Source organism: Mercenaria mercenaria, chromosome 2 (assembly GCF_021730395.1).
Source record: "Mercenaria mercenaria strain notata chromosome 2, MADL_Memer_1, whole genome shotgun sequence".
Classification (NCBI taxonomy): Eukaryota; Metazoa; Mollusca; class Bivalvia; order Venerida; family Veneridae; genus Mercenaria; species Mercenaria mercenaria.
The window spans coordinates 7222866-7347509 of NC_069362.1; the positions used below are offsets into that span (position 1 = coordinate 7222866).

A 124644-nucleotide genomic window follows, 5' to 3' on the forward strand; every position below is an offset into this window, starting at 1 on the left:
TGATTTTTATACGCAAAGTCGGAAAATTCTAAGTGTTACTATAAAGCCTCCTTAATTCGTCTTCTTTATTGGGTAGTAATAACTTTTTAATGTTAAAAAAATCTTTTCATTTTTTTTTCGGTATAATAAAAAAAAATTTTTCCGAGAGAGGGCCCTCAAAAAACTCTATCCTGACAAAAATTTTTTTTCAATGCGACAATTGTAAGTTATTTTAGAGAAAAAATTTTAGTATTTAAAATTAAAATGTATTAAAAATTTTACAAAAAGGGGCTTAAAATCCTAAAAGGCCAAAACAGGAAAAAATTCTTCCCGGCTAATTCTGACTTTTAAGTTGGCGGGATTTGAATGCACAATCAAAAATTTTCCCTAGCACCACACCTAAGAATGAACCTGACATATTTTTAAAAATTTATTTCATTAAAAAATTTCAGGAACATTTTTTAAAAAAAAAAGAACATATTGCGAAAGATCATAAAAAGTTTTAAAAAAAGATTATAGTTTTTCACACCGCTTTTGGTGTAAAAGTATTTAGGGGTACAGCCAACAATAAGTTCGAAAGAAACGAAAATGGCTAACAAAAAAAATAAAAAAATTAAAATGAAATTTATGTGTTTTGTAAACTTTTTTGTGGTGATTTTAAATTATTTTTCCCTTAGATCAAGCATTTTTATGTAAAAAATTGAGTGTGCAATAGCTGCGCGTGAAAAAGGGGAGGAGAAAATTTAAAACAATACCGCGAAAACGAAGAAGGAATCCCTGTTTTTTTTTCGCTTATACAATTCAAATTTTTTTTTTTTCATAAAATTTTATTTGTGAAAAAAAAACACACTTTTTCATTCCATTTAAAACATAAGGTTTTAATGGGCCTTTTACCAAAAAGAAACATAATTTCTTTTGGTATAAAAGGGAAAAACCCCCAAAAAAAAATTAATTCCGAAAAAGACACGTAAATAATATATTTGGTTAGCTAAAATGTTTTTTTTCTGCGCATTTGCTAAGAGTACGAATTTTTCCTTTTCAATACAATGAAAACGGGGGAAGATTAAATTTTACTATTATTTAAACAATTTTGAAGGGTGCCAAATTTTTTTGGAAAAACCCTCATTACACTTTTTTTGCCGTAAATTGAAAAAAAAAAATTTTAAGGTTAAAAATTTTTTGACATGCTTTTTGGGGTTTTGGGGCCCCCCAAGGGCAGTTTAACAAACCAAATTTTAGCTGAAGAAATTTCATCAATCTTTCAAAAAAAAGCAAAAAATCGACAATTACTCGGTATATACAAAAAAAGAGCATAATTACAAAAAGGTTGGTTTTTCCCAAAGAAAAACTCACAAAACTAAGCTCAGAATGCGACAGCATTAAAACTGCTCAATAAGATCCAAGTACAGTTTATTCCGTGTGGACGTTACCAAATAAAGAAGCGTGTTAGAGTAAATGTTTTCATACATTGCGAATTGATAAATTTACAAAAAAAAAATTTAATGAAGAAATTTGGAATTTGAAGAAAAACATCCGTTCAAAAAATTTTTTTTTGCTTTTTTCGGACTTATTTGTAAATTTTTGATTAGGGGCTCAAACGATTTTTCAGTTTTTATGTTCAAAAATGCCGAGCACTAGCAAACTGACTGAAAAGGGATTCTGTATAAAATAAAAATCAAATAACCTAAATAAAATTTCAAAGTTTTTTAAGATATTAAAAACCCTGAATTTAATTTTAAGTTTAAATTTATAATCTGAAAAGGTAGACATTGGGAAAAACCAAACGAACCTTAACAAGTTTTTACTGGGCTTTTTTCACGAAACAGTTGAATCGTTGAACAGTTAAATGGAATTTTTTCCCATTTAAAATATTTCTTTTTTCGCCGAGTTTTGGTTCAAACCAAATAAGTGAAATCCCGGGACTGTTCCTGGAAAGTAACCATACTTTGCACCAAAAAAGACGTTGGGGTCACGGGCAAAATCCGCTGGCAGGATTCGAACCCGCACCCCCGGTTTTTTCGAGCTCTTACAAAAATGAAAAAAAGGTAAAATTTTATCTCGATCTACTCTATATAGTTTTTAACTTTTAATTTTGAAATAACTTAAGTAAGCATTTTTATTCAAGGGTTCTTTCAAACTAAAAAAAAAAAAATTTTTAAAAACATTAAGCAAACCCGCCGAAAATGAAAACGATTATCGAAAATGCAAAGGCTATTGCCAAAACTGAATGTAAACAATTTTTCAAGTGTGATTCATCGTACGCAATTTATCGATAATTCAAGAGATACCACAAAATGCGGAACAAACCGTCTCAGTATTGTTTTTATATATTTATACAGGGAAATTTTTAAAAAAATGGGGTCCGTTGGGAAAAACTTTTTAATATTCAACGCTGCTTTTCGTGGTAATCGGTTATCCCCACCTATCCATTTTTTTTTACATGACCCCAAATGTTTTTTAGTCTTTTAATTTTTTTTTAAAAAATTTTTTAAAAAAAAGTTTTAAAAAACTGCTCCTTTTTTCTTTAAAAATTTTCAGTGATATTTGAAATTTTCGTATTATTTTTTTTTTACATAAAAATAATCCCCCTAAAGTCCATTGAACAAAAAAAAAATAAAAAATCCTGCCCTTTTTTCTACCTATTTTTTTAGGCATGTTACCGGGCACAAAGAAAATTTTTTAGTTTGGAATACCAGGTGAAACAAAAACTCTTTGAGGTCCGAGAGGAATTCCTTTCTTCGAAATATAACAACTTTTTAGACAAAACGTGATTATAAAAAAAAGATATAATGTAAATACAAAAATCGGAACAATTAGAAGGGTCATCAAAACAAAACATGTAAACACTTCCGGTACAAATTTACAAATTATTTAAAACGTTTTTGCAACCCAAAAAAACACGCAGTTTTAACCCCTTATAAAGAAGTTCCTCGCGGGGATCATAAAGTTTTAGTGTATTTTTTTACAAAAATTTTAAAAGTAAGTTGATTCGACAATCATCGAAAATTTTAAATTAGCCCTTTCCCTCCGAAGTTTTTCCCTGGGTTTTTGTACAATTCGGAATCGGGGTTTTCCGTGGGTTTTGGTCCCGGGGCCGGGCTGGGCCGGGTTTTATTAATAACCATAAAGAACAGCGGGATTTAGTGGTTTTCAGCCTAAATATATCGCACTATCTCGGACAACGATGCAATTAGAAGTTAGCCGTGTGTTGACAGTTCGGCAAAAAATTATTATGCAAAAGATGGTTTAATTATTTTTCCGTATTTAATATTTTAAGGGCTTTTATACTCGATTAACTGGTTGGATTTAAGCGACAAAAATGCCGGAAAAGGCAGACGCTTTAACTTTCAAACAGACGCTAAAAATGCGTCGGAATTACGTGGGGTGAGTTTGTTACACAACACTTAGTCTTGACCAGCTGACCCTGACCAGTTGTTGACCAGCCCTTGCCAAGGTAGTTTCGGCAGAATATTGCAGTATATGTAATTTAGTTAGCTTAATCTGCCCGAGTGCTTTAGAACTTTTCATGCAAAATCACAAAAACTGAAGAATTTCAGGTTTTTTTCTGCTGTTTTTATAGGAAAGATCGTGTTTGTATACAAATCCGGTGTATTTTCTATTTTTAGAACTGATAAGACAGTGATCGGGTGGGCAGAAGCCGATCGTCCATGTTTTTTTTGTAAACAGTGATGTTTTTCTAACGGTCTAAACTTTCTTAAAACACAAATAACATAAATAATTTTTTGATCAATGGAAAGGTTATTAAACAAGCAATTTATTGATTACTTTTAATTGTTATTTCGAAATAAAATGAATTAATTATGAACGCTTAACTTACACTGTTTTTCTAAAGGTTGTGAAAATCACTATGCTGCTTTTAAAATTATATGTCATTTAAAACGGTTATTCATTGATAAAAAATATTTGGATACAAAAATATGAAGATTGTTAGTATTTCAAATCTTTTTGAATTTTGAAAATCATTAAATGAGCAAAAAAGTTATTAAAAATTAAAAATTCTGATTCAATACGCAAACGGTGTTAAAAACATTTGTTTTGCCAACCACCAGATAAACAGATGTTAACGCGTGACGTCATGGCGATCTCTCCTATAGCCGTTATTCAGCTATATTCCCAATGCCAAAAAGTATGTATTTTTCCCAAAATGAGTGTAAAAATTCCCAATCTACATTCTGAAAAAAAAAATTCATCAAAATTGCACAAACATTGACCAAATTATGGACAATTTTGTAATGGCAGTATGTTAAAGAGGTTGTACAATGTGAAACAAGTGTAGGAGAAAGTGCTTAAACATATCCTTGCTATATCCTATGGGACTAAATATTTCCCAATTTGGAACATTTACGTGTCAAAATTCCCAATTTTGGGGGTACAGGCTATGTTCCCAAAACAGCAAGAAAAAACCCTGAATTTTATGCAGTTTTTTTACCATGAATCAAAGAGCTATAAAAATAAATAGATCGGCAACTTGAAAGGCATATAGAGCAAATCTCGCCAACATCCCGTGATAACGGAATGAGATCTCGTTTACCGGAAGTGACGCTTTCACCTCGCGCCATTTTGTATGCGAAAGCAATTATTCATCGGTAAAATAATTATCACCGTATGACCACGCTTCTTTTGATGGCAAGAAACGTGTACTTTGTGTCTTAAGACTATTTCACATTAAACTAAAGTATTTTAAACGTAGTTTTAAAGGTACAAGTTGTAACTCCATGGTCGCTGATGTTTGTTTTTACTAAGATAACGCCGATTCACGCTCTGACACGAGATCACGCGAGATTACAGCCAGTTGCCAGTCTGGGTATTTTATACTTCTTTGCATGAATGTCCAAATATTGACAATTTCTAACATTTTTAATAATAAACAGTCAGAGACTTCCCCTGGATTGAGAGATTTACAGTCAACTTGTCCCCCAGTCATTTCGTCCCTCTCGGCGATTTCAAATTGGTCATTTCGTCCCCCTTTTTTAAATGTATTTTTTGAAAAAAAAAATCAAAATATGATAATTAAGTTGTTTTTTCTTTCAAATAAGTATATTCAATGCTAAAATTGGCACTGTGTAAAATATGGAGTGGAGTGGTGGAGTGGAGTGGAGTCTGGAGTCGATTTTGGAGTCAATATTGGAGTCAAATTTGGAGTGGAGTCTTTTTGGAGTCAAATTTGGAGTCGATTTTGGAATCAGTTTCGGAGTCGATTTTGGAGTCAAATTTGGAGTGGAGTCTTCTTTTGGAGTCAAATTTGGAGTAGAGTCTTTTTTGGAGCCATTTTTGGATTGGAGGCATGGGGGTGATTTCTCTCAGGCCTGTAGTCACTAAATATATGTAATTGTCTGTTACTGAAACAGTCTTGATTGATAAAAAGGGTCTTAAGACAAATGGTCTCTTAATTTTATGCGGCCTCTCAAGCAGGATTTGTTTTTAAATGTTAAGGGATTTTGTGAGCGGAGTCTCATTGATGCTTAATGTTACTGAAGTGTTTGGTCTATATTAATTATTATTATCATTTCTGTGGTGAATTTAGGAATGGAATTCCTTGATTTTATGGTCGAAGGAAAAAACAACAACACTGGTTATAACTGTTTTCATCACGGTTTTCCTGGTTATAAAATTTCTGTTAGAGCCTGTGTTTTAAGACAATGGCCATGTCATTATTGGTAATATTATGGTTTACCAATGGTATTAAAGTCCCAGAAACACTTTGGATATTATAATTTCAAGTAGCATTTATTTCACGAAGGAAGAATTCAAAGATATCAGCCTCTCTACAAATCTTGTGCGGTCTTTAGCATTGTTTTCATAAGAACGTCTGTAGAAATCTGATCAAACCATTAAATAATGCATAGTAATTTCCAAACAACGACGGTTATTGCAGGCTTAACGTGAAAGGGAACGTAATAGCAATATTATAATTCTAAATAAACACTTAGAACATTTTTTCGATATCGCCCCTCAATATGTCTTTGTTGATTTATTTTAAAGTTACAACAAAAGCCTGCATTTTTTAAACCAATGTTTTTAGAGGTTGGACCATTTACTTTGTTCAAATGATCGGTCAGTTTGTATAGAAAAGGGATAGGTGACTTGCTCTGTTTTAGGGTGCATATCGATCCTATTGTATGTACTGAAAAATATCTGTAATAAAAATGTCTCTTTAATTCACATGCGTGTAGGTCTACTAAAATAATACATTTTGTATGAAATTTATTAAAAACAAAACCAAAAAAAAGAACAAGGTTTACGTTCACTGTATTTACTTCAGATATACCCAAAATGCACCATTTGCTGTTTGTTCTCATTTTAAAAAATTCTTGGGGGAGGATACCCCCCTACCCCCAACACCACCCTGCCTGGCTACTCGCCTGCAATCTTTATAGCTGACTCAAGAGTAACATGGATATTTCTAAATTCTGACCTTGTTATTTTCTCAATACGCTATTCGTTATTTAATATAGGTATCGTTTATAAATTTTGAATTTTGACCTGCGAAGACCATGGCTGATCATGGTCTGCATGGTTTGCAGAAGGCAGACCTATTTACCTGTTTACTATTTAACAGTCTGAACTAAAAATTTACAAAATGCAAATCTTAAAAAAATGCAGATGTTTTGTCTTTATTCATAGTCGAGCCATACCATGAGAAAACCTACATAGTTTACTGCATGGGTCACACATTAAACTGGAATCCACCTAAAAACCGGAATACACCGGAATACACTTTCTATAACCGGAATACACCTGTATTTTTTTTAATTAAAGGTATTTTTGAAGTTTTTTTGATATAATTCAATCATATATATCATAAATAATCAACATACCAAAGGAAAATAAAATACGTTCACGCAAAACGATTTTATAAGAGATTGAAATTCTGCGACCGCGCGGGAATTTACCATAACCGAAATACACCCGTATTTCTTCAACAAATGCTATTTTTGAAGTGGTTTATGACTGAATTCAAAATTATATATCATAAATAATTAATTTTCAAAATGAAATTAAAATACTTTTGCGCATTACGTTTTGTACATGATTGAAAATCGGCGAAGGCACTGGAAAATTGCGTATTCGTAAATGAAATTCCATGCCCTAAAATTCTCTAATGTACACCCGTATTTCTTAAATAAATCGTATTTTTAGGGTTTATGATAGTATTCAATCATATCTAAAATAAATAATTAATTTACAAAAGGAAATTAAAATGCGCATAACGTTTTATACGAGGTTGCAAATTTGTTGAGCGCACGGGAAATTTGCGCACTCGTGGATGAACCACAATCGCCATAATTTTGTTAGATTTTAACTTAGGTAGGTAAATTTCTTTCAAGTTTCGATTTTTTTGGTTCAAATTATTTCAAAATAGTCTTTTTATGCTATAATATAATATTCCTTTATGAAATATAGTGTAACCATATCAGCTGCTTTAATTTGTTATTAAAAGCGAATGTGCATAAACTGACAGGTAAATGTGTCAAACGATAATAGCGGATATCCTACCTCTATGACCTATTTGCCCTCAAGAAATTTACATTATTGTTTAAGAAGAATATCTTAAAAGTAAAGTGTCGTGTCAAAAGTATACATGTACAAAGATGCATTTAAATCCGCAACGACATCGTATTGCTTTATTTAAAACCACATTTCTATTTACGTTCACGATGTCACGTAACCTATTATGCCACACTAACAGAAATCTGTTTGCCAAAAATCGTTTTACTCCATTTATTTAAATTGCTGCCGCTTTTTCATTATTTAAGATTTTTTTATTCTGTTCTTTGTACTTTCTGGTCAAAAGTCTGAATTTTATGGCCATAGTATGTATCATTTATTTACTTTTAGAAAGAAATAAGTAATTAAGATCGCGCTGTTTGAAGTTTTACAAAATAATTATGTGAAAATTCGACCGTTTTTATAAAAAGTTCCCTACATTACTGTCGATGTGTTGATTAACAAAAGTAACGTTGAGCGATGTAAATTAGATATTACCATAGGTCGCACGTGCTCGTGGAATGGAAAATTACCGGCATGATGTTTTGTCTCTTTACGATTCCCGGGTAAATTCCAGTCAATCCAAAAAATGCTTGTTGACGTTTTTGACGATGAAGTTCTGAATTTGGGTAAGGTTACGACGTAAAAACACTTTTCCTAAATTTCCTGTGTGGACTGGAATTAATAAAACTGATTTTTAACAAAATAAGGAATTCTGTAAACGAAACACTGAAAAAGTATTTAAAGGAAGACTATGTTGATAAAGGAAAACGACTACGATACCCGAGACATTATGATCGAGACTTAGTGCATCCTAGAGAGAAGGAAGTAGGAATGAAAATGTTTAAATCTACAATACTTCGCTGTTTTAGCAAAACACTGAATTAGTATTGATACGTTGAAGTACATGAAAAATAAAAAAAAAATATACTGAATGTACCTGTTTTTCTTCAAGTTTTCAATTTGCAATTATAACGACAAGTATGAAATTAAATAAAAGTTTATCATATTTAACTGCACTTACCTTGTCAGACATTATTTGTCACATGTCGCATATGTGTGCTTACAAATATACTGATTAATTGATATAATCAATACCGGTAGGTGTGATAATCCAATCAAACTCTTATCAGGACAAATGAGAGGCACGTGTTTGTTGCGCCGCATATATTCAAAGGATATTAATTGTGCTTTGGAAATAAGCGCAGTAAACGTTTTTATATTTATATATTAAACATTATATAATTCTTTTGAAACCTGATTTTTCGTAATTTATTTTCTTCTTAAATTATCAAATTAAACATGAAGAAATAATTCAGTTAGTTCCAATAATAAACATACGGCCAGTTCTTTCCGATCAGCGCGGTTTATGCACTGACATGTGTGTATAATTCATTTAAAAATTGAATATTGATATTTTTTCTTAATTAATTTTCTTTTTTATTTGTTAAACGAAATGCGAAATATGAAGAAATAATTAAATAATTTCCAATTATAAACATGTGACATGCCCTTTCCAATCATGTTATGTCCTTTCCGATCAGCGCGGTTTATGCCACTCGTATTTTGTCTATAATTCATTTAAAAATCAAAAATTGCTATTTTATCATTCATAGTTTATTATGCCCCCGAAGGGAGGCATATAGTTTTTGAACCGTCTGTCTGTCGGTCTGTCAGTCTGTCGGTCTGTCGGTCTGTCCGCATTTTTCGTGTCCGGTCCATATCTTTGTCATCGATGGATGGATTTTCAAATAACTTGGCATGAATGTGTACCACAGTAAGACGACGTGTCGCGTGCAAGACCCAGGTCCGTAGCTCAAAGGTCAAGGTCACACTTAGACATTAAAGGTTATTGCATTGATGGGCGTGTCCGGTCCATATCTTTGTCATCAATGGATGGATTTTCAAATAACTTGGCATGAATGTGTACCACAGTAAGAAGATGTGTCGCGCGCAAGACCCAGGTTCGTAGCTCAAAGGTCAAGGTCACACTTAGACATTAAGGGATAGTGCATTGATGGGCGTGTCCGGTCCATATCTTTGTCATCGATGGATGGATTTTCAAATAACTTGGCATGAATGTGTAACACATTAAGATGACGTGTCGCGCGCAAGACCTAGGTCTGTATCTCAAAGGTCAAGGTCACACTTAGACATTAAGGGATAGTGCATTGATGGGCGTGTCCGGTCCATATCTTTGTCATCGATGGATGGATTTTCAAATAACTTGGCATGAATGTGTACCACAGTAAGACGACGTGTCATGCACAAGACCCAGGTCCGTAGCTCAAAGGTCAAGGTCACACTTAGATGTTAAAGGTCTTTTTTCATGATAGTGCATTGATGGGCGTCTCCAGTCCATATCTTTGTCATTCATGCATGGATTTTAAAATAACTACCCATAAATGTGTGACACAGTAAGACGACGTGTCGCGCGCAAGACCCAGCTCCGTAGGTCAAAGGTCCTAAACTCGAACATCGGCCATAACTATTAATTTAAAGTGCCATCGGGGGCATGTGTCATCCTATGGAGACAGCTCTTGTTTTCTTTTTTATTTGTTAAATGAAATATGAAGAAACAATTAAATCAGTTTCAATTATAAACATGTGACATGCCCTTTCCGATCATGTTAAGCCCTTTCCGATCCGTGCGGTTTATGTCGGGACCCGTATTTTGTTTATGATTCATTTAAAATCGAATAATGATATTTTTGTCTTAAATTATTTTCTTATTAATTGAGGAAACAATTAAATAAATTTTAATAATCAACATTCCGGTATCTAGTCATAGCGACGTAAGCGTAAAACATTTCCGTAAGATCGTAAAGTTATAATCTCGTATACAGAATTAACTTTTAATAAACTTCTCTCAAATATTCATTCATATTTAATCTGATTGAACATGGTTCTACAACTTACAAAAAATAATAAAAAGTGTTTATTTAAGGGAATACTATTTATTTTTTAAAAAAGGACGAGTGCATTTATGTTACGGAAACTTCCTGTGCGCTCGCCAAATCCAAATCTCGTATAAAATCGTTTTGCGTTAAAGTATTCTATTTTCCTTTTGTAAACTTATTATTTATATTATACACGAATTATTTCTGCAATAAACCCTACAAAAATACCATTTATTAATAAAATACGGGTGTATTTCGGTTATGGAAACTTCCCGCGCGTTCACCGAACTTCATTCTCGTATAAAATCATTTTGCGTAAACGTATTTTATTTTCCTTTCATATGTTAATTATTTATGATATATATGATTGAATTTTATCAAAAACCTTTCAAAAATACCTTTAACTTAAAAAATACAGGTGTATTCCGGTTATAGAAAGTGTATTCCGGTGTATTCCGGTTTTTAGGTGGATTCCGGTCTAATGTGTGACCCTACTGCATTAGCATTGAACTAGGTCAGCCTGCACTATTCTCATTCATCTGACGTTCAACGTGGTACCCGAGAACCGTGGTAGAGCTCTTGTATGCGAGAATGGCCTGCACAGGCATGAAGTTGGTCAGAATTCATATAGTTCTTTAACAATTGTCTTACTCGAATATGGTTTTAAAGCACATTTTTTTATGGAATGAGCAGACGAATCAAAAACCAGACTAGTGCAAATGTATTTTTCATGTGAATTGTACTATTGTCTATTATAAACATATGCATAACACACAGTATTCTATCATTCATTCTAACACGACCAGCAAATAACCTACATACATGTAGAGAAAAATCTATCTCGGGTTATTCTGCAATAAACCACTCGCGTGCTATGACGTCATCCGATCCAGGTGCGTAGCACGGTCGTAAAAAGTAGTTACCATTTTTTCTAGCATTGTTTATATTAGTATGTCGTGTTAGAATCGAAATAATAAGTTCCCAAGTGTGATTTATCTTAGAATAACCCAAGTTTTTCGTTCTTATGCGAAACAATATATCACTCAGGCCTACGGCCTTCGTGATATATTCCTACGCATAAGAACTCAAAACTCGGGTTATTCTACGATAAACCACGTTTTGGAACTTATTATTTCTTAATTAATTTCATCAAGTACTATCATTTCTTATTATGTGTCTTATTATATTATGCCGTTTGTAGTAGATAGTAAATATTTAATTACCTAAGTTTTTTTTTCTTGTTTTCATTTTCCGGATTCATTTTAAAAACTTAAAACAATACTTTCTCATTATTTCACATTTCAAGTTAGAAATGTTTATCAATTCTCTCTGAGTAATCTTCAGGCAACATCTGGTCAAACATCATAAATAACAAACCATGAAGGAACTAGGGGTCAAGTCCTGATAAGAATGAGATATCATGCTGAGGTGCTGTACCAGTACCTTCTCCAGCAGAATTTTGTAGAAATCTGTCATAAAGTAGAGAGTGATTTGTTGTAATTAACTATCCAATGTAATGGCAAGTTATTCTTACCAATCTGATAAGGGTCATTTGAGAAAACATCAGTATAACTGTTATTGTTATTTCTAGAGGAGTATGATATTGAGCCCATTCATGATTCAACAGTTTACTAGTACATACATGTAAGTGTGAAATATTTATGTGGATCATTATTTGGAGGTGACATATAAATGTAGGATTTTTAATGAATTTTTAGGTTTTATTAAACTGACTCCAAATTAGACTCCAAAACTGACTCCAAAATTGACTCTTAATTTGACTCCAAAAAGACTCCATTCCAAATATGACTCCAAAGTTGACTCCAAAAGCGACTCCAAATTTGACTCCAAAATTGACTCCAAAATAGACTCCAGACTCCACTCCACCACTCCACTCCATGACTCCACTCCATATTTTACACGGTGCCGCTAAAATTATACAAAAGTTTTCGTTTGTATTAAGAACTTTTTTCTTTAAAAATGATCAATTTAACAAGGAAGATTTGATGTTTTTTTTCCGTTTTTTTTTTCTTTGGTTTTGTAAACTTGTCTGCTATGTTGGACAACATGATTGCTGTTTAAATGTCTGTATTTGATGCTGCTTCAACCTCAACACCTCAACAGTGATACTTGGCAACATCCCATCAAAGACAAGGGTGACTGTATACAGTTGTGCAGTGTGAAGTGCTCCGGAAAATAAAACTATAAACATTTAATGTTGGTGTTGTATGACGGTTAAAGTAACTTTTCACACTACACTTTAAAAGACGATCTGAAGATCAACTTGTTTTTACACTGTACAGTTTTCTGTTTCCTTACACTGAGAATGGTACAAGCTGTACGGAGGATTTAAATGCCTCCAGGCTTGAAGAAATAACGCAGGAGTCCGGTAGGAGGTTCCAACTAATCACTGTCCTTTGGGGAAAATGAGTACTGATGAAAGTGATAAGTATTTATCCTAGTCTGATAAGGAATTAATTTTAAACTATGGCATTGGCGTGTTGATTTGACATTTGCACTAACTGGATGGTAAGAGTTTGGAACAGCCACGAGGAAGTTCACAACTTTGTACATTGGTGTAACATCTGCCCAGAAACGTCTTTGTTGTAAACTTGGCCATTGCAGTATTTTTACTAATTCTGTCACACTGGTTGGATTGTGTGGATTAAACGGTTTATTCATTACCCATCAAGCTGCATTTCATTGGATTTGCTCAATCTGTTTAATTTGCGGATCATCGATTTTGTACAATACACTGTCACCAAGGTGATCTAGCAAGGTGTCGGTGATATGACAAGATTCTGTGTACATATCAGTCGCCGATGCACTTCATGATAAATGGAAGACCGCTGTATTTATTTTCAGTTATATTTTCTAGCCTTTTCAAAAATTCGGCATTTCGCCGCTCCTCGAAATATTGGGGCGGCAGGTGCCGCCCCTGTCGCCCCAGCTCCTACGCCCTTGTATATTTGAAATTGAAATAAATTTGAGCATTCTAAAATGAGAGTTGTAATTATTCTTTCATTAATTTTCATTGCTTAAGCTAATTTGGGTCTTTCGATCGAAAGATTTGTCTTTTTCGAACGAGAGACAGTGTTTGGATCGAGAGAATGTCTCTCATTAGTCTCAATCAAGGGGAAGTCTCCGACCTGATAAAAAGGTATGGTTTGGCATATATGGCCCAAAAAGTGCATCTCTGTGCAAATACTTTTGTAACCACCTACCCGGTATATCCCTTTGGTTACTTTGGTAAAGGGAAAGGTAAATTCTATTTTTATTTATCCCTATTTTAAGAACAGTTAAAACCATTTATACCTTACCCCCAGCAATTTGCTTGTACCCATTTACAGCTGGGTCGGCTGAGGCAATCATGATAAAGTGCCTTGCCCAAGGACACACCGCAATGGGAGTAGCAAGGATTGTGGTTGTTTGGTTACTCACTAACTGTATCCATACTCCTTGACATTGAGTTGGCAACCTTGTTAGGAATTTGTGGATGCATTGGCCGAGAGGGCTAAGACACTTTCCTACAGAGGTGAAGGCCCCTGGTTTGAATCCATTGTGGTGTGTCTTTGGGCAAGGCACTTTATCGAGATTGACTCAGTCGACTGAGCTGTAAAAAATCTTCATCAGAAAAATACATTTCAAGTGCAAGAAAGCTGTTGGGTATGAAAAACTGTTTTTAAGCTCATCTGATATTTTTAAAAAATCTACGAGGTATTGTCATCACTTGATCGTTGGTGTCGGCGTTGGTTAAATTTTTTGTTTAGGTCAACTTTTTCTCAATCACTGTAAAAGCTACAGCTTTGAAACTTATTTAGTATTATTTACCATCATTAGGGGACTAAGAGACCAAGACCCATAACTCTGATTAGCATTTTGTCAGAATTATGGCCCTTTTTGTCCTTAGAAGTTTTGAACAGTAACTCATTTCTTACATATTGTCCAGCACTTGCAGACACTTGTGATGGCACACGTAGGCAATGCTCTTTTTTTCAATAATGTAGGTCAAGAACCATAGCTCTCACCTGCATTTCGTCAGAATTGTGGCCATTTTTGTACTCTGAACTACTATAACACTTTTCTTACATATTGTCCAGCACTTGCAGATGAGTGATGGCACCCATAGGCGGGGCTCTTGTTGTTTTAGACATCCCAACTGTAATGTATCGGGTGTTGGGTTTTTACTCCGAGATATAGGAAGACAACATAGTTGGTTTATATTGGTTTATTTATATTGTTTCTAATGTTGCTTTTGATGACTATTATAGAACACCCTAACTCTAACCCTGCATATGTATAGCAATTATAAGGAACAGTAACTCTGCAAAGGAGAAAAAATTGAAAAAAGTGCCTCATGAAAGCATCAATGAAAGATTCTTGTTTTCATTGCAGGAGATCATGTAAGCTGCATTATGAGGTGTCTCCGCTGAAGATTGTGAGAGCATCGAGACAGTACATGTATGATGACTCTGGTAGTGAATACCTGGACTGTATCAATAATACCTCACATGGTAAGTTGTATGGTGTGCTATGATTAGCAAAAAATTGATAATATCATATAGAAGAAAATGATTTAGATTTAATTTGAAGACGAACAAAATGTAGGAACTAGTAACATTTTCTGGCTAGCTTTAATTTAAAAATTTCAAAACTATGCCCCTTTTTAACTAAATGTTTTGTATGTAAGCAGGTGTCTCAGAGAAATTCTTGGCATTTTGAGTTGATCTAACAGTGAAAGTCACATAACTCTGGCTTTTATTTTGTCAGAATTATGTCCACATCCAAATTAGAAATTTTTGTTCAATCTATTTTCAACAAAGAAAATGTTGGTGAAGCTTTTGAGTTTTGTATGTTAATTAGTATTTTATGGAAAGGTTTCTGATAGTCAAGCACACTGTCATTAGACATAGCTCTTTTTCAGTGTCAGTTCTGTCTTCTCTATAAAAATTTTATAAATTATTTTAGTGTTGATTTGATAAAATGTTGTTTATTTTTCTGCAAACATGTAAATTTCTATAATATTTGATGGATTTTCTCCAAATCTTTTGCTCTTTTAGTCGGCCACTGTCATCCACATGTCATTGGGGCTGGTCAGGAACAGATGTCCAAGTTAATAACAGCATATGGCTTCCTCACAGATTGCCAAGTAGAATATGCAAAACGCATTGTCGAGCTCCTACCCGAGAGCCTGTGTGTTTGCTACTTCCTGAATTCTGGGTAAGATCTAGTTGATTTTCTGAAGGCAGGTCTCAGTGGGGCTGTCATTTTTATTGCAATTCAGGTGTATTATGGGTATATGTACAAGTTAATGACCGCAATTTAGTGTTCCAGGCTGTTGACTCAATAAAAGATGAAAACTGTGCACATCCAGGGGATAAGATTTACAGGTTTTGGTCAAAAGAGCTGTTTTCTTGGTAAATGAATTTTTGAATTTTAATTCTTGAGTATGAAATGAATAGGAATTTTACTTGTTAAACCTTATTATGCTGGACACAATTGATTCTGCCTTTGTGACCAGTGCGGATCATAATCAGCCTGCATATCCATCCAGTACAGATCTGCATTGTTAGCCATTCAGTCGGTATCTTATTGGTATGCACCCCTTTTAACAGTTAATGGTACTGTCAAAATTGAAAGATGGACAAGTTAATTATAGAAATTTAGCAGGGTAAGGGTTAGTTTGGATTTAATTTCTTAGTTTGACTCAACAAAATCTATGCAAATTAGTGGCCCACTAATATCAATGATTTTGCAGTAATGAAGAAATAGTGCAAACATATCAGTAATGCAAATTTTACATTATTTAGAATGTTCTATTAATGTAGGTGTCTATGCAAAACATTCTGACTTTTGAAAGAGTTACAGTGTTGTTGATATATTGATGTTTTGTGATAATTGTCAGCTGATATCACAATAATCATTTGTTGATGGAATAAGAAATTCTAGTACCTATCGTTACTGAAAGCAGGGTCAGATTTCTACTTTTTTAGAAACAGAAAGTTTTTAATGATTTTAAATTGACTAGGACTGGGACGATTACTGGGTAATCGGATCCGATTCTTGCAAAACCGCTAATCGCTCTCAAAAAATAAACACCACGAATTGTACTCTATCTTTATATATTTCTTTGACTAGCACATAGACCCGCAGTGTATTTCCGCTAAAACGCATAGAACATTGTCATTCGTCTCGGATTTGCCTGTAGTGATATGTGTAAAATAAAATACACCAAAATATGACTTATTCATTATAACTTTGTTTGCAAAGGATAATTTGTTTGTTTGTTTGTTTGTTTTGGGTTTAACGCCGTTTTTCAATAGTATTTCAGTCATGTAACGGCGGGCAGTTAACCTAACCAGTGTTCCTGGATTCTGTACCAGTACAAACCTGTTCTCCGCAAGTAACTACCAACGTCCCCACATGAATTATCAGTGGTGGAGGACGAATGATTTCAGACACGATGTCTTTTATCAAATCGTCACAGAGAACATAACATTATGCCCCACCCGAGGATCGAACTCGCGACCCCGCGATCCTTAGACCAACGCTCTCCCTACTGAGCTAAGCAGGCGGGTTTTTAAAGGATAAAGTTTGTAAGTTCCTATAATAGTAATCAGCTGCTGGAAACCCCATGATACCATCGTCAGGAAAGAAAACAGCATTTTCATTATGGCGGCCGATTAACCGGTTCGGTTCAATTTCATACAAAAGATTAACCGGTTTCAAAATTTTGAAACCGTCCCAGCCCTAAAATTTACAAGAGATACTTCCATAAGGTTTAAAAAAAATTGTTTGTTTCCGGTATCCCGACCTACCCTAAATTTTTGGCCCGACCCTAAGTGTTTTTATGGCCTTGGAGAATATTTTTTTCAACTTTTTAACAAAAAGTTGCAAAACTGCACTTTTTATGCTTTAAACATGGTCATTGATGTTAGAAATCAACTTACTGGTGCTCTAAGGCATAACCCCCTTACTTGTATTCATTTTTTGACACAAAAATAATTTCCGAAAAGTCACATTTGATAAAAAAAAAAATTCCAAAAAAAAATTTTTCGACCTACCTACCCTAATTTTTTTGAGCATGTTACCAGAAACAAAGATTTTTTTTTTTAGGCCTAAAGTGGTATTTTTGATGGAAGCTAGAAAGCAGGGATCATAAATTCTATGATTTTACATAAAAATATTAGCCAATGACTTGTCTGTGCAATAAACATATTAGTTTGTGTATTTCTAAAAACATTATTTGTACAAATATACTAAAATTGACTAAAATACATTCTGTCAGCTTACAGTTACACATGTAACAGGCTTGACATAAGAAATTGGATATTTTTGAGGATAGTTGTTGATTAGCAGGCTCGCTGTTATTATAGTATCACTGTTATAGCTTCAGTGTTAATTAACATTTACATTGTGTGAGACATATTGATTGCTTGTCACTAAATAAGAGATGAAAAAAATGTTGCTAGAAAAACTATGACCGTTTCTAAAGAAATGATTCATATAAACCTTTCCTTTGAACTTTTAAGAGAAATTTTTCAGTTTACACACAGAAGTAAAATTCTAGCCATTTCATTGTAATGAAATGAACTATAAAATTTTTCAACTGCCAGAATACACCGTGTATATCCAGTAACACCAACATGCGCAAATAACAGATCATTCGCGCAAACTATAACACTAGTTCACACTTAAAAAGGTACCTCAAGCATATGGCTAATACCCCAGTCACACATACGGCGCGGATAGCTATGTTTAGCCATGGATAGAAACATAGTTATCCGTATCGATCCGTACCTGTGCCGTACCTCAAAGTAGTAATCCGTATCAATCCGTATTGACACTTGGTCAAAATGTATTCAAGACGTACTCCCAACTTGCAAGTTTCTCCAACTTTTGAACATGCACAAAAGTTTGAGCGATCCGTAGCCATTTGAGCGTGACTTAGTCCAACTTGGCCGAAACATTCATCCGTAGTTAAACGTACTAAACGTAGTTGTCCGTACTGAAACGTACCTTGCCGTAGTTTGACTTGATGTCAAAGATAATCGTAATGAAAACGCTGGCTACACGTGGCCCAATTTATATGAAACTTACTGACCAGCTACTAAACCTTAATGCGAATGTAGTAATGCTTATTGATCCGTAGCTTAATGTAGTTATCCGAGGCAGTCCGTACTAAAGCGTAGTTCAATGCAGATCCGTCCACGCGCTGGGCAAGTTGTCAGGCACAGTAAAACGTAGTTCAACGTAGTACGCCGTACCTTTCCGTTCTTATTCGGGTCCTGTATCTTTTTGTTCCCCGTTTCTCACCAATTTTCACGTACTAAGACTTACTGCTCCATACTTATCCGTGTCCAATCCCCCACAGATCATTCCCATCCGCACCGTACCTCAACGCAAGGACATAGCTGTATGTGTGATTGTAGCTTTACCCAAATTAAAGCCACTACCTTTGACGATTTTTGTTGCCAGTAACCTGTAAAGACTCAAAATTTCTAGTCTCAGTAGTCCCATTTTTGGTGTAACACTGATTCTTCATTTCCATATCTCAGTGTTACCTCATAAAAAGTGCATGAAACACATTTTATCTATTCCCTTTCATAATCAGATGTCACAAATCGTTCAATTCGTTTAATTAGCCACCAGACTGCCTATAAAATGAAGTGAAATATTCGTTACTGTGTCAATGAAGGCCGACGAAACACAAAATTTGCCTTCAAAACGGTTCCCAGATCGTCATTCTCACAGATGATCTTGAAAAGCAATGATTTTCTGGAGCATCTACTTATTGCCTATTGAAACAGAATGTTTTCTCAGCCGTATGCACGTATTCAGTTATTTCCATACTGATAAGTACAAAAGATTTAATTTAGCCAGTTAACTCACCTAGTATTCTTTCTGTGGTGAATTTGGCCATTAATTTGCAGTGTTATTATTTGCGCAAATGATCTGTTATTTGCGCATGTTGGTGTTACTGGATATACACGGTGGAATAGAGAGTGTGAATTTTTTGAGTTTACAAGTCCAAGAAGAATTCAAATGACTTTGTGTAATGCTGTTAAGTCACATGGACATATTCTTTACCAAACCAAACTCTTATTATTAGTTTCTAAAGGGGCCTCCGTGGCCGAGTGGTTAGGTCACTGACTTCAAATCACTTGCCCCTCATCGATGTGGGTTCGAGCCTCACTCGGGGCGTTGAATTCTTCATGCGAGGAAGCCATCCAGCTTGCTTACAGAAGGTCGGTGGTTCTACCCAGGTGCCCGCTCATGATAAAATAATGCAAACCAAAAAAAAAAAAAAAAGAAATAGTTTCTAAAGAAAACTATTATTTTTCATTGTTTAATTTTCAAAAGATACTTTGCTGAAGCCAGTATTTGTTGATCTCATTTAATAACAGTAAAATGCATTTTCCTTACCTGTCTTAACTATATTACCAAACATTTCATACTGGAACTAGAGCTTCAATTGGAATGGTTGGCTGTTACTTTAGTTTGTGTAAATGGTTCAAAGAAAATAAGTTCACAAGTAAGCAGTCTGGCCACTACATGTATTTTTGACATATTAAGACTGAATTTCCCACTTTTCTAGGTCTGAAGCAAATGATTTGGCCTTGAGGTTAGCAAAATCCTACACAAAACAGAGTGACTTTATCGTTCTAGAAAAGTAAGTACACAATTAATATATTAGATTAGTCAGAAATATGCATAAAAGGGCCTAAAACTTTGTGTTGCACATATCTCAAAAAGTGTTTGACCTTGAGTCTTGAAACCATGTAGGAATATTATTCTGCATGTGAAGTTGTGCACCTTTTGCTTGGGATTTCACAGAGCAAGACCAGAGTTACAATGTCCATTGACAGTCAAAATGACATGTATGCATAAAAGGATGAAAAGTCTGTGTCACACTTATCTCAAGCAGTAGTTACCCTACAGTCGTGAGCCTTTATAAGAATGAAATGTTGTTCAGGATAGTTGTGCACTAGAAGTTATGATCCTTGACTTAGTAAAATATTTGCACAAAGGGTCTAGAATTTGTGTCGCTCGCATATATTTTACTATTTGTCCTACAGCCATAACAGACTGGTAACCCCACTACAAGGTAATATGAAAGTTTACTAATTGTCAACAATTAACATATAACCATGCTGCGGTAGTAAGTGGGGACACCATCTAGATGTATCTGTCTTACTCTCATTTCATGTTTATTTTGTCTCCTGCCATTTCACGTTGCTATTTAACAAGTATTTTGGGGTGGATTACAGATTTAAATGTAACTTAGTGTCAGTTTTAAAATATCAAAAAACCAGTACTGGTGCCATATGAGATGGTGTGATTGTAACTTTATTGGGGCTCAAAATGTCAACCTCTTGGATGAGCGGCAGACACCCTAACCACCAGGACTGTCTTTTAACCATGGAATGGTCATAACATTATACTTCCAGTGTACAGTGAAGAAAATAATTTCATGGTGGAGACAACATCATTTATTTCAATCGATAATCCTGTTCTAAGTTATTTTCCCATATATGATTGATTAATCATTTAATTAAAATTTAATAAATGTATCCAATGTACCGCTATGTGAATATTTCAGTGCATATCATGGAAACACAGAAAATCTGATTAAAATCAGTCCATCAAGATTGAAACAACACAATTTACCAAAGGAGGACTGGGTTCATATTGTAAGTAAGTTTTTATAGTTTGTACTTAGAAATACATGTGAAGTTTCTTTGCTTGGTTGAGTTTGAAGAAACATCTAAGTTTTGATGATAGAGGAAGACCCTGTGTTCAGTTTCTGACCATCTCTGCAAGCTGTGGCATAGAACAACCAAACGTCTGCAAGCTTAACTTGATAGCTTCCATCTAATTAATGAAATATTTCTTCATATACATCCAAAGCAGGTTTCAACCCACAGCAAAGACAAGCTGTGGATGCAAGACATTTGAAGTCTGAGATAGAGGCCCAGGTAGTCCCAAATATGATGCTCCACATTTGGATATGTTTGTGAAAAAATCATAATGTCTCCCTATTTTCATCGGAGACATATTGGTTTTGCTGTCTATCCATTTGTCCATCCGTCAACATTTAGCTTGTCTGCACTGGTCCTCAAGTCCTCTGGCAGAATATCAGTGAAACTGTCAGGTGTGATAGATTATAAAGCCTTGTTGTATGTGTCTTCACTGATTCCTACTTGATAAATATTGAGGTCAGCAAAAATGAAAGTACACTTTGGCAGATGGCGGTAAAATGAAGTAATGTTAAGACTAGTTTGCAGTCTAAAATCTTGTGTGTACACATAAACATTTGCTTCCAGGTACGATTAAAACCGGTAATTGTTTGCCAACTGTGACAATAGGTCCTAAAATAATTAATGCCTCAGGCGTGTATTACTCGATAAACAAGGGGATTATTTTAAACAGTCAAAGTTATGCATGAAGACTAGATTATTGATTTCCGGACTACTCGATATATGGTTTTAAGGTAGCCCGGCGGGCACGCTCTGAAAATATTTAGTAGCCCGACAGAATTTTCTGGTAGCCCCCGGGCTCCGGGCATGGGATTTCTGAAACCCTGCAGGAGCATAACTTATTAACCATTCAAGGTGTTGACTTCAAACTTGGCATAAAAAAAAAACGATTTCCTGCTGCTTACATATGTGAACAGTTTGGACTAAAAAAAAAATGGCGATCAGAGAATAAATAACGTTAACTTAGATACAAGAGATACAAATTTTATTTAAAGTCGATGTTACATATAATACAGACAACATTAGCTATGTATAGCTATTGACCAACATAACTTAGATCTATAACTTGGAATTGTGATTGAAAATTAATGACATAATGGCGAGAATATTAGATAGAGCCATAGACAGTAAAAGCTGCCAAGAAACCCTATCAAAATGGTTCAGAAATGCCTAAATTGCATTTCTTATGGGGGCTTTGCCCCCTGGGCCCCACAGGGGCTTTGCCTCTTCAAACCCCGCTTTTCTCATCAATGGTCTATCCCACCCTTGATAAACTTATTGACTTCTAATTTGGGATGTAGGTAGGTGGTGATGAGACAATGTGTAGAGAACATGAACCAGTGGGGGAGGTCAAAGGTCAAGGTCACAGCAAGGTCAAAGCTGCCTGTCATATTTTGTGTCAAGAGCATAACTTAAAAAATATTAAAGGTATTGACTTGAATCTTGGTATATAGGCAGGTGGTGATGAGACGATGTGCAGACTGTAACTGTCTACATTACAACAACCCTCCCCCCATTAACACCCCCACATTAACTCCACACCCCAAGAAATCTTAGTTTCTTGCCTTTTAGTATTCTGTCACCACCTCCAGTCCTCCACACACACACCCTGCTTTCCCGCTCACTATTTCCACCAAAATTTCCTTTTTCTTTAAATTTTGCTTCCGTTCTCCTCTGATATAACCCTTTGGGCATATATTGCCCAGCTTGGCGGAGCTTTTGTTTATAAACGCTCATGGGTCTGACATTCAAACCCTTTGCCAGTGCTAAATATGGATATTTTTTCCCAATTAAAGAAGTCCCAATTCACTCTGAACTGCCTGTCATTCGGCATGTAACAGGTATTATACTGGGAGCGCTGATTTAAGCATTGTAAGTTACTCATTTGGAACATTTGCTTACTACCATCATTAGTGTTTTATTTAGGGGAGTTAATCACTACACTACCAGCAGAGGGAAATCAATTGGCACATTCTGAAATATTACAGAAGTACTTATCATTTAGGAAAACATTTAGGAAAACATGGAAGTTGAGCAGATAGATATAAACATGTTTATTATTTATAATTAAACCCTTACCTTGCGAAATTTCTATAATGAACTTGTCCATCTTTCAATTTGGACAGTACAATTAACTGTTAAAAGGGGTGCTTACCAAAAAGATACTAACTGAATTGCAACAGTGCAGATCTTGATCACACTGCACAGATGTGCAGGCTGATCATGATCTGCACTGGTTGCAAAGGCAGAATCAATCATGCCTAGCATGATACGAGTAACACTGATGCACACAGTGGTCGTTTGTCTAATGATCTGTCAGTAAATGAAAAAGTTATTTTATTTTTAGCTCACCTGAGCAATGCTCAGGTGAGTTTTTCTGATCGCTCGATGTCCGGCGTCTGTCGTCCGTCGTCTGTCGTCTGTCGTCCGTCGTCTGTCAACATTTAGCTTGTGTATGCAATAGAGGCTGTATTTTTCAATTAATCTTCATGAATATTGGTCAGAATGATAACCTTGATGAAATCTAGGCCGAGTTCGAAAATGGGTCATCTCGGGTCAAAAACTAGGTCACTAGGTCAAATCAAAGAAAAACCTTGTGTATGCGATAGAGGCTGTATTTTTCATTTAATCTTCATGAATATTGGTCAGAATGATAACTTTGATGAAATCTAGGCCGAGTTCGAAAATGGGTCATCTCGGGTCAAAAACTAGGTCACTAGGTCAAATCAAAGAAAAACCTTGTGTATGCGATAGAGGCGGTATTTTTCAATTAATCTTCATGAATATTGGTCAGAATGATAACCTTGATGAAATCTAAGCCGAGTTCGAAAATGGGTCATCTCGGATCAAAAACTAGGTCACTAGGTCAAATCAAAGAAAAACCTTGTGTATGCGATAGAGGCTGTATTTTTCAATTCTTCTTCATGAATATTGGTCAGAATGATAACCTTGATGAAATCTAGGCCGAGTTCTAAAATGGGACATCTGGGGTCAAAAAACTAGGTCACTAGGTCAAATCAAAGAAAAACCTTGTGTATGCGATAGAGGCTGTATTTTTCAATTCATCTTCATGAATTTTGGTCAGAATGATTGCCTTGATGAAATCTAGGCCGAGTTCGTAAATGGGTCATCTCGGGTCAAAAACTAGGTCACTAGGTCAAATCAAAGAAAAACCTTGTGTATGCGATAGAGGCGGTATTTTTCAATTGATCTTCATGAATTTTGGTCAGAATGATTGCCTTGATGAAATCTAGGCCAAGTTCGAAAATGGGTCATCTCGGGTCAAAAACTAGGTCACTAGGTTAAATCAAAGAAAAACCTTGTGTATGCGATAGAGGCGGTATTTTTCAATTGATCTTCATGAATTTTGGTCAGAATGATAACCTTGAAGAAATCTAGGCCGAGTTCGAAAATGGGTCATCTGGGGTCAAAAACTAGGTCACTAGGTCATATCACGTAAAAACCTTGTGTATGCAATAGAGGCGGTACTTTTCAATTGATCTTCATGAATTTTGGTCAGAATGATTACCTTGATGAAAGTTAGACCAAGTTCGAAAATGGGTCATCTCGGGTCAAAAACTAGGTCACTAGGTCAAATCAAAGAAAAACCTTTTGTATGCAATAGAGGCGGTATTTTTCAACTGATCTTCATGAAATTTAGCCAGAATGATTACCTTGATAAAATCTAGGCTGAGTTCGAAAATGGGTCATCTCGGATCAAAAACTAGGTCACTAGGTCAAATCGAAGAAAAACATTGTGTATGCAATAGAGGATGTATTTTTCAATTGATCTTCATGAAATTTGGTCAGAGTGATTGCCTTGATGAAATCTAGGTCGATTTTGAATATGGGTTATCTCAGGTCAAAAATTAGGTCACTAGGTCAAATTAAAGAAAAATCTTGTGTATGCGATAGAGACTGTTTTTTTCAATTGATTTTTATGAAATTTGGTCAGGTTGATTGCCTTAATAAAATCTAGGTCGAATTTGAATATGGGTCATCTGAGGTCAAAAACTAGGTCACTTGGTCAAATCAAAGAAAAAACATCTGTATGTGATAGAGGCTGTATTTTTCAGTTGATCTTCATGAATTTTGGTCAGAATGATTGCCTTGATAAAATCTAGGTCGAGTTTGAACATGGGTCATCTAGGATCAAAAACTAGGTCATATCTAAGAAAATGCTTGTTTTATCGCAAGAGACCAATTTTTTGGTCCAATCTTAATGAAAATTGGTCAGAATATTTGTTTCCATGAAATCACTAGGTCAAACATGTTTTACACTGTTATGGAGTGTTTCTTAGGTGAGCGACCTAGGGCCATCTTGGCCCTCTTGTTATATTAAGTGATTGGTTTTCTTACATTAAATAATAGATCCTATGTGATTTAAATAGAAAGGTTTCATTTTGTTTGTTATTTACTGATCATTTAGTACAATATATCAGTTGAACATTTCATTGCCTTTTTTGCAGTATTTTGCACAGGACTTTAAAATGACAATTCTAACATTTTCAATGAATGGATCAAGTCCAGTATGTGAAAAAAGTTCATTTCCAAAATTGGCACTTAAATATTTCTCTTCATTAAATCATGAAAATAGTTAGACATATAGTTCAATTTGAGAATGATAGTTGTAGTTGAATGTCTTCACAAGTTGATATTTTGTACAAGTCAGTGAACTTTATAATTTGATTTTGAGGTTTGAGAGTTCAATTTATATACTCGTCTGCCGATAAGGAAAGTCAGTGTGATTTACTTTGCCTTATTTAGGAAAGAACCACAATCGTACTGAATAACACTACCTAAATAACGGACTGTTTCATTATTAAAAGTACAAAAACATCACTGACCTTAAAACCAAACTGTACAACAAACTGTTAGAATGTTTATTTACCAATCATTGACCTGTATTATGTTAGAAATGTGTACAGGTCAGCAGTACATCATGATCAACTCCCTGTTATATATTAGAGCCACTGGCCTTTTCAATGTGATAGTGTTGCAAGTCAGAAGTCAGTGCCTGTGCAGGTGAAGGGGTTGCTTATGTCAGTGGTCTACACTTGTTGCTTCTACCAGTTTAACTACCTCTCAAAGTCATTGATCTACTACTCAGTACAAAGTCATTTAACAATCAGGTGTCAGCAGACTTGGTTAATAAATGACCACTACAAGTTAGTTGCAGGTATAAGTGAACAACCTGCATAGCTCTTGTAGTACAAGTGTATACAGGGGTCAGTAGCTTCTGTGACCTTAAGTGAACTTTATTGACCTTTCAAAGTGACATACATCCCTTAGTCTGAAAAAGGTAATGACCTATGTCTTTCTGAATATTGTGATATCAGATACTTTGAAAGCATATATTTTCACTGGGTCAGAATTTCGCAAAGGACGGGATATGATAAGGACCAAAAATGGCCCCCACTAAATATGCATGTAAAACAACACCATTCCATTGGTAATTAACTATATTTTTGAAAATCCACCTAGATATAATGACCAGACATCGGTAATGAACCAAAAATAATTGATTATTACATCTATCTAAGACTTCCGCTGAAAAGATATTTGATCATTTAGAGTGGGGGTATAGAAAACTATTTTGCAATATATTTTAGTTTATATTGCTGAACCCTATAAATTGTATCTCGTCACAATACACAGTGATCCAACTTCTTGAAACAAATTTTTATTTTGTATTCTAAGACAGAATAATCGTGCAAAAACAAGGGAGATAACTCATTCATGTAAGACGACCGAAATCTCTTTTAAGAAATAAGATTTTTTTTTATTTTATACATCCACATTGGCTTATTCTCTAACTATTAGATCTATGTATCAAGAAAATTTCTTAAACTAAAATTCAAAACTTTCATTCATATGCGTTACCATAGCAACATAGAAACAGTTTTGCATTTTTTGGATTTATAGTAATTTAGCGATTTATTTCACATACTTGATGAAATATTAACTTTTTAAAATAAAAAATTTTGCTTCTATATCTCCTTATGTATTTAGTGATTTTTTTTTTTGTACACGGAATGTTCTTGTTGTGTGACATTCGTATAACACAAAACCTTTGTCGAATAAACCAGGAGGCAGGACTTTGTCTTACAAGTTTCCATTTTTTCATATTTTCGGTAATTTTTAGCTCACATGTCACAAAGTGACAGTGTGAGCTTTTGTGATCGCGCAGCGTCCGTCGTCCGTGCGTAAACTTTTGCTTGTGACCTCTCTAGAGGTCACATTTTTCATGGGATCTTTATGAAAGTTGGTCAGAATGTTCATCTTGATGATATCTAGGTCAAGTTCGAAACTGGGTCACGTGCGGTCAAAAACTAGGTCAGTAGATCTAAAAATAGAAAAACCTTGTGACCGCTCTAGAGGCCATATTTTTCAAAAGATCTTCATGAAAATTGGTCAGAATGTTCATCTTGATGATATCTAGGTCAAGTTCGAAACTGGGTCACGTGCGGTCAAAAACTAGGTCAGTAGGTCTAAAAATAGAAAAACCTTGTGACCGCTCTAGAGGCCATATTTTTCAAAAGATCTTCATGAAAATTGGTCAGAATGTTCATCTTGATGATATCTAGGTCAAGTTCGAAACTGGGTCACGTGCCTTCAAAAACTAGGTCAGTAGGTGAAATAATAGAAAAACCTTGTAACCTCTCTAGAGGCCATATTTTTCTTGGGATCTGTATGAAAGTTGGTCTGAATGTTCATCTTGATGATATCTAGGCCAAGTTCGAAACTGGGTCAGCTGCGGTCAAAAACTAGGTCATTAGGTCTAAAAATAGAAAAACCTTGTGACCTCTCTAGAGGTCATACTTTTGAATGGATCTTATGAAAATTGGTCAGAATGTTCACCTTGATGATATCTAGGTCAAGTTTGAAACTGGGTCACGTGCCGTCAATAACTAGGTCAGTAGGTCAAATAATAAAAAAACCTTGTGACCTCTCTAGAAGCCATATTTTTCATGGGAACTATATGAAGGTTGGTCTGAATGTTCATCTTGATGATATCTAGGCCAAGTTCGAAACTGGGTCAACTGTGGTTAAAAACTAGGTCAGAAGGTCTAAAAATAGAAAAACCTTGTGACCTCTCTAGAGGCCGTATTTTTCAAAGATCTTCATGAAAACTGGTCAGAATGTTCACGTTGATGATATCTAGTTCAAGTTTGAAACTGGGTCATGTGCCTTCAAAAACTAGGTCAGTAGGTCAAATAATAGAAAAACCTTGTGACCTCTCTAGAGGCCATATTTTTCATGGGATCTGTATGAAAGTTGGTCTGAATGTTCATCTTGATGATATCTAGAATAATTTCGAAACTGGGTCAGCTGCGATCAAAAACTAGGCCATTAGGTCTAAAAATAGAAAAACCTTGTGACCTCTCTAGAGGCCATACTTTTGAATGGATGTTCATGAAAATTGGTCAGAATGTTCATCTTGATGATATCTAGGTCAAATTTGAAACTGGGTCACGTGCCGTCAATAACTAGGTCAGTAGGTCAAATAATGTAAAAGCCTTGTGACCTCTCTAGAGGCCATATTTTTCATGGGATCTGTATGGAAGTTGGTCTGAATGTTCATCTTGATGATATCTAGGTCAGGTTCAAAACTGGGTCACATGAGCTCAAAAACTAGGTCACTATGTCAAATAATAGAAAAAAAATGATGTCATACTCAGTTCAAAACTGGGTCATGTTGGGACAGGTGAGCGATTCAGGACCATCATGGTCCTCTTGTTTATTATGCCTCCGAAGGGAGGCATATTTTTTTCAACTGTCCGTCCGTTCGTTTGTTAGTTAGTTCGTTAGTCACAATGTTAACTTTTTGCATGAAGGCACTTTACTCGCCAACCACTGCACCCAGGACCTTCAAACTTCACATGCTGATAGTACTTATTGAGTATACCACCCCGACTGACTTTGGGGTCACCAGTTCAAAGGTCAAGGTCACAGGGGCCAACGTTATCTTTTTGGATGAAGGCCTTTTACTTGCAAACCACAGCACCTAGGACCTTCAAACTTTACATGCTGATAGTACTTATTGAGTACACCACCCCTACTGACTTTGGGGTCACCAGGTCAAAGGTCAAGGTCACAGGGGCCAACATTAACTTTTTGCATGAAGGCACTTTACTCGCGAACCACTGCACCCAGGACCTTCAAACTTCACGTGCTGATAGTACTTATTGAGTACACCACCCCTACTGACTTTGGGATCACAAGGTCAAAGGTCAAGGTCACAGGGGCCAACATTAACTTTTTGGATGAAGGCCTTTTACTCGCGAACCACTATACCCAGGACCTTCAAACTTCACATGCTGATAGTACTTATTGAGTACACCAACCCTATTGACTTTGGGGCCACCAGGTCAAAGGTCAAGGTCACAGGGCAGGGTTTTTTTTCGGCCGTTTTTATAGCCGTTTTTCGGCTATATTCCCAATGCCAAAAAGTATGTCTTTTTCCCAAAATGAGTGCAAAAATTCACAATCTACATTCTGAAAAAAATTTCATCAAAATTGCACAAAAATTGACCAAATTATGGACAATTTTGTAATGGAAGTCTGTTAAAGAGGTTGTACAATGTGAAATAAGTGTATGAAAAAGTGCTTAAACACATCCTTACTATATCCTATGGGACTAAATATTTCCCAATTTGGAACATTTACGCGTCAAAATTCCCAATACTGGGGGTATAGGCTATGTTCCCAAATTAGCTAGAAAAAACCCTGCAGGGGCCAACGTTAACTTTTTGCATGAAGGCACTTTACTTGCGAACCACTTCACCCAGGACCTTCAAACTTTACATGCTGATAGTACTTTATGAGTACACCACCCCTACTGACTTTGGGGTCAAAGGTCAAGGTGCTGCAGGGGCATTTGTCACCATTAGTGACAGCTCTTGTTTAAATATGTAATGAAGTATCTTCATCAAGTAAGTTGAAAAAACGACAGTGTTCATTTTACTTGAATAAATAATATACGAGTTGAATATTACTAAATCCTTACCACATAATTAAAACAAGTACCCGCAGAAATCTTGCCGGAACCGAGTTAGATCGGTATTACAACTATGGAAGCATATCTATGTAGTTTATTCAACTTAATTTAATCAAAAACGTTTCCTTTGACACGAAACTATATAAGCGTATGTAAGATCATTACGGAAGGAGTGACATGAAAGGCACGTGCAGTTTCCCGCCAAAATGCCCTTATATATGTAATGTAAAGTGCTTCCGATTTCCTGCAAAAGATTTTTGGTTATAGATGAAAGATTTTTTGTTGTTGATTTTACTGCATTATGTTATATTCCAATTACAATTGCATTTATATGATATATTGCATTTATATTAAAATCAGTTTACAAGACGACCTGGGATATACCCAAGTAGTAACATTTGTATGCGCGCATGAAGACATTTGATTTTATTTTAATGGTATTAAACACTGAATTCAGTAGAGCGGTAGGTATAAATTGTTTACAAAATAACAATAGGTCATGGTTGCACAATGAGAAGCAGATGCCTCGACTTTCCTCTGGATTACCGCTTTTCCTTTCCTCAGATAGAAAGACAGACAGATTCGAGACGAAACGGCTGCAGCGATAAAGAACCGGCATAGTTGCTCAGTACGCACGTGTCAGTCTAAGAAACAGCTATGCACGTGCCCATGTAATAGCTAATAATAGATCTCCATAGTAAGTTTTCAATCATGCCGAGTGATATGTGCGCAGAGGTATTTTTATACTAATACGTGTGCAGATGTTTAATACTATTACATGCGCACGTAACGAAATTCTTATTACGTGCGCAAGTAATAGATATTACGTGCGCACAAAGTAAGTAATACGTGCGCACGTTTCAGTATGACAAAAGCATCCATGTCCCCCTCTGTGATACCTTAGCTACATGTATATACATTCCTCCGTTTTTAGCTCACCTGAGCACAAAGTGCTCAAAGGTGAGCTTTAGTGATCACCCTGTGTCCGGCGTCCGTCGTCGTCCGTCGTCCGTCCGTCCGTCCGTCGTCAACAATTTGACTGTTAACACTCTAGAGGTCACATTTTTGGCCCAATCTTAATGAAACTTGGTCAGAATGTTACCCTCCATAAAATCTTGGACGAGTTCGATATTGGGTCATCTGGGTTCAAAAACTAGGTCACCAGGTCAAATCAAAGGAAAAGCTTGTTAACACTCTAGAGGTCACAATTTTGGCCCAATCTTAATGAAACTTGGCCAGAATGTTACCCTCCATAAAGTCTTGGACGAGTTCGATATTCGGTCATCTGGGGTCAAAAACTAGGTCACCAGGTCAAATCAAAGGAAAAGCTTGTTAACACTCTAGAGGTCACATTTTTGGCCCATTCTTAATGAAACTTGGTCAGAATGTTACCCTCCATAAAATCTTGGATGAGTTCGATATTGGGTCATCTGGGGTCAAAAACTAGGTCACCAGGTCAAATCAAAGAAAAAGCTTGTTAACACTCTAGAGGTCACATTTTTGGCCCAATCTTAATGAAACTTGGTCAGAATGTTACCCTTAATAAAATCTTGGACGAGTTCGATATTTGGTTATCTGGGATCATAAACTAGGTCACCAGGTCAAATCAAAGGAAAAGCTTGTTAACACTGTTGAAGCCGCATTTATGACTGTATCTTCATGAAACTTGGTCAGATTGTTAATATTGATGATCTTAAGGTCCAGTTTGAATCTGGGTCATGTAGGATAAAAAACTAGGTCACCAAGCCAAATCAAAGGAAAAGCTAGTTTACACTAGAGGCCACATTTATGACCATACCTTAATGAAACTTGGTCAAATCTTGATGATCTATAGCTCAAGTTCAAATCTGGGTTAGGTGGGGTCAAAAACTAGGTCACTAGGTCATATCAAAGGAAAAGCTTGTTAACACTGTAGAGGCCACATTTATGACTATATCTTCATGAAACTTAGTCAGAATGTTAAACTTGATGATCTTTAGGGCAATTTTGAATCTGGGTCATGTCGGGTCAAAAACTAGGTCACCGGGTCAAATCAAAGGAAAAGCTAATTAACACTGTAGAGGCCACGTTTATGACCATATCTTAATGAAACTTGGTCAGAATGTTAATCTTGATAATCTTTAGGTCAAGTTTAAATCTGGGTCAGATGGAGTCAAAAACTAGGTCACTAGGTCATATCAAAGGAAAAGCTTGTTAACACTCTAGAGGCCACATTTTTGACTATATCTTCATGAAACTTAGTCAGAATGTTAAACTTGATGGTCTTTAGGTCAAGTTCGAATCTGGGTCATGTCGGGTCAAAAACTAGGTCACGGGGGTCAAATAAAAGGAATAGTTAGTTAACACTTTAGAGGCCACATTTATGACCATATCTTAATGAAACTTGGTCAGAATGTTAATCTTGATGATCTATAGGTCAAGTTTAAATCTGGGTCAGGTGTGTTAAAAAACTAGGTCACTAGGTCAAATCAAAGGAAAAGCTTGTTAAGACTCTAGAGGCCAGATTTATGACTGTATCTTCATGAAACTTAATCAGAATGTTAATCTTGATGATCTTTAGGTCAAGTTCGAATCTGGGTCATGTGGGGGCAAAAACTAGGTCACCGGGTCAAATCAAAGGAAAAGCTAGTTAACACTTTAGAGGCTACATTTATGACCATATCTTAATGAAACTTGGTCAGAATGTTGATCTTGATGATCTTTAGGTCAATAGGTCAGGTGAGCGATACAGGGCCTTCATGGCCCTCTTGTTTTAAAAATCATTAGAGTTATTCTAGAAAAGAGAGAGAGAGAAAACATAACACCTGCATATGTGCCTTCATTTCAAAAGCGTATTTATGAACAGTGCAGAGAGCCTAGCTAGTCCAAGCCTGCTTTGACTCCGGTGGGGCGGGGGGTGGTATTGGGTTTGATCTCCGGCCCCGTCATACCAAAGATGTGAGAAATATTACCAGTAGCTCACTTGCTTGGATGCTTGTCATTAACAGGGAAACTGGTTTCTCTGCTCTTATCCTGATGATGGATTCATCAGGAATGAAATGTCGAAATTGATTTGTGTAAGTTGTAGAACTTGCTTCACAAGCTCAGTAAGGCCACCGCAGATTTGCGGATCGCAGGATCGCGAGTGTGATCCCCGGGCGAGGTGTTTTTTCTCTGTGACGATTTGATAAGGGGTATTGTGACTATAATCATTCATCCTCCTCTCATAATCATGTGGGGAAGTTGACAGTTACTTAAGGAGAACAGGTTTTTACTGGTACAGAATCCAGGAACTCTGATTAAGTTAATTGTCCGTTACTGTTGAAAAACGGCTTTAAAACGCAAATCAAAACAAATCACAATCAACCTACAATAAATTATTAAAAACAATAATAAAATGACGCATCTTTCGATATTTTAGATATTCTTTAAACACAAATATAGCTTAGCTATTTTGTTTTTAAAATGGTTATAGAATCTATAGGGATTTTATCTTTTATTCATAAAATAAAATTTTTCACACCGGAAATGACATGTCAGTGACATTAATTGACTCAACATACATTTATTTATGAAACTTCGTATGGCGATGAAACGGAGTGTTTTAAAATTGATGAAACAATTCTGAGTTGTTGACTTACTATTTTTCATACGTCATAAAAAAGAAGTATAAAAAGACATGTTTATAACTTTATCACAGATATACAGTAAAAGAGTAATTGACTAATTACAGAAATAACACGGTTAAATGGTTTAAAATATTTTAACTCGCGGCTAAAAGTACAAAATCTAAATATGGTTTGCAATTATCAAATGGTACTTTCTGTCATTTTTGCCAGAAAAAAAGTTTTACAGAGTTTATTGGGAATCGATCTCGCATACCACTGACACCAGGCATAAAATTAAATTTCAGCTGTCGTGCATACCGATTGTGTCACAGAGACTTATGTACAAACTACGTCATATCTTTTACATAAAAGAACTATCTACATGTGTCTACAAGTTGCAGTGTGCATGAGTTATCTTTCTTGTCTCTATAACATTTATATAAACAATAACAATTTTCTTTTTAAACAACTTTAATTACACTGTATTCTTTCTTTAAAAATGCCGCATAAACAAAATCAACTTGAATATAATCCCGAAATACAGTTCACGTAGATCTAAAACACGTAACTGATCATTAAAATGTCTACTTTCAGTTTCACTTTTGTATTAAACTTGGCTCTAAACTTTTAATTTTCTTATAAAAACAACTTTTAGTTATCAGTTTCATGATTAGAACAAAACTCCCACGTTACTGTTTGATGCTCGGTTGCATAGAGATGAGCACCTTATCCCGTTTCCTTCAAAGAAAGTGAGGCTAAAAATTGCGAAAAAAATGGAAATTCAATATGAGCCAGAGCGGGTGTCAAGCTGACTTTTTCTTAAAAAATGTATATTTTAGTAACCTTATTTTCTCAGCAAAACTTCAGCTTGACACCAGGTCCGGCTCACAATGAAAATTGAGCATGTAGTGTGTAAATCGCTTGTAAAAAGGTAAAAGTCACAGACCTCGACTATTTTAAAGGTCTGAGTCGAACAAATAACTTGGTTTTGAAGGTATTAAAAGTCATAGTTTTAACGATTATGATCTTCTTTTTTGTTTTAGACAGTTTAAATTTCAGTTATGGAGTTTTCATATTCTAATTATTTAGGGGGCCATTTCGCGTATCTTATCATATCCCGTCCTTTGACATTTTGAGTATGTTCACGAGGTTTAATATTCGCGAAATTGTAAAAATAGTATTCTACTTGAATTACACTAATGGTGAATTTTTATGCGAGGATTAATTTTTGAGAGATATAGGGTCTCACGAATATAGCGAAAATTAAACCATCACGAAAATTTCTGCTTTTACAGTAGTTTTCACGGGCATAAAAATTTCAGGTTGACATGAATTCTTGGAGTTCAAATATAAAATACTGGGACAGTGTATTTGTTTATTTGGAAATACGCTGTTACTGTACTATAATATCAAAATTATTTGCCAGAAAGTACCGTCTCAGTAGCCTAGTGGTAAAGCGCTAAGAACTCATGGGTTCACCCCTGGCCCCGTCATACCAATGACTTGAAAAATTGTACTAGTAGCTTCCTTGCTTGGCGCTCATCATAATGAGGATAGTACTAGGACTTGGTAAGGCCTATGTCAGTATTATGTGACTGGATGGTGTTTATGGCATGATATTCCCTAGCTAAAAAAATTCAGCTCAGAGATGTTTATATGCTGTTACAGATCTCTGAGCTGAAACGAATCCTGTACTGAAACCTAACCAGGAATCGTGCCAGAAGTCTGTCACGCTATACTTTCATCAAATGAAATGGAATGGACTCACCTTTTACTTTAAAAAATTTCTAATCCATTTTTCTTTTGATTTGGCATAAAATAATCCATGCAACATAATTTGAACACAAGTTATAAACACAAGTTTCAAATTGGTACCCCTGTCTGCAATATTTTGTCCGCCATTGCAGTTGTCACCTGATCAGGGTACTCTTCATTTTGAAAACCAATAGGGGATATAAAATCATTATTTACTGACCTTTTCTGAGAACTTAAATCTTCTAAGGTAGATTTTTTATGAATTTTATCGAAAATGGTTATGTTTATGATTAAATTAAATTCATAAATAGGTAAATTTTTTATCTTGATTTTTAAAAATAACCACATGCTCTGAACTGTTGAATGACATCATCGGTTTCTCACGAGAGACTGTGCGAGATATTGCAGTTTGATATTGGTTAGTTAACCAAATGAGGTCTCGCCATAGCTTCATGGACGCGACCATCAGAAAACCAAAAACAGCATGAGTTAAGTTATGGTAGCGAGAACTAGATATTCCTGTGAGGCAGGACTGTTAAGTTGGGCATAGTGCTCATTGCTACAAGTAGACACTGTCAATTCTATGACAGAAAAATTGTTGAAAAAGACATTAATCCTGAACATTTCAACACAATGTCATACTAAATATTATTTGCCAGGGATAGTTTTTCTTTTATAAGCATTTAAGATTATTCCATTTGAAAATTTGGATTTTAAATTACTTGCAAGACAGAGGAACAAATAATTTATTATGATGTCAAGGTAATTTCTCAGGTTGATGCACCCAGTTGACATTCAGACAGGAAAACGAGATCTCTAATGAAAATTATTGATCCCACAGAAGTAGTGATGCCTTAAAGAGCAGTGCAATTATTTTGTTTTTGCAGGTTCCAGTACCAGATACATATCGGGGTAAATACAGAGAAGACTCCCTAAGTCCAGGTCACCTGTATGCCCAGGAGGTGAAAACTGCCATCAGAAAGGCTGTGGAAAATGGTAGAAGCGTAAGTTTTGTCAAAATCTAATTAATTTAGGGATTTATGCAAGTTTGAATATGGGTAATCTGGGGTAAAAAACTAGGTAGCAAGGTCAGAACAAAGGAAAACCATGTGTATGCAGTAGGGACTGCATTTTACACTGGATCTTCATGAAATTTGATCACAGTGTTTGTCTTAATGACATCTAGGTCAAGTATGAATCTGGGTCATGTTGGGTCAAAAACAAGGTAATCCAGTCAAAACAAAGGAAAAGCTTGATAACACTTTAGAGGCCACAATTATGACCATATCTTAATGAAATTTGGTCGCAAATGTTTATCTTGATGATCTTTGGCCTAATTTCGAATCTGGGTCATCGGGGGTCAAAACCTAGGTCCCCTGTTAAAATAAAAGAAAAACCTTGTGTATGCAATAGAGGCTGCATTTTTCGTTTTCAGTGCATGAAACTTTGTCAGAATGTTTGTCTACGTGAAATCTCAGATTAATTTTTATCTGGGTCATGTGGGGTTAAAAACTAGGTCACCAGGCAAATCAAAGAATAAGCTTGTTTACACTTGAGGGGCCACATTTTTTTATTCTATCTTTATAAAACTTTGTCAGAATGTTTTTATCATAAAGTCTTGAATGATTTCCAATCTGGGTCACGTGGGGCAAAAAACAAGTCACTTGGTCAAATCAAAGGAAAAGCTTGTATACACTCCCAAAACTTGGGAGAATGTTTGTTTTTATGGAATCTTGGACAAGCACGAATCTGGGTCATGTGGGGTCAAAAACTAGGTCATTAGGTCAAATCAAAGAAAATACTGTTTACACTCAAAAGGCTACATTTTTGGTCCAGTCTTAATGAACATTGGTCAGAATATATGTTTCCATGAAATCACTATATCAAACATGTTTACACTGTTATGGTGTGTTTCTCAGGTGAGCGACCTAGGGCCATCTTGGCTCTCTTGTTCCATCGGTCTGTCACTCTTCTTGTCTGGTCTGTAAATCTGTCAGCCTTCAAGGAGTTAAGACATTTTTTGTTGCAAATTTTCCCCAGAATGTTCTCAGTGATTTAATGAGGGAGCATTGGTAACTGAGTGACTGTTACAAATCTTATTTATTTTGCAACTGTTTCTTTATAGTATTACATGAAAGCTGATCTGCTTTATTAAGTTCAATACCTGTGAGGCAGAGATAAGGCACACACGGAAGGGTAATTTAAGAATTACAGTGATTCTGTGCTTGACATGGAAATGTCCACAAATTATACAGTATCAAATGAGAAATCTTTTGAACTGACAACAATGTTTCAGATAGCATATAGACATTGCCTAGCAACCATAAAATCTGACTTTCCTTACCGTTAAGTAACTACTGCCAGTCTTAGAAATGTTATAGTTACAAAGTAATGCTGATTATATATTATGTGCCTAAATAAGTGGGTGGAAAATATAGGTGGCTGTAACATTGTCATTAATCAATAAGAATATAATGCTGTTTGAATTGTTTTTCTAGACAGTTGTGTCTCTCTTCTAAGTTTTTTAACCAGTTGGAAGACTGCACTTGATTCCCAATCTGATTAAAATCATCTCCAGTTAACACTACCCATTGGATCTGACGACAGGCTATTGAGACTCACCTTCTCCAACCAGATCCTTGCTTTCAACATTTTGAAAGGTCATGAAAGATGGTAGTGAGGTTCATCGTGATCAGCAGATGACCCTTATTGATTTTAAGGTCAAAGGTCAAGGTTACAGTGACCCTGAACATTTAAACCGTTTCCAGACAATAACTTGAGAATGCTTGGGCCTAGGATCATGAAACTTGATAGGGAGGTTGGTCATGACCTGAAGATGACCCCTATAGATTTTGAGATCTGTAGGCTAAAGGTCAAGGTCACATTGACCTGGAACAGTTAAACACTTTCCAGACGATACCTTGAGAACGCTTGGGCCTAGGATCACTAAACTTCATAGGGAGGTTGATCATGACCAGGAGATGACCCCTGTTGATTTTGAGGTACATAGGTCAAAGGTCAATGTCACTTTGAACCAGAACAGTAGAACTTTTGTTTACAGTGAGCAAATAACTTATGCTCTTTGTGCAATTACTGAATGCATCAAGGGGGGCATTTCATGTTCAACGAGCTCTTGTTTAAAGATAGTTTAGAGACAAAACCTCATGTTCTTATTAGCTCATCTGATTTTTTGAAAAAAAATGATGAGTTATTGTCATCACTTGAGCGGTTGTCGGCGTCTGCGTCGGCGTTGCCTGGTTAAGTTTTATGTTTAGGTCAGCTTTTCTCCTAAACTATCAAAGCTATTGCTTTGAAACTTGGAATACTTGTTCACCATCATAAGCTGACCCTGTATAGCAAGAAACATAACTCCATCTTGCTTTTTGCAAGATTTATGGCCCCTTTTGTACTTAGAAAAATATCAGATTTCTTGGTTAAGTTTTATGTTTAGGTCAACTTTTCTCCTAAACTATCAAAGCTATTGCTTTGAAACTTGGAATACTTGTTCACCATCATAAGCAGACCCTGTACATCAAGAAACATAACTCCATCTTGCTTTTTGCAAGATTTATTGCCCTTTTGGACTTAGAAAATCAGTTTTCTTGGTTAAGTTTTATGTTTAGGTCAGCTTTTATCCTAAACTATCAAAGCTATTGCTTTAAAACTTGCAACACTTGTTCACCATCATAAGTTGACCCTGTATAGCAAGAAACATAACTCCATCCTGCTTTTTGCAAGATTTATGGCCCCTTTTGGACTTAGAAAATATCAGATTTCTTGGTTAAGTTTTATGTTTAGGTCAACTTTTTCTCTTAAACTATCAAAGCTATTGCTTTGAAACTTGCAACACTTGTTCACCATCATAAGCTGACCCTGTACAGCAAGCAACATAACTCCATCCTGCTTTTTGCAATAATTATTGCCCCTTTTGGACTTAGAAAATCATTTTCTTGGTTGAGTATTATGTTTAAGTCAACTTTTCTCATAAACTATCAAAGCTATTGCTTTAAAACTTGCAACAGTTTTTCACCATCATAAGTGGACACTGTACATCAAGAAACATAACTCTATCCTGCTTTTTGCAAATATGATGGCCCTTTTTAGACTTTTTAGAAAATCATGGGTAGGACAATATTTCTATTACACAAATAAAATCAGATGAGCGTCAGCACCCGCAAGGCGGTGCTCTTGTGTTCATAATATAATGAAGCGTCAATTCTGAAGAAAATTATTCAGCTAAAATCCAGTTCCTTTTAGTCTTGTTGAAACAAGTCGTCTTATTGGTTCAAATAAAAATAGATTGGTGGGAATAAAAATAGCAATATTGGGAATCAGATTTTACATAAGCTGAATTTGAATGGGCTGTCATCAGATCTACTTTTTAAGAAGATCGAGAACTTAGTCAGATTGACCTTATTCCATAATGTTAATTTTTAGATATTTTCACAACATAATTTTTTTTATACGCCCAAAGGGACGTATTATGTTATAACGCTGGTGTCCGTCCGTCCGTCCGTTAGCAATTTCGTATCCGCTCTGTAACTCTTGAACCCCTTGAAGGATTTCAAGGAAATTTGACACAAATGTTCACCACACCGAGACGATGTGCAGAGCGCATGTTTTGGATATCTCGCTTCAAGGTCAAGGTCACACTTAGGAGTCAAAGGTCATATCAGTTTGTTTCGTGTCCGCTCTATAACTCTTCAACCCCTTGAAGGATTTCAAAGAAACTTGACACAAATGTTCACCACACCAAGATGACGTGCAGAGCGCATGTTCTGGACGACCGGCTTCAATGTCAATGTCACATTTAGGGGTCAATAGTCATATCAGTTTGTTTTGTGTCCGCTCTGTAACTCTTGAACTGCTGGAAGGATTTCAAAGAAACTTGGCAGAAATGTTCACCACACAGAGACGATGTGCAGAGTGCATGTTCCGGATGACTCGCTTCAAGGTCAAGGTCACACTTAAGGGTCAAAGATCATATATGACTTTGCTTTGTGTATATTGCTCTGCATTGCAGTGCTCTTGTTTTTATTTGGCAGATCTCTTTTTTGTACTTACAATATTTTATTTTTTTTTGACTTACTTCCCTTTTATATTACTATAAATAGCTTGTTTTGAAACTTTTTTATTATTGGCCCTAGGGAAAAACCGAGACCACTTTTCTGTGGTACAACATGGATGGTACTTCCAATTTTTAGGTTTATTTTTACATACCTGTACCTGATAAGGATTTTTTTGTAGACTTTGAATATTTTTTTTGTGGACTTCGATTTGTTTTTTGAAGTTTTCCTTTTGTTGTTCCAGTCCTTTGGGCTACAACAGTCAAGTTCTTAAAATTTTGCTTCCATCCTATGATGTAAGCCTTTGGGCGTATATTGCCTCGCTTGGCGGCGCTCTTGTTAAGATATATAACACTTCGGCTTTCAGTGTAACAATTTCATTTAGGAATAGGTGACAGTTTAGAAGTTTCATGTTATACAAAAGCTAAATTATTATTTTTATTATTGCAGATGTTATTAATTATTTTTTTGCAAATAAGTTTAGTTTGTTTCAGGTTTTCAAATAATTAGGTATATTTGGCTTTCCATGGTAGAACGTCTTTAATCCCAGGTCATAGGGCACCATAACTGTTCCAGTTAGAAAAAGAAATTGTGATCATAACAGCCAGGTGATCTCAATACACACATGGTCACTAGATCAGGTTTTACTGTAATTGTATACATATTACATGTTATTTCTATACAGGTAGCTGGTTTTATTAGCGAGCCGATATTGACCAGTGCTGGCACGGTTGTTCCGCCTCCAAACTATTTAAAATATGTTTACAGGTAAAGACATTGGTGCTGCGGCATAATGTTTTAATCACCATCCTTTTTGCTAGTATATATAACATAATACTTGTAATGTTTTAGACAGTAACTTTGTTCTGATAAAACATTTGAGATATATAATGTAGGTACATATTGCAGTTGTTTAACAATTCCCTATTTGGGTATAGTTTATACATGGTCAGTTATTTGCCAAAGTCTCCATCCGTATTGACCCGAAATTGAACCAAAGTCAGAAATATAATATACTATTCTGCAACAGTATTACAAAGATGGCACTTTGTTATTATTACACTAAACCATTACAAGTATATTAGCCTGTTACTGCATGCACACTAATTTGGTTATTATATATTAAACTGCATGTATATCTGCTGTGTCTAATTTCTAAACTTGTTAAAACTTGAAAAAATTTGGGGTGAATTCATTGAAATTATATTGCTTTTTCAAAACTTGTCTTAAAAAACTTGAAAACTTGAAAATTTTCTTAAACGCCTATTTCAACACACAAAGCATCTTCAATGGCGTTGTACACTCATGCATCAAAAACAGCAAAAACAATTCATCAGTATAGCAAAAACAATTTGTCAGTATGTCTTACATTTTCACTGAAGTGAAGCAGTATGGTTGTGTGTGGGAGGGAGCGGGGTGTGGAGTTGGAGGGGAGGGAGGGCAGGGCATATGCTTTTTAAAAAAGCAGTCTCTTGTTCTTTATTAAAATGGTAAAACATTTTAAGTCACCAATTGATGAGTTATGCCTTTTTAACATTTTCCTAGAAGCTAGAACTTAGGTCATGCCAAAAGTTAGAGAGATAGAGCCTTTATAATTCATCAAAGATTAAATTCTCTGTGAATAGAACATTTCTGATTTCAGTCTCCTGTGAAAGAATATTTGGCACATTTTGGCAATATTGTAAGGTTTCTTTATAGTGCAGGTTATTTGTATTTATGGAACATCTTTGCCAACTAAGTGATATTAACAAAGGAGAGTATATCAGGTTGCCCTAGAATTGTATCTGTCATGATAGACCACATTGAAGTAGCTGAGACCCATTAATAAAAGGAAAGAAAAATCAGAAGCTATAAAAGAAGGTAGCAGTATTGGAAAATAGAATAAAAGATGGTTGCAGTATTGGGAAATAAAATGAAAGAAGGTAGTGGTTTTGGGAAATAGAATAAAAGAAGGTAGCGGTATTAGGAAATAGAATAAAAGAAGGTAGTGGTTTTGGGAAATAGAAGCAACGAAGGTAGGAGTATTGGGAAATAGAATAAAAGACAGTAGCGGCATTTGAAAATAGAATAAAAGAAGGTTGTGGAATTGGAAAATTGAATAAAGGAAGCTTAACTGTTTATACACCTGCTATGCATGATAGAATAATGAGGGCAAGGTCACATTAGTGACATTTTTTATTCATCATGGGGCTTCTATGATTGATTGGTTAAGGCCACTAACTTCAAATTACTTGTCCCAATCTATAGTGGGTTCCAAAACCCGCTTGCGATATAAAATTTCTTTCATTTTATGGAAGGAGCCTTTCCAGGTGGTTTGCTGTCGATTGATGACTCTATGTATACACCCCACACCAAAAATAGTCAAGGTGAACTTTCCTATAGTCAACCATCACCATTTAAGTGGAACTTTAAGTCACCATAATCCTGACCTTGTGCTGGTATAACTTTCAACCAATCCAAAAAAATGATAATTTAACATATTCTCCAAATGAACTTCAAAATACTGTGAAGGTGGTATGACTGTTTCATTAGAAACAAAAGAAATATGGAGAAAATACTATAAAATCTGTAAACACTATGCAGATGTGGCTTGTTGTGGTGGTTGTGACATTATAAATCATTGTAAGTTCATTGGTTTTGCAAGTAGAATAGTGTTATGAATAAACATTAATGTCCAAGATCAAGAAAATGCTGACCAGTTTAATCTTACTAAGGCAGATATACAAAACAACTTTTCCACAGTCAAACCTTTTGGCAGCAAGCTTATAATACATTACTGTGAGTGGCTGTTGATTCTTAATATAAACACAGAATATTAATGTTCACTGTAGTCAGTGTTATTAAAATCTAATTTTATTTAAAAAAAAAAAAATCTTTCAGAGTATTGCATTGTATAATGTGCACTGTACTATGTATACCATTTGGATAAGAGAAAAACTTCATGAGAGTTATATTATAATTATATACTGCTATTAAATTATAAATAATAAATCCAATTTCAAATCCGTTTTATTTAAGTACGTCCAGGAATTTTAATTTTAGCCTTGGTTTGATTCAAAGACTAATTTAAGAAATGCAAGTTATATCTTCACTGAAAGGTTTGACAGCAGTATACATGTATGTTGTGTCTTAGATAGATTCCTTTCTTAAGTAAGTGTACAAATTGTAGCAGTTTTACCGTGTACATTGAATGTATAAAGTAAAGTAAAATACATTGTAAATAATTATGTAAAATCTGCTATTGTTAGTCATGTATGTTAGTTAGTCATATTTACAGTTGTCTAGTTTATAATCATCCTCATCCATCACAGGTTGGTCAAAATCCCAAGTCTTTCTTTCTTTTATCTTTTGAGAATGCCCACTCGTAAAGACTACCAGGAATGGACTCGGCTAATCAGTTTTTGCAATCATTTGGCACACCAAATTGAAAATTTAATCAATATCTTAGCAAATTACTTGCTCATAATGAATTAAGACCATACTGCATGCACCTTAATGGGAGGAGGTTAATACAGAACCTCTAATAGGAATCTTTCTATTTGTAATGAGCAGTTTTGTTTCCTTAAATAGATCTCAAATAGGATTTTCAGAAATTAAATTTTGCCTTATGTGATTGATATGAAATGGTATATATTTCACATAAGACCTTTATCAAGGAGGTAAAAAAATACTTCTCTGTTTGTATTGATTTTTCCTAGCATGCTGCCTATTAGAGGTTATTTGATGCAGATTTTCTCCATAATGGTAGTCTGTCTAAAAACTTAATGTTCGCAATGAAACCTTGTGCAAGTTTATAACATTTCTTTGACTTTTATTTAAATAGACCTTTTGAATGCTTTTTAGCTCACTTGTCACATAGTGACAAGGTGAGCTTTTGTGATCAACCGTTGTCCATCTGTCATTCGTCCATCTAGCCATAATTTCTTGTGAACATGATAGATCGAGACCACATTCTGCAATCAATTTTAGTCAAACTGTAATGGCATAATATCTCGGTTCCTTTCGAAAACTGGCCAGATCCCATCATGGGTTCCAGAGTTATGGCCCCTTAAATGGCCAAAATTTCCTATTTTGGCTTTTGCAACCATATAGAGACTTCATTTATGGTTTGATTTGATACAAACTTGCAAAATATCTTTAACAACAGTAGATCTTGGATTCCATGATGAATCAATCCGATCAGATCATAGGTTACGATGTTATGGCCGCTGATTGACCCCTGAAAGAGCCGGAATTTGTGAATTAGCTCATCTGATTTTTGGAAAAAAAATGATGAGTTATTGTCATCACTTGAATGGCATCGGTGTCGGCGTTTCCTTGGTAAGTTTTATGTTTAGGCCAGCTCTTCTCCTGAACTATCAAAGCTATTGCTTTGAAACTTGCAACATTTGTTCACCATCATAGGCTGACCCTGTACAGCAAGAAACATAACTCCATCCTGCTTATTACAAGATTTATGGCCCCTTTTATACTCAGAAAATATCAGATTTCTTGGTTAAGTTTTGTTTAGGTCAACTTTTCTCCTAAACTATCAAAGATATTGCTTTGAAACTTGCAACTCTTGTTCACCATCATAAGCTGACCCTGTACATCAAGAAACATAACTCCATCCTGCTTTTTGCAAGAATTATTGCCCCTTTTGGACTTAGAAAATCAGTTTTCTTGGTTAAGTTTTATGTTTAGGTCAGCTGTTCTCCTAAACTATCAAAGCTATTGCTTTAAAACTTGTAACACTTGTTCAACATCATAAGCTGACCCTGTACAACAAGAAACATAACTCCATCCTGCTTTTTGCAAGATTTATGGCCCCTTTTGGACTTAGAAAATATCAGATTTCTTGGTTAAGTTTTATGTTTAGGTCAACTTTTTCTCTTAAACTATCAAAGCTATTGCTTTGAAACTTGCAACACTTGTTCACCATCATAAGCTGACACTGTACATCAAGAAACATAACTCCATCCTGCTTTTTTCACGAATTATTACCCCTTTTGGACTTAGAAAATCAATTTTCTTGGTTGAGTAATATGTTTAAGTCAGCTTTTCTCCTAAACTATCAAAGCTATTGCTTTAAAACTTGCAACACTTGTTCACCATCATAAGCTGACCATGTACAGCAAGAAACATAACTCTGTCCTGCTTTTTGCGAGACTTATGGCCCCTTTTGGACTTAGAAAATATCAGATTTCTTGGTTAAGTTTTATGTTTAGGTCAGCTTTTCTCCTAAACTATTCGAGCTATTGCTTTGAAACTTGCAACAGTTGTTTACCATCATAAGCTGACTATGTACATCAAGAAACTTAACTCCATCCTGCTTTTTGCAAGAATTATGGCCCTTTTTGGACTTAGAAAATCATGGGTAGGACAATTTTTCTATTATACAAAAAAAAAATCAGATGAGCGTCAGCACCTGCAAGGCAGTTCTCTTGTTTTTACTTTGTGAACACGATAGTAGTGACTTTTTACATTTGATTTTAACCACACTTACACACAACTTCAGTCACAATAAGATCTTGGTTCCTCTCAAAAACCGGCTAGATTCCTTCATGTGTTGTAGAGTTACTGTCCTTGATGATTCCAAGGCCAAATTTAACAGGTGAGGGATTATGGTCATCATGACCCTCTTCCTTATTATGACTTCTCATAAAGAGCTGGAAAGTGAGCATAATATCATTGAATAAACTATGCCAGGTATTTATTTTTTTAGAGGCTAAAAGAAGAAAAAGACATTGAAAATGGATCACAACTACTCAAACTTACCATAACTGTGAACCTTCATTTGGACATGGATTAAAATATAAGAGAACTAATTGCTTTTTAGAGAATTTTTCAGCATCTTATCTGAATTGTTTAAAAATAACAGTTTGGCTCTGACACCACACATTCTTAAGTATTATCATTGAAAACTAGATCAGCTAACAATCCTTAGACTTGGTCTAGAGGTTGCTAGTGATAACTGTTGTCTTTTGATTGTAGAACTGTAAGTGAAAATTGAACAAATGAAGATGATTAATGTCATACATGACTGTGATGATGGAAAGACTTACTTTTGACGGATACTGCTACATTTGTACGTATAGATAGTTTTGCTTCTAATCTTCAGCTTCTTATTTAACTTATATCTACATCACCTGACTGTCTTCACTGTGCATCAGCAACTGACTGCCTTCAGTGTGCATCAGCTGTCCACGGTTTGCAGCACCTGTCCTTATGTGCATCAACTGACCTCATTGTGTATTAGCTGACCTCAGTGTTACACCACATTTAAGAAAACTAAAAATCTATGACTTGATTGAACAGATAGCTGGATTTATAAGTGAGCCAGTTTTGACAAAAGCAGGGATGGTGTTTCCTCCAAAGTATTTCCACCACCATGTGTACAGGTATAACATGTGATACCAAGTTGACGTTTTTATGTGTACTTTATATATTGTATATACACACATTAAGTAGTGATGGTCAAAGGTTATGGGTAGGCCATTCTAAAACATGTTCATTCCATTCTATTTAACCATTCATATGTGATTTCCTATCAAGGGCAGCATTTATATTGAAACTACTGGTCAGAGTTTAACCAAACTTGGTCAGTTGCTTTGGAAACTGAAAAAGAAAAGATCTTATTTTTATCATCTCTCATGATTGATCATCAGATATAAATTCATAATCATTCAGCTGTTGCAAAATTAGAGGGTTTTCACCTTTCTCACTTTTTGTATAAGTACCACAGTGACTAGTAAAAAAGGCAAAATGTTTACTGATCAGTAGCTGAAAGATTTAAAAAGTTAAAAGTTCAGGCCTGTCTGGCTGAGTCTGTCTAAAATGGTCTCTCCATTCCTTAACATTATTCGCCTCTGGACATTATTACTGTAGATACCCATGTGTAATGCGTACCCATGTATAATATGCACCCCTTCAATTTTCGCCAAAAATCCAGGGGGAAAAACATTTTTGGTCAATTTTGAGGTAGATTGAATACGGAAGTTAGAGTTACATTGACACGGTAATAAATTACCTCCGCCGCGGAGAGCACTCACTGAATCGGTCTTGCTGTACTATCAATTTTTGTTTTCTTGAAAATGAAACCAGTAAGACATTGTTATATTTCTTGTTTCTTTTTTAAAAATTAAATTCTTTAATGAATAAATAGAAAGGAATTGTTTTCAATATCTCAGAGTGACATCTTTCAAAATGAAATGAACTTCTCAATTCAAACCGATAAGTGTGACAGTCCTTTGTTACAGTCTGTTAAACTTTACAGATCAAATAGCATGAAGCCTCGTGTCAGTTTTGTCACAGTTTGATCTCGATAAAAGATAATATTTTATTTTATTAGTGTCATTATATTACAATTTTTGATATATCTTTCTTCAAAATATTGAATTTATATAAAATTAATTTTGTTTAAGGAAAAATATACCACTATTATCTAGTATGGAAGGTAACTGCAGTCATAGTTTTTAGCCAAGATAATGTGCGCGGAGAGTAGTTTCCCTTTACCCAAATGGCGAGAATCTTTAACAAACTTGTTTTGATGCTGGAAAATCATTACCTGTGTATAATACGCACCCATGATTTGGGTGTGGTCTCGGGAATAAAACAACTGTGCATTATACATGAGTATGAACATTATATATGCGATATATTGTATTACTAACATGTAACTTTTTCTATATAATTTCCATTTTAGTATATAGTATAATTTTACTTGTTTGTAGAGTACTCTGACAGTGTTTCATTTTTGTATTCCTACGTTATTGCTGTTTGATTGACATATTTTTGGTAACAGCATCTATATTTTTTTAATTGTTTCCTATTTGTTGAATTAAAGTACACATCTTTTTTAATGGTCTCAAGAAGTTCAGTACTAGAGACATTTTAAAAGTAATTTTCCATTGTCAAAGTATATTCAAAATGTTTTTTTTTTATTTAGATTTTTTGTTGCATGCAGCATATCCTTTTCCAAATTTTTTATCCATTTTCACATAATTATTTTATCCATTTTTACATAATTATATCTGTTAATAAATTAGTAAGAGATATTTTAAATTTGGCTGATATAATGGTAAACTAATCAAAATCAATTTTATTTCCAATATTTTTTTTTTAAATGGAAAACCATGTTCCAAAATGTGTGAATCAAAACATTACAGGTTTGGACTTATTACATCCAAGAAGTGGTTTTGGATTATTTAATTTCAGACTCGTGAGACATCACAACAGTATGTAGTTTGCATGCTACTATTGTAACATTTGAAAACATCTTTGCAGTCCTAAATTTTTGTATTCTATATTATATTTATAGATTGCTGCCTTTGTTAGTGAAACTGTAATGTCACTCTGTGGGATAATTCTTCCACCGAAGTACTTCCTGTCATTAACATATAGGTAATTTGGTGTTACAGCTGAACTTAGTGCAGTAGTGTCAGTGTCGGCTTCATAGGAAGATTGCCCATTGTCAGTAGATGACCACTTCTGTTTTTGGGGTCAGAAGGTCAAAGATCGAGGTTACGGTGATCTCAAAAGTGATAACAGTTGCTTAAAGTAAAGAACTCCTTGGCCTATGCTTGTCCAATTTCATAGTATCATTGCTTATTGTCTGTGCATGACCTCTGTTGTTTTGGTGGTCAGTAGCTTTGAAATTATGTTCACATCTTTATCATCATGAGTTGTGTAAGTAGGCCAAGAACTCTAAATCTTTCATGCATTTGTCCGAATTATGTCCCGTTTTGTACTTAGAAAACTGGAATTTCTTGGTTAAAGGTCCAAGTGTTTTAAATAATTTAAGAGCTACAGCTTTGTAACTTTATACACTTGTTTATTATCATCTAGTGGTAAGTAGGTTAGGAACCATTACTCTCTCTTGAATTTTTTTTTTTAGATTTTTAGCCCTTTTTACCTTAAACAGTTGGCATTTAGCTGTTAGGTCAACTTTCCTTGAATACTGTAGCTTTAACATACATTCCTTTATCATTAGCAGGTGAGTAGGAAGCCAGATAGGGGTCTGGTAGCTGCGTACTACAATCTATCTCATTCAGGCACACATTTATGCAGAATAAAAAAAGATTGAACTATGCATGGCAAAGTCACAGCCCAGACAATCTTTAAAATGACATTTGACCTCTAAGTGTGACCTTGACCTTTGAGATGGGGACTTTGAGTTTGTATGCGACACCCCATCTCATGGAGGTGAACATACAAATTAAGAAAAGATTGCTCCATACTTAGCACAGTTTTGGCACGGAAAGCTCTTAATGACCTTTGACCCCTAATTGTGTCCTTGACCTTTGAGATAGGGCCTTAATTGGGTTTGCCCGCAACACTCTGTCTCATGGAGATGAATATTTATGCCAAATAAAAAAAGATTGCTCCATGCTTATCAAAGTTATGGCCTGGACAATCCCTAAAATGACCTTTAACCCCTAATTGTGATGTTGACCTTTGAGATAGGAACCTGGATGTTAATATTTATGCCAAATATAAACAAGATTTCTTTATGCATGTCAAAGTTATTGCCCGTAGAAGATCTGACATGACCTTTGACCTCCAAGTCTGATCTTGACCTTTGAGATAGGAAACTAGGGTTTGCGCTTGACACTGTGTCATTGAGGTTAACATTTGTGCCAAATATAAACAAGATTGCTCGATGCATGTCAAGTTATTGTCCAGACAAAAATTTCAGATGCACGCACACACTAACGCACATAAACTTGAACAGCCATTAGGACGACTATGTCTTCATTCTTAGCATGCAGGCATGTCAGATAAAATGAAACCAAACGATCTTTTCCTGTGTTAGAATATAATTAAATTGGTTACCACAAGATTTTGGGAAATATTATTTGTCTTTATGGGAAGTTATGCTGCCACAGTTAGGAACTGTAATGCTTTTTTTATTCAGTTGGGAAGAGGCTGAATATCAGTCTATTGTTACGGATTGATGAGAAGCCCTGGAAGATGGTGCTCTTGTTAAAGTTAAGAGTGTGTGGATGTCATTGTGCAGATTTTATAGCCTTAGTTATGTTATTTTAGTTAGTACTAAACTTACTTGTGTGAATTTAAGCAAAATGATGAAAAAAATCTGAGCACAGACATGAATTATCTTATCAAAAATAGTGTTCCATGACCCATAAGGTGAAAGGATCTTTTTGCTCAGTAGTATCACCTCATGACTGTGTATGCTACTGTCACTTTCTAGGAGGCAGAAATTTAGTGATACTCTTTCTGTCATTTCTTGGCAAAAATCAATACAAAACAGTTTCTTGTTTCGAAATGAAGACATGTTTCATAATGAAGTCAATACGAAGAAATGGCGTTTGGTTCAAATTACTGTTAGTTACCTTGAGAATGTCTTCAAGGTTATACAGAACTTTAAAGGGGCACACCTTCAATTTTATGTGATTTTTTTAATGAATAAAGTGTTTTCATTACTTACTGAGTGTAAAAAAGGTTAAAGTGATGGACTGAGTTTCAGACAGCATTTCGTTATAACACTCATTTTTTTTATGCCCCTGAAAGGAGGCATATAGTTTTTGAACCGTCTGTCAGTCTGTCGGTCTGTCAGTCTGTCCGCAATTTTCGTGTCCGGTCCATATCTTTGTCATCGATGGATGGATTTTCAAATAACTTGGCATGAATGTGTACCACAGTAAGACGACGTGTCACGCGCAAGACCCAGGTCCGTAGCTCAAAGGTCAAGGTCACACTTAGACATTAAAGGATAGTGCATTGATGGGCGTGTCCAGTCCATATCTTTGTCATCGATGGATGGATTTTCAAATAACTTGGCATGAATGTGTACCACAGTAAGACGACGTGTCAGGCGCAAGACCCAGGTCCGTAGCTCAAAGGTCAAGGTCACACTTCGATGTTAAAGGATAGTGCATTGATGGGCGTGTCCGGACCATATCTTTGTCATCAATGGATGGATTTTCAAATAACTTGGCATGAATGTGTACCAGAGTAAGACGACGTGTCGCGCGCAAGACCCAGGTCCGTAGCTCAAAGGTCAAGGTCACACTTAGACATTAAAGGATAGTGCATTGATGGGCGTGTCCGGTCCATATCTTTGTCATCGATGGATGGATTATCAAATAACTTGGCATGAATGTGTACCACAGTAAGACGACATGACGCACGCAAGACCCAGGTCTGTAGCTCAAAGGTCAAGGTCACACTTAGACATTAAAGGTCATTTTTCATGATAGTGCATTGATGGGCGTGTCCAGTCCATATCATTGTCATTCATGCATGGATTTTTAGCTCACCTGAGCATGAAGTGCTCAAAGGTGAGCTTTAGTGATCGCCCTGTGTCCGTCGTCGTCCGTCCGTCCGTCGTCAACAATTTGACTGTTAACACTCTAGAGGTCACATTTTTGGCCCAATCTTAATGAAACTTGGTCAGAATGTTACCCTCAATAAAATCTTGGACGAGTTCGATATTGGGTCATCTGGGGTCAAAAACTAGGTCACCAGGTCAAATCAAAGGAAAAGCTTGTTAACACTCTAGAAGTCACAATTTTGGCCCAATCTTTATGAAACTTGGTCAGAATGTTACCCTCAATAAAATCTTGGATGAGTTCGATATTGGGTCATCTGGGGTTAAAAACTAGGTCACAGGATCAAATCAAAGGAAAAGCTTGTTAACACTGTAGAGGTCACAATTTTGGCCCGATCTTAATGAAACTTGGTCAGAATGTTACCCTCAATAAAATGTTGGACGAGTTTGATATTGGGTCATCTGGGATCAAAAACTAGGTCACTAGGTCAAATCAAAGGAAAAGCTTGTTAACACTCTAGAGGTAACATTTTTGGCCCGATCTTAATGAAACTTGGTCAGAATGTTACCCTTAATAAAATCTTGGACGTGTTCGATATTGGGTTATCTGGGGTCAAAAACTAGGTCACCAGGTCAAATCAAAGGAAAAGCTTGTTAACACTGTAGAGGCCTCATTTATGACTGCATCTTCATGAAACTTGGTCAGAATGTTAATATTGATGATCTTAAGGTCCAATTTGAATCTGGGTCATGTAGGATAAAAAACTAGGTCACCAGGTCAAATCAAAGGAAAAGCTAGTTTACACTGTAGAGGCCACATTTATGACCTTATCTTAATGAAACTTGGTCAAAATGTTAATCTTGATGATCTATAGCTCAAGTTCAAATCTGGGTTAGGTGGGGTCAAAAACTAGGTCACCAGGTCAAATCAAAGGAAAAGCTTGTTAACACTCTTGAGGCCATATTTATGACTATATCTTTTCGAAACTTAGTCAGAATGTTAAACTTGATGATCTTTATGATAAATTTGAATCTGGGTCATGCCAGGTCAAAAACTAGGTCACCAGGTCAAATCAAAGGAAAAGCTAGTTAACACTGTAGAGGCCACATTTATGACCATATCTTAATGAAACTTGGTCAGAATGTTAATCTTGATGATCTTTAGGTCAAGATTAAATCTGGGTTAGATGGGGTCAAAAACTAGGTCACTAGGTCATATCAAAGGAAAAGCTTGTTAAACTCTAGGGGCCACATTTATGACTGTATCTTCATGAAACTTAGTCAGAATGTTAATCTTGATGATCTTTAGGTCAAGTTTGAATCTGGGTCATGTCGGGTCAAAAACTAGGTCACGGGGTCAAATCAAATGAATAGCTAGTTAACACTTTAGAGGCCACATTTATGACCATATCTTAATGAAACTTGGTCCGAATGTTAATCTTGTTGATCTTTAGGTAAATAGGTCAGGTGAGCGATACAGGGCCTTCATGGCCCTCTTGTAAAATAACTACGCATGAATGTGTGACACAGTAAGACGACGTGTCGTGCGCAAGACCCAGCTCCATAGGTCAAAGGTCCTAAACTCTAACATCGGCCATAACTATTCATTCAAAGTGCCATGGGGGGCATGTGTCATCCTATGGAGACAGCTCTTGTTTATTATGTAGAACAGCTCCCTTCATTAGCTCGACTATTCATAGAATAGTAGAGCTATTGGACTCGCCCATGCGTCGCGTCCGCGTCAGCATCCGCGTTCCGATTTGGTTAAGTTTTTGTATGTAAGCTGGTATCTCAGCAACCACTTGTGGGAATGGATTGAAACTTCACACACTTATTCACTGTGATAAACTGACTTACATTGCACAGGTTACATAACTCTTTTTTGCTTTTTTACAAAATTATGCTCCTTTTTTGACTTAGAAATTTTTGGTTAAGGTTTTGTATGTAAGCTGGTATCTCAGTAACCAGTTGTGGGAATGGATTGAAACTTCACACACTTATATACTGTGATAAACTGACTTACATTGCACATATATAACTATATTTTGCTTTTTTACAAAATTATGCCCATTTTTCGACTTAGAATTTTTTGGTTAAGGTTTTGTATGTAATCTGGTATCTAAGTACTCACTAATTGGAATGGATTGAAACTTCACACACTTGTTCACTGTCCTCCGTCAGCTCTTGTTTTCTTAACTTGTTACTTTTGAATGCTAGGTGCTTAAAGATTTTCATTCCAGTTGAGTTCACTAGCTTAATAAGTGATATTTCAAGATCTTTTTTGTATTAGAGCTTTTTTTCCAGTTAGAAATTATTCTAAGCTACGGTATTTAAAAACTGTTTTAAATTTTAATTCTAATTTTAACTGTTAAGTACATACAATTCTTAAATTAACATAGCTTTATATTTGCATACTTAAGGAAATCTCCTTAAACATTTTTTATTAAATGAAAAAGTCGGAACATTGTAGGCATTTGTTAATAAATTACACACTGTATATTGGAAAAAATACGCATTTGTTTTATGGTAATATTGCCAATTTTTGTAACTCTTACAGCTTATAAGATAAAAAAAAAATCTTTAAATTCTCAAGAGGACTTTGTAAAAGACCATTATCAGTGGTGACATTAGAATTCTTTAAAATGTGAAAACTAATGATTAATTCCAATGATGCAGATGTTATCTAGTCCTCTGTATTTAAAATATTGAATAAGCATTGACTGATAATTGAGATTGCTGATATGAACACATTTTCTCACGAAGTTGCTTTTCAGAATGTAATTTTTTCAGATATGTGCGAGAGGCGGGTGGGATTTGTATCGCTGACGAGATACAGACAGGACTTGGTCGTTGTGGTGAGAAGTACTGGGCATTTGAGAGTCAAGGTTTGTCTGTTTGTTTGATTTGGTTTAATGGCATTTTTCAAGGTTATTCCATTTATGTAATGGTTGGCAGTTAACCTAGCAAGTGTTGCTGGGTTCTGTACATGTACTGACATGTTCTATGCAAGTAAAAGACAACCTCCCTGGTAGACTTGTAGGTTGAGGGCAGTAGACTTCAGACAAAGTGCATTCCATCAAATTGTTAGACAAGACACACTGCACCTGGTATTCAGACTTTCAGCCTTAAGATTTATATTCCTCTGCCCTGTCTAATGTGTAATGAGGTAAATGTGCAGGCACATCATGACAGTCAAATAGATATACCTGGTGATCTATTTTAGTTAGTATCATTTGCCATTGAATATTTTGACTTGTTACATGTAATCTTATAGGGGTATTGCTGCGTTTGATATATTACATGTTTATACTTACTCTTTTGGGGGTAGTGGTTAAGGTCGCTAACTTTAAAACACTTGCCCCTCACCAATGTGGGTTCGAGCCTCACTTTGAGCATTGAATTCTTCATGTGAGGAAGCCATCAAGCTGGCGTAAGGAAGGTCAGTGGTTCTATCCAGGTGCCCAACCATGATGAAATAATACACAGAGGAGCACCTGGGGTCTTCACCATTAAAGCTGGAAAGTTGCCATATGACCTATAATTGTGTCAGTGCAACATTAAACCCAACAAAAACAAAAAAAGTATTATTCTTTTAGTACTGAAGATATTCAGTATTTTCCAAAAAATGCTTTTATAGAAAATACCTGAAAAGACATTCGTATTTTAACCCAGTTTTTTTAATATATTCTGTCCTGATGATTATGTCATACCCAAATATCAACATTAAAGACTTGTGCTAAATTTAATCTGTTGTGATATTCTATTTACAGACGTTGTTCCAGATATTATAACACTAGGAAAGCCACTGGGTAATGGACATCCAATGTCACTGGTGGTAACAACGAAAGAAATCTCAGATTCACTGAAGGAATTCAGCAGTACAGTAAGTTACAAAATTAATCGGCAAGCATGCTCTATGCTCACTGATTGTAAGTTAACAAGATGCTCTATGCTCATGGATTGTAAGTTAACAAGATGCTCTATGCTCACTGATTGTAAGTTAACAAGATGCTCTATGCTCACTGATTGTAAGTTAACAAGATGTACTATGCTCACTGATTGTAAGTTAATAAGATGCTCTATGCTCACTGATTGTAAGTTAACAAGATGCTCTATGCTCACGGATTGTAAGTTAACAAGATGTACTATGCTCACTGATTGTAAGTTAATAAGATGCTCTATGCTCACTGATTGTAAGTTAACAAGATGCTCTATGCTCACGGATTGTAAGTTAACAAGATGTACTATGCTCACTGATTGTAAGTTAATAAGATGCTCTATGCTCACGGATTGTAAGTTAACAAGATGTACTATGCTCACTGATTGTAAGTTAATAAGATGCTCTATGCTCACTGATTGTAAGTTAACAAGATGCTCTATGCTCACGGATTGTAAGTTAACAAGATGTACTATGCTCACTGATTGTAAGTTAATAAGATGCTCTATGCTCACTGATTGTAAGTTAACAAGATGCTCTATGCTCACTGATTGTAAGTTAACAAGATGTACTATGCTCACTGATAGTTGGAAATTAAAAAATTGATAGACTAGCATGCTTTTTGATCATTGTTTATTTATTTATTTGGGTTTTACGGTGCACCAACACAGTATAGGTTATATGGCGCCAAACAGGACTACAAATTTTGGTTTCACATCTCATTTACATCGAAATAAAAACATGAGGTATAGAATCAAAATTGCATACCTGTTGGAATCACAGAGTTACAGCAAAACCAAGTGTTAAGACACTATTAGTCGCCTCTTACGATCCTGCAAGGGTAAGGCAGTTGTTCCAATTCTTTTCATACACAGATCGTCCCAGAACCACATGGGGCTTTTTGATCATTGATCATTTATATGAAATTGAACAAATTATAGGAATAGAGCCAAACAACATTCCTTTTGACATTCAGGAAGGATCTGTCAGTAATATCACATTGTTTGTACTTAAATCGCTATCTGATTCTGTAATCAGATATGAGCCACGTCATGAGAAAACCAACATAGTGCATTTGCGACCAGCATGGATCCAGACCAGCCTGCGCATTCGTGCAGTCTGGTCAGGATCCATGCTGTTTGCTATTAAAGCTTTTTTGCAATTAGAGAAACCATTAGCGAACAGCTTGATACTGACCAGACTGCGTGGATGCGCAGGCTGGTCTGGATCCATGCTGGTCGCAAACGCACTATGTTGGTTTTCTCATGGCGTGGCTCATATATTGAGTAAACCAAGTGGTTGTACTATTTTACTTCTAGATTTTTATAGAAATTCCCACAGTCCTTGAAATCAGCCTCATACTCTTGGCTTGGCAATTTCATGCAATTTCTTCCAGATCCTGTAACATGGCTTATTAAATATAATGTCATATTCCTTCAATGTGGTGTCATATTCCTTAAACGTAATGTCATATGCCTTAAATGTGGTGTCATATGCCTTAAATATTGTGTCATATACCTTAATGGTGCCACCTGCTAGAGCGATTGTATTACACAATTTTGATTGGCATTTTCATGTGCCTTAGAGATCAAAAAAATACTTGAAGAATGTACGTATATATTGTAGTTTGGAGGAAATCCAGTGGCTTGTGCAATGGGTATGGCAGTACTTGATGTGATAAAGAATGAGCAGTTACTGTCCAGTGCCAAGTCAGTTGGCAAATGTCTGATGCAGGGATTCAAAGCTATCATTGACAATCATAGAATGATGGGAGATGTTAGGTTTGTTATAAATATATAATTATATTGCTTTATATAATGGTGTCAGATAATTTAAAATTGGTAAATTTCTATAATGGACTGGTCCATCATTCAATTTAACCAATACCATTTATTATTCGAAGGGGTGTTTACTTGAAATTTAACTGACTGAATAGCAAACAGTGTAGACCATGATCAGCCTGCATGGTGCAAGCTGATCTTCGTCTGCACTGGTCGCAAAAGGCAGAATCACTTGCCGGCAGCAGGCTAACGGTTAAGTTAATATGTCTTATTCTTTGGGACATGTTTTAGTGAGAATACAATGGAATGGAAATTTATTTTGACTGAAATTTTATTTCAAACTTCAACTGCTTTGTCACATTATTGCTTTATAAGAATAGATTATGGGTTTAAAAATCACTTTATCTTTATCACAAGATGGTATTTATCATTGCTACATTTCTCATAAACAATGCCTTCACATTGTTTATTGCCTGATTTGCCATGGTTCAGAGTTCAGATGCACAGGAATTGAAACACAAGGGAGTAAGTTAGAGTGGTTACATATCCAATGGTCAAAAAGATGTACTGTGTTTAATCAGATGATGAACCACAGCAAGACCTTGTTTATTTTCATTCTTACATGCTCTTTGAAACATAATGATAAAATTATGCTGAACTTGAATCATTTGAGTTGTTTTGAACCAGCTGTCATTTGGCAATATAAGTCATAATTTATCTGATAATTTTCTCTCACTAGTCTTCATGTTAACTGTTGTTTAATGCAGAATATGCAACCCTAAATTTCTTCCTTTGTTTAAAACTGACTGAATGGACCATTGTTAAAATTACAGACTTAAAGGTATATGTATATATATATATATATATATATATATAGGCAAATGTATGAAGTGTGAAGTATGTAATTATAATATATTTTAGGGGTATGGGAATGTTGATGGGCGTGGAGATTGTAATTGATAAAGAGAGCCGGAAACCTAACAAGGATGCTGCAGAACTTCTGGTTTACAAGTATGTATTTCCTGTCTACTAAAACCTTCCCAAACAATTTTAAGTGGGGGTATGAATTGCATTTAGTGATAGCTGTAGTTTGATGTGATTTATATCCCGACAAAACAATCAAACAAATGTTGTCTGTTACAGAATGAAAGAGAGGAAGATCATGACATCCAATGAGGGACCGGATAAGAATGTGATCATATTCCAGCCACCAATGTGTTTTACATGTGACAATGCTCGTACTGTTATACAGGCATTAGATCAAGCCCTGACTGAAGTTGAGACTGAGGCAACTCAAGTCTCACAGGAATCCAGCAATTCAATACAGGTATATACATTTAATTGATGCAGATTTAGGTATTTTTATGCCCCCATTGAAGAAGGAGGGGTATATTGTTTTGCTTATGTTGGTCTATAGACAAATCAATTTCTGCATTATAACTCAAGGTCACAGTGACCCGGAACAATTAAACCATTTTCGGATGATAGCTTCAGAACGCTTGGGCCTAGGATCAGGAAACTTAATAGTGAGGTTGATCATGACCAGCAGATTACCCCTATTGGTATTGAGATCAGTAGGTCAAAGGTCAAGGTCACAGTGACCCGGAACAGTTAACTGTTTCCGGACGATAAGTTTAGAACGCTTGGACCTAGGATCATGGAACTTAAAAGGGAGGTTGATCATAACCAGCAGATGACCCCTATTGATTTTAAGGTCAGTAGGTCAAAGGTCAAGGTCACATTGACCCAGAACTTTTTTGCCAAATAACTAGAGAATGCTTTGGTTTTAGATCACATTTGATACGGAAGTCACTTATGACTGGTAGATGACCCATAATTATTGATTTGACGTCAAACATCCAGTGCACAGTGACCAAATAATTTCTGTTCCTTGTGCAGTTACTGAATGCATCAAGGGGGCATTTCATGTTCTGTGAGCTCTTTTTTTATGTTTACATAAACATCATGTAATATTTGTTCATGTTTTCATATCTGGGTCTAGTATACCTTTAAAAATATCTGGTACCAGTAAAAGTAGACCCAGAAGCAGGATATTGAAATTGATATCCCTGATTACATACTTCTCTATCTTACTACTTGCCAACAGACCACCTATATGTTGTTACTTCTCAACTTAACTTGTAGATGTATGGATGGATAATGTCATAAAACTGAGTCCTGGTGTAAGAAGATTATAAAGTTAAAAAAATGTTAATAAACCCTTTAACTGTTAACTATTAGTAGAAGTGAACTAGATGTCAACTGAATCACTACCACATAGACCTTTTATAAAGTTTGATAAAGTACAGGTATGTGATATTAATAAAACAGGGTAACAGATGTAAAGAATGTAGATGAAAATATGTAAAAATGCTCCATTTTCTTACACACTAACATGTATATATAAATGTATGGTAAAATTGTTAAGTATTGTTATTGTTACAGGTGCCTCTTAGTATTTTAACTGGGATAAAGCATAAATTGGACAGTGATGATGATGACGATGATGATGATGATGAATCTCCAAATAAACGCAAAAAGATCAGTTATGAGGAAATGGACTGAACAGATTCTTTATGACAATCATCTATTAACAATTTTATATTTTTAAATGACAAAGAAGAAAATAAGGGCATTTATAACATGTTTTTCTGTGAAATATTAGAGTGAAATTTATCAGGTAATTTCACAGTGAAAACAAAACTACAAAATGGGTAAAAATTTGGTTTTAATCAAATGAAACAACATGAAATCAAAGGACATGAAAGGTCAAAATTGTTTTCACTTGAGAAGACCATGTTGTATATTTTCACTGGTGGCTATGCCACATGTGAAAATATTGCACTTGATATTCACCTTGATGAAAAACATAAATATCCTATGTGTTGTTTTATTCGGAAGTAGACTTTTAAATATATTATTTTATTTGACATAAGCATTAACTTAAAAATGTTATGTGCACATGTGTAAAAGGAATATTCATTAACATTTAACTACCATATAGACTGATGATGATATAGTGGTTCATATACTACATGTATATTGACAAAATTTAGTTGCATTCACTGGAGATACTGTCTGTGTTGTGTTCAGTACATTTATTTGAATCAACATCTGTTTAATACCATAACATCTTTGTACAATATATATCTTTAGAAACTTTCACTGACATAAGCCTTTAAAAAAATCATGAATATCATTTATTTAATTTCACACAAATTAATTGCTCAAGTTCATAAGCAAATGTAAACAGATGTATTGTTGTTGTTTTTTTTTGCTCACCTGAGCTAATAGTGCTTGGGGTAAGCTATTTGTGATCACTCACCATCCATTGTCTGTCTGTCTGTCTGTTATCTGACTGACCACACTTTTTTTTCAGACAACATTTCCTCTAAACCATGGGGTGGAAGTTTATGAAACTTGGCCTGGATGTTCCTTAGTAATTTCTTCCAAAATTGTTCAAACAGTTTTGCTTGTTTGCTCAAAAGGGCCATCAGAGCCTAAAATAGAAAAAAATCTTTGAATGAAATCTCCTCCTAAACCACTTATCCAGTTTTGAAATAATTTCACACAAATGGTCCTTCTGTGACCTTCTACCAAGGTTATTCAAATTTTTCCAATTTGTCAAAAACATGGTCGCCAGGGGACATGGTTACTTTTCCCTATATGTATATAGTGAAAACTTTAAAAAACCTTCTGGTATGAAATTACTGGCCTGATTTTAATATAATTTCTCACAGTTCCTGTGGTGACTCTTAATGAAGACTGTTAACATTAAAATTAAAATATTCTTGTCAGAAAACACTAGCACTATTTCAAAATAATTTCATAGACATTTTCCTTGCATAACCATCTACCAAAACTGTTCAAGCAAGTGGTGTGACTTGGGTGAGCGATATAGGGCCATTATGGCCATTTTTGTATTCAATTTTTCTTTAAAGTTAATTCAGTTGAAATTATAAGAAAAAAAAATTAAGTATAAAAATAACAAATTTGATATTAATCATATGATTTCTGTTGGCATTGCATTATGATATTTCATAAGCATAAATGAGTTTTTATATATGTATATGTGTTTTATTCTCGATGAGAAAATTCAGTTGCTTTCAATTGTTATATATTGTTTCATTTTAAAATCATTGTGTTTTTATGCCCCCCTTGTGATATATAATGTGTATTATTATTATGAAAGCTTTATAAGGAGTGATAATGTTTACATAAGTCATCCATAATTTTATTTTAATAAGTTAAGATGTTGTGTTCCTTCTAATAGTTACCAATAGCTGTTATGACACATGACATTTGAAGGAATTTACATACTTTGTATACAAATTTTGTCCTTGTTTTGCAAATGGATGATTTTAATTATTGGCAGATTATTTCTAATAAGATTGGAAGTATTTTTCTACCAGTTGGTCCATCATTTATATATGTATATGAACTTTGATGAATGTATTTACTTGTTAAGAAATGGAACCTACCAAACCTTGTTTGTTCACCCCTGCTAAAATTAAAAATTGGACCAGACACTCTTTAAGTACAGTTTTATAAAATTTCTGTAATTGTAACAGTTTCTGATAGTATTGAATGTCAGTCTTACGTTGTTATATTCAACTTTCCTTCCTGCTTTTCAAATGTTTTTTTAGTAATGTATGTTAAAATGTTTGTGTTTGACTGTTTACACAATTACATGATGTTAATATGTTTGATTTTTGTTTTTAGGAAAGGGCCTAAAACATCAGTATTTTTCCATATTTTCTGGTCAGATTTAACATCTGGGCCCAGTTGCTCGAAACTTTAACAGGCTGTGAAACTAACCGCTAGTTACTTTTTTATTCAAAATATTTGTCTTTGTGGGAAATATTTGTCTTTGTGGAAAATATTTGTCTTTGTGGGAAATACTGGTCTTTGTGGGAAATATTTGTCTTTGTGGGAAATACTTGTCTTTGTGGGAAATACTAGTATAATGTTTTGCTTTTACTGTAAAGACATTTAAGTGTTCATAATCCTCAACTTATAACTTTGTTTTTCTAAGTCTTCTGAAATGTTGAAATATAACCCTAAAAGTTAATCGACCGTTAGCATAATCGCCTGTCAAAGTTTGGAACAACTGGGTCCAGGATGCATGATGTCATTTTAATATGTGCCATCTTTTATTAGAGTTGATATTTACAATTTCAGTGAAGGTAAACCAGAAAGTTATGTCATTTATATAATATCAGTAGGAGTAGATGCTTATGTAATAAAAAGATTATTAGCTTTGAGATATAATTTATATGATCGTTCTTTTGTGGAATTATTTTTTACTCTTAAACAGGCATTCCGCTGCAAAGCTTAATGTATATTTCCCAATGTAAAGCTAATAATCTGCAAGTACTGTTTTTTACAAAGTGTCATTTCAACTTGATTTGTGATATACATGTATATTGAATGAACTGATGCTATCAATATTTTAGGTTCTCTTATCTTAATATTTATGTCTTTTCCACCATAATTTAACAATATTTTAAAGGAAAATGCACCAGAAGTACAATAACTGGAATATGTACAACATTTGTTTTATCTCTCTTTGGACATTTATGTAAACTGAAGGATTTGTGGTCCCTATAAAGATATGATGTACAAAATCACATGTATTCATTATGTTGACATTTAAATCATAACATACATGGATATATTGACATTTATATCATGCCGTGGATCAATATGTGGGCATTTAAATCATGACATTCTTCACTCTTTCATTTTTAGCTTGACTATTCGAAGAATAGGGGAGCTATCCTACTCGCCCCGGCGTGGGCGTGAGCGTTAGCGTCACACAAATGTTAAAGTTTGCATACCACCCCAAATATTTTAGATATATAAAAATAAGTCCATTGAGATATTGCTTTCATATTTTGCATACTTGTTTACCATCATGACCCCAGTCTGTAAACAGGAGCAGACAAGTCTATCAAGCATTTGACTGAATTATGGCCCCTTTTCGACTAAGAATATGCTTATTGTAATGTTAAAGTTTTACTCATAGCTTATATTATACTATCAAGCACTGAGAATAGTCGATCGCGCTGTCAACTGACATCTCTTGTTTTATGGTGGGCCGGTGGTCTAGTGGTAACACACTTGACTGTCAATCCAGAGGTACGGAGTTTGAATCCCGGTCCAGGCACTAGAAATTTCTGAGATGCTCTTGAGTGTCTTCCACCTTACTATAAGGCCTGTACTGGTTCTTCCCAAGAAAGGCAGCTTCGCGTGTACCGGTGCTATACACCTGGCACGTTAAAGAACCAGACTGTCTATTCGCAAAGAGCTAGGCTAAGTTAGCCAAACAAGCCTGTATCTAAAAATGATTTCTCTCTTATCAGTTCTGGGGGCTTTATCCCACTCTGCCCCTCTGGTCTGATCGTTCTGTGTCTGTACTAGTAGAAGATAAATTTCACGCCCTGTATGGCTGCGTTTGAAGAATTCCATGCCATGCAGAATTCTGGTCGCCATGCCAATCAAAAGTAAAACGTCAACAATGCTCTTCAAAGCCACAATTCTCAGAGCTTAGATATTTGTTGCATGACATTGTCTAGTAGCCTTCTACCAAAACTGTTCAAATCATGCCCATGTTGTCTAAATGGGCTCCTCAGGGGTTCATTTATTTTACATAGACTTATATAAGGAAAGCTTTGAAATTCTTCTTTTCTAAAACTGTAAGACCCAGAGCATAAATATTGGTCTTGTTGCATTGTGTAGTGGTCCTCTACCAAGTTTTTTCATATCATGACCTTGGGGTTGGTCCCATCCTGTTGTTCACTTTTTTACATAGACTTAATATATAAAAACTTTAAACTCTTCATCTCTAAAACCACAACTAAGATATTTTACTTGTGAAATTGTTTAGTGGCCCTCCGCCAAGTTTGTTCAAATCATGCCCCTGGGGTCACAATTGCCACATCTCGGAGGTGGGGGGCTCCTTTGTTTTACTATAGATCTTCTTGTCAAAAGACCACAAGCCACGGAGCTTAGATATTTGGCTTGAACAGTGTGTAATGGTCCTCTGCCAGTCATGCCTTGGGGTCAAGTTGACTACAATCATGGGGTCATATGTCTTTTTGTCTAAAACTTCAAGGCCTTAAGCTTAGATTCCTGGCATGTAGCATTGTATAGAGCTCTACCAAGAAACCATATGCACATTTGAGTCAGATGAGCGTAATAGAGCCATCATTGCTGTATTACTAGAATATATTCATAAAGGGTACAACATTTTGGTGTCATGTTTAACATTTATAAATGGACTGTCCCATGAGAAAACCTGTATAAGTGACAAAAAATAACAAAATATTCATGAAGAACACTCTTGTACCTTTCAGACCTAATCACTTGAAGTAATCATCACTATTTTAAGAGCTGTAATGCTTATAAGTATGTCACCGAATGCATGTTTAGGCATGACATTAAGAACGTCATGAAAGCAGTATGATGCCGACGTTCATGGAGTGTTTTTCAGGTCATTAGTGCAACAAATTATGCATATCACTTACAAAATATCATACTTTTGAATATTAAGGAAAAGTTTAAAATGATTTTACTTATGTTTGGTTTCATTACGACCTTTTATCTGTACATCCTAGCATTTTTAGCTCACCTGTCACAAAGTGACAAGGTGAGCTTTTGTGATCATGTGGCGTCCGTCGTGCGTCCGTGCGTGTGTCCATAAACTTTTGCTTGTGACCACTCTAGAAGTCACATTTTTCATGGGATCTTTATGAAAGTTGATCAGAATGTTCACCTTGATGATATCTAGGTCAAGTTCGAAACCGGGTCACGTGCTGTCAAAAACTAGGTCAGTAGGTCTAAAAATAGAAAAACCATGTGACCTCTCTAGAGGTCATATATTTCACAAGATCTTCATGAAAATTGGTCAGAACGTTCACCTTCATGATATCTAGGTCAGATTCGAAAGTGGGTCAACTGCGATCAAAAACTAGGTCAGTAGGTCTAAAAATAGAAAAACCTTGTGACCTCTCTAGAGGTCCAATCTGACTGAAGTACTTGATCTTCTAAACGAAGATCTGAAAACGACCCATTCACATACGTCTTCTGTGGGATCCGGACATTTGCCCCCCAGGACATTTGCCCCCCAATGAAAAAGTGGACTGCTGGACATTTGCCCCCCAGTTGAAATGATAGATAGGACATTTGCCCCCCAGTGCTTATTTCTGAAATGGACATTTGCCCCCCCAATATTTTTGTCCCCCAGTGACTTTTTAGGAACTTCGTACAAGATATTCATCATATTTTAGGGTACAATATCTTTGTTTTATACAATTTTGTAGTAGATAATAGCCAAATTAAACTGAAACTGAAACTGTTTTATTTGATTAAACGCCTATTTTTACGGAAAACATATTCAATGGCGTTTTACAAATACATAAAAATACGACAAAAAATAAGATATTTAATGACATATAACATAAATGAGCATAAATATCATTGTGAATAAACTATTTAGTAAGCAAAAAAAAAAAAAAAAAAAAAAAAGATCAGACATCAGATAAAATTAATAAAATATTAGAACATTAAGATACGATAAGACAGCTGTTTGTTATCAAGTAAGAATTCGAACGTATTTACACAATAAAATCATCCAGTTCACGTTACTTCAATCTCTTAAAAAAATACAGTCACAGTTTCTAAAAGAGTGCATAGTAATTTCCAAAATAATGAGTTTTCAACTTCCTTTTGAAAACATCTATTGTGTCTGAGTTCCTTATTTCGAGAGGCAATTCATTCCAGAGTTTAGGTCCAATAGTACCAAAACTTCTGTCGCTGAACGTTTTGCGCTTGTTGAAAGGAACAACGAAACACCCAGTAACGGAATTTGAAGAACGCAAGTTCCTTGTCTGTGTTTGTTTTACGAGAAGTTCAGAAAGATATTCTGGAGAGTTTCCAACTGAACAATTATACATGTAGGTGAGCATTTTGAATGTAATTCTGGCTTTGATTGGTAGCCAGTGAAGGTCATACAGCGCTTGCTTGGAACTGTTATATTTTCTTCGATTTAGGACAAGTTTTGCACACATGTTCTGAATTCGTTGCATTTTGTTTACTTCGCTTTGAGCAATACCATATAGAATGACATTACAGTAATCTAAATGGGATATCACCAATGACAGTACAAGGGTTTCGGTAGCCTCTTTGGTAAGATATTTCCGGATACATTTTATTCTGAAGTAGTTGAGCATTGCTGTTCTACACTTTCGTTTTACATGCTCTTTTAGATTCAAGTTTTCATCCAGGAATGCACCTAGATATCGAATAAAGCTCACTGATTTCACTTCATCACCTACAATACATACTTTGTCAGTTGACAAAATTAACAAGTTTGAGTGTTAAAAACATTGCACTAATTAAGAAATTATAACGCTGTTATGAGCACTTTTATTACTCAATAATATGCTATTATTTACCTTAACACCTAAAAGTAATTAACATATTTATCAAATTATTATTAATAAAACAGTATTTTTTTTACTGAAAATTGCCTTTTAGAGTAATTTTGATAATAAAACAACAAAAAATACAGTTATATATACTGGCATATTGGACAAAAATATTGGGGGGCAAATGTCCATTCCAAAAATAAGCCATGGGGGGCAAATGTCCTATCTGCCATTTCAACTGGGGGGCAAATGTCCAGCAGATCATTTTTTCATTGGGGGGCAAATGTCCTGGGGGGCAAATGTCCTACAATCGTCTTCTGTATATTTTGGATTTCCAGTATTGCTATTTTTAGCTCACCTGAGCAATGCTCAGGTGAGTTTTTCTGATCGCTCGATGTCCGGCGTCCGGCGTCTGTCGTCTGTCAACCTTTAGCTTGTGTATGCGATAGAGGCTGTATTTTTCAATTAATCTTCATGAATATTGGTCAGAATGATAACCTTGATGAAATGTAAGCCGAGTTCGAAAATGGGTCATCTCGGGTCAAAAACTAGGTCACTAGGTCAAATCAAAGAAAAACCTTGCGTATGCGATAGAGGCTGTATTTTTCAATTCTTCTCCATGAATATTGGTCAGAATGATAACCTTGATGAAATCTAGGCCGAGTTCGAAAATGGGTCATCTCGGGTCAAAAACTAGGCCACTAGGTCAAATCAAAGAAAAACCTTGTGTATGCAATAGAGGCGGTATTTTTCAATTGATCTTCATGAATTTTGGTCAGAATGATTGCCTTGATGAAATCTAGGCCGAGTTCGAAAATGGGTCGTCTCGGGTCAAAAACTAGGTCACTAGGTCAAATCAAAGAAAAACCTTGTGTATGCGATAGAGGCGGTATTTTTCAATTGATCTTCATGAATTTTGGTCAGAATGATTACCTTGATGAAATCTAGGCCGAGTTCGAAAATGGGTCATCTGGGGTCAAAAACTAGGTCACTAGGTCATATCACGTAAAAACCTTGTGTATGCGATAGAGGCTGTATTTTTCAATTGATCTTCATGAATTTTGGTCAGAATGATTGCCTTCATGAAATTTAGACCAAGTTCGAAAATGGGTCATCTCGGGTTAAAAACTAGGTCACTAGGTCAAATCAAAGAAAAACCTTGTGTATGCAATAGAGGCTGTATTTTTCAACTGATCTTCATGAAATTTAGCCAGAATGATTACCTTGATAAAATCTAGGCTGATTTCGAAAATGGGTCATCTGGGGTCAAAAACTAGGTCACTAGGTCAAATCGAAGAAAAACATTGTGTATGCAATAGAGGATGTATTTTTCAATTGATCTTCATGAAATTTGGTCAGAGTGATTGCCTTGATGAAAACTAGGTCGGTTTTGAATATGGGTTATCTGAGGTCAAAAACTAGGTCACTAGGTCAAATTAAAGAAAAATCTTGTGTATGCGATAGAGACTGTTTTTTTTTTCAGTTGATATTTATGAAATTTGGTCAGGTTGATTGCCTTAATGAAATCTAGGTCGAATTTGAATATGGGTCATCTGAGGTCTAAAACTAGGTCACTTGGTCAAATCAAAGAAAAAACTTCTGTATGTGATAGAGGCTGTATTTTTCAGTTGATCTTCATGAATTTTGGTCAGAATGATTGCCTTGATAAAATCTAGGTCGAGTTTGAACATGGGTCATCTAGGGTCAAAAACTAGGTCATATCTAAGAAAATGCTTGTTTTATCGCAAGCGACCAACTTTGTGGTCCAATCTTAATGAAAATTGGTCAGAATATTTGTTTCCATAAAATCACTAGGTCAAACATGTTTTACACTGTTATGGAGTGTTTCTTAGGTGAGCGACCTAGGGCCATCTTGGCCCTCTTGTTATTTTAACCAATCAGACGACTTTTTCGAATGCCAAAGAGTAAGAAAAATATGCAGTTATTTCAGGGCTCGAACCCGGGACCCCTCGCTTACAAAGCAAGTGGCCTACCGACTGAGCTAACCGGTCATCTTACACAATACGACATAAGAATTGTAAATATTAAAAGTCAAGGCTACAGGTAGATTTGTAAAATGTTGTAAGCTAGGCTCTGATTGGCCAGCGAAAGGGTCGTCAGAACGAGGCCATGAATAGGTCTTTCTCAGATCCTATGTGTAGCGTAATAGGATATGTACTTTAGTCAGATTGCTAGAGGCCGTACTTTTCAATGGATCTTCATAAAAATTGGTCAGAATGTTCACCTTGATGATATCTAGGTCAGATTCGAAACTGGGTCATGTGCCATCAAAAACTAGGTCAGTAGGTCAAATAATAGAAAAACCTTGTGACCTCTCTAGAGGCCATATTTTTCATGGGATCTGTATGAAAGTTGGTCTGAATGTTCATCTTGATGATATCTAGGTCAAGTTCGAAACTGGGTCAACTGCGATCAAAAACTAGGTCAATAGGTCTAAAAATAGAAAAACCTTGTGACCTCTCTAGAGGCTATACTTTTAAATGAATGTTCATGAAAATTGGTCAGAATGTTCATCTTGATGATATCTAGGTCAAGTTCGAAACTGGATCATGTGCCATCAAAAACTAGGTCAGTAGGTCAAATAATAGAAAAACCTTGTGACCTCTCTAGAGGCCATATTTTTCATGGGATCTGTATGAAAAATGGTCTGAATGTTCAACTTGATGATATCTAGGTCAGATTAGAAACTGGGTCAACTGCGGTCAAAAACTAGGTCAGTAGGTCTAAAAATAGAAAAACCTTGTGACCTCTCTAGAGGCCGTACTTTTCAATGGATCTTCATGAAAATTGGTCAGAATGTTCGACTTGATGATATCTAGGTCAGATTCGAAACTGGGTCATGTGCCATCAAAAACTAGGTCAGTAGGTCAAATAATAGAAAAACCTTGTGACCTCTCTAGAGGCCATATTTTTCAATGGATCTTCATGAAAATTTGTCTGAATGTTCACCTTGATGATATCTAGATAAAATTTGAAACTGGGTCACATGTGGTCAAAACTAGGTCAGTAGGTATAAAAATAGAAAAACCTTGTGACCTCTCTAGAGGTCATACTTTTCATGAAAATTGGTGAGAATGTTCACCTTGATAATATCTAGGTCAAGTTCAAAACTGGGTCATGTGCCTTCAAGACTAGGTCATTAGGTCAAATAATAGAAAAACCTTGTGACCTCTCTAGAAGCCATATTTTTCAATGGATCTTCATGAAAATTGGGTCATGTGGAGAAGTTGAGCGATTCAGGACCACCATGGTCCTCTTGTTATGATGTATGGGTGCATTGGAATTTCTGTTGCCATGACACAAATAACATTTATTTGTAAACTGTGGTAGAATTTGATTTCCTTTAGATATATGTATTAAAATACACTTGTTTCTAGTTTCTGCATGAACATAAGAAAGACAAAGATTTTCCAGTACATCTCACTAATGCAGGTTTTCTCATGGAAGGGTTCATATAGTTCTAGCAAAAAATGAAAGGCAATAAACATGTTTAAATGTCTTGAATAACTTACATGTTTTTTTCCAGTACATCTCACTAATGCAGGTTTTCTCATGGAAGGGTTCATATAGTTCTAGCAAAAAATGAAAGGCAATAAACATGTTTAAATGTCTTGAATAACTTACATGTTTTAAGTTTCTTAAGTATTTATGTTGTCAGATTAGATAATGAATTTAATAATTTGCACATAAAAGAATCACACATTCCATGTATCTTCATAACAAGCGCATTATTTCATAGTTTTGTGTAGATGGGGGTTGTGTAATAGATATGTATATTGGCTTTACAATTTAGTTTCTGTGAAATTTAGTACAACTGGTACCTTTATAGCCGGTAGCATGTTTGCTAGGAACTACACTGCTTAAAATACATCACACAGTACAAAAGTTTTTTTTTAACCATTGTGACATGGTAGTGGTCCAGTTGACGTTTTGACGACTTCAATGTAAAATCGCCAATACTGCAAATTTAATAACATACAGTTGTATACACTCCAGTTATGTCTCTTTAAAATTTGACGTTAGTTGATCATGGAAGTCCCAGTTAAATTAAGTAAGGGAAGTCATTTGTGGTTTCACATAAAATTAGGCATTATACAACTGTAAATGGAATGTATCCAAAGAAATGTATGATTAAAAAGTCTAATATCTACATGATCAGTTAATTGCATTTTCTTCGTCTGTAGATACTGATATCTTGTTAAAAATGAATTCAGGTATTCTTTAAAAGATACACTGTTTTTTAGCTCACCTGTCACATAGTGACAAGGTGAGCTTTTGTGATCACCCTTCGTCCGTCATCTGTCCGTCCGTGCGTCCATCAACAATTTCTTGTCTGCACGATAGTGGTTTCATTATGATTTTATTTTAACCAAACTTGCACACAACTTGTATCACCATAAGATCTTGATTCCTTTCTTGAAAGGGCCAAAATTAGCTACTTTGACCTTGTCTGCACAATAGCAGCTTCATTTATGATTTGATTTTTACCAAACTTGGACACAACTTGTATCACGATAAGATCTTGGTTCCTTTCTTGAACTGGCCAGATTCCATGATGGGTTCCGGAGTTATGGCCCCTGAAAGGGCCAGAATAAGCTATTTTGACCTTGTCTGCACAATAGCAGCTTCATTTATGATTTGATTTTAACCAAACTTGCACACAACTTGTATCACCACAAGTTCTTGGCTCCTTTCTTGAACTGGCCAGATTCCTTTATGGGTTCGAGAGTTATGGCCCCTGAAAGGACCAGAATTAGCTATTTTGACCTTCTCTGCACAATAGCAGCTTCATTTATGATTTGAATTTAATCAAACTTGCACAAAACTTGTGTCACCATAAGATCTTGGTTCCTTTCTTGAACCGGCCAGATCTCATAATGGGTTCCAGAGTTATGGCCCCTGAAAGGGCCAGAATTAGCTATTTTGACCTTGTCTGCACAATAGCAGTTTCATTTATGATTTGGTTGTAACCAAACTTGCAAACAACTTGTATCACCACAAGATCTTGGTTCCTTTCTTGAACTGGCCAGATTCTTTCATGGGTTCCAGTGTTACGGCCCCTGATAGGGCCAGAATTAGCTATTTTGACCTTGTCTGCACAACAGCAGCTTCATTTATGATTTGAATTTAATCAAACTTGCACAAAACTTGTGTCACCATAAGATCTTGGTTCCTTTCTTGAACCGGCCAGATCCCATAATGGGTTCCAGAGTTATGGCCCCTGAAAGGGCCAGAATTAGTTATTTTGACCTTGTCTGCACAATAGCAGCTTCATTTATGATTTGATTTTAATCAAACTTGCACACAACTTGTATCACCATAAGATCTCAATTCCTTTTTATACGCCCGAAGGGACGTATTATGTTATCGCCTCGGAGTCCGTCTGTCTGTCTGTTGGTTAGCAATTTCCCTTCTGCTCTGTAACTCTTGAACCCCTTGAAGAATTTCGAAGAAATCTGACACAAATGTTCACCTCATCGAAACGACGTGCAGAGCGCATGTTTCGGATGGCTCACTTCAAGGTCAAGGTCACACTTAGGGGTCAAAGGTCATATGACTTTGTTTTGTGTGTATATTGCTCTGCAATTGCGTTGCATTGCAGTGCTCTCGTTCTTATTTGGCAGATCCTTCTTTTGTTCATTTACAATAATTTCCCTTTTATGGTACTATAAATAGCTTATTTAGTAACTTCTTTATTATTGGCCGTAGGGAAAAAACTAGACCACTTTTCTGTGCTACAACATGGGTGGTACCTCCAATTTTTAGGTGTTTTTTGACATATCTGTACCTTGTAAGATTTTTTTTTCTTTTTGGTTAAATTTCTTCCCTTTGTTGTTTGACCTTTTCGTCCTTAAGTGCAATGATAACAGGTGAGCGATATAGGGCCATTATGGCCCTCTTGTAATAAGAGTAGTTATTTATTATATATTGTAAATGAAAAAAATAATACTAATTAAATTGCTTAAAATAAATATTGTAAACAAAGTTGTCGTTAACGTTGCTGGCTTGGGCCTAGATAGTTACTCCTTACTTATACAATCTACCACAAAGCAAATATACTGCAAGGTAGCATGATTAGTTTTGGCTCATTTGTATTTGCAAGACGTTTTTTGATGGCTAATTTTAAAGTAGCGACTCTCGTATAATTAGGAAAACAAATATTTTTCTAGAAGCAAAAGACTTTGGCCAGTTATATTTCAAGTATTTTTAATTGAATTGCTCATGTATATGATATTGTATTTTAAAGGTGATGAACATGTTTCTTGTTGTAAAATGCAATAAAACTAAAAAGAATATTACTGGTTAATTAGTTGTTATTTTTACAGTTTTTCTAAACATGTTACAACTAGTGGATGAACGTGGTCCTGAGTAGTAAACTTGCCAGGTACTGCATGGCAAACATTTTAGATAAAAGGAATTATTTGACCTAGTTGTTGACCACAAATGACCCTGTTTCAAAGACATCATTGACAACAACTGTCTCAGCAGGTTTCATTTAGATCAACTAGAAAATCTGGCATCTATGATTTTTAAAGGTTATGGCCTCCAGATCTGGCCAAAATTGATCTTGCTTTAAAATGGGAGTTTGGTGAAAGAATGAATATTAGAACATGAGTTTTTGTTTCTTTATTATCTTGAAAATGCCAAAAAAACATGCTCGAGTTGGGAATCAAACCCGGGTCGCCACGACAATGAAACTTTATGCGATTTTAACCAACACACCACGGAGGAATACGCACTTAAAGACCTGCTCCAGTCCTACCTTTTGACCATAAATTGTCACTAAAAAAGCATGAAAATCCTGACTATGAACAGTGACGTCTGTCAAAATAGAGTCTATTTTATATAAAATTCTATATAAAATACCTGTGGTTTTGCGTTCTTAAGTGTGGCGCGTGGCCTTTAACTGTTACCTATTGTAATCATGGATTGCATACACACAATGGAATTTGAATTGCCGCGAAACGGCTTAAACGATCGTTGAATATAAAGTTTTTATGGACAAGGCAGTTTACCACCGGTATCCCGTTACAAACGCTTTTCCATTCTGAATGGAAAAAAATAGTAAAAACTAATTTTTATGTGTTTCCATAACATAATCGAGTTCTCCGTGGCCGAGTGGTTAAGATAGCCGACTTCAAATCACTATAGAAAATTCAGAAACCATAAAAGAACCATAACTTTACCTTGCGTACTTTTAAGAACTTTCTTCCTTTATTAAATTTTCTTACACCGAATAAATATTCTAAATATTTCTCTTAGATGCACGGTTACCCTAATATTTTTTCTCTCCATTTTGAAGCATTTTTATGTGTCATTAAGGCATCGCCTACAGTGGCAGCCATTTGACTCAAAATTTTACATGCAAATTTTCATAAAAATAAAAGATGACTAAGTGGTAACTATAAAGTCAATAAATTTGTCATAATTATGTTTTAAATATCTATGTGAACATATGCAAGTAGAAGGATGTGCATTTCACTACCTGTATTATGCCTTTATTCGATATTTTTTATGACAAAATTTTGCAATTTTATCTGCAGTCAAACTCAATATATATTCAATACATTTCAAAGATAATTACAGCCAATTGTAAAGCAGACCGTGAAGAATAAAATCTTCAGAAATTATTTTGAAATTTTACCTGATTACTGAATTATACACAAAAATCCCAACACCATCAATTTATCCAATTTGTGTTATCTGTTCACACATAATTTACATGTATATAAACAGGTGATATTATAGGATTATGTATAGGTTTACCTGGCTACCTGTGGTCAGTAATACAAGTACAAACAACATTTTAAATTAAATTTACATGGGGTTGTCTTTTTGTGTCTAATGCAATAACCAGGAACAATTCCGACAAAAATCCGTAGGAGTTTGCAGTATACATATTGTACTATGAAATTAACTAAATTTTGTCTTTGTAATATTTTTTATATTTGAGTTCTACTGCACATAAAATTTCAATATTTTGGGGTAAATTTTCGGTCTAAACGAGACTCAAATATTTTACAAGCGGCATATTGTGGGCTTAGCGCGAAACTATTGTAACTGTATATAAATAAAGAACAAGATACAATAGTTTCGCGCTCAGCCCTCGATATGTACTATAAATCATCACATGCTTCTTATGTTGATGATAATTTGACCAGCTGTTAAGGCTTTAGTGCTATTTTCAAGAGAAAAATACTCGGCCTGAAAATATGAACTGATACTGAATTGTGACTGTGGCGATGCCTTAAAGCAGCAAAATATTTTTAAAATCTTGACAATTTCTTTGTAGATTTAAATACGATTTTTTTCCATTGAAAAAAGCGGCTGGGGTAATTATGCCAAAATGTAAAAATGGAAGGGATTTGTTAGTGACAATCATGCTTATATAATACTGATATTAACTTGTATTCATAGTAACCTGTAATACCTGAAATCCCTATAACATTAAGTGGGATATTATATCGTCACCTTAGCGCAAAAAGTACCCACATTTTTCAATTTTGCTCAATTTAAGAAATGCTTGAACAGTAGGTTAAGAAAATGTCATATAAAATAAAAACGAGTTCTGTGACCTGTGCTTTTTCTGCCCTTATTTATTTGTCTTACAAACTAATGCTCTTCAAGCTCACAGAGTATGAAAAAATTCTTAATAGTAGAAAAATTTGATCGTACATCCTTAAAGACCCACCAGACCTAGTGACCTACTTTTTTCACCCACAAAAACTTCATGAAAATCATTCTTATAATACAGGTAATATTCAGTTGTACTACAAGTTTTCAGTTTGACAATTTAGGCCCTTCCTGAATAATGTGTTTCCACAACTTATTCAGTCAATCTCTTTTCAGCATAGTTTTAAGAATATAGATTAATAACTAACTTACAGTGTAGAAACAAAATGTGATTAAAATTTAATTAAATACACTAATTTATGTACATATTGCTACATTAATTCAATAAAATGTTGGCCTAATATATGTCACTGTCTGTTTGAAACTAAATTCTTGTATATCTCATATTTTTCATGCAAATCATGTATAATTACCATCATGGAAATACAAAAGAATACAGTTATTTTGTGGTGTGTCTTTAATGGATGATAATGTCAAGATAATGATCTGATTTTGATAAAACACATGTAATAGTCTGTTTCCTTTTAAGCTCGCCGCGACGAAAGTCAGGAGAGGTACTGCGATACCCACGGCGTCGATGCCGTGCGTTGAAAACTTGTTAACCATTCTCAGCAAGCTCATAACAATCACAGTCATTTCTCATCTGAACTGAAGAAAACTCATAATTCGATGCCATGGTAAAACCAATTGAATGTCAAAAGGTCCGTAACTCCTGCTGTTATTTTGATATAAATATCCTTTTTTTGTACTTTACTATTTCTTTACAATTTTAAATTTCAAGCTTCAGTTTCTTTTCTCTTCTTGAATATATTTTGTTACACCCTGCTTTGAAGTCGAAGAAGGAATAAAATACTGTATTCGTCAATCTATCTGCCCCATCCCCTACCCACCGAAACGCAATCTTTCTTTTTTTGTAATCTTGTAACCACCCTATGTAAATCGTCCATCTCGCGATCGTGAACATCTGTTAACATCCAGAGGCCACAAATTTGGAAACTTGGTAATAATTTTACCCTCAATAAAATCTTGGACGAGATCGTTTGTCAGATTGCTCCAAATCTAGGTAAAGGTTACATTGGGTCTTAAACTAGGCCATTTGGTCAAATCATACAAAAATCATGTTAGCACGTTAGAGGTCACATTTTCTACTTGATTATTATAAGCAGTTGTCATAAAATGTGGGGTCAAGTTGATTAATGGGGGATGAGGCGTTTGCCTAGAACGACATGAAAACCTACTGACCCTCCGCAGAATTATAGGCGGCCGCCATGTGACCATCTTTCATCTAATGAAAATGCTAGATTCTTATGAGAGATAAAACTGGAAATATTGGATAACCTGAGGTCAAACATTAGGTATCCAAGTCAGATCATAGAAAAACCCTGAGGCTATTCGTCTGTTTGATCTTCATATAGCTTTTTCAGAGTGTTTTTCTTAATGAAATCTAGGTCAAGTTTAAAACTTGTTTACCTAAGATAAAAACTAGGTCACTAGGTCAAATCATAGAGCAATATTGTTTACACTCTAGAGTTCACATTTTCCATTTGATTCTCATAAAAATTGCTAGAATGTTTGTCTATGAAATATTCAGGTCAGATTTTAACCGTTTTACTGGGTTTGTTGCAGTTTTAAACTAGGTAAATGGGGCAAATCATAGAAAAACCGTATTACCAGACTAGAAGCCACATTTGTTACGTGATCATCATAAACCTTTGTCAGAATGTTTTTCTCCATGGCACATAGGCCAAGTTGAAAACTGAGTTACCTGAGGTCAGAAACTAGGTCAAATCAAAGAAAAACTTTGTAAACACTCTAGACGTCACATTTTGTATAGTGGACGCAACTTGACCCCGATGGTTGACCTTTGTATTATAATACATAATGAGGCACAACCTGTTATTGAAAAGGAGTGCATTGTAAACAAATTAATTCAATATAAACATACATGGCTACCCTAAGCACCCCTTTATTTCTACAATGAAATAATCGATATGAATCAGCCTAAGGTCAACCATCGCGGTCAAGTTACGACTACTATACTTAGTCTTTGTGACACTTGGCCAGACTGCCTGTTCAAAATCAATGTTAAATATTGTAACTTTGTTACGAGGGGCAATAGATCAAATCCTTGAGAAAAAACTTGGTTAATTATCTGCGTGATTTACATAAAATGGTCAGAATGTTTGATCTAAACATAAATCTATTTTACATTATGATACAGATACTAGTACGTTTCTTCGGTAAACTGTACCAAGTTTATTAAGATTTTTTCCAGTTTGTCGAAAAGATGGCCACCAGAGATATGTCACTTTTTCGTATTTGGATATAGTATTCGTATGAGTATAAAGTGGACACTTAGAAAAGTGTCAGAAAAAAAACTAGCACAATTTCAAAATAAATTCCATTTAAACTTTACATGTGTAACCCTCTACCAAAATTTTGGCCTTTATGGCCTTTTTAGCCCTATTCAAATCACTCTTCGTCCGTGGTCCGTCCGTCCGTCATTCCGTCCGTTAAAAATTTCTCGTTATCGCATCTCCTCAGAAACTACTGGGGGAATTTTGACCAAACTTTGTCAGAATGATGTATTGGTACCCTAGTTGTGTCCCCCTGAAAATTAGACTGGTTCAATAATTTTTGAGTGAGTTATGGCCCTTTTTTTAATTTTTATAATTTACATAGATTTATATAGGGAAAATGTTTGAAAATCTTCTTGTCCAAAACCACAGAGCCTAGGGCTTTAATATTTGGTATGAAGCATCATCTAGTGGTCCTCTACCAAGATGATTCAAATTATATCCTTCGGGTCAAATATGGCTCCGCCTGGAGTCACATGGTTTATAAAAACTTATATAGACAAAACACTTTGAAAATCTTCTTGTCCAAACCACAAAGCCTAGAGGGCTGTGATATTTGTAATGTAGCATCATCTAGTGGTTCTATACCAAGTTTATTCAAATTATCCCCCTAGGGTCAAATATGGCCCCGCCCCGGGGGTCACATGGTTCATATAGACTTATATAGGGAAAAGCTTTTAAAATCTTCTTTTCAATAACCTACAACATTCAAATTTGGACCACATGTATAGTTTTGAGTGGCAAGATGAACATTGACATGAGTTGACCTTGATTTTGACCTAGTGACCTACTTTCACATTTCTGTAGCTACAGCCTTCAAATCTGGACGACGTGCATAGTTTTGTGCATCAGAAAAATTTTTGATCATGACATTGACCTAGTGACCTACTTTCACATTTTTGAAGGTACAGGCTTCAAATTTGGACCACATGCATAGTTTTGTGTTCCGAAATGAAATTTGACCTTGATTTTGACCTAGTGACCTACTTTCACATTTCACAAGCTACAGCCTTCAAATTTGGACCACGTGCATAGTTTTGTGTACCGAAATGAACTTTGACCTTGACATTGACCTAGTGACCTATTTTCACATTTCTCAAGCTACAGCCTTCAAATTTGGACTACATGCATAGTTTTGTGTACCGAAAAAAACTTTGACCTTGACATTGACCTAGTGACCTACTTTCACATTTTTGAAGGTACAGGCTTCAAATTTGGACCACATGCATAGTTTTGTGTTCCGAAATGAAATCTGACCTTGATTTTGACCTAGTGACCTACTTTCACATTTCTCAAGCAACAGCCTTCAAATTTGGACCACATGCATAGTTTTTTGTTCCGGAATGAAATTTGACCTTGATTTTGACCTAGTGACCTACTTTCACATTTCTCAAGCTACAGCCTTCAAATTTGAACCACATGCATAGTTTTGTGTACCGAAATGAACTTTGATCTTGAGATTGACCTAGTGACCTACTTTCACATTTCTCAAGCTACAGCCTTCAAATTTGAACCACATGCATAGTTTTGTGTACCGAAATGAACTTTGATCTTGAGATTGACCTAGTGACCTACTTTCACATTTCTAAAGCTACAGGCTTCAAATTTGGACCACATGCATATTTTCGTGTTCTGAGTTGAAATTGAAATTTTTATCTAGTACCTACTTTCACATTTCTCAAGCTGCAGCCTCCAAATTTGAAGCACATGCATAGTTGTGTATACCGAAATGAACTTTGACCTTTAAATTGATCTTTTGACCTATTTCACATTTGTCAAGCTACAGCTTTCAAATTTGGACCACATGCATGGACCACATGCACAGTGGTTTGTACTGAAATGAAATTTGACCTTGATTTTGACCTTGAGCTAGTCTTGGAATTTGGAACAATCAAATATGGCTAAATGGTGGGCGCCAAGATCACTCTGTGATCTCTTGATGTTTTTGCTTGTTGGTATTGACTCTCAGTGTCCCGTCTTCTGCCCTCTACCTACATTACCCACCCTATCTATCCTGATATTACGCCCCAATTACTTTCAGTTACTTGTGTTTCTTGATATTGTGTCTACATTTCCCGTATCCTATCTCCATCCTCAACTTTTTTCTTGTTTCTTGTGTTGCTTAATATTGCCTTTTAGTATCTCGTCACCGCACTCCCGCACCCACGCTTTCCTCCCTATTCACTCGAAAATTTTTTTTTTTACTTTTGAGTGTTCCTTCATATATTCTCGTGGTTTCACGCCCCATCCCCACGCACACACACAATCAACCTACTTCCGACTCAATCCTAAAATATATACAGTCAAACCTGTGTTAAAGACAACCTCTGAACAGAGACCAGCTGGCTCTAAAGACCACATGTTTTGTTTTCCAATTTAACATTTACAGTGTAATTTAACCTGTGAATAAACGCCACCTCCAAATAAACACCACATTTCGGCTCTCCCTAGTAGTATTAAATATAGCGTTTTTGAAACATCTGACCCCACTTGACCTTTTGACCACTTCTAAAAAACCGACCAATGCTGGACAATTTAAAATCCACAGGTTTTAAACCCAGCAATTAACCCAACCCTAAACTTATAATACTAACTCGCGAAGCTGAAACCTTCGGGGTCTTTGACCCAGTCAGACCTACAGTCTTCGATTGCACTCGGTACACTTGTACCCTCAAAATTTAACGACACCGGTGTCGTTTTCTTTAACAAGTTTATCAATCAATATCGTTTGTAAAGCGACACCGGTGTCGCTTTATTGGTATTTACTTTCATTCATAAAGTTAACCGATATGTTTACATTTGTAGTGCAATTCGTTTAAACTTCCTTGTGATCGATTTACGTTTTACAGCTGATTTAATATAAGTGTCATAGGTAAATCAAGTGCATTTTTTAAAAATGGTTATGTGGGAAACCGCAAATTTAACCAATCAAAAGCCTGCCATTTTTTTTGCCAGGTTGGCAGACACTGCCACATTCCTGCCACTTGGCAGAACTTTGGCAAAACTTTGGCAGATTATTTTTATTAATAAAATGTAATGTATTTGATCTTATTTTCAATTAGTAAGTATATTATTAGGGTACACATATTAATTAAAACTTTAATTAAACTTTTAATCCAAAAGTCTGTTTCCATCATAAGATACAGGTTCATCCGATATGTAGAATCTGATGTAACTACCCATCAAAAGCATAAATGTTACTTCTTTAGATGCTGAATCGTTATAAGGATGAATATCAAACATTGTCCCTTGTTTTAGATAAATTTTAATTTTTTTCTTATACATAGATATTAACTTATCAGTGTCAAAGTCCTCAGCTGCCTCAGCTGTTATATTTACATTATCAAATATACCAAAAAATAAAACATCATCCTGAGGCCTATAATTCCGCCACCTAAATATAAAATGTGATATTGGGCTTTTAGTCGGTTTATCCGGTTCACCTATAGAGCTCGCACCCTTTAATAAAATCTTAATATCTATTATATAAGTTCCGGTTTTTCTGACTATAAACACACCACTCAAAAGCATATCTAGTACATCTATTTTATATTTTTGGTCTATGAGTATAAAATCTCTATAATCTACGATAATTCCAGATCCAATTTCAAATATATTTAAATAGTTCAGATCGGCCATATTTTTATATGTTGAATATATCCAGGCACCACGACGGTCAAAATACTTTTTCATTTGTATGTAATCAAAAGTATGATTATAATAGTATTCAAAGAGAAACACTTCACGTTTTACTTTTTCTAGTTTTTCTTCTATTTTCCTGTCTTTCTTTTTAAGTTTAAGAATTATTTCAGCTAAATCATCAAGTCGTTTTGTTGTAGCAACTTCAGAAGCAGATAAACTATCAACAGTATTCTTTGTTCTAGCTAACTGTGTTTCTTGTTTTAAGAAAACATTTTTTACTTTTGTAATTTCTTGAGTATTAGTGGTAATTTCTTCGACATTAGCGGTTATTGCTTTAGTATTAGCAGTAATTACTTGGGTATTAGCAGTGATTGATTCTCCTTGTTTAGCTGATATTTCAACTACAGAGTCCAAATCATTTATTATTTTTTTAATTTTATCATTAAATTTATCATTAAATTCATTAATATCTTTTTGTAATAAACCTTTAAGTTTACTTAACTCTTCGTACTTTATATTGTGATGTGCATCAACATTATTAATCAGGTCTACAAGTTGTTTCTTGAAATTTTCTAGCTGATTATTAATTATGTTAATTGCTTCAGTATTAGCAGTAATTAACTCTCCTTGTTTAACTGATTTTTCAACTACAAAGTCCAGTTCATTTTTATGTTCTTCAACTTTAGCATTAAATTCATTAATATCATCTTGTAATTTTTTTGTAATATTACTTAAGTCTGCATACTTTAAATTGTGACGGTTGTCAACAATACTAATCCAATTTCGAATTTGTTTTTTAAAGTCATCTATTTTAGAATTTAGCTCTTTTTTAAAATCCTCTAATGCTGTGTCATGATCATCACCTCTTTGTGAAGCTGCCTTTTCCAATTCAGATTTATATTTTGCAAGTTTATTTGAAATTAATTCTAATAAATCTTTATGCTTATTTTCAGTTTCAGTATTTAGTTTATTTATTTCTGTTCTGATTTCTAACTGATACATATTTTGTAACTTTTTCTCAGCTTCAATAATCTTGTCTTTTAGTTCTTCATGTTTAATCATACTATCTTTTAATTCTTGAACTTGAGTGTATAACTTTTCAAAATTGGTTCTAAATACTTTTTTTATATTGTCATCTGTCAAATCAGATTTCTCTTCAAGTTCTTTAATAGAATCAGTCATAGCTTTCATTTCTTCTTCAATTTTACCTTGTAATTCAACTATCAATAATGAATTCTTTTTAAAATCTTTTGTTAATTCTTCAATATTCTTTACTTCTGCTTCTAGTGTTTGTTTTATACTTTTGACATCTTCAAGATTATAGTCATCTATTACACTTTGAATTTTTTTATATAAAAACCGTATTGGAACTACATCAGTGGATTTATCAGGATTTCCTAGGTTGATTATTTTATTACCTCCCATATCTAATGCTCTGTTCATTGTGTTATCAAGTTCCTTATTTCTGTGAAGATATGATTCCATGTCCTTTCTAAGTTTTTTGTATTGTTTTTTAGTAGCATAATCACTTAAATCAATATCAAATTTAACTTTACTTATACTTTCAGGTTCACTTATTTGTTTTACATCATTAAAAACTCCCATCTATATAATTCCTGTAAAGTTTTTTCTTAAAAACTTCCTTGGTTTGTCAATATATAAGAAATCATATTTTTGATTTGTTGCATTAGCAAAAGAGTTAGGGTTAATATTTTGTTCATTACAAATCATATCATTTTCTCGTTTACCTGGACTTTCAAATAAAATATAATGTGAACAGTTAATTCGAATATCTTTTGGTGTTTTATAGTAAGACTGACTTAAATAAATAACACAACAGTTTTTGTGACGTCCTTGAATAAAGTATTTTGTTATTTCATTTTGAACTTTTTTATCTTCACATACAAAATCATCAAATATTACTACTTTTTGTTTTTCTGATTCAAGATCATTAACATCAATTATTTCATTATTAGAACATTCAAGTATTTCATTTGGATCTACTTTAATTTTTTTTGCAATTTGGTTTAAGTTGTTAATTAAATCTTGATATTTAGATTGTTCTAGGTTTTTAGCATACACGTATAATTTATCATAATATATAAGAGGTTTTCGAAGTATATGCATTAATGTATTTCTTTTTCCAGATCCAGACGATCCACATATTAACATTCTAAAACATGAATCTGGCATAAAAGGATAAAATTGTGTAAAGTTATTGGATTTATCACTTTTTGTATCATAATTTGGAATTTCCATTTATATAATATTACATTATTTTACATTATTTTACAATATCTTACATTATCTTACATTATTATATAAATGCAATCAAAACTTAATGAAATAAGAATAAGAAAAAAATTAGTCGGACAAAAGATGAGAGCTCTTAGAGAAGAAATAATGAGAGAAAAAATAAGAAAAGCTACAAATCGGGATATGTATACTGAAATTTATAAGCCAATTACTGAAAAAATAGAAAGTCAAAAAGAACAATTATCAAGTCAGTTAAAAGCATTACCTGGAATAAAACAACAATTAGCGTTACTAGGTGATGAAATGAAAGACATATAGTGAGTAGGTTATAGGAAAAAGATGTTTCCTTTTGTGAAGAAAGCACCAAACTTTGTATGTAACTATTTTGAAGTATGCTGAATCCAAAAAAAGGAGGAGACACGCAGTTCGCTAACCCCAATTAGCTTAAAATGAGGCCCCAAAAAAGGGACCAATATTTTATATATTTTAATCATATATTTTTGAAAGCAATGTCCAAAAGGTTAATTTAAAACCAAAATAAGTAGCTATTATTGACATAATATTTATTTAGTTACATTTTATATACATTTGATATATAGGACTCTAACAGATGACATAGATGAGGCCCTAAAAGGGGGAAAATTGTTTATTTACAGGATGACTTTATTTTTAAGTGTGAATATTATATCACTCAGGTAAACAAAACTAATTTTAGTATTTAATCATATCAAAGTATTATTTAAACATTCTTTACATTTTGAGGTTCATTAAGGGTATTTTATAAAAACAAGTTCACATATACGTAGTACTACATACTGTAATTCATATAACCGATTTTACAGTACTTATACTTACATGGGGTACCGATAGTTCGATTTCCCTATGCATATTATTAAGCATTCAAAAAGAGCAGCTATAGAAGGGGTTATTTTGTGTTTTTCTTGTAATTCAATATCTAATTTAAATTCATGTAAAACGTATGATACAAAACATAATTTATATGTTTTTCAAGACAAGTAATGACTTCAAGCTAAAGCATACGATCATCCTAACGCTTTCTTTAAAATAAAAGAAAATGGAATGTGAACTAAATGTATTGTTGTATTTATTATTAATTTATACTATATTCAATACTAATTTATTTGAATTAGATAAAGATTTCAAGTTTTAGAATCAGTCTAAATTCCGCTTTCTTGAAAATATCACTGGTATTGTATAATAGATTAACCTTTGCACGGTTTGAACCAACGACCTTCCTATTGATCTAACAACACCTTTACCACTAGACGGTCTCTCTCACTGAACCCCTCCACAGAGCTTATAACTATAAACATTTCTAAAGTGCAGTGATTTACTGCAGACACCCCAAGAACGCAAATAGTTACATATAAAAATAGTTTAAGATGAAAATATGATACAGAAATAAAGAAGGTCATACCAACTAGAGTTAGATGTAGATTTTTGAAGGTAAAGATTAATCGATAAGTTTATAAATAATGTTTCCTTAAAATATATTAGCCTGTCTACAACCTGCTTGATACAATGATATTTGCTACATACGTGAACATCTCTCAGGGGGTGCTTTCAATAAGTCTAATTGCTTAAGAAAATATATTCTCTGGCTTCATTTTGATATTTCTGCAAACTTATTGAGACAGTATCACAAACAGATAATGCATTATAAAGAATGTTAGCTTAAAGTCTACGTTCTTTCATGTGTCGTTTCCTTTTGGATTTTTGTTTTTATGCCAAAAAGACAGCTTACTACGGAATTAGTCAGCATGTACCAGAACTGTTTGACCAAATGAAGCTACAGCTAACAACTAGCAAACTGTTTTACTATAGAAAGTAACAGAGTGTATCAGTGTTGGTTGCTCGTAACATTATCCCTTTGTGGTTTTGTTTTTATGCATCTACGGCAAACGAATGTGTTCCATGTCGCATACCAGTTAGTTCACCACATACTGTGACTTCAAACTTTTGGAACAATACATGGTCATGTTATGAACAAAGGTATCAAGCTGTAAGTCAGTAAATGGTGCCAGATAAAATTCTAGTTCCTAAAGGAAATAGACAGAATGAAAACATCTAAATTACCTGATGTTCACATTTCTAATATTTATATATGAAGCCATGTTTGTGGAGAGACATTAAGGTATGAACATACTAAACAGCTGGCCTTCTTTATTCCAGATAAAGTTGACAAATTTCAAATGGCTACAGCACAGAGCAGGACCCGTTTTAAATGTCTGTAGCTTACATTTTTATGCCCCCAGCATCTACTGATGCGGGAGGCATATAGTGATTGTCCTGTCCGTCCGTACGAGGTTAACCAAGTGGGACCGTTTCGTCTAGCATCAATACCCCTTACTAGAATGACTTGATACTAATGCAGATGTAACATGTGACCATTCCTCATCTTCAGACATCACCTGACCTCAGTTTGACTTTGTCCTTGGCCTCATTTTGAACTTAGGTTGCTTTATATGGGCCATCTGTTGGTTAACCAAATAGGACCGTTTCGTCTAGCATCAGTACCCCTTACAAGAATGAATTGATACTTATACAGATGTAAACTGTGACCATTCCTCATCTTCAAACATCACCTGACCTCAGTTTGACCTTGACCTTGACCTCGTTTTGGACTTAGGTGCAAAATCTATCGACAAGGATGCCACTGGGGGCATCAAGCGTTTATTGAACGCAGCTCCATATTACATTTTCTTAAAGAATATTGTCAGTGCTGAAAAAAAACATCAAATGGGAGTCATGTACTTCAGTCAAACAAACCAACTACAATATCAACTAAAAATGATACCCCAAATTGTATGACCTACATTTCCATAATAAATCTGTCATGCTATCATATTATTGCGAAAATGCTTCCTATATGTCAAGGATAGATCTGTTATGTGATTTCAGCAAACAAAATGTAAAAAAGGAAGGAAAAAAGCTCTACAGAGCAAAGAAGGAGGACTCTTTGAATGCGCCATTTTGCAACTACCATGATTTTTTCCGCGCCAGTTTTCTATTTAGTGTCTGTATACCTTAATTGCGACCCTTGCATTGCTTAATTCTGTTGAATCTGGATTGACCAGTAATGACACTTGACTTTCATTACTATGTACACTTCATAGAACCAATTAAATGCCAGTGCAATAACACGTTCATGTATAAGAAATATAAATTTGTCAAACGTATTAGAGAAGTACTGGGAAACCTGTTACAATTTTTAGATATCTATTGAATGGGTGTAAATATCAGTTTCTTATATTTTATGGGTCTTTGGATGAGTCATTTAATTTGAAAACATGGGTATGTTTATATGATTATACTGTTATGTAACATACAAAAATGATCCATTGAAGGGCCTCCCTTTTTATATAAATCTATTGCCCTAAAAAAATACAGATATATAGGTCAACTCATGGACCAAAACATGTGAATATTTTTTCTTTTTTTGATAAATTTTTACATATATATTTGATCTATGAATTCTGTTTTTTTACTCATGTTAAGTTCAGAAATATGATATTTTAACGATTGAAAAACATTAATTTGCCTTTAAAATGTGATTTTGAACAATTTCCCCTTGAAGGACCTCATATTATTTTTCCTGAGTCATGTATATTGAGTGTGTATAAAATGTAATTGAATAAATTTTGTGTCAATGGTTATAATTGGTTAAGGTAATGAATTAACATTTTTGAAATTGTTGTAGATATATTTAATTGAAATAAATAAAAGGTAGTTCCCCTTTGGGGCCTCATGTTTTGGTCTATTCAAGCCAACACATCGTATATGTAGTCCATTTCTGATCCAGTATACTTTATAACACTTTATAATACAACTTTCATTTTTTCTTCATAAGAAACATCTTTTCACACGCAGTTTTGAAATTAAACATACAGTAAAATCTGATTACCTCCCTTTTTAGTATGTATCTTTAGAAATAAGAGTGTTTTGTAGTAAACTTTGTATATTGTCAATACCAAATGGTTGTTTGGCTATGCTAGTGATATGTTTTCCATGTTTAGATCATATGAAACATTACTTTATAGATAAATTTCAATTTAAAGGAAAAAATATAATTATTTTCAAGACATTTTTACCTCCCATTTTTAAACTGATTTAAAAGGAGGTTCCAGGGCAGATATAGCGTGTCTCCTCCTTTTGTAGGATTTTGGATACCTTAAAGTAATTTCATGCAAACTTTGGTGCTTTCTTCACAAAGGGGAACATCTTTGCCATTTTTTGTTCCATATCTTACTCGCTAATACAAACATATCAGGGTTTACCACAGCTATTCCAAGAACCAATACGATTATTACCGCCGAAAGATCATATGGGTTTGGATGATGAAGATGATGAGTTTGAAGACACTAGAGAATTTCCTGAAGAATTTCCTGAAATTGTTGGAACAAGACCGAAAGCAAAGGAAATACCTACAGTAGATTTAGATGCTTTTCTGGATAATGATGTTTTAGAAGAATATGGATATTACAAACCGTCTGAATTGTTTGACTTTTTAACTGCAAATATATTTGATCTTAATAAAATACATAAAGACAATCTTAAAGCTACAATAGATGGTGTTACTGAAGATATTAAAAAATTAAATGGTCCAATAGCTTACAAATCAAATTCAAAAGATCCAAATTAACAAAAAGAAGTAAAAGAATTAAAACATGATCGAGATGAACTCATAAAGTACAAAGACAGGTTAAATAATATTCTTGATATGGCTTCTACATATGGACAAGGAATAAAACATCATAACCCATATAAAGTTTCACCAAATGGACAATATGGAAATTTAATTATTAACTTAAATAAATTTTATGGTCAAAACAAATTAATTGCTAAGGATAGAATAACTGGAAAAGAAGTAATTAACACTAAAGTAGATGATGATTTAATTGATTTGATTAATAAAAGATATAACAATAATAAAAAACATTCAATTCATTCAATAAAAATATTTAAAGAATTAACAGAAAAGTCAGGATTACCTATCAATAAAAGATCTATGAAATTTAAAAAAGTAATTAGGGGACAAGGTTATGACGTTTGTCCATGTAATCCAAAAGAATTGGTTAATGACTTGGAGTTAATTTGTGGTTCAATTGATGCTGGAAATAATAATGAAGAACTAAAAAATGAAGGTATTAGAATAATTGATGAACTATTAAAAATGAATTCACTCTTACCAGAACAACATGAAAAGTTATATAAAAATTATTTTTCTTGAATTTAAACTTTAATAATTATATAAATGGAACAAAAAATAGTATTAAGTTCTGAAACAGTTAAAGATGATAAAAATAAACCGAGTGATTTTACAATCAGATTTAGTCGTTCTTTAATTTTAGATAAAAATAAAACTTATGTTGTTGGTTTGGATAGTATTAACACTATGACCTATTCTTGGCATAATATTAGTGATGAATATGACAATAAAAGAATTCGTTATAATAATGGTAAAGAATGGAAAGATATCATATTTACAAATGGTTCTTACAGTTACACAGATATTAATAATTATATTAGGGAAACATTAATAAGTAATGGTGATTATGAATTTGATAAATCAGAAATTGCTCCAATAAGTTTGGAATTTGATTTAAGTAGTTTTAAGATTTTGATTTAAATTACAGATAATTTTATGTTGGATTTAAGAATGTCAAATTTTCATACATTGCTTGGATTTGAGAAAAAAATTGTAAACAAAACTGAATGGGGAACTAAAACACCAAATATAACTAACTCTGTGGATACAATTTATATTCATTGTGATCTTATTGATAATTCACTTGTTGATGGTAATTTCAGTGATATTATCTATGCTTTAAGTACTGCAGATTTAACAAGAGCTTATCCTTTTACAAAAGAACCACAAAGAGTTGGATATTCTGAAATTAATAGATATATTATAAATTCAATTAGAATATATATTACAGATGTATTTGGTAGAATAATTAATTTTAATGAGGTTGAAACAAGTTTTACACTAATTTTAAAAGAAATTAATTAAAACTAAAGTTTTAAAACTTTTATTATGAAATTATAAATTTTAGTTTTATATAATGTACAAGAAAGTTTATGACAAAAATAAAGGAATATTTATTTATGTTGATGCTCACACGGGAAAAGAAATCATACATGGAATACCTGTGGTCTCCGAGGACGCGGTCCTTGGAACAGGTATCTTTGACACTTTAACGAAATTGTTTTCAAGCGGAGTTGCATCTTCAATTAGCACAGCTGGAAAAAAAGCTTTGGAAACAGCAGGAAAAGCAGCACTTGAAAGTGGAACAAAAAAGGTTGGAACAGAAGTTGGAAATTTAGCTGCAGCGAAGCTTACTGGAAACTTTACTGGAGATACTAATAAAATTGTTGAAAAATTTAAAAAGAAACCTGCTCCGGCAGTTGGTAATTTAATTGCCAAGGAATTACAAGAAAAGAATAACAGTAAAAATAATAATAAAAATAATAATGATAAAGAGGAGGATATTCATATGAGAATAAATAGAATATTGTCAGGATCTGGAACTTCAGCTCGACAAAAACGTATTAACAGATTAATTTATAAAAACTAAAGTTTTAACTTTAATAAAAACTAAAATAAAAAATAAAATAATATATAATATATACATGTTTAGAACAAAACAATATTGTGAAAGATATGAATTAACTCCTATTCAATTAGATACAGCCTTAATATCTGTCTTGGGAAATAATGTTAAGCAACAAAAAAACGGATATCACTTTACAATTAATGATAGAAGTTCATATTTTGATTGGTTTAATGGTTATTTTGAAGTAAGTTTTAAAGTAAATAAGCTTGCTAACGGCAATAATTATGTTGCTGATGGAGATGATAATCAAATTGCTCTAATTAATAATGCAGCTTCATTAATTGATCAGTTAGTGGTTAAACAAAATGGAAAAATTGTTTATGATTGTAATAATTTATATAAGGTAGTAAATGTAAAGAGTTTGGTTGAACTATCTAATGATTATGCAGAATCAACTGGAACAAATGAATTTATCTCTTTAGATACTACTGCTGTTGCTGAAAGTAGGGATGACCAAGCTGGATATAATAAAGGTTTTGCTACTAGGAAGTTATTAATCCAAGGTGGTAAAGAAGTAAATGCTAAAATTCCATTAAATAATTATTCATTTTTTCAGGGTTAAGAAACTAATATTTTACCTCCAAGTCAAATTCAAATAACACTGCAGCTGACAGATGATGATGAATTAATTTTTAGAGCTAATGCTGCTGCTGCTGGTAGAGTAATTGTAACAAAGTTAATTCTATGGGTTCCACGTTTGATTTTCAATGAATTTGGGTTTGATCTAATTACTACTGAAAGATTTAAAAAAGCAAGATGGCCATACCTACGGGAAATGGTGACGCAATCAACTGATACACAACAAACTAATATAACCTTTAGAATAACGGCTGGTGTAACAAAACCACAACATGTATTTGTTTATCTACAACGACCTGACAAAAGTAATTCACAACAACATAACCCGCATTTATTAGATACATTTAAAGTTAATGCAGCAAATGAAAATTGCACTTTGAACTCCTGTCGTCTTGAAGTTGGTAATGGTGTTTTTTATCCAGAAACAGAATACACAAGTATATCAAGAATATATGATGATGTAATTAATTATTATTATAAACAAAATAATAAGACTACTGGAAGTCTTTTAAATAGATCAAACTTTTATAGTTTATTTGGATTTGTTCATTTTAACTTGGAATATAAAAAGGAAGTAACTACAGAAGATCCTAAGCATATTACATTAACAGCTAAATTAAATATTCCACCGGCAGCTAATATTCGTGTTTACGCAATTGTATTGTATGAAGAAACAGTTGAAATAAATACTATTGGAAATGAACTTGTTATTGTTTAAATAAAATAAATATAAATTATATATAATGGCATCAAATTATATTGAATATAAAATTAACCTAACAGATGGACAAAAGAAAAATTTAGCACAAGCTTATAATAATAAAATTCCACATACTTTTAGATTAAAACATGAACAATTACATGGAAACTTCCCTTTATTATTAACAAAAACACAAATTAATCAAATTAAAAAAGCTGTTGCAAATAAGAAGGGATTAGAAATTAAAATTTCAAAAAACAAATGTCCAGTCAAGGTCAAAATGGTGGATTTTTAGGAGCTTTGGCCGGTTTGTTAGGAAAAACAATTCTTCCAATGGCAGCAAAAATAGCTCCAAAAATATTAGCCCCTCTAGGCATTGGCGCTTTGTCTGGGCTAGCCAGTACTGGTGTTAGTAAAATACTTGGAAATGGTATGATTTCAGTAGCTAATGATAAGAGAAATATGATATCACCATATCTTACACCTAATCAAAGAAAGCAATTAGTAGGATCTGGAGTGATTAAATTAACACAAAAACAAAAACAAGACGGTGGCTTTTTAGGTATGTTGGCTGCTAGTCTAGGAATACCTTTGATTACATCTTTGTTAAGTGGTAAGGGACATGGCCGGGGTGGAATTATAAATTCCCCAGGAACCAAAGGTTTTGGTCTACAAATTGATTCTCAACGGAGACCTTACAGACGAATTCCTATAGTAAAAAAAAATAAAATTTATAAACAAACCAATATCTAACTTTGAAATTGAACAATGGGTAAACCAATTAAAAATTAAAAACTTTAGGGGTGTGTTTAGTAGAAATAATTTACTAAAATTAAAAGAAAAGGTTGAATGTGGAATTATAAATTTGGACGACTCTATTGGTCCTGGAACACATTGGGTTTGTTACTTTAATACTTTGTATTTCGATCCATTTGGACTTCCTCCACCGAAAGAAGTATTTAAATATATACCAAATGTAAAATACAACAATGTTCAATATCAAGACAAAACAAGTATGCTTTGCGGATATTACTGTTTATTTTTCATTAAAATGTTACAAGACAGAGTACCGTTGTATGATTTATTGTATAAAATACTAAAAATTCATAATCAAAGAGTAAATGAACAAACTATTATAAATTATTTTAACCAAAAAGGACATTTATTTAACTGGAATAATTAATATAATGGGAATATTTTAATAATATAAATGAAAAAGTAAATAAAATAGAAAGATGGACGTCAGTCCTTGAGAGCTGGAAGCTCACACAAATTAAAAGAAAACCTCCATTGTTTTTAAAATGTTATACCCAAGATACTGATGGTGGATTATTTCAATGGAAAACTGTAAATGCTAGTCCTGGTTTAGTTCAAAATGGTAATAATGTAACAATTAGTTTTAATTGCATTTTAATTATTCTTGTTGATGCAATTAAATTAGATAAAGGAGAAGCTAAATTACAATTAAAAAATAAAGAAAATGTAATTCTTCAAAGTTATCATGTAAAAAATAATAGAAAAAATGAATCTATTTCTATTAATTATGCAAATGAATTTAAAATAAATGATGTTATTTATATTAATTCTTTAAACGTTATGAATATTCAGTTAACAATTTATGGTTCTATAATTTAAGTTTTAATTTAAGAATTAATTTAAGAGTTAATTAAAGTTTTAATTTAAGAATAAGCTAATGTATCAATACCATTATCAAGAATATATCTTTTATCGTCATAACATGATAAAGATGTTTTATTTATAACATAACTGGAAAGATTGTGTTTATCAGAACGAATAACTTTAAAGGTGTGATTACTTTGGGTTGAATTAAACAAAGTATCTTTATAATTTTTATGAACTATTGTTTTCTTAACAACAAGTTTTTTAATTCCTTTACATTTTTTAACATTTACTTCATTTTCTAATAAATATGAATACATTTTACTTCTTAATCCGACAAATTCAACAATGGGAATGCCGGCAGCTTCATCTTTAAATTTTCCAATTACTTTTTTATTATTATCAAAATGAAATTTTGAATTACTATCGTAATCACTATTATCAAATAAATCTTTGTCCTTATAAAAATCCTCATATGCATCTTTGGTTTTTATTTCATAACATAATGAATCAGTATCAGTGAATAGTAATTTACAATTACCCTCGTACTTTTCCTTAATGTAATTATAATGAAAATCATACATTAAATATTTTGATAAATCTAGAATGCACATTCCAACATAACAAGGTCTGTTTAATAACAAACTTTCTTTTATTCTATGAATTCCAAAAAGGTTAGAGTTAAACATCGTTGAACTAACAAATGAAGGTTTGGCTATGTATTTTAATAAAATATTTTCATCATGAGTTAATTTAATATTAACCCTCTTGCGTAAATTCTCCATCGTCTTACCGAAAACAGAATTGTTCATTAACTTAAAAAAGTCCTTTTCAAATGAATTTTTTTGCTTTAGATCTTTTTTGAGTATTAAAATCAATATATTTTTTTTTAACCAAGGAATTTCGTCAAAAGTTAATATTTTGTGTATTTTTGTTACTTTTAACCCTAATTGTGTATATAGTTCATGTAGATTTTTATAATGAACTACATAATTTTGTTTTTTCATTAAAGTTGGAACTAATTTTTTTACATTACTTTTTCCTATTTCAAATTCTGTTTTAATATTTTTACTATAATCAGAAAGCCATTGATCTGGTATTTTAATTTTTTCAGGAGCTTAAGGATAATCGTGGGTTTTATGTAATTCTTTTGGATATTCAAGATCACATTCAACTATAAAGTTACTTTTACCTTTTGCAATTAATTTCTTAAATTGTTTTTCGGATATAAATTTAAAGTTTCCAGAGGGTAAAGGTTGACACATAGCCCAACCGTAAAGATTATTGGCGTCGAGGTACATAATGTATTTGCTGTCAAGTTTAGGATTATAATCTTTCATATATTTATTGTTTGCTTTACTGTATCTGTTTGAAATATAACTTATTCCTCCTCTCAGTCCCTTTTCAATAAAAAGATACATATCAATATCAGTTATTAAATCTAACTTAATTCCAGTCATTTTTAACATTGCATCCCAAGCTAAACCAGGACTACTAAAATAATGACAAGGATCTAATTTGTAGTACTCTAAACATAGTTTTCTAAAATTTTCAAATACATCAGCTTAAAGTAATACGTCAGTTTTTAAATATAGATCATGATATTCTCCCATTGTTTTAATTTTAAATTTATTCCAAACACTTTTAGCATGTTCATATTCGTTGTCAGATATGTGTGTTTCATTTAAAATTGAATAAAAATCTTCTTTAGAAGGTAATTTTGTTTCTTTAAATTTTTTAAATGAATCCATGTAATCATATGGATAAACACCTTTTGTTTTTAATAATTTAATGTAATCAAATTCTTGAGATAAATATTTAAATTCTGGAATATTTTTTACTAGGTTATCCAATGATTGAGACATAAATTGAAATGAATCAATAAAAACCAAGTCAGAAATCATAAATGCCATATATCTTTCCATATTGTTAGGAATAACATTAATTTCTTTTTTAAGTTTTCCTATTTGTTGCATAATAAAATGACCGTCATAACCTCTTAAATTATGAAAAATAACAGGAATTTTATGTGTTAGTTTAAAATTAATATTACATTCTGAGTGAGCACTTCCTCTGAATTTTCCTGTTATATGACAATGATCACGTACTGGATTTTCATTTTCCTTATATTCTTTTTCACAGATATGACAAAACTTTTGTTTTTTAAATTCACTTTCATCTTTTTTAGACATTCTTAGTTCTTTGTTAAAATTATCTCTAAATATTTCTTTACAATATTCCTCTTCCTCAAGCATTTTTTCAATAAACTTATAAACTGCATTAGGACCTCTATAAATCTGGGTTGGTTTAGTATATTTATCGTCATAACAACAAACAACTTTATAGCCATAACCACAATCTATATGATTTTGATATGGTTCAGTAAATGAAGATTCAGTTGATGGTAAAGCAGTTAAAACTTTTTTAGTTATTGATTCAAAATCAGCATAAATTACAAAAGGTACTGCTAAACCTTTATGATAATTTTTAAATTGTACTTTACTTCCCTCTTTTGGCATTTTTACACCTTGGATACCATTAATAGCTAAACAGTTTGGAATATGTTCATTTAATATTCTTTCTTGAGAAAAATGTTGTAGACAGCTTTTACAGAAGTGTTTTTTATGTTGATATTTTGTTTTTTGAAACATTAATCTATTAAAGTCTTTTATCCAAACATAATGTTGGACTACAGTTCTTGAGGGCTTACAGTCATCATCAGTTATTTTATTATTTATTTTATTATTTATTTTATCATTAGTAATTAGCAACATGTCACAGTGTTCTTCGTATTGATATTTTGATATGTACAATGGATAAATACTATTTTCTTCATAACCAAATATATTAAATGATATTTCATTTAAAACTTCTATTTTAGGTATTTGATTTAATGTAACAGGAAATTTAATTCCAGTATAATCAAGATCGTTTATATGATTTTTATATTTTGAAACTCTATGAGGGTTTTCTTTAACAGGAAATTTGTAAGCTAAATGACACCATCTGAAACATTCGTTATCATCATTCTTTATATTTATTAATCCTTTCATTGGATGTTGTAATGGTTTTGGTAATTCTAAATAACTTGAAGCAGCCAACGGACTATACTTATATCTGTTTATATAATGAGCATCAACTGACTCTATTCTCCAGCCACTTCCTTCAGAAATCCAATTACCAATTCTATTTATTATTTCATCAAAAGCTTGATGTAAAGTTTTTTTTATTTCGTTTGTGTTAATAATTTCTAAAGCCTTTGATTGAAAATAAGCTGATTTATATATTGTATCAGTTTTATCCATTTTTGCAAAAGTTATTTTAAAAACAACGTTTATTTTTATACCTTTTAAAGTTTTAAGTTCAGATTTAAGTATTTCATAAGAGTTGTTTATAGTTAAATATAATTGATTTTTTGGATCTTGTCTATATGTAATTTTAATTTCAAATTTCTTATAATATTGTTTTGTAGATCTCTCGATTTCCATCTATATATTATATTTAGAAAATAAAATTCGTTAAGCAAAAAAGGATTAAAAAATAATTAAAAAAATAATAAAATAAATAAAGTTTTAAATTATCTTTAAGAAGAAATAAAATATTTAAATTTATATCTTTTTCCATTAGTTTTTGATATTCCACATTTTACTCGGTTTTCTCCTTTGCAGCACATTGTTATTAACCCAGAATTAATACCAAGGTCTTTAGACGCTGCATAATTGCTTTTATATGTTTTTTCTTCATTAGTATCACAGTCGGTTACAATAACTTTTTTAGGATTGTTTCGAATATTATTTGGTCTGGGACAATCACATAATCTTTCAGCATTTTCTTCTTCAGTTAATAGACAACCACAGTTCCATTCAAATAAATTATTTTTTAAAAGATAAGGATCTATAACATTTTGTAATTTATCAATGACATCTATTTGATCAAGTTTTGATTTAATAACATTTCTTCTTTTAAGAACTTTCTTATATGAATTTTTATCTGGATTCATTATTTCTCCTAAAGTGCTAGATAATTTTGGTATAATCATTCTATCTACCTTTCTATTAACCATCTATATATAATATACTTATAGAAAAAAATCTTTAAAAACGCACCTAATGAAATTATATTGATTTGAGAAATTTGTTTATATTATCTATATCTTTTGAATAAGATTTTAAAGTCATTTTTTCTAAATTGTTATCAACTGTTAAAATTTTAATACCTTCTTGAAACATTCTGTTTAACCATTCTTCGTGTAATTTGTGTAGTTTTTCTAAATAATCTAAACCAACTTTGTTTTCTTCCGTTCTGTTTCTTTTTTGGAGTCTTTTAAAACATATTTCTGGGTCGGTTTTAACATAAACAAATCCATCAATTGGATTTTTTCCGTATGGTTTTATAATATAATCAGTTAAGAAAAGATTGTATACTGCCCACTCGGGGTCATTTATAACACCATTGTCGTGATGTTGTTTTGTAAAAACGTTACTGTTAGTTAAATAACAACGTTCAAGGACAGAAACACCATCAAACTGTTTAGCAGAAGATAACATTTTTATATGACTATTTAAAGTTGTTAGCTGAAAAGGAAATAAATATTTGGAAGGTTCTTGAGCAGCAAGTTCAAAAAGGTTATATGAATTATAACTTGGGTCCATAACATTTTGCCATTCGTGAATTGGTTCTGGAATTATATTAAAATTAGGATTATATTCTTTAATAATATCTAAAAACGTACTTTTTCCTGATGCAATATTACCTTCAACTGATATAATTTTTCTCATTTATATAAAATACTTATAGAAAAAATCTTTAATAAATCTTTAATAATCTTTAATACAACTCTTCTTCTTTTTTACTTTTATATCCGTTAAGTTTAAATTCCTTCATGTACGTTTCAAAAAGCATTGAATATTTTTTTTCTTTCTGCATTTCTAATAGTATTGTAAAAATATCCTGAATAACTTGTTTATCTTCTTCTTTATTTACTTTTCCAATCCGTGCTTTTGTTATTAGTTGTTTTATTTTGTGATGATGTGCTTTTAAAATAAATTTCTTGTCGTCAAGTTTTAGTCTGTTAGTAAATATGGTAATTACTGATGGAACAGCGCCAGCAACTGCTACAAATATAGGAATAGCTGGAACAAGTGCTAATGCAGCTGAGCAACCAAAAATACCTGCTGTAATATATAATCCGGTACTTACTTTCCCACAAAATTTATAACTTTTTCTGTAAGCAGCAGCTAGTTTAGTTAAGTGAATAATTAATTGATCTATTGTTTCTATTCCATTATTATTAGAAATAAGATTTTTATTACTCATTTATATAATTAAACTTTTTATTTTCTAAATTAAATTTCTTTCAATTCACTAAATGGTACCCAACTATTAAATTTTTCATTGTAACCTTTCCATTTTACTAAAGCTTGTTTTTTCTTATAGTCTCGTCTAATAACTTTTTCTATTCTAAAAACTTCTTGTGTAGTAGGTAAAAGTTCTTGTTCATAAAATGAACCTTGAATTATTTCATCATTTAAATCTTTTATAGTGTACGTTCTGGGATTTGTATTATTAATTCCATAAATTATAAATATTTCCTCTGTCCAGTTTGGTGTATATCCTTTTTCAAAATGTCTTTTAAGTTTGCTTAAGCGAACTCGATCACCAATTTTAAATTTTGTTTTACTCTTTGGTATCTTTAAATCACCATATAAATTAAAGTAAACAGTACCTTTATTTAAGTTTTTACTAGCTTCGGTTGGTGTCATTTTTATACTAGAATGTTTTGTTTTGTTATATTTATCAACCATATCCTGCAATTTATCTAAATAAGTATAAGTATTATTTGCTGTAAAATATTTCCACATTATTCTTTTTAAACTTCTATTAAATCTTTCGATTACTACAGCCTTTCCTTCATTAAATGTATGATACATATTAATCTTATTTTTATTCAAAAATGATTCAAACTTTTTATTATAAAATTCTTTTCCTTCATCTACCCATAAATTTACTGGTAATCGTCCTTCTAAAATTATTTTTTCAAATGCTTCAGTAAAAGATTCTCCAGTTTTATTCTTTAATGGAATAACCCAAGCACATTTACTAAATATATCAATAACGGTTAACAAGTACTTTACTCCTTTATTATATTTTGAAAAAGCTTGCATGTCAACTAAATCAGCTGACCAAGTATCATCAATATCATTAACTATCACTCTTCGTTTCCTAAATTCTCTTTTAATTGGTTTGTGTAATTCTTCTGCTAATTCATCGCTCCAGCGGTAGCTTGGTACAGTGATTCCGGAGGTATACTCTACCCCCTTTTCCCGTTTTTTGACTTTTGTTTTTGTCCCAGCCCAAGTTTATATTTCGTTTTAATTATAGGTTTCACAACTAAATGTTTTGCAATCTTTTCTCCAAATGTTTTTGATTTAGTTTTATTTAAATTGGAAAGCATTTGCTTATCACATGTACCCTTTTTTACACCACTGTCATAGCAAAAATCATGGTCCATACATACTGCATCCAGTTCATTGACAGGGGGTTCATTATCTAGGGGATTTCCTGGCCCACAATAATTATATCCTGGAAGTGTTAAACCTTTCTTAGGTAATAAAGGTAACATTGCTTTGTGAATATCTAAATTACCCCCTGTACTTTTAACAAACTTTGATTTCATTTTTCCACAAGATGAACAAGTAGCCCTTATCATTTTTCTCCCGTTTTTTGTTGTAACATAATGAGGATTTATATTATCAGTAAATCTTCTTTCTTTCAAACAATATATTTTATTCTGTAAACTCATCTATATCATATGTATTTAAAACTTTTTAGTTGGTTTTTACTGGGTTTAAAACCTGTGGATTTTAAATTGGCCAGCATTGGTCGGTTTTTTAGAAGTGGTCAAAAGGTCAAGTGGGGTCAGATGTTTCAAAAACGCTATATTTAATACTACTCTCCCTAGGGTGGTCTTTATAGACAGGTTTGACTTTATTTAGCTTCTTGTGTTTCTTGATATTTCACCACACAACATACCCGCTACCCTACAAAAATGTTCCTTTTTTTGCTTTTCTTGTGTTATTTGATATTGTTATAGTATCCCGTTACTGTTAATTCCTTAAATATGACATGCCAGAAAATACAATTTTTCGCACGCATGATGTTTTTGGTATCCCGCAGGTGCTTGACACGAATAGAATTAAATCATTCCTGTCTAAATTACCTAGGTATAAGTTACAACTAAACTATAAATATGTAATGATGTGCACATAGCCTTCTACCTTCATCCCTACTCTCCAGCACGAACCCCATTCATGCATCTACAACTTCCCATATATTAAAAGTCTAATAACAGATCTAAAAACATCTTAAGCATTGTCCAAATGCATGTTTAAAACAAGTGATTTATTCTTGTGTTTCATGGATTTTAAATATGTACCATATGGCAATCGAGACATGGCAGAATTTTCATGTCTATGACATATCTAAAATAACGACCCGTGTTATTCAATCATGCTTTTCAAAACACATTTAGGAAAACAGCAATTCGAACGTAAAACAACACTTTTTAAATTCTAATTTAGCGTCTTATTAGTGATTTATTTTGATATTCAATTCGCCATTCTTGCTTTGCTAACTTTGTTATAGTCATTATTTGTATTCGGGATTATAATACGTCGTTTGAAGAAGGAGAATTAGCTTTTCTTTTGTTTTGATATGTAAAAACTCTTCCAGCGAAGTAGTTTGTAAAGATAAATTATGCATTCAAAATATATTCTTTTTTTTTTCAGTACAGCGCATTAACCAGAAATGTTTTGAGGTTACGTATGTGAAGATGGTTCTCAAACAAATAGGAAGATTTGTACGTTTTTATTAATACCACTAAATATTGTAAAAATACGTACGAAATTGACACTTATTAAATGAAATAATGAATGAAATGATGAATAAATATCCAACATGTTTTAAAGGCCTAGATTTTGGCAGTTGGCCAAGGGATTTTTGTCTTCACCGGCACAGTTGGGGGCTAATGACCATCACAGTATGGCTCCAATAAACAAGGGTCATTGTTTATTGGAGAGTCAGTCTACCTGACAAGTGTATCTATTAGTGAGAAGGGGAAACAAAGTAATTCTATAATAATTGATAACTTAAAGTTATTAAAAATTATTTTGACATTTCTATGTAAAGAAAAATATTTGTTGATCAAACACAATAATAAAATAATCAGAAACTTATTTTCACAATAATGAGATAATCAGAAACTTAAAGAAACATGCAAGTTTTTATATTTTCAAATTCTGTCTGGAGAATTGTGATATTTCTGAAAAATTTGACTTTCACTCATCTAAAGCTTGCAGAATACTGTAAATAACATTTGTCTAAATTGAAAACAGAATGTGAATTTCAAAGTTACAAAGCAAAGCATGAAAAAAGGTCCCTTTTTGCAACCATACTGAAAATGAAAATTGAATATAGATGGAACACAATAACTTTATATTCAAATAATGTTGATAACATGAATACATGAAAATCAATTTCCAAATCGAAAAATATTGTTTGTCAGCACCAAGAACTCAGGAACTTTTCACTATACTTGTGTTTTATTATCATTATTATTTTCAATATTATTATTGTTATCTTTTATCATCCTATATGTAATATAATAATAATAATAATGATAACAATATCCTAATGATAATATAATAATAATTATGATTATTTTATTATCATTATTATAACATTAAAGTAATAGTTATTATCATCTACATAATATCAAAATAATAATTATTATTATTATCATTTCATATTTACTGAAGAAAAAATTTCTTTCAACTTCACTGCACACATCTTCATGGTCTAGTTTGGGTCCCTGCTGTGCTAATTGCCCTCTAATCAGTTGCTATTACATAATCGCTGATAAGCAGCTGATAAGATGGGAGTTGTATATTGGATTTGGGGGGGTACACTTATATAGTAGTGAATCTAGGCCTTTAACGTAATAATGGAATATCAAAACAAGTAGCGAAACTGATTACCAAAAATTGAAGTTTAACGAGATGGTTGTAATTCCAAAGCCTGAACACATCCATAACTTGATCCTTAAAACTATTAAATCTGAAAAGATATCAGTAGGCATTACAATTAAACTGTTTTGATAATTATCAAATGATTATTCTGTTTTGCTATTTTCAGGATGTGGAAAACACTATCTTCTTCATGAAAATGATACCTATCACAGCAGATCAAGCATTATATTTCGTAAATGTTAATTACATTATAATGTGTATATTGTATTGTAGATTAGTTTTGACATCGTCTGCTAACTGTATACAGCATTTGTAAACACATGACTGCCAGTCAACACTGGTAAGTAGTATATTGAAACATCAAAATGAAAGAAACTTTAAGGTTCAAGTAAGGTGTATTGTACTTCCCGACGATTAAGTTTTCCGTTTGGAATTCTATACTTGGCTGATCAATGCTATTGATAATGTTTGTACCAAATTATTGAGAGTAAAAGCTTTCCAAATGGGTCTTTGTAGTTTTAAGTATTCATGTTGGCCTTTATAACATGTACTCTAAATGTAACGCGAAAAGTAATTTTTCTTTCAGTAATACTGTTTTCATATTGTTTACAATTATTGTTGGTTTTGTTTTCAAACTAGTACCAGCTGTGAAAAAGGTTACAGAATACGTACCATTCTAAACGTTAGAACTTCATTAGCATACATTATTTACTATATTTCAATTGAGGTAGTTCTGCACGTTTCATCAACCGAAGTAATGGCGAAACGTTATTTATTCGGAAACGTGGAATAAAGCCGGGAAGCAACTTACAGAAATGAAAAACATTTTATGAATTAATGTTCAACTTGTGAAAAAAATATTATAACGGCAACATTACTATCTTTCTAAAGTTAAAATATGGTATTGAAACATCTGACTCGTTAAATAATTCCAAACATAATGTCTTAAGATCAGTTTGAAATCCGTGAATCTCTTTCATCATGGGCAAATATCTCAAAAGCAAGCACACGGGCATATACATTTTATTTCACCATATTATAGGCCATATGTTTATTTACGATTGTGAAATCTACACTGCACAAAAAGATATATTCGCGAAAATGTGATTTCCAATGGACACCTATGATGAAAACTTGTGTTAAGTAAAACTGTTTCTAATCAGTCTAGCAAAAATCGAGCACATGACTCTATCTTTTTGATTTGCCGAATTTTCTGAATATACCCTGAAGTTTTGAAAAATCAAGGTTTAATCAAACTCTACATTGTAGAAAGAATTTGATCCTAACGTGCACTTTGTAATTTTCGTTCCCTACACTACCTAAACAGACAAGTATTTACATGAAAATAAAGATTTTGAATTGAATTGATTTGACTGATTTGGATGTACATACCAAAGACAGTATTTAAGTACAGGGGTGCTGAAAATACTACTCATTTATTTAGGACAAATTTGATCAGCCGTTATTTTGATCTTGCATCGGTTTTTGACCCTAATGTTAGTTTGTCTTGAGTTTAAAAATTTGAGAAAAAATCAGTTATGTAACAGCAGGCAGTTGACCTCAATACTTCACCAGCACTAATCAGTTCTCTGCTAGTAATCACACGAATTAGGCGTACTGGACGAATTAAAAATTAATCTCCAAGGACAACATATTCTCACCCAGAGATCAATCTAGGACCCTTCGATCCATATATTTGCGTTATTCTAATTGATACTAAAAATGGAGATCAAAGAAAACTGTGATATAAAATATTTAAACTGGTTTATATATAGTTCCAAACGGAAACGGTAAAGACAAAAATAATCTTCAAACAAAGTTACTTCCCGTAAAAGGAAACGGAATAGGCGAATGGACAAAATAATTTTCAAAAACTGACTCCAGAAATTTCGTGATATCTTAATTTATCCTATAGCGTATCGTATGCCGAACAAGACATATAACGACACTAGCGCGAAAATTGGTGTCTATACCAGTTTATTATGGAATCCCGTTGTTACATGCTTTTTGCTATTTGCGTTCCGTTATTTGCTTTTTGCGTTTTGCGCTTTCCTTTTTGATATATCGTAATTTCGCCCTATAGTCGAAGGGACTATATTCCATTCGCGATTCGAAAATGCTAAGACACGAAACATAAATGCGAAAGTGCGATATTACATCTTCGCATCGTGTTTCCGCATCCTATTACTGCGATGTCGCATCGAGCGTTGTATTATCGCAGTGTCGCTGTTACTAATGATCATTAGAGTGAAGGGAAGCATTGTATTATCGCAGTGTCGCCGTTACTAATGATCTTTAGAGTGAAGGGAAGCATTGTGTTATCGCAGTATCGCCGTTACTAATGATCATTAGAGTGGAGGGAAGCATTGTATTAACTCAGTGTCGCCGTTACTAATGATCATTAGAGTGGAGGGAAGCATTGTATTATCGCAGTGTCGCCGTTACTAATGATCATTAGAGTGGAGGGAAGCATTGTATTATCGCAGTGTCGCCGTTACTAATGATCATTAGAGTGGAGGGAAGCATTGTATTAACTCAGTGTCGCCGTTACTAATGATCATTAGAGTGGAGGGAAGCATTGTATTATCGCAGTGTCGCCGTTACTAATGATCATTAGAGTGGAGGGAAGCATTGTATTAACTCAGTGTCGCCGTTACTAATGATCATTAGAGTGGAGGGAAGCATTGTATTATCGCAGTGTCGCCGTTACTAATGATCATTAGAGTGGAGGGAAGCATTGTATTATCGCAGTGTCGCCGTTACTAATGATCATTAGAGTGAAGGGAAGCATTGTATTATCGCAGTGTCGCCGTTACTAATGATCATTAGAGTGAAGGGAAGCATTGTATTATCTCAGTGTCGCCGTTACTAATGATCATTAGAGTGAAGGGAAGCATTGTATTATCTCAGTGTCGCCGTTATTAATGATCATTAGAGTGAAGGGAATAAACAACGAATGCTGTAACGGAACGCCGTAAGAACTATCTACAGTACAACTTGCAATAACAGACCACCCAAGGGAAATGCAAAAAGTTATCTCATAACACAAATGCTCTCTTAATACAACATAATTTTCTTTTTAACAACACAAACAGAAACTGAAATTTGTCCCTCAATATACGTGGTCTTTCAAGCAAGTTGGGCTTGTAGGCCTAGTACCAGTCTCTCTTCAAACACCTTATTTTTACAATAACATGCCACTGGACAATTCTGTCCTCACATAAAACAAACATGTCAAAATTGTTTGAAATGCTATATTATTTCTCGTGTTGTTTCCTCTGTAGGCTACCCAAATGAGAAATATGAACCTCCCAATTCTGTTTGATCTTCCGTCAATATCAACTAAACCGCGAATGAAGTCTAAACATGTTTTACCATCATTTTAAGCTCACCTGTAAAATATATAATGTATAATATAATCATTTAAGGTAAAGTAGGCTCTAGATTATTTTTTTCGTGAAGAATGATATACATGTATATATATACCAAAATGAGTTTTAAATAAAATGTGAACTGAGATGAATGATTTTTCTATGACAATAGGTTGTTGAAAAGATATTTTTGTGCGGGAAAAGATGAGAAATGGACTGGAAAAAGACCCCCCGCCCTATAAAATGGGGGTGTACTATTATGAGTGTCCGTTCATTTTGCAAACAAAGACAGCTGCAACACAGACAAAAAATAACTTTTGAGTAAATTGAATTGTCACAGGTATAAAAGATGCGTGTTGCCTTCATTGATAACAAACATGGACTATGGAACGCAACGTCCGATCATGTTCAATCGAGATTATTCATGCACTGAATAAGGTCGAACGTTCGTTGAAATCAAGTCTAGTGTCTCTAATACTTGAGAAACGACAAGTCAAGCAGGTCACCCTTGAGATGCCACAGCTTCATGGGGTGACCCTGATTCTCTAATGTAGACAAAACCTAACGTCGTATCAAATGTCTCAAGCATATAGCATTGACCAAGGTCGAACGTTCGTACAAGTCTCATCGAATGTCTCATATAGTTGAAAACCTAACGTCGTATCAAATATCTCAATGGTAGCTTTGACACCTAGGTCGGACGTCGTGTCGTTCGTTGAAATCAAGTCTAGAGTCTCTACTTACTTGAAAAAGCAGGTCACCTTTGAGATGCCACAGCTTCATAGGGTGACCCTGATTCTCTAATGTAGACAAAACCTAACGTCGTATCAAATGTCTCAAGCATATAGCATTGACCAAGGTCGAACGTTCGTACAAGTCACATCAAGTGTATCTAATACTTGAAAAACGACAAGTCAAGCAGGTCACCCTTGAGATGCCACAGCTTCATGGGGTGACTTCTTCTCTAATGTAGAAAAAACGAACACGTATCAATTGTCTCAATGATAGCTTTGACCAAGGTCGAACGTTGGTACAAGTCACATCAAGTGTCTCAAATAGTTGAAAACGACAAGTTGAGCAACGACACAGATGTTGTTGAGTAGTTAAGAATAGGAATTTTGATGAAGTTAAAAAGAACGGACAGGCATCAAATGTCTCAATGATAGCATTGACTAAGTCCGAACGTTCGTACAAATCACATCAAGTGTCACTAATACTTGAAAAGAACAAGTCAAGCAGGTCGCTCTTCTTACAGCGCGAAATGAAAAAGGGCGTACATGTTCTCTAATGTGAAAAAGACCGAACAGGCATCAAGTGTCACAATGATAGCATAGCAATGAACAAGGTTGGACGTTCGTTCAAATCAAGTCATGCCTGTTCGTTCTTTTTACAATTAGAGACTCGTAATGTAGTAATCAAACTGTTCTGTCCAGATTTATAAACATGCAATATCAACTTCATCAAAATGCTTACAACTACTACTGAGATATATGAGACAGTACATGTGTTTTGATCTTGTTCAATGGAGACACTTCATGCCTGTTCGTTCTTTTTACACATTAGAGAAGATGAACGCCCTTTTTCATTTCGCGCTGTAAGAAGGGCGACTTGTAGTTTCATCTATACGAGACACTACATGTGCTTTGAACGAATGTCCGATCTTGTGCAATGATATCATTGATTACTGTTCGTTCTTCTTACAATTAGGGACTCGTTATATAGTAATCAAACTGTTCTGTCCAGATTTATAAACATGCAATATCAACTTCATCAAAATTCCTATTCCTAACTACTCTACAAGGATTATATAGACTGTGAGGGGAATCCCCTATTAGTAATACAGTTGTCTTTGACCAACATGCTTGCTTGACTGAGATATATGAGACAGTACATGTGGTTTGATCTTGTTCAATGGAGACACTTCATGCCTGTTCGTTCTTTTTACACATTAGAGAAGATGAACGCTCTTTTTCATTTCGCGCTGTAAGAAGGGCGTCTTGTATTTTCATCTATACGAGACACTACATGTGCTTTGAACGAATGTCCGATCTTGTGCAATGATATCATTGATTACTGTTCGTTCTTCTTACAATTAGGGACTCGTTATATAGTAATCAAACTGTTCTGTCCAGATTTATAAACATGCAATATCAACTTCATCAAAATTCCTATTCCTAACTACTCTACAAGGATTATATAGACTGTGAGGGGAATCCCTTATTAGTAATACGGTTGTCTTTGACCAACATGCTTGCTTGACTGAGATATATGAGACAGTACATGTGGTTTGATCTTGTTCAATGGAGACACTTCATGCCTGTTCGTTCTTTTTACAATTAGAGACTCGTAATGTAGTAATCAAACTGTTCTGTCCAGATTTATAAACATGCAATATCAACTTCATCAAAATGCTTACTACTACTACTCAACAGCGTGTGTCGAGACCAAGGGGAATCCCCTATTAGTAATACGGTTGTCTTTGACCAACGTGCTTGCTTGACTGAGATATATGAGACAGTACATGTGTTTTGATCTTGTTCAATGGAGACACTTCATGCCTGTTCGTTCTTTTTACACATTAGAGAAGATGAACGCCCTTTTTCATTTCGCGCTGTAAGAAGGGCGACTTGTAGTTTCATCTATACGAGACACTACATGTGCTTTGAACGAATGTCCGATCTTGTGCAATGATATCATTGATTACTGTTCGTTCTTCTTACAATTAGGGACTCGTTATATAGTAATCAAACTGTTCTGTCCAGATTTATAAACATGCAATATCAACTTCATCAAAATTCCTATTCATAACTACTCTACAAGGATTATATAGACTGTGAGGGGAATCCCCTATTAGTAATACGGTTGTCTTTGACCAACGTGCTTGCTTGACTGAGATATATGAGACAGTACATGTGTTTTGATCTTGTTCAATGGAGACACTTCATGCCTGTTCGTTCTTTTTACACATTAGAGAAGATGAACGCCCTTTTTCATTTCGCGCTGTAAGAAGGGCGACTTGTATTTTCATCTATACGAGACACTACATGTGCTTTGAACGAATGTCCGATCTTGTGCAATGGTATCATTGATTACTGTTCGTTCTTCTTACAATTAGGGACTCGTTATATAGTAATCAAACTGTTCTGTCCAGATTTATAAACATGCAATATCAACTTCATCAAAATTCCTATTCCTAACTACTCTACAAGGATTATATAGACTGTGAGGGGAATCCCCTATTAGTAATACAGTTGTCTTTGACCAACATGCTTGCTTGACTGAGATATATGAGACAGTACATGTGGTTTGATCTTGTTCAATGGAGACACTTCATGCCTGTTCGTTCTTTTTACACATTAGAGAAGATGAACGCCCTTTTTCATTTCGCGCTGTAAGAAGGGCGACTTGTAGTTTCATCTATACGAGACACTACATGTGCTTTGAACGAATGTCCGATCTTGTGCAATGATATCATTGATTACTGTTCGTTCTTCTTACAATTAGGGACTCGTTATATAGTAATCAAACTGTTCTGTCCAGATTTATAAACATGCAATATCAACTTCATCAAAATTCCTATTCCTAACTACTCTACAAGGATTATATAGACTGTGAGGGGAATCCCTTATTTGTAATATGGTTGTCTTTGACCAACATGCTTGCTTGACTGAGATATATGAGACAGTACATGTGGTTTGATCTTGTTCAATGGAGACACTTCATGCCTGTTCGTTCTTTTTACAATTAGAGACTCGTAATGTAGTAATCAAACTGTTCTGTCCAGATTTATAAACATGCAATATCAACTTCATCAAAATGCTTACTACTACTACTCAACAGCGTGTGTCGAGACCAAGGGGAATCCCCTATTAGTAATACGGTTGTCTTTGACCAACGTGCTTGCTTGACTGAGATATATGGGACAGTAAATGTGTTTTGATCTTGTTAAATGGAGACACTTCGTGCCTGTTCGTTCTTTTTACACATTAGAGAAGATGAACGCTCTTTTTCATTTCGCGCTGTAAGAAGGGCGACTTGTAGTTTCATCTATACGAGACACTACATGTGCTTTGAACGAATGTCCGATCTTGTGCAATGATATCATTGATTACTGTTCGTTCTTCTTACAATTAGGGACTCGTTATATAGTAATCAAACTGTTCTGTCCAGATTTATAAACATGCAATATCAACTTCATCAAAATTCCTATTCCTAACTACTCTACAAGGATTATATAGACTGTGAGGGGAATCCCCTATTAGTAATACGGTTGTCTTTGACCAACGTGCTTGCTTGACTGAGATATATGAGACAGTACATGTGTTTTGATCTTGTTCAATGGAGACACTTCATGCCTGTTCGTTCTTTTTACACATTAGAGAAGATGAACGCCCTTTTTCATTTCGCGCTGTAAGAAGGGCGACTTGTAGTTTCATCTATACGAGACACTACATGTGCTTTGAACGAATGTCCGATCTTGTGCAATGGTATCATTGATTACTGTTCGTTCTTCTTACAATTAGGGACTCGTTATATAGTTATCGAACTGTTCTGTCCAGATTTATAAACATGCAATATCAACTTCATCAAAATTCCTATTCATAACTACTCTACAAGGATTATATAGACTGTGAGGGGAATCCCCTATTAGTAATACAGTTGTCTTTGACCAACATGCTTGCTTGACTGAGATATATGAGACAGTACATGTGGTTTGATCTTGTTCAATGGAGACACTTCATGCCTGTTCGTTCTTTTTACAATTAGAGACTCGTAATGTAGTAATCAAACTGTTCTGTCCAGATTTATAAACATGCAATATCAACTTCATCAAAATGCTTACTACTACTACTCAACAGCGTGTGTCGAGACCAAGGGGAATCCCCTATTAGTAATACGGTTGTCTTTGACCAACGTGCTTGCTTGACTGAGATATATGAGACAGTACATGTGTTTTGATCTTGTTCAATGGAGACACTTCATGCCTGTTCGTTCTTTTTACACATTAGAGAAGATTACTGAGATATATATGAGACACTACATGTGATTTGAACGAATGTCCAATCTTGTGCAGTTGAGACAGTTCATGCCTGTTCGCTCTTTTTACAATTAGAGACTCGTAATGTAGTAATCAAACTGTTCTGTCCAGATTTATAAACTTGCTATATCAACTTCATCAAAATTCTATTCTAACTACTCAATAGCGACTGTTGAGACAATGGGGCTATAACTGTTGGTTAGAAAGATAGTAGAACAGTGTGTTTGACCTACGTTTGAGATGTGGACATGACATGTAGCAGGCCATTGGTCAGTTTATCAGTTAAGACGATATCGTTTGTAGACTGCATGAGAGAGATATGCTTGACTGAGATAAATGAGTCACTGATTTGAACGAACATCCGATCTCGTACAATTGAGACACTTCGTGCTAAGATGATGTGCTTGCTTGACTGAGATATATCAGACGCTACATGTGCTTTGAACGAATGTTGGATCTATCTTGTTCAACGGTGTCATTGAGCCATTCATGCCTGTTCGTTATTTTAACAACTAAAGAAGATAATGTGCTTGCTTGACTATGGGACACTACATGTAATTTGAACGAACGTCCAATCTTGTTCAATTGTGACACTGTTGTGCTTGCTTAACTGAGATATATGAAACACTACCTTTGATTTGAACGATCCTCTGATCTTGTTCAAATGAGTCACTTCATGCCTATCCGTTCTTTTTTACAGTTAGAGAAGATGATGTGCTTGCTTTACTTGTCCTTAAGAGATAAGATACAAGCCAGTTAGTGCTTAGCCGTATGAAATTGTGACAGATCAGCATCACATATCCTTAAGAAAAATAAGACCGACTTATCACTTTAGATAACAACTTCTCCTAGGCCATACCCAAGGACCAGGCACACAAAGAGCCGATTTCATTTTGGATATTTTGCAAAAGATACGGAATATATTTCGCAAAAAAAAAACTGAAAATACAGAAATCTTATGTCCGTATTACACTAACTGGAATGTAGTTACATAGCATTTCCCTGAACTACTTTCATAAATATTCATGAGCCGGTAAAGAAACTAATTCGATGTTTCATATTCCTGATTCCATCATTATGTATTTATTTAAATATTTATCATATCTGCTGCAGGCAAATTAAACTACACGTAGAATTGTTGATAGAAAGTGTACTAACTTTAGTCTGTTATACCTTTCTGTAATAGGAATGATTATAACATCTGCGAAATGGCATTTATGAATATTTCCTAGCTAAACATTCCCGTTTAGGGACGACGTTGAACAAAATAACAATCTCACAAGTTAAAGCATAGCTAAAGTTCCTTCTAGGGCAAATCTATATAAATGTATAATGACCATCTTGTAAAAGTTTGGTTGCAATGTCTGTTTTAAATATTGTTCATTAGTGTGTGGTACCCCAGGATTGGACGAAAAGACAAAACCATTCTTCCTTCTTGACATATATTCTTTTTTTTCTGTTTAACATAATAATGTAGTGATTTGATGCGCTAACAGTCTACGTCCTCGAACACAGCAAACATGGTGGTCATTGATCATGTAATTCATGGCTATAATTTAATAGTATCTGTCCTAAATCTCGAGAGTTTGACATCCGGGATCGACGCGTGAATTTTTTTTGCGCACAATGAGAGGGTCGCAATGGGGTTTGTTTTCACATGTTAAACATGCATTCGAAGATAACGACGTATGTTAACCTTTTTTGACAAATGACATGCTTGGCCTGTTTCAACAACTACACTTTTCCATCCTCGGGTTTAGTAATGTGTGATCCGCAGAACGCGTTCAGCCAGGAAGTCGCCTCAGTTAGGAAAGAATAATTTTAACGTCAGAGGTTATTTCTAAGGTCACGGAGTTTGATTGGCTAGCTTGTAATGACAACAGTTTTCGAGGTCAGTTGCTCACTCAAGTGTGACTTACCGAATCTAAGAGTTCCTTCTTAAGAGAAGGAACAATAAATCTATACAATGGTATCTTTTGACATTCAGCAAAATATTTGTTTTATCACGCTCTGTGTACATTTCTTCATTTTTGTTCAGATTTAAATTAGGTTAGCGACGCACGACTAGCAAATGATTTTCTTGTAAGCAAACACTTTCATTTGTGAGATTTCAATTTCTTTCGTCAGTTGTAGATTGTCATTGAAAAGAACTGGGCTCTACTTTTAACTTAATAAAATCAAACTAAACAATTGTTCTGGAATAATTTTACTGTTAAAATTTAACAAAGGAAGACGATGAACATCATTGTGTGTAATGAAGTTAATCTATTTTTCTTCTTTTCAGTTTTATTTCTCAGTTTTCAAACAGCTTTAACAATCGTTTTTACGAAGTTCGGGCGAAATTTGAGATTTGATGGTCTTCTATGTGTGGCAGACAACATCGTCTTTCAAGCAGAAAATGTTTCAAAATCTCTGGCATGCATTAAGATTTGCTACAACAACATGTTAAGTGATGCAATATTCTATCAACCGGATTTACTCACTTGTATCGGCTGTGCTGGGATTTACCATTTCGCTGAAGTCCTACCTGGCTCGACTTACTTCGCACGGCCTTGTAAGTTAAGAAATGGTTTGCATCTATTCTTATTTTATTCATATTCAGTGAATTCATCTTATTCTATGGTTTATACCAAAGCACCAAATCAGATATCTTACGGGATATTTCATGTATGATTCTTGGATATTTTAAAAATGTAAAGATAAATGTATTTTTATCTGCACTTTGTATTTTGATTTTGAAAGAAACAACTATCACAAAGTCCTCAGGAATGAAATTTTCATATTAATGATTTCATTTACGAAACCTTTTTTAACTTAGAAATGAATATTTCTGTTACTTAAACAAAAATGGTGCTTACTTGCCGCATTATGAATTAAGTCCAGCAGTTACGCAGTTTTGCCGACGCTTGCTCGGTGAGTGGCCGCCCCCTGAACATTTTATCTTGGTGTTGGGGTCAACGTAACTACTATATATAACATCACGCCATGTTGAAGTTTTTGCATTGTTTGGAACTATGGGTCCTCAATTCGCCTGGCAAATACTGTAGCTAGTAAATAGGCGCAGACTTTACAAATACCTACTATAGTTCGAAACTCACACACGGACTTTTAAAGTAAATGGGCAAATAACTTATTGCGTCTTCAACTTATATTACTGTTATTTGAACTTTTTAAGCAATTTGGCTAAGAATGTAAATGGTCGGTGAATTTATTGGAAAATGTTTCATTGCAGCTGGAAAAGGTCACCAAGACTGGATTGGTCACGGAAACAGCTATTATTACTTCAGTCCGGATAAGAAAAACTGGAACGACGCGTTGGTATGTTTTTAATTTGAAATTTAACAAGAAGTCCATAATCTTTTTATTGTAAATAACCAATGAAATAGAAATGAGAACATTCTGGAGTCTAAATTTTGCAATATGGAAAACGTCTCGTACTTTCTAAAATTTTATATATCTACATAAGAAAACTATTTGTCCATTATCGAGTATATTTATGATTTGATCAACCTAATCTGTAGCAAGTGTTTACATAAATTGCGGAAATATATTTACTGTTTGATCCATTAATTTGTAAAAACAATTAAGTAAAGTGCGGAAATACAATTATTGTTATGTCAACTGCGGAAGTACTTTTACTGTTTTATCTACCTAATTTATAAAAAGCGTTTATGTTAACTGATGAAGTATATTTACTGTTTGATTGTCTACATCTGTAACAAGCGTTTACGAAACTTGCGGACGTATATATACTGTTTGATCCACAGAAACTGTAACAAACAGTTACGTATTTAGTGGCTTTATTTAGCAAGACCCATACATCATGCTAGAGTTATGTAAGCGTGATAGTACGACCTGTTTGAAGTTTTAATACATTTATAATAATTTCAAATTTTATGGTAAAATGTATTTTCTCTTCGTAAAAAATGGACAAAATCACAATTTCATTTTCTTTGGCCCGATGATTTTACATGGTGGTGTAGTTTTTATGCTTACTAGCTAAGATGTTTACTATCTGTAAACAGCTAAAATCTAAATTGACATTTCAATTTGTTGGTGTCAAAAATGGCTGAAATGCATAGAGAAATATTCTAAAAGTCCGTTTTAACAATGAATTCAAAATCAATAATAGATATATACATATTGATATTTTAAATATATAAAAAGGTTATTATTACCAACCTCAAAGTTCCGATATCAATTGTATTGTGTTATATTTATAGAACATTTAAGGAAAACCCGTGTTACTGAAAAGGTAGATCAAACAGCGACTTGTTTTTTAAATTGCACTAAAACAGTTTCGAATTATGCACGAAATAAAAAGTCTTCATTTTGGTAGCTGCGTAATGATTGTATTGTTTAATATCAAAGCCCTCGTACTTTAGTTATTTCACTTTAAACTTGATTCATTTATCCGTTATAACGTATATTTTATTGAATATTTTATTAAATTATGTCACGATTAAAAAGCGTTGTCTCATATTGTTCGTGCTGATTAAATATATGTTGAACAAGTATGAATGTGTAGTGCAATGCGGGCTCGTATATAAAGCAGCATCGAAACTATTCTTATTGGGTTGGTGGACTTGCTGTGGCATGTGTGTGTTCGTTTGTACTATTGGGCGCTTTGCCGTAATTGGTCTGGCATATTGTGGTGGTGATTTATAAATTCTCTCTACTATATAATAATTTATAATGCGAACTTGTTTCCTAGCGGATCTCACGTATGGGAAAGTCAACTGTTCTGAATATAATTATATCCCTTAATGCAAATTATATATATATATATATATATATATATATATATATATATATATATATATATATATATATATATATATATATATATATATAATATATATATATATATATTCAATGTATTCTCGAGATCCAGTTAACATTCAGAGAGAGAAAATTTAGCTTCTCTGGTCCCAATCAGTTATAAAGACTAAAAAGTCACTACTGATTTGTGAAACATGAAAACAGAGATTTGAGTATATATATATGCAAATATTGAACCAGTACGAATGTGTAGTGCAATGCGGGCTCGTATATAAAGCAGCATCGAAACTAACCTTACTGGGTTAGTGGACTTGCTGTGACATGTGTGTGTGTGTGTGTGTTAGTTTGTACTGCTAGGCGCTTTGCCGTGATTGGTCCGGTATATTGCGGTGGTGATTTAGTTCGTCTAAATTCTCTCTACTATATATATATATGTGTGTGTGCGTGTGTGTTTTGTTTTGCTTTTATCCGATCTAAAATCAGACATATTTGAATGACTTTTTAAGAGTTTAACCATGTTTAGTAATTGCTCTAGACAACCAGATAAACCTAAATTTGACGTAATGTTTACAGGCGACATGTAGAAAATTGGGCAGTGATCTTGTCGAGGTAAATGATGTCACAGAAAACAACTTCTCGGTGCTTAACAACAATGATAACGTAAGCATAAAGTTTTCATATCTCAGCTTAGAACAGAATGTTTGAAAATTATGTCATTGACTAGAATATTATATACCTTATTTTACAGTCAACAGATATAAAAATGAATTACCTTATATGCTTTATATCTAATTTCTCAATAATTGAGATTGTTATAACGCAAGTAGCTTCTGTTTGTGCGATATTGCTGTATGATGGTTTTACTATTGGTAACAGTTGCTGTTGGTAACAGTACTGTCATGCGACGCTTACAAGAATTATTACAGGCCCGTTTATTCCTCAGTATCATTTTATATTTTGGTAACTTTTTATAGATTGTGGTTCTTGCTGTGTTTTAAGATTTGTATATAAGATATCAAGACAATTTGAAATATATTCGTATGAATTTTAAAGAAGGTAACTTTTACTTTTTCCCTCCAAATGGATTGTAACCACCAAAGTTTAGTTTAGAAGAATGTAACTGACAGTAATATAATATACAGTGTATAACTTTTCTTCAGAATATTGGATCGGGCTGATAGACAAGGAAAGGAATGGCACTTATGTCTGGATATCATCCGAACAGAGACCTACTTTCACTTTTTGGAATCCTCCAGAACCTACTAACTATTACAACGAATACTGCGTTTTGTACCTTGGAAAAGACCATAGCTACATGTGGAACAACTATTATTGTGCAGCTGAATATCACTACATTTGCGAACGTACATTTCCTGAGTTCTGAAAAACAATCTTATTGGTTTTATTAACAAATCATTGTCACACCACATTTTCAAACATTATTATGTTTAGCCGTAGTTTCGAACTCGTCGCCTTATTCTTATACTGAGTAGTGTCTTTTTACCATTTTAAGAAAAAAAAAACACCAAAGTCTTAACATTAATCATTTCGGATTTTAAATATAAAAAACAAAACAGGTTGAAGTTGTTCATAAATTTTTCTTAATATTTTAAGGCATTTTTATTGAATAATTTTAAGGGCAATTTAATTTTTTATTTTGGAGATAGCTCAAAGATAAAAAGTCGTTTTCACTATTAAAATGTGTTTATACATAGCTTACAATATCATAAAAACTAAGTTTTAGTTTTCTGTTTTGAAACTGTTTATGTTCACACATGTTTACATGTTTTTATTTGACCATTCCAGCACCATCACCTGCAGTAGAAAGATTTTTCAGTATAACTGGATAAATGTTTAAACCAGAAAGGTGTTTACTGTCTGATGGCACCTTATAAAGACTCACCATGTTCAAAAGCAATTATAAGATATACGTTACTGTGACAAAGACACGTTTGACATGTTGTGTAAAATGGATCAGAACTAAATTTATATTTTGAATTTGAATATGTTGTGTATCAGGATACTTCTTTCTTTCCTTATTTCTTTCTCTGATTCATTTATTCCAATAAAAGTTCTACATATTTGAGTTTTACATTCTTACTAGCTTTCAAGTAATCTGAGTAATCATAAAGTTATTACGATTACACTGACAAAGTAATTGTAATGTAATTAGATTGTAGTTATAAACAGGAGTAATCATATGTAATTGATTACATTTGAAAAGGCAATGTAATTGTCATTAATTGATTGCATTCCTCTGTTATCATGCCCAGGTCTGCTATCATCTGATTGTTTGAAAATTCGTGGCTTTTAAACACTCTTTCCACCGAAAATGTTTCCCTTGTTATGTTAAAAAGTAAACGAATACCATATTGTCTACAGAAAATGTTCGTCACTTAAGAAGAAGTAGATATCAAAACACGAATATCCCCGTATGATGTGCTGATGCGTTTTAGGTTTTTATATAAAAGAAAGAAAATCAATACATAACATTTATTTGAAGTCAACCTATAGTTTGTTTCCCGCAGCCCGGTCTGAAATCTAAACGAAAACTATTGTTTCAGTCAAAAATTGATATCAGCGGCACGTGAATTTTCAATATTGAATTACATTAACTATATGTTGTGTATTTGAATAGAAAGAAAAATCGTTTACTTTCGTATTAACAACATTGGTATTATAATAGCAAGTGCGGTCCTTTCCTGAGATTGCACGTGCGATCTGACGACATTCACAAAAAGAAAAATGTTCAAGATGGGTGACCAAAGTAAACGTTAAGAAATATCTAAAACTATTTTTCTGACGTTGGAGATAAAAGGTATCAACACAACTATTTGATTTTTTCCTTTGATTTCACAATATTTCAGATAAAATGGAGGAACTGTATCTTTATTGGATATAAGCAAGGATAAATATCAAACAGGGAAAGCCACGTTAAAATCACAGCCTCCCCAAATCGCAACAGACCAGCAGAAATACACGCACACGCACGCACGATCGCGCGCGCATACAAAGCAAACACACGAGGACAAAACGAACAAATAAAGGAACACAGTTGGGTACGCTTTGGAACGATCAGTGGCAAAAACACAACCGGGGTGCTTAACCCCCACCATGTTCCAAAGTCACGGGACAGTATAAATAAATATTCCCCACCAGGTGAATCCCTAACACACACAATGCATGTAAAACACAGAAATGCTCTTGTATATTTATATAAAAAAGAAAATCTTATGAACCTGAAATGTCTTTGCAGAAGACACTGCATCAAAAGAAACACCTTTAAGGGCCCGACGAAACAGGTTAGAAGGAAGAAATCAAAACAGTTCAGTCCCAATCATAGAGTCCTCCCTCTCTTCCGTCAGACGCAACCAAAGAGGAAAGCGTAGCGCCCAACACTAAACATGTATTTGCATCTTTTGCAGAAACAAAAGTGCTAATGCGCAAAATTTGATTAAAAATGGATTAAAGTGTACATTCGTCTATGGTATATGTAATCGGCAAAAATACAACAGTTATTTCTAATTTGGCCTAATATGTGACTTCAATGACAGAATCGTGCATGAGCGAGTCCATTTTTGTCTTAGTTCTGCTGTTGTGTTTTGGGTCTGGCTAATACATTAAAGTATACACTATTGTAACATATTTAGTAACGAAAATAAAAAAGGAAATTCTAAAAAACATGCACATTCAAAATATATGCATGAAAGGTATGATTGTATATTCCACCCTCAGCAACCTCTTCAGTGAAGATAGTTTCTTACTTACAAGACCTTAAAAGTGAATGAATTTCTTCTTGAAAAAACAGATTACATCTAAATGTAAAAGTTACGGAATGCTTGTCTCGGTGTAATATGATTATGTCAGAATTAACAATATGGCAATTGACTTATCATTTATAATTTTATCCTATTATGATTTATTTATGAAACAAGTGCTTGCTGAAATTGTAATAACCTCAAATTAGACTACTTCAGTCTTTAAAGTGATTAAGATACATATATTAATATCTCATAAGCGGTATACATCCATCTTGACTGATTCGTCCTAAAGTAATTTGTCTTCCACCTCTGCTTCATGTGGAGATACAGTTAGTTAGAATGAAAGAATAGGGAAGCCAGCATTGTTAAGGTCTACTACTTGCCGTAAATAACAGAAATACTGTTGGAAAATAAGAACAAACATATTGAACTAACAATTGAACAAGTCCAAAAATATTGTTTCTGGTTCATTCTCATTTAAAATGCTCCTGCTGGTAGAATTTGGTAAAAGATTAAATTAATTAACAAATAATCATCTTCAGCATGTTTTCTTGTCGTTTTACTAATACAAATTGATTCTAATGCCATACAACAACAATTTGGACAACAACACTTTCTTTCAGGAAAGTTTTAACTGGACACACACAGAGTAGGATAAGGCTTTTAAGAGATTACTGGACATCAAGTTGGACGTTTTTATTGTTAAGATAGCTTTATGCCTACAGATCCAATCCCTGACGAGTATGTAAAGGGACACAAGCAATATTTTCTGCAATCTGCTTGCTCAGTTTTGGGAAATTTGGAATTGTATATAATACAATTTTGTTTATTTAATATCACTTTCAGTTTCGTACTAGGTGAATATGCAAAACAAACTTAGTTTGTGCGACAACAATCTTCACACGATCTCACGCTCATTTCTTTGCAATATAAAGTATTTTCATTCTTTGATATTAGAGAGTCCATAAGTCAGTCAACAAATACATAAAAAAGCTTTTATGTCTAGCAGATAGGTCTTTTCCTCTCAATTAAGTTCTTCAGTGAAACAAATGAAATATCAAAATATCTTGCCTGCTAGTACATTTGTTTAGTCAGCTGGGTTGATATCCTATTTTTTTCCAGTCAAATAAAGTGAAAAATGAAGGCTGCTTTAAAATCGTATTTTGGTCGTGATTGGTCAAATAGTATTTATGATCCCTATTCGTAACAGACTCGTGACTTTGATGAATAAAGCACCAAAGATTAATTAGTCATTCAGACGTGTTAAAATGTACGTTTTCGATTACTTAAATTAAATCGGTTCCCTCAGTTTGGTATGCACATATGAACATACGTAATAATGCTATGTGTAAATCATAGTTCATGATACATACAAACTGCTTCCACTACACTTCAGTAATCATGTCATGCCACCGAAAATTACGACCTAATGTACACTTATATACATGTTTTAACTGTGGCAAGGTGACAAATTATATTTTTGGAGGCCCATATAAAATAACTGTTTGCCACCATAAACAATTGTTAAGCAGAAGAATTTGTTTCACCAAAATTAATATAAAAATGAAGTGGTTATAATCCAGAGCATTGCCGTACTGTCGCTGTTTTAATGCAAAAGAATGCAATCACGTGATTTTTTAACAAAATACTTTTTGCACGTAAGACCCGATATGTAGGGCATCAAAATCGCCCCATGTAAAAAAAGTATATTCACATGCCACTAGTATCACTTCAAAAGCATTTGTAATTAGAAGAGGAACAATTTGAATGGAAACTAATATTTTAACATGTTTTAGCTCGACTAAACGAAATATATGGAGAGCTTATCTAACTCGACCCGGCGTTGGCGTCCGATCCGCGTCCACACCTTTTGGTCAGTTTTCATGCATTTCTCTTTATCTCTGAAATTACTTGAAGGATCTGCTCCAAACTTGAAATTATACGTTATTTTTCATCAAAACCATCATCCTATGGCACAAAGTACATAACTCTGGCACCAGTTCGTCATGAATAATGCCCCTTTTTACTTAGAATTTTAGGTTAATTTTGATGCATTTTCGCTATATTTCTGTTATTATTAAATGGATTTGATTCAAACGTAAACTGATTATTTACATCATCACCCACACCATATGACACAAAAACCATAACCACAAATACTTTATGAATTATGCCCCTTTTAACTTAAAATTTCAGGTAAAAGTTTTGATGCACTTTCATTATTCTGTTATTACCAAATGGATTTGAATGAAACTTAAAAATAATTGAGAGCGTCCGTTTCGAGTGCGGGAAGTCGTGGGTTCGATCCCCGGCCGCGTCATATCAAAGACGTGAAAATGGTACCAGTAGCTCCATTGCTTGGCGTTCAGCATTAAAAGGGAAACTGGCCTCTTCTTTCATACCCTCGTGGCGATGGATTCCATCAGGAATGAGCTGTCAAGATTGATTAATATAAGTTGTAGAACTTCCTTCACAATCGAACTGAAATAAATTATGTATAAACTAAAATAGTTGTTCTACATCATCACTCACATCATATGACACAAGGATTATAACTCTTGCACAGATATTCCATGAATTATGCCCCTTTTTACTTTGAATTTCATATTAATTATGATACACTTTCACTATATCTTTGTTATTACTTAATTAATTTGATTCCTCACAGCATATGATACAAGATCCATAACTCTTGTGTAAACATTACAGAAATTATGTCCCCTTTTTCCTTAGACTTTTACTTTGATTTCACCATATCTTTGTTGTTACTAAAGGGATTTGATTCAAACTTAAAATGATTGTTTCACTCCAGCTTCCTCAGATGTGCCCAGTTTAACTATCCATCATCAAAATAGTCGAGTGCGCTGTCTCCTGTGACAACTCTTACGCCTCTGGTGTCGAAGTCTCGGGACGCATAGTGTTAAAAATGATTTTTCCGTCAGTCCGTCCGTCCGTCCGTTCGCCATACTTACTTATGTACTCATCTCCTCCTGAAGTTTTCATCCGATTCATATTAAACTTGGTGTACATGTTTATCATCAACATGAAGTGTGTAAACGCTAATTGTCAGAACTTTCCTGTCTGATTTTTTTGTCTATAGTTCTAACCATTTTAGATTTTGAATTAACACAACCGTATCTGTATATTATGTACTTAACACCGCCTACAGCTTCCGTCCAATTTAAATGAAACTTGGCATATATCATCAATATGAAGTGGACATGTTTACATTGGACTTTAATGATCGATCTTTTTTCGTTAAGTTATGAACCTTTTTTATTACAAGTTGATCTGTACATCTTTACTCAGCTCCTACAGTTTCTACCCAGTTTAAATGGACCTTGGTTTACATTAGCAACATGAAGTGGACATTCTTGAGTGACGGCCCTTTTTGCACTTTGAAATGTTACAAAACCAGTCCTCTTACAGTTTCGATCCAGTTCAAATGAGACTTGTTTTACATGATGTTGATATCCACATAATTATCATCACGAAATATATGCCTCCTTTTGGAGAATATGATTGATCGCGGCCGATGAGGCCGCGATCATTTTGAATAGGACAAGTATATACGTGCTGGGGAAAATATTTCATGATGGACCTGTGAATTCTTTACTTGTGGGTGAAACAGGTCTCATAAGCGTAAATACGGCTAGCTTCTACTGATTATAAAACATACCGCACGGTTTGTTGTGAATTAACTGTTGTTGTACTTTTAGTAGTTCAACCACCACCTTTCTTTAAGAGCAACATTTAAAAAACTCATCCTCAAGTAATAAGTAAGTAGACTCGCCCAGTTTAATCAATCTAGACGTATAGGGTCATAGAGCGCTTAATTCACCCGATTTACATTCGGAACATTTTCACGCGTTTCGGGCTTTATAGTATGCTTAACATGGGATTTTTGAACCGTCCAAAGATGTTGGAAATGTTTGTCTCATTGTTTATTTTTTTTTTAATAAAAATGTTACTGCTTTCATTTTCAACCACTTTTTTTCCACCCTTGCCTGAAAAAAACAGTAATGAGTTTGTACTCTGTTCGGACAATTGTGCTCTGTTGAAATTTAACCAAACACAAGTTTACCTGCATAAACAGAAAGCGTGATATGTCACCATGCACAGATCCAGAAGGTGGGGGGGGGGGGGGGGGGGGGGGACCGGGGGTCCGGACCCCCTCTGGAAAATCTTTAAAAAAGGAAAGAAGACAAGAAGGAAAGAAAATGTTTTTCGAAAAAGGCAACATTAGGACTGCATGTAAAGTATATGCGGCTGCTGCTACATACGACCCCGACATAATTCATATTATTTATCTAAAAGAAACTAAGAATTTTACCTTCAAGAAAGCTTGATTTAGCATTTTTCCCAAATTTAACAGGTTAGTCCATAAAACTGCCCCAGAATGCAAAAAATGAAGTGCTAAATTTCAAAATTTCTAGGGTGGGGGGGGGGGGGGGGGAGGGGGCAGGGGATCGGACCCCCTCTGAGAAAATTGGCTGTGTCCGTGCATGGTCACTATACCTGTCTAGTACTGGACATTATGGTAAACGCTTCTTTCTTGCACAAATGACAATTTCGCAACTTCTGTCCGGTTTGTACAAATGTCTGGCCACGATAAACCATTTGACTTGTAATCTTATATCCTTAGGACGGCCAGCACATATTTATGCAGTCTCGCCAGGCATATGTATGTTTTTGACAACACAGAAAATGACGTCACTCGACCTTCAGCTATTTCCGGAAGTAAATAAAATGAAAGTAGAAATGTTAAACTTGAAAACGAAAGCCGCATTTTGATTCGTAGATAGTCAGGGATCACACGCAGGGGTCACCCCGCCTAAATGTATGCGCGTGGACTTTTTTTTTTTCTTTTTTTTTTTTTTGCTATTGGGGAGCCAATTTTCATCACTTTATTACGAATTGAAATTACCTGGGCTTTAGTACAGCATGTCAGCTATTAATCTATGAAAAAATATTTGAGCTCTGGATAAACAGAAATCCCACAGGGGTCCGTAACGGACCAAGGGTACATTGATAATTTTGGAACTTCATCAAATCGCTCAAAATGTCATTTTTGATGTTGTCTGAGGGTGTCAGTATATGCCTCAGATGTAAGATATAACCGTATTTGAGAGCTGCAGACCTAGACATTTCAGAAATATTTTCAAAATAAGTTTCGTGTAATAAATGTTGTTTCTACGGAAGCGTGAAAGGACCATCAGACGCTAATACGTTTTAGTACGT

At 34.0% G+C, this 124644-nt stretch overlaps 2 protein-coding genes and 1 long non-coding RNA gene across 5 annotated transcripts; all 3 read left to right on the top strand.

The window, feature by feature from the left end:
- The first annotated feature begins 3247 nt into the window (after window positions 1-3247).
- Window positions 3248-65127, top strand: LOC123563106 (5-phosphohydroxy-L-lysine phospho-lyase-like). 3 transcript variants are annotated; one of them, XM_053528998.1, is made up of 13 exons: window positions 3248-3363; window positions 14784-14902; window positions 15449-15608; window positions 19987-20061; window positions 20992-21082; window positions 36379-36495; window positions 41243-41325; window positions 54620-54714; window positions 55600-55712; window positions 57393-57547; window positions 58469-58558; window positions 58691-58874; window positions 59993-65127. In XM_053528998.1, exons 1-13 carry the CDS (start codon window positions 3299-3301, stop codon window positions 60110-60112), a joined length of 1467 nt encoding a protein of 488 aa, XP_053384973.1. In that variant the 5' UTR covers window positions 3248-3298; the 3' UTR covers window positions 60113-65127. The 3 variants fall into 3 exon arrangements, with proteins under 3 accessions (XP_053384973.1, XP_053384982.1, XP_053384975.1); XM_053529007.1 differs by lacking the exon at window positions 41243-41325 and adding an exon at window positions 46855-46937; XM_053529000.1 differs by lacking the exon at window positions 41243-41325 and adding an exon at window positions 48857-48939.
- Window positions 65128-68255: 3128 nt separating this feature from the next.
- Window positions 68256-73295, top strand: LOC128550277 (uncharacterized). The gene is made up of 2 exons (XR_008368191.1): window positions 68256-70431; window positions 70544-73295. It is a non-coding gene; the product is annotated as an uncharacterized LOC128550277 (long non-coding RNA).
- A 39693-nt stretch (window positions 73296-112988) lies between these two features.
- LOC123562538 (uncharacterized) lies at window positions 112989-117698 on the top strand. Its single transcript, XM_053522931.1, has 4 exons — window positions 112989-113414; window positions 114093-114178; window positions 116216-116302; window positions 116803-117698. Exons 1-4 carry the CDS (start codon window positions 113096-113098, stop codon window positions 116818-116820), a joined length of 510 nt encoding a protein of 169 aa, XP_053378906.1. The 5' UTR covers window positions 112989-113095; the 3' UTR covers window positions 116821-117698.
- Window positions 117699-124644: the final 6946 nt, after the last annotated feature.

Bases quoted from the DNA above. Each gene is read 5' to 3' on its own strand.
- LOC123563106 (XM_053528998.1), top strand. From the start codon at position 3,299: ATGCCGGAAAAGGCAGACGCTTTAACTTTCAAACAGACGCTAAAAATG. The intron at 36,496-41,242 runs GTAAGTTTTGTC...ATTTCTATACAG, and splicing joins CTGTGGAAAATGGTAGAAGC to GTAGCTGGTTTTATTAGCGA. The intron at 58,559-58,690 runs GTATGTATTTCC...TGTCTGTTACAG, and splicing joins GCAGAACTTCTGGTTTACAA to AATGAAAGAGAGGAAGATCA.
- LOC123562538 (XM_053522931.1), top strand. From the start codon at position 113,096: ATGAACATCATTGTGTGTAATGAAGTTAATCTATTTTTCTTCTTTTCA. The intron at 113,415-114,092 runs GTAAGTTAAGAA...GTTTCATTGCAG, and splicing joins GACTTACTTCGCACGGCCTT to CTGGAAAAGGTCACCAAGAC. The intron at 114,179-116,215 runs GTATGTTTTTAA...TAATGTTTACAG, and splicing joins AAAACTGGAACGACGCGTTG to GCGACATGTAGAAAATTGGG.